Consider the following 144,179-nt stretch of genomic DNA (forward strand, 5'->3'; position numbering starts at 1 on the left):
TCACTCGCCAGCCGTCTGCAGGTCCTTCTGGAGAGAGTCTAGAATAGGTTGGGTTTGTGAGAGAGTGCTTAGTGTTCACTCGCCAGCCGTATGCAGGTCCTGTTGGAGAGAGTCTAGAATAGGTTGGGTTTGTGAGACAGTGCTTGGTGTTCACTTGCCAGCCATCTGCACGTCTTGTTGGAGAGAGTCTAGAATAGGTTGGGTTTGTGAGAGAGTGCTTAGTGTTCACTCACCAGCCATCTGCAGGTCCTGCTGAAGAGAGTCTAGAATAGGTTGTGTTTGTGAGAGAGTGCTTAGTGTTCACTTTCCAGCCGTCTGCAGGTTCTGCTGGAGAGAGTCTAGAATAGGTTGGGTTTGTGAGACAGTGCTTAGTGTTCACTTGCCAGCCATCTGCAGGTCTTGCTAGAGAGAGTCTAGAATAGGTTGGGTTTGTGAGAGAGTGCTTAGTGTTTACTCGCCAGCCGTATGCAGGTCCTGTTGGAGAGAGTCTAGAATAGGTTGGGTTTGTGAGAGAGTGCTTAGTGTGCACTTACCAGCTGTCGCCTGGTCCTGGTGGAGAGATTTAAGAATAGGTTGGGTTGGTGAGAGAGTGATTAGTGTTCACTCGCTAGCCATCTGCAGGTCCCGCTGGAGAGAGTATAGAATAGGTTGGGTGTGTGAGAGAGTGCTTAGTGTTCACTCACCAGCAATTTGCAGGTCCTGCTGGAGAGAGTCTAGAATAGGTGGGGTTTGGGAGAGAGTACTTAGTGTTCACTCACCAGCCGTCTGCAGGTCCTGCTGGAGACAGTCTAGAATAGGTTGGGTTTGTGAGAGAGTGCTTAGTGTGCACTCACCAGCTGTCGCCTGGTCCTGGTGGAGAGATTTAAGAATAGGTTGGGTTGGTGAGAGAGTGATTAGTGTTCACTCGCTAGCCATCTGCAGGTCCCGCTGGAGAGAGTTAAGAATAGGTTGGGTTTGTGAGAGAGTACTTAGTGTTCACTCGCCAGCCGTCTGCAGGTCCCGCTGTAGAGAGTTAAGAATAGGTTGGGTTTGTGAGAGAGTACTTAGTGTTCACTCGCCACCCGTCTGCAGGTCCCGCTGGAGAGAGTTAAGAATAGGTTGGGTTTGTGAGGGAGTGCTTAGTGTTCACTCGCCAGCCATCTGCAGGTCCTGATAGAGAGAAATAGGTTGGGTTTGTGAGACAGTGCTTAGTGTTCACTCGCCAGCCGTCTGCAGGTCCTGCTGGAGAGAGTCTAGAATAGATTGGGTTTGTGAGATAGTGCTTAGCGTTCACTCGCCAGCCGTCTGCAGGTCCTGCTGTAGAGTCTAGAATAGGTTGGGTTTGTGAGAGAGTGCTTAGTGTTCACTCGCCAGCCGTCTGCAGGTCCTGCTGGAGAGAGTCTAGAATAGGTTGGGTTTGTGAGAGAGTGCTTAGTGTTCACTCGCCAGCCGTCTGCAGGTCCTGCTGGAGAGAGTTTAGAATAGGTTGGGTTTGTGAGAAAGTGCTTAGTGTTTACTCGCCAGTCGTCTGCAGGTCCTGCTGGAGAGAGTCTAGAATAGGTTGGGTTTGTGAGAGAGTGCTTAGTGTTCACTCGCCAGCTGTCTGCAGGTCCTGCTGGAAAGAGTTTAGAATAGGTTGGGTTTGTGAAAGAGTGCTTACTGTTCACTCACCAGCCGTCTTCAGGTCCTGCCGGAGAGTCTAGAATAGGTTGGGTTTGTGAGAGAGTGATTAGTGTTCACTCGCCAGCTGTCTGCAGGTCCTGCTGGAGAGAGTCTAGAATAGGTTGGGTTTGTGAGAGAGTGCTTATTTTTCACTCGCCAGCCGTCTGCAGGTCCTGCTGGAGAGAGTTAAGAATAGGTTGGGTTTGTGAGAGAGTGCTTAGCGTTCACTCGCCAGCCGTCTGCAGGTCCTGCTGGATAGAGTTAAGAATAGGTTGGGTTTGTGAGAGAGTGCTTAGTGTTCTCTCGCCAGCCGTCTGCAGGTCCCGCTGGAGAGAGTCTAGAATACTTTTGGGTTTGTGAGAGGGTGCTTAGTGTTCACTCGCCAGCCGTCTGCAGGTCCTGCTGGATAGAGTTAAGAATAGGTTGGGTTTGTGAGAGAGTGCTTAGTGTTCACTCGCCAGCCGTCTGCAGGTCCTGCTGGAGAGAGTCTTGAATAGTTTGGGTTTGTGAGAGAGTGCTTAGTGTTCACTCGCCAGCCGTCTGCAGGTCCCGCTGGAGAGAGTCTAGAATACTTTTGGGTTTGTGAGAGGGTGCTTAGTGTTCACTCGCCAGCCGTCTGCAGGTCCTGCTGGAGAGAGTTAAGAATAGGTTGGGTTTGTGAGAGAGTGCTTAGTGTTCACTCGCCAGCCGTCTGCAGGTCCTGCTGGAGAGAGTCTAGAATAGTTTGGGTTTGTGAGAGAGTGCTTAGTGTTCACTTGCCAGCCGTCTGAAGGTCCTGCTGGTGAGAGTCTAGAAAAGGTTGGGTTTGTGAGAGAGTGCTTAGTGTTCACTCGCCAGCCGTCTGCAGGTACTTCTGGAGAGAGTCTAGAATAGGTTGGGTTTGTGAGAGAGTGCTTAGTGTTCACTCAGCAGCTGTTTGCAGGTCCTGCTGGAGAGTCTAGAATAGGTTGGGTTTGACAGGGAGAGAGTAAAGGGGTGGCTGACCTTTTCCATGGGGGGGCACTGTTAGCAGATAAATGTACACACTCTTGCCAGTAGTAGTAACAGTGTTGATTTGGGCTTGGCATTGCCCTCAACATTCCTTTGTAAAGCTTGTATGTCTTTATTACTTTCATGTTTTACATCTCAAACCTTGATTTACATACCTGTGCTGAATATACCCAGCTGGCAGCCCATCTGGACATGGGAGGAGGAGGCCTGATCCAGTCACTTATTGCGATCAGTGAGGATGATTAAGAGGTGATGAACAGGTTCGACATTGAAATCCATTGCCTTTGAGTCTCTGAGCCCTCCCCTTTAAGATTTGACCAACCAACAGTGTTACATCAGGCCCCTCACACCTCTCCGATGAGGAACACCCTAGACCAGTGGTCTTAAAACCTTGTATTAACTACAAGCCCCCCTTCCTCCCAGCAATCATAGGGCGCCCCTTCGAATTTTTCACAATTATTCTATTAAATTGGCAATGTTTAAATATGTCTAAACTTATTTAAGCATTGCAGTTAAGTTCTGTTTTAAAAATGCAATCAAATGCATGATTGCACAACATACTGTTCTGGTCGGGCAGGCCTTACTATAGCTTAATATCCCGCTTCCGAGGGCCTGCGGTTTGGGCCTAAAACTCAGGTTCAGGGCCTTTAACAACCGGTGTACCCTGAGGCAGAAAGGCTATAAGGCTATTAGAACATTCCACCCACTGAGGGTAGAATGTTCTAAATTAAAATGGGAGAAACATGAAAACAAACAATGGAATGTTGGAGCTCTGGACTTATACCAGCCATTACAAGCCCGGAGCTACTCGGTTGTCTTCAATGGAGCTCCCAACATTCCAATGTTCTAATAACGGGTACAAGTACCCACAGTGAGTTTATTTGAAGTGGGGTGGGGGTTTTGAAGAACATTTGGAGTCCCGTCCCTTTTGACACATACTCCCAGCTAGGAAATAAACAACAAAACATGTTTGTGACGGCCCATTGGAGAGCAGCTTACTGCCGCTCATTATTTTCAGCTTAAAATAAAGCACCGTTATCAGTATAACATCTTTTTGGCAAGAGCCTGGCGCCCCATCTGGGATCGCCTGAGGCCCCCTAAGGGGGCACCCCCCCAGTTTGAACACCTCCATCCTAGACATACATTTCAAGCATTCAATTTTAAAATTGCGTAATTCATCTATACAAGGATTTTTTTTTTAAAAGACACAATTAGTGCTAAAAAGGTGTTCTTATCTTGCTAAAAAGTTAGGTGTAGTTAAAGTGTCCGGCGAATGAACGATTGCCTAAAAAAGTTAAAAGCCTTGGTTGACAAGACAATCATAGCCTTTCTTTAAAAAGCTGGAGAGGGAGACTTAGACATAAATTTCCAAGCCATAAGTAAGAACAATTAGTAAAAGGGAAAAAAAAATGGTCAAATAAACTATACTGGGTGATCAAATGTTCATGAGTTCATCGTGGGGCTGCGTAACAGCACGACCAGAGAAAGGGAGGTTTGCGGCCCCGTATTTGCCAAGTGATTTGGCCACTCTGGTGGCAAATTTGGTGTACCGAATGTTCAGCTTTGTATTTTCAGAGCTCATGGCGGCTATTATCGCCTGGCGACATGTACAAGCTCCAAGTTTGTTCCATGCGTCATGCAGTAAGTTCCTTCTGTCATTGAGCAAAACGGGACACGCGCAGGCTATGTGCTCCATTGCTTCTGCGTGGTAACCGCATTTCCTACATTCAGGACTGATATTTGGGCACCGCCATTTAAATAAATGCTCTAAAAAAGGCCATTTTCCCAATCTTAGGATGAAGCACTTTAACTTCCAAAGAAGTGCAAACGTGCATGATAAATGAGGTGATTCAACCCTTGGTTTGAATCAGAAATACCCGCCCAGGCATGTTTCCTTCTGGACAGTTTAACCCTGTCTGAATGAAAGGACCATAGCCGGACACTTCTCTTAATAACAGTCTATTAACGCCGGCTGTGATGGATATGTTCCGCATTATTCCTTGACGCCGAGTAGCGACAAGGAATGGTTGAGATGATGCCGATGTTTTTGGCCAGATTGGCTGGTCAATATTTAATTCCAAAGTCTAACTTCCAAGCTGCCTTCCCGGGAAATGCGCAGTCTATTGCAAAGCTTGATAAACGCGCCGGCCTCGACACCATGATGGTCTAATAGTCCAAGTTCAAGTCTGATTTGGGCTGGCGATGAAGATCTTGGCAGGTGCCATGCTCGTTCAAAAATGTTGGTGGTTAATTTGTTTAGAGAGGTACTTAATGCGCCCATCATGATCTCATGCTCATATGAAAGGGAGTTGGTTATCTTTGCCTTCATCACCTTTAGCAATGGGGTAAGGCTTGGGCGAAGTAGTTGTTTCGAAAGTTTCGGTGAGGCAACCTCAAGTGACCAGGCTTTTGCCCTTACTGCATCTTTCTGCTTTACAAAGGAGCCTCTGGCGTCCCAAAAAATTCCCTAATATTTGTAATGAGATACGGTTTCAATGTTTTGATTATTAAAGAACCACCCACCTCTCTGCTGCTTCCGCTTCCCAAAATAAATTATTTTTGTTTTTGACAAATTCAGTTCAAGGGAGTTTATTGCTGTGTAGGGGAGCAGCTGATCAAGTAACCTCTGTAGTCCTACTTTTGTATGAGTCAGTAACACAAGGTCGTCAGCATATACCAGGTTGCTAATGCGGGATCCGTCTATTTGAGGGGATGAGAATGGACTTTGGCAAGTTAAGGAGTCTGAATTAAACAAGTTAAAAAGGAGTGGAACCAACACGCAGTCTTGTTTGACACCGCTATTGGTCAAAATCTTCCTTGAGACATGGCACCCATCTCCCAACTTTATTCTAATCCAGGTTTTCAAATTATGTTGAATTATGGCTGTTAAGAGGGCCGGAGGTATGCCCCAGCTCTCTAATTTTTTGCCACAGACGGCCCCGCGGCACCCAGTCAAAAGCCGCTTTGAAGTCCCCAAAGCAGCTGTGAAGTTGAATACCTTGGACTCTCGCTTTCTCCATCAAAACAGATAATGCAAGACAGCTCTTCCAGCAAAATACTGCCATAGTATTTAGATTCAATGTTGAGGAGAGCTATCATTCGGACGTTCTTAGGGTCATTTCTCTTTCCACTATTAGATTGGGTGGATAATAGCGCCTTTCCAGGACTCAGGGATGTTGTGGTTTAGCCTACAGTATGAAAACAGGGGGACCAAGAGGTCCGATCACAAATTTACGTCCGATTTAAACAGGGCTTGAGGAATACCGTTAGGCCCAGGAGGTCCTTATGACCTTGCTTTCCTGATTGTACGGGCAATGTTGTTTCTTAACACTTCTGGTGTCATCAAGGTGTCAGTCAGTGGGTTTTCGCTTTGCTCCTTTCCGTCAAATGTTTTTGATTCCAGGACATGATTAGCTAAGTTGTCAGGCTCGGTCTTACCTATGCGTTGGCTTCAAAAGTAATAACTAAATTAGTTGATGGGAGGACTAGATTGACCGCCCCTGTTTCAGTGGTCGCGAAAATGTTTAGATAAAAACTGAGTCCATTCTTCTGAGGTTATATTTGCGCTACCATGCCCACTGATACCTAAAGGGCCCCTGTTAACTAGAGACCAGAATAACTTTGGAGTTCTTGCTTGCCTGAACCAGCTTTAGCCAGAACTGATCAGACGCCATTTGTTTGTCCCTGTATATAGATGATTTGAAGGTTTTTTTGTGCTTGCCTGTTGTTGTTAAATAAGCTTGTGTTGCCTGTGTTTTTCCTAGCCAAGTTTCTTTGAGATTTTAACTTTTTTGTCGCTAATGAAATGCGAGGTTGTGTAATGTGCTGACGAATACGGCTCGTAGACGGAAATTCAGACTATGATCATCATATGTTCTACAAGTGTGAAAAAACAATTTAGGAAATATAATAACAGAGTGGACCTTTGAATTAAGAAAAGACAAATTGTGAACAACAAGTATAATGAGTTTTCAAAAATATATGTTTATTTGTACCAATGTCATTTTTTTATATTATTTATATATAATTCTATATTTTTGGTTCCAGAAGTTTAGAGAACAACTTATCACAGAGACAGATACTCAATATAAAAACAGTGTATCAAAAAAGCATTTGCAATGCAATTGCGATGGAGATGATCAATATTCAGCACTTAGTTGGTCCATGGTCCCTACTGAAGATATACAGGCATACTTCCACATTCATCCATTGCCTATTTCTATATAGATACACTGTCTAATTTGTAACATAATTGTATAAGAGTTGCTACATCGTAAGAAGAGACCAAAAGAATAACATCCATTCAATTGTTGTCACATAGTTTCATAGTTAAAATATAATCATAATTTTCATGGCTGAAGAGTTTCGTGTCCTCATTTGTTCTACATCAGAGCTTCAGAGGTAAATTCCATGCACTGCAAGGGTTAACCCTCTACACAGTTCTCTGGCCACTGTCACAGAACTATTAATGATGCATAAAATGACCAAAACCACAGTCAGCGCTGAAGAATCTTCATTTTGTGCTTGTTAAATTGTTTTGAGTGTGTTGGGTTTATATGTTTTAGTACTAATCTCTAAAATTAGCTGAAAATACCCTTGTTGTTCATGGTGTTGATTTTACAGGTAGCATGGTCAGGTGTGTTTGGATTTCTTTCGTTAAAACTCTCTCACAGAATAAAAACCAACAGTTTCTTTACTTTTAGTCCACTTTGTGCTAGTCTCCCAATTGGTTTCCTGATATTTCATGTTTTTCCTAGCTGTAGGGAAATAAACAATAGCACAGAATAGACACTTTCATTGATGGTGATGGTGGAGTGCTCGCCAATTTATTTTTAGGTTTGAAGATTGACAAAAGATTTTTGCACGTTCACTGCCAATATATGTCTTTTCTGTCGTGTGTCTTCGCTGATGAATCCTTAATATTGAAGAATCACCAAAGCTACTTCCACATTCCCTGCAATGGTATGGTTTTCTCCAGTGTGTGTTTGCTGATGTCTATGTAGGACTGATAAGCGACAAAATCTCTTCCCACATTCATTGCACTGAAATGGTTTCTCTCCAGTGTGTGTTCGCTGATGTATATGTAGGACTGATGAGCGGCAAAATCTCTTCCCACATTCATTGCACTGGAATGGTTTTTCCCCTGTGTGTATTTGTTGACGATACATTAATCCTGAAGAGGAACTAAAACTACTTCCACATTCATTGCAATGATATGGTTTTTCTCCAGTGTGTTTTCGTTGATGAACCTTTAATGTTGATGAGTCACTAAAACTACTTCCACAGTCACTGCACTTAAATGGTTTTGTTGTAGAGATTCTGCACATACAGAACTATGCACAAGAAAATAGGCTGTTAGTGCAAGATTGGTTGGACCACACTTACACCTAAGAACCCACAATCCCTAGACCGACTAGCTATAGTGTCTCATTAGCTCCCAAGACCTTCCAAACATACCTAATGCTTAGACAAACCCAGAACACAGGCCTCACGACCTCTCAGTTGCGGTAGCAATGCACACCCTTTTGCTCACTCACCCTTGCTTATCCACACCAAATAATGCAGTCTATGTAAAGTTTAAAATGTTTATTTCTCAAGTAACAAACTGTGCGTTGTTCAATAATGCAGTAAACGAGCTAGCACCAGCAGAATAACACATAAGATAAAAACAATGATCAAAGTTACAATACCATAAAATAAGAAGGAGGAGATCATTCTGATTGACCAGTCAATATTACGGCTATAGCGCCTAGAGCAACCTCCCCTGGTAGGACTATGTATATTATATAAAAGAAGATCTCTGGTCCAATTCTGGAGAACCCCTCACCATAGAACGTAGGAGTAAGGTTACATCATAGGCTCAGCAAGGCTCTAGTTCGTAGAAGGAAATCTTCCATCTGTCTTGAGGAAGCTGCTGCGTGTTAGTATAATGCAAGGATTTCTCAATCATGCCAAGAAGTGCCTAATGTTATGTCTAGGTAGTACGGACTGACCAGAACTGAAAAGCACAGTGGCTTGTTTTTCGACCTTGTACGCTGTGAGCAAACTATAACAAAATGAGCTTATGTGGGCACAAAGGGGTCTTGCACAAGAAGATACAGAGTGTAGTGCGCAAAAATAAAAAGACACGCAGCTAAGATGGCTGCCAACTCAGGCTAACTTTAGCAAAGAATAGCGTGACCCTAGGGGCCACACTACAGTTTTTCTCCAGTGTGTGCTTGCTGATGCCGTTTTAGGTTTGATAATTGAAAAAAGCTATTCCCTTATTCATTGCACAAAATGAGCTCATGTGGGCACAAAGGCGTCTTGCACAAGAAGATACAGAGTGTAGTGCGCAAAAATAAAAAGACACGCAGCTAAGATGGTTGTCAACTCAGGCTAACTTTAGCAAAGAATAGTGTGACCCTAAAAGCCACACTACAGTTGTTCCCCAGTGCGTGTTTTCTGATGCTGTTTTAGGCTTGATAAGCGACAAAATCTCTTCACACATTCACTGCAATGCTATGGTTTTTCTCCAGTGTGTGTTTGCTGATGTCTATGTAGGGCTGATATGCGACAAAATCTCTTCCCACATTCACTGCAATGGTATGGTTTTTCTCCAGTATGTGTTCGCTGATGAATCCTTAATGTTTAAGAATCACTAAAACGACTTCCACATTCACTGCAATGGCATGGTTTTTCCCCAGTGTGTGCTCGCTGATGTCTATGTAGGTCTGATAAGCGACAACATTTCTTCACACATTCATTGGTTTTTCCCCAGTGTGTGTTTTCTGATGCCGCTTTAGGTGTGATGATTGACAAAAGCTCTTCACACATTCACTGCACTTGTATTGTTTTTCCCCAGTGTGTGTTTTCTGATGCCGCTTTAGTTGTGATGATTCACAAAAGCTCTTCATACATTCACAGCAATGGTATGGTTTTTCCCCGGTGTGTGTATTTTGATGTTGTTTTAGGTGTGATGATTGACAAAAGCTCTTCACACATTCACTGCACTTGTATGGTTTTTCCCCACGTGATTTCTTTGATGGTATTTTAAGCCTGTTAATCGACTAAAGCTCTTCATACATTCACTGCACTTAAATGGTTTTTCCCCTGTGTGTGTTCGCTGATGATTCCTTAATGTTACCGAATTCCTAAAACTACTTCCACATTCACTGCAATGATATGGTTTTTCCCCTGTGTGTATTTGTTGATGATACATTAATCCTGAAGAGGAACTAAAACTACTTCCACATTCACTGCAATGATATAGTTTTTCCCCTGTGTGTGTTTGTTGATGATACATTAATCCTGAAGAGGAACTAAAACTACTTCCACATTCACTGCAATGATATGGTTTTTCCCCTGTGTGTGTTTGTTGATGATACATTAATCCTGAAGAGGAACTGAAATTCCTTTCACATTCACTGCATTGGTATGGTTTTTCTCCAGTGTGTGTTCTCTGATGCCGTTTTAGGTATGATAATAGACTAAAGCGCTTCAGACATTCACTGCAATGATATGGTTTTTCTCCAGTGTGTGTTCTCTGATGCCGTTTTAGGTGTGATAATAGACGAAAGCTCTTCAGACATTCACTGCAATGATATGGTTTTTCTCCAGTGTGTGTTCGTTGATGAACCTTTAATGTTGATGAGTCACTAAAACTACTTCCACATTCACTGCAAGGATATGGTTTTTCTCCAGTGTGTGTTATCTGATGCCGTTTTAGGTCTGATAAATATATAAAGCTCTTCCCACATTCATTGCACTTGAATGGTTTTTCTACAGTATGTGTTCGCTGATGACTCATGAGTTTAGATGATTACGTAAAACTACTTCCACATTCACTGCAATGATATGGTTTTTCCCCTGTGTGTGTTCACAGATGCTTGTTTAGGCCTGATAATTGACTTAAGGTCTTCAGACATTCATTGCATTTGTATGGCTTTTCCCCTGTGTGTGTTCTCTTATGCAGTTTTAGGCTTGGTAAATATACTCTGTGTTTTATATAGCAGAACGCCCATTTCTTTTAACTTTCAGTTAACGGTGCTTTTCGCTGGTTGCTGTGGAATGGCATGAAAGAGCCATTCAATACACCTTTAGCACTGAATGGTGGTCTGATATCACTTTAGGAAGCAGAGATCTGCTGTAACCACCTCATGATCAAAGCTGGTACTGGACATGTTTACACAAGAAGTGGTTGATCAGTGTTGCCTTAATTTTCTAGAGGTCATTTCTTCATCATGAGGCACGGAGGTGCACAGCTGAGACTCGTAGAACCACCGAATTGCCCTTGGTGGTACTTCAAAGATCTGTCAGTTTATGTTCAGGTTCGTCTGCCTCTGTCGGCACTTATGTTTTCCTGAATACTGGAACTCAATGTTTCGGACTTTGCTTTTGCAGAGTTACAGTATTTTCTTCATTATTCTTAAACATTTTGTGCAATCAAGGATTGTTTTCTGTCGGATGTAAAGAGATTTAAATTACTTAAATGGAAAATACCAGAATGTGCATATACAATTTTTAATTGATTGTAAAAGCATCTCATTTATTACTATTTGTAGGAGAGTAGGGTCTGCTATCCTATGGTCACCCCAAATTTTTGCTTTTTGCTTCACTGGTTTTCGACTACTGAGGCTGTGGGCCTGCTGATCAGACCCCCAGCCTGCTGTTCTCTCACTAAATTAATGACACATGTGCTATAGGCACATACCAATTGGAAATGGACTCCTTGTCAGCCCCTGTAGAATGCACTATAGGTGCACAGGGCATAGGGGCCACCAAGGCCTACCAGGGGCTGCAGCATATCTTTTGCCACCCCTGGCTGGTTCTTAAATTGACACAACTGGCTGATCACTCAGCTGGGGTAAGGTGGTGTAAACACCCCTTCCTTAGGTATAGTATATCTATATCTAAACCTATATCTGGACACATGTAAACCTGTGAGCCACTCCTATAGAAGGCCTCATCAATCCTGGAGGCTGAGTGCGTGGTTTTATGTGAGATGGAGCTCTAGCATGAGCTGAGCCTGTCTGCAGCTGTCGGGAACAAATCCCTAAGCTGTTTCAGGATAATGCCATACCATATACTATTAAGTGCCTTATAATCCTCGCGGTTATTTAGCAACTTTGGTTTGGCTTTATCAAAACATGTCGTGTAAGGTGTCATACGATTTGGAATACCATCCCCTCGCCAGTTCTGGCGACGGGGATGGCATTCCACCCCTCTAGAGGGGTAAGACATGTTCCTTTACTAAATGCGGTTAATTTCTCCAAAGACCTTAAGATCCACAAAATGGATGCCTCTGCCACAGACAAATGTCTGGACCCCTGCAGTTGACCGAAACTCGACCAAATGGGTCCTGGACAAAGGGTTTCCTGTCACAGGAGGGTGTCACCGCCCTCCAGACAGGAGATAGTGTATTGTAGCAGGGAGGTTTGAAAGAAACCAGACACTGCCTGGGGCGCACAAGGCTGCCCCTTGCATAATCCGGCCAAACCGGTTCTGGGGCACTCCAGCCCTCGTGCCAGGGCGGCCTGGATCAAAGGAAGGGGGTGTATCCACCCACTTCCTGGGTCCCACCCATAGGAGGGGACCTAGCAGGTAATCACGCCCCCCAGATTGGAATAAGAGTGGGAGCAGTGCCAATGCACATCAGATTTCCTGGAAGAAACATTTGAAACGCAATTCTGGACCCTTCGCCCTCCATCTCATCGTGGAAGCCCGAAGAATATCCCTTGTGGTCAAGGAGTGACCACCCTGCAGCAGCAGGCACCATCCAGCCCTCGACGTCTACTTAGTTGCAGTTCCCGCCGGAACTCAAGCGACTGAGATCGACGAGATCAAGCTTGCCTGCCTTCCAACAGCCCGATCCACAGTCCCTGCAGAGCTGAGACCCGTGGAGGCGACCGGAAGCGTGGGGCACGCCATCTTGAATTGACCACGAGACGCTGACCGTGCAGCCCACGAGTGACCCTCGAAGCTGTGCACCGGGGTTTAAGAAGCCCCCACCCTGAGCTGCTCCTGAGCCGAAGTTCAGCCCTCCACACTCGACGAGTGCTGCGTGGGGCCCTTTGGCTCTATTTGGCTCAACGCGTTGGCCCGGTCACTTGCCAGCCGGCTAGTGGTCCCTGTGCCGATGAACTACCTAAGAAGACTCGTGAATCTGGTTGCTCCAGATCCACACCAGCTCCCCTGAAAAGGAGCCCCGACTCTGACCTTCCTGGTCCGAGTGAGAAGCAATCTTCCGATCCTGCGTGGATTGCTCTTACCAAGGCTTGTTTGCTCCAAACTTGAAGCCGACTGCACCGACGGTGAGAGCCTGCGTGGGACAGATCGTGACCTGCTCCTGGACGTCGCAGATGCCCCAGAGCCCACGTGACAGCGGAGAGAAGCTCCTCGACGACCACCTGATTGCGCCCGACATTGCCTGGTTCCATCCTGGTTCCACCCTGGTCACTGCTGAGTGACCCAGACTCTGTCCCCTCTGCTTTCAGGTACTCTACAACTTGAGTCCACCCTTGGACTCCACCGGACACTTCATCTTTAACCCGCCTGCAGCCCTTTCAGCTCCAAGCACCAAGAGCCTGCGTGTCAAAACCCGACGCCACTTCGACCCTGTGCACCCACTTCCTGTGGGTGAGGTAACTTTGCTCCGCCGGTGTTCCCACACTGGTGCACACCTCTAGGGTCTGTGTGTTAAGTTTTGTTCCTCTAGGTTCAGCGGAAGTGTCCTTAAACTTTAACTCTATGACTTTTACGCACCATTGGTTAACATTGGTGCATGCGTGCGCTTTCCGCACCTCTCCCGAATCCCGAGGGCCATTCCCGACTTCAGCATTGCTTGTCCTGACTGCTCCCAGCGATTCCCTAGGCCCTAGGCCTAACCACTGTTCGAGTGGCCTCTCTTATACCACTTGTTTAGTATATGGTTTGAGTGGCCACCCGCCCTCATCCATAATTGTGCAACTTGTATGTTTAAACAGTGCTTTTGATTTAACGCTTGTGCCCCTTTATTCATAAAGAATACTGGGGATTGTTTTTAGTAATAAACACATATATTTTTATAATATATACTTGTGTGGTGTCCTTTCATTTGGTATTACAGGATTGTATGTGGTAAAACAGCTCGCTTAACACGACCTCTTAAGTTAAGCCTTTAGGCTGCTTAGTCCATGCTACCCCTAGGATAGCTTGTCTAATAAGGTTGACTTACAACCAGACACCATAAGGGATTGTTTGGTCAGGTAGTAGGTGGTTCCAGAATTGGAAACATCCCCTACCAGGCCAACTTCTCACACTATTGTTGAAACTTATGAAGACATATTTAAGACACATTTAACCATACAGAGATATTTGCATAAAAGTTCCTTTCAACATGCCACAATCTTATTTATTTCAGCAAAGGTGTTCATAGAGTAACTTAACAAAAAAAGGGCGCTCGCATAGCACGCATACACTAGTTACAGCTTTAGGTAGATGCATATGGTCAAGGTTTTGTTAAAACAAGAACAGCTCTTGGAGTAAGAGATGGATCAGGAAGACTCAAGACAGCAAGGTGGACACCAGGATGTTGTGCCATACATCAAATCTTATTGTTCAGGGAGGTGCCTGGTTTCATTCACTACTAACTACTCTTTTTTCAGGAGGATTCCCCTCGCTGTTGTCTCAAGGCTTGATTACGGGGGCCTTTTGTGCCCTGATTGTGTTTGGGGCTCTCGTGGCATAAATGTGCTCTATCTGAGCCTGGTAGGGCCTGCATCATGTATCGACCCTCTCCCCTTATAAAGTCCCTGCCCAATCTAAAATGGCGGCGCCTCTAAGACTCTAGGAATCTAGATATTGACATAGGACTTAGCATGTCCTTCTTGTGGACATGAAAGAAGGACCATCATGTTCTGTAGCTTCATAGTATTTCCACGGTGGAGGCCATCTTAGAATGATTTTGTTTACTAATTCTGCTTAGATTTTCAGATTGGCTAGGTCTACTGAATTTCCAAGTGCATCCTAGGCCACTGTTCATCCTATCCCCCCTATCCCTCTAGTCTGGATTCTATCTTATTTGCATAATCTTGTTTGGCCTAATGTATTTCAACTTCCCTTTTTTATATTAGCAGCTGGGCCCTCTCTTCAGGATTTGCTGTTTTCCACCTAGGAATCGCATGCAGGGATGCAATTCCACCTAGTAATGCATGCAGGGAAACAGCGGCCCTCATCCTCCTGGACCTCTCTGAAGCTTTCGACACGGTCTGCCACCGCACCCTTGTACATCGCCTCAGGAAAGTCGGGATACAAGATAAGGCATTGGATTGGATCATCTCATTCCTCGCCGGAAGAACTCAGAGAGTCCGCCTCCCCCCTTTCAGATCAGAGACCACCGAAGTCATCTGCTGCGTACCACAAGGATCATCGCTCAGCCCCACCCTCTTCAACGTCTACATGAGCCCCCTCGCATCCATCGCACGCCAACACAACCTAAACATCATCTCCTACGCTGACGACACTCAGCTGATCCTCTCCTTCAACAAAGACCCAACCACCGCCAAAACCAACCTACTCGAAGGGATGAAAGACGTAGCAGAGTGGATGAAGTACAGCCGCTTAAAACTGAACTCAGACAAGACAGAAGTCCTCATCCTAGGATCATCCCCCTCTGCCTGGGACGACTCATGGTGGCCCCCGGCCCTAGGCAGTGCACCCAAACCAATGGACCATGCCCGCAACTTGGGATTCATCCTAGACTCCTTCCTCTCGATGACCAGACAAGTCAACGCCGTCTCTTCATCATGTTTTAACATCCTACGCATGCTCCGAAAGATCTTCCGATGGATCCCCTCCGAAACAAGGAAGACGGTCACCCAAGCTCTTGTCACCAGCCGACTGGACTACGGAAACACCCTCTACGCCGGAACCTCAGCCAAATTACAGAAAACACTTCAACGCATTCAGAACGCCTCCGCTCGACTCATCCTGGACATACCTCGACACAACCACATATCCAAACACCTGAGAGACTTGCACTGCCTCCCTGTCAACAAGAGAATCACGTTCCGTCTCCTCACCCACGCACACAAGGCCCTCCACGACCTAGGACCCAGATACCTCAACAATCGCCTGACTTTTTACACCCCCACCCGCCATCTACGATCGTCCAACCAAGCCCTCGCCGCGATTCCACGCATCCGAAGAGCCACCATGGAAGGAAGATCCTTCTCCTACCTGGCGGCCAAGTCCTGGAACTCCCTCCCCACCCACCTCTGTCTTACCCAGGACCACCTTTCCTTCAGAAAGCAACTCAAGACCTGGCTGTTCGATCAGTAACAAACCCCTCTCCCTTAAGCGCCTTGAGACCCTCTGGGTGAGTAGCGCGCTATGCAAATTTCTGATTGGATTGGATGCATATAACAATGGGAATCCCAAAACAGAAAGAATACCTTCTTCTCTCTTGGCATCTTCTGTCATGATGCTGTTGTTTAATGGGCTGTCTTTGTAGAATGGAGTCATGGAACTTTCATCCAGCCACCCCATGATTTGCTCCATCCCTTCCTTCCTTCATCTGACCATACCCCCTTCTCCTCAACTCCCCTCCCCTCAGCTTCCCCCCATGTGAGCATGTAGTACTCCGGTCCCTCCACTCTTTCCACTCTGGAAATTTGGTGCCCTTAGCCATGGATTCCCTTTCTCGAAGATCACTGGACTCCAAACTTGTTCCAGACACCTGAAATTCCTGCACTATCATCTACCCATAAACTATCTAAAAGCGTGTTCAAGAACTTCAATCACCGGCTTCTCAAATTTCTCCCATAAACCCTTATTTCCACCCCCTACGTCTTCACGAATAAAGGCGCTACCATAAGTGACCTTAGCTTTTGCATTAAAAGACCAGTACAATGAAGGAAGACCCTTTGCTCTCCGCTCTGGATAACTGCATCCACGAAAGCCCCCTAAAGTCTCAGACTCTCTACAACTCCCTCTATTGTTCACCGAGCAGAGGCAACCATCTCCTTTTATAATAATGGGATCATCTTAATCCAAGCATCTGAATGCAGCCTAGAATTACTTGAAGTAATTTTCCTCCCATCAAACTCTCTGTGATGAATAAGTTTCCTCCCTGACCCAAGCTCATCCTAGCCCTTTAGTCATCCCACGGGTACCACGTTCTTTATCCTCCCCTCTCCCCACTACTTGTATTGCTCCACCCCGTTCCCCTCCTCCCTATCCACCTTCATCAGATTACCCAACAGCATTCATTTACCATTACCCTTGCAGCTTGTATCAACCAACATTTTTCGTCATAATAGCCTGAGCCCTCATCACACCCCTAGAGCAGCGACCACTAAAATACACTGACTCGATATTAACACCATCACCTCATCTTTGCCCCTTACCTCTGAACATTTACTTTTTTTTTCTTTTTTTAAAGTTTTATATAGCACGAACATGACCCACGAGGGTATCAGAGCGCTTTACAATAGTAGATAGTAGTATATGGATAGCATAGGTGACTAGTAGTCAACAAAGAATGATTCACAAGGGAATCAGAATGCTTCACAATGCCTAGTTATTAAACATTAGGTGGTTGAAGTAGTAAACATACATTTGGTGTGCGCCTTCAATACAAAAGATGTAGGCAATAATATAATATATGGATCACATAGGTGGTTAGAATTCAACATAGAATTAAAGTCTTAGGATGTGAATGTGTTCATTAGAAGCATTTTTACTTCTTTTTTGAAGGAGGTAAAGGAAGAGATTCCACGTACCACTGGAGGTATGGAGTTCCAAATCTTCGGTGCAATCCCTGAGAATGCTCTGCAGCCTGTTCTCTTTTTATGGAAGGATTGTGGTTTCAGTAGAAGTGAACTCGTACTTTGAGGTCTGCATCCTCCCGATTGCTCTAGCTTTAGAGCTCAGTAACGGGGTATTGCTATGCAGGGCTTTATGGGTCTTGCAAGCGATCTTTAGGTGTGTTCTTGCCTCGTAGGGCAGCCAGTTCAGAACTTTCAAGGTTGGAGAGATGTGGTTATTTCTTTTAGTTCCTGATACCAGTTTGGGCGCAGCGTTAAGCGATGCCCTTAGCGGGGCCGGCCAGTATTTGGGGAGACCGCATAGAGTGGCACTTCCATAGTCTAATCTTGGTAGCGCTAGGGATTGTACTGCCATTTTTAAGTCGGTCTGTGGGAGGAAGGGTTTAAGTTTCCTTAGTATACTCATCTGGTAATTATCTCCCTTGGTGGCATTAGTGATTTGCGCCTGCATGTTCAGGTGTTTGTCTGTGGTGACTCCCAGGGATTACGCGGAGTCAATGATGTGCGGAGCAGTGTTAAAGGAAGTTAGATGTTTCAACCATAAGTCTATCTTGGGTGAGTGATTGGGTGGGGAGATGAGAAGGGATTCCGTTTTTTTGGTGTTAAGCAAGAGGTGGTTGCCAGTGAGCTAACTTTGGGTATTCTGTGGAATAGCGTTGCGGGAAATGAAAGTCTTCTGGTAAGGAGATTTTCATATACAGTTGGGTGTCGTCTGCATACAGGTGATATAGAATGTTCGCTGAGTTCAATGCGTTTACCTGGGGCTCCATGAGTAGATTAAAAAGAATGGGTGAAAGTGCTGAGCCCCCGCTGTCAGCACTGATGAATCTGTGACACCCTTTCTGGCAAACCCTGACACTTGCTATCTCGGAACGCCCTAACATGACCAATAACCTGGCGCCTATCTACTCATCAATCAGGTTATGAGTCCCACACCCCCACTCCTCAATCATGATTCCATCTCTATTTCCGATTTCCCCTGGTTCTCCCAACTCAGCTTCTCCCTAACACCATAAACCGGAGCAGTCTCACCTGGCGTCCTGGCCCACATCACGAGCTCCTGTTCCCACATTACTAATGACGCCAAACTCACCGAGATCTCTCAAGAGCTTCATCAACTTACGGCTGAGGTTCGAAGCCTAATATCCTTCACCTCCGAGCTCGCTAATTGTTGGTGTCCCACCAGGCCGATGGGTAAGAACAGACACTCCCTTTAGCAATCCAATAGTCAAGTCAAGTCAAACCAGCTTTATTCGTTGTAAAATATACAACCATAAAGCATACTAGACAGAAGGTACTATATACACATAAATAAAAACAGTTTTCAAATATTTACATCTTTAAAAAAACAGTATTTCATAACAGGCATTACATCTTTATTCAATAAATAGTACTCTGATAATTATCAGTGCAAAAATCGCATATGTACAAAACGAGCATTTTTGTGCCAAATCCTACCATATAACACAGGGGAAGAAAAAATGATTCATAAACATATTTGAGATTAGGATGATAGATGATATCAACATTACGGAATAATGACACAACTAAAGGCAGTCATCAGGTTTTTCAGATATTAATGCATCCAGATGTGACAAATCCTTTCTTTTCCTAATCACACTTTGTATAAAATTAATAACAGAATAAACAGTTTTTACATTATCCATCGTACATAAAAAGTTAAAAGCGTGTTATAATGATAAAGTGGGGAAGTGTGGCACAATGGTTAGAGCAGGCAGACCTCGATGCAGAGCTCTGGCCAGGACCAGGGTTCGATTCCCGCCTTGGCGGGTCTCGGGCTCATTAATTCCCCTGACCGGATATTCTCGCCTCAGTGCCTATTCTGATCATGGGCCCCGCGCTGCAACTCTGGGCAATAGATTGCTTAGTCTCCACAAGGGCCCCCACAACGCGAGGGATGCCTGGTCTGCACCATGGGGGTGCCCAGGAGTGGACACTTCACAGGGAAAGCCAGGAAGGGTTCCCTTGCGGTATTCGTACAAGCGCCGGGAAACCCACTGCGGGTAGCTGTGCGATATACAAGTACAAAAACATTTACATTTACATAAAGCCTATTGATTAAAAAAGCGGTTTTATAACAATTCTCTAGATATCTTTATAAAAGGTACAAAACAGTAAGAAGTGCATAGTGGGCTGGGGGATCTTTCCCTCACACGGGCAGTTTGGGAAAATATAGAGCCATTTTTCCTTATTTGAGAATGCTGTTATATAATGTAGTGTGCCAAATCTTAGCCTTGTTAAGTAGAATCTATGCGAAGTGTTTCTCACCGGAGTTAAATATGTTTGTAATCCCATCACAGGGGTGCCATAAAGTCTAGAATGTTTGTCATTGAATTAGTGTAATGATCAGTCACTTTCTAAACGCAGTAGCAGTGCAACAGCATGGCACCTCTAATCAGGGTGAACCACCATCACATGGTGTAGAGGAGGAGACAAATGTGATAATAGTTAAGGAACTGATGGGCAAAACTAACCTAAAAAGGAACTGGACCAGCACTATACCCCAACATGTTCCAGGAGGAATGTGGCTCCATCAGGTGATTATCAGAAGTTTGATAACAAGAAGAATAGTGCACAGAGGGAGTCAAAAGGGAAGAGACAAAAAAAAAAACGGAGATCAAGAAAGGGAAGAGAGAAAGAAGAAACATGGGAAACGGAAACATAGAGTTATAGGAATCCTTACCTGGCAATTATTTTATTTGTTCCCCCAAGGGTGGCAGCCACGCTGCACTGCCTGTCATCCCAGAATACCTTGAAAGGAAGTAAAGAAATAATTTTGCATCAGGCGACAATCACACTTCATCACATTTTACAAATAACCGTCCTGGATTTACAAAACATCTGATCACAGGGAGAACCAGAGTCTGACTTCAGCCTCCTTTCACAGCTATTGCTGTGAATGTTCAACAATTAACCACCGTGGTCCCGCATGCGGCTGTTAACTGTTCAAGTTTCACAGCAACAGCTTTGAAACAAAGGTTTCAGAGTACCGGAGGTGTTTCAACCCCCTCGGTCTCTGGGACACCGTTGTTTTATTAATTAACACATTCTGCCCTCATGTTGCAAACAGTGTAATGACCTTATAGTCAGCCATATAAGGCAGTACAGCCCCTTAAAGGACCGCTCCCTTGGTAAAGGCCCTTGCCTGTGGAGCTAAAACAAGCTTCAAAGCTATATTAAAGGTTTCAAATAATTACTGAAGGCATAAACATGGTTACTCAGTCAGAGAAATAATTATCATAATATTTGCAGGAGAATCACATAAAGGGAACCTCTAAAGTATATGAAAAGCCAGAATCAGAAATAACTCTAGCTGTAAAGTCAATAGACAGACCACACACAACAAATGTGTGCTAAGATGTAAGAAAATTTTTTTTTTTATAATATCAAATAGCAAACTGATATAGAATCTGCTCAGTTAGGAATCAAGGAAAAGTTCTTACGTTTTTAGACAGCGAGAACACATTATTGGCATGGTTCACGATGAGGTAAAAATGACAGCAATCAATGAATGTTCATGAAAACATGGCACAACAAAATGTAATTTAATAAACCACACCTACAAAATGAATAATTAATTGTGACTCTTCCCCAAAAAGCCACATGTCATTTTACAAGGTAATTCCCTAACATAATAACTGGATCTTAATCACAGTATACGTTTCTGGCCATTCATCATTGACCAAATTTGTACGGGAACATTTGCTGACAGCTTATTAGTTGTTTATTAGAAATGCCTACAACTTGGACTCCTTTCCCAAGAGGGGTGGGTTGGGAGCTCCCGTCAGTCTGACTGTGGAACAGGAGGCACATTTATTGATTTAAAGAGATGCTGAATTCCCATTTACTTCTTCTACAAAAGAGCCACTCTGGGTGACTGTCGGGATACGCACGAGTGGTCAGCACGAGTGTTATGGACTCGTGCTGTAGAATGTGGATTGCTCGTGCTGTGGAATGGGGGAATGATCTGTCGGCAGTTGCTGCCGGGACTGCTGTGCATCGGATGTAATAGAGGAAGCTCCTACAACTCACCGAGCGTTGTCTTCCTTTCATTGGCGGCAGGACGGTCCGGTGTCAGCTGTTTCCCAGAGGTGTTTCTGAACGTCGTGGTCGGATTAATCCACTTTGAGGCAACTGCTGCGTCGAGTGAAGCTTGGAAACCTCTCCAGTGCTGACGCTAGCCGCTGTGTGCCGACTGCCACTGGCATACTTATGCTGTGGGTTCTTCAGATGGATTTTTCTTGGTGAGGAGGTAATTTTTTTTTTATTATTGTGTTTCCTGTTTAGCCTGATGCGCGAGCCCTTAACGTCTCTCGTTGCCTTCTACACTGCTGCGCGAGCGTTCCCTGAAGCTTGCGTTTGAACGTGCTGACGTGCTGACGTTTACACTTGGTGTCATGGTTTCTGAACGTCAATCTCCGGTGCGATGCATTCGCTCTGAAGGCTTATTTTAAAGAGATGATCTGTACAGTTTGTACACGCATTTACATCGCGTTGTCATTTTGGTGTGCAAAACGTATTGGACATTTGCTCACTAGAAACTGTATTGTTGAATAAATAAAGAGAGACAGTTTTTTTTCTTTCATGATGTTTATGAAAGGCATTTTTGCATCGAATCAATAGCGTGTTCAAGGCAAACAGGCAAACACTTTAACATTTTTGTGGAAGACATTGTCACTGTTGTAGTTAATTACTTTTCATTTTTGGGGCAGCAACTCACCCACGCAAATTTTTACAATCACCTGGTCCTCCTCCCATGTTATGGAAACAGTGGAAGGCTACATTTGTAGCTTACATTGAAGCAATTGACGGCGATACTTTCACTTCCAAAAAGAAGAAAGCGTTACTAGTGTATAATTTGGGAGTTGAAGGTAGATCCATTTTGGAGACCTTGCCTCTTGAGGAGGTAAGGATAAGTGCAAGCACAGGTGATGATGGTGATTCTCAAGTCATTGATGAGTACGCTTCACTCATAAAAACACTTGATAAAAGATTCAGTCCCAAACGCAATATTGTGCTGGAATGGCATACATTTTTACAACGTGCACAGATGCCTGGTGAATCTATTGAGGATTTTGTTGCGGCTTTGAGAATCTTAGCTGTAAACTGCAACTACAGAGATTTTAGGGATGAAATTGTTCGAGATCAGCTCATTGAACGTACTTGTGACAAGAAAGTTCGAGAAAGACTTTTGTCTGCTGATGATCCGGATTTGGAAACTGCTCTGACTTTAGCTAAGTCTGTTGAACATTCTCAGTTTTGTATGAAAGAGCTGAGTGCACCTGCATCATCTTCTTCACCAAATGAAGTTAATCTGGTCAGTACCAAGACTTCTGCAAAATCCTCCAAAGCTGTCAACACGGACATTCCTCGAACTTCTTCTACGTCAGTCACCAGAAAAAGAAACGATGGTCAAGACTGTCATGTTATCGTTGTGGTAGTAGATATCACCTGGGAAATTTTAAGTTCTGCTTTGCCATAAACCAATCTTGTTTCAAGTGCGGAAAGAAAGGGCATCTGGCACGTATATGCAAAGCAAATTTGGCACATAAGGGACCGTCACACACCGTAAAAAACATAGAGGATCACAATGTGGAGTATAATGATGATGACACTTGTTATGAATTATTGATGTTATCTACCTCGTCTATGGAGTTTGAGGGTGTTGTGGAGATAGCATCTGTTGATGAGCCTCAGAGAAGGAAATCTCCCATGTGTCTTATCAGTCTGAATGATATTAACACATAATTTCTTGCAGATTCTGGTTCTCCTTTTACCTTGGTTAATGTCAAGGATTTTGACACTTTAGGTGGAATTTCTTTAACGCAATCATCCATTAAAATGTTTGCTTGTGGGGGTAAAAGAGTAGAGGTCTTAGGCAAATTCAAAGGTAAATTGTAGTACAGGGGCAATGGTACGTCATGTACAGTATATGTTGTTAAAGAGGGTGCCAACTTATTAGGATGGCATGAACAAGGTGAGCTCGGAATCATCCTTGATCCTAATCATGCAGATATGGTTTTATCTAGACGGGAAGCTAAACAGTATTATGCTAATCTTCCTGACGTTGGGTAGGTACATTCTGTCAGTGCCAGTTCATCAGTTGGGAATGATTGGATCCACAGTTATCCTGATGTCTTCAGTGATAAACTTGGCAAACTTAAGGGATTTCAACATCGCATTGTTTTGAAGGAGGGTGCTAGGGCAATTGCCCACAAAGTGCGCAAGGTACCACTAAGTATGCGTGGCGAGTTGAAACTGGAACTTGAGAGATTGTGTGCTTTGGGAGTGATTGAACCAATTGAAGGTTCAGAGTGGCTGTCTCCCATAGTCTTGGAGCGCAAGGCTGATAAATCGCTTAGGATGTGTGTGGATTTGCACGATTTGAATTCTTGAATGAAATGAAAAACGTTTTTATTAAGCGCTAACAGTTGCCCTGAGGAGTTCAGGCGCTGAAAAACTACTATCAGTGCTCTATGAAGAAATAAGATGGGGAGGAGCAACCCTATTGATTAAAAAGAAATGTTTTAAGTTGCTTGCGAAAGCTCAGCAGGTTACAATCTGCTCTAAGATGAAGTGGTAGGGTGTTCCATATTTTAAGGGCTTTGTAGGCAAAGGATCGACCCCCGGCCCTCGCTCTGTGAATCCTTGGGACTTGGGCTAGGAAGGCTTGTGAAGATCGGAGGGCTTTGGTGGGTTTGTATGGCAATACCAGGGAGTGGCTGATCGCTGGACCTAATTTCCAGAATGCCTGATGTGCAATGCACAGAGATTTAAATGTGACTCTCTCTTTAATGGGGAGCCAGTGCAATGCTCTTAAGCCAGGTTGTATTGATGTTCTGCGGGGGGTGCCAAGCAATGTGCGAGCTGCACAATTTTGGGTGCGCTGCAACTTTTGTAGGGTATATTCCGGCGCCCCGAGGTACAGAGCATTGTTAAAATCAAGGCGTGATTGAATTAAGCCTTGTATGATGATCTGTCTGGCCTCGAAGGGAAGAAGTGGAAGGAATTTTTTTACCATCCTTAGGAGGCCAAAACAGGTCGCAGAGACTTTGGTACCCTGCATGTCGAAGGTCAGCGATTTATCCATCCACACCCCCCAGGCATTTGATGTTTTCTCTAGGGGTGGGGGCTGTGCCCATGCTCAGAGGCCATGACAGCTCCAAGGTGGAAAGAGTTGGAGGGCCTAGGAGCATTGGCTCAGTTTTATCATCGTTGAGCTTCAGACATGATTTAGTCATCCAGTTCTTGACATGTTCCAGACATGCTGTTAGATTAGACTGCAGTAGTGGGCTGCTCTTTTGTGCAAGAGAGACCACTAGCTGGGTGTTGTCCGCATAGGTAATGATGTTAATACCATGCGGACGAACAATTCCAGCCAGCAGTCTCATGTAGGCATTATAGAGCGTAGGGCTCAAAGAAGAGCCCTGCGGAACCCCACATCCCAGAGGCTTACTCGAAGAGACCGATGTGCCTTCAAAGACCTGGAAGGTTCGGTCAGATAGAAAAGACCTGAGCCACTCCAGGGCTTCTCCTGAGATTCCCATATCGAGGAGGCGGTTTAAGAGTATTTTATGGTTGACCGTATCGAAGGCGGCGCTCAGATCAAGGAGGATCACTGCCACTGACCCTCCCTGATTGAGTATCCGCCTTGTCTCTTCTGTCACGGCCAACAAAGCTGTCTCTGTGCCGTGTTTTGGGCGAAAGCCTGTCTGGGAGGTGTCGAGCAGATGATTATGCTCGAAGAACTGAGTTATACTGATGTTGATATATTTCTCTAAGATCTTGGTTGCCCAGGGAAGCAGTGATATCGGGCGATAGTTGTTAAGATTTGTTGGATCAAGAGTGTTTTTCTTTAACAATGCTCGGACCATGGCATGTTTCCAGGCCTGTGGAACTATCCCACTTATAATGGACGAGTTCAACAACTCCATTAAAGTGGGGAGGATGGCTTTATTGACTTGGATCAGTGTATCAGGAGGGGCAGGGTCACAGGGTGAGCCTGATTTGATTTGATTTGTTAAGGTCTCAAGGGTGTCGAGATGCAACATTGGAAAGTGATCAAGACAGTTGTTATAATGGGAGACCTCTGGTTTGATCGGTGGGTCAGGATTATGCGAGGACAAATCTGTTTCCAGATCAGAGAAGGAAAGATAAATTGTATTGACTTTTAGAAAGAAGGCATTGGCCAATTCCTCACATCGGGAGGATGAATTGTCATTACCTGGCGATGGAGATGGCAGCCAATCAGTGTTTTCACAATCTGATAGATTTCTTAAGGCTTGGATTTGTCTGATTTAATCTTTTCCGTATAGTGTGTAGATTGTCTATTTCTAATTTCGTTTTTATAGTTCCTGATGGCTTCTCTGTAGATCGCTTTATCCGTAGAGTCATAGGATAAGCGCCACTTCCTTTCTAGTCTTTTGCAGAGACGTTTTTTTTCCCTGAGGTCTTCAGAGTACCAGGGTGCAGTTTTTTGTTTCCTTTTAGGGCCGGAGATTCGGTAGGGAAGTACAGCGTCCAAAGAGCTTGTTATCCATTTGTTAAATGACTTATTGTTGGTGCAGGGGTCAAGAGAAAGTAGAGGATTGGTGACAGTTAGGTTACTCATCCATTTATCTGTATTAAGCTTTGACCAGTTTCGAGATGTACGTGGAGGAGGAGTAGGAAGTGAGATTTTTGAAGTGGACCAGGTTAGAGGGATTAAAAAATGATCAGTCCAAGGAAGATGGCTAGTACTACCCACCTTTAGATGTTTACTGTTACTAAATACAGGATCTAGGAGATGACCCTTGATGTGTGTTGGGCCTAGAACCAGTTGTTCTAATTGCATAGCAGCTAAGCTGGTTATAACTCCCGAAGCAGTGGTGTCTAGTATATTGTCAAAATGAATATTAAAATCTCCCAGTAATGTGAAATTTGAGGGAGAGGTAACTATTTCTGCCACAACAGTTGGTAGGTCTGTCAGAAAATGTTTTATGGGACTAGGGGGACGATAAATGAGAAAGCCAGAGAGGCTGTTGTTGGGTGTAAATTCAATAACAAAGGGGAGACTTTCACAGTCCGCAATGGATTCTGTTAGGCAGCGACATACATAGCTGTCCTTATAGATGATAGCCAGCCCTCCGCCTTTGCCCTGCGGTCGATCTAGTCGGGCTATCTGATAGCCAGGAATAAGGGCTTGTACTACATCAAACTGGGACTCTTGAGTGAGCCAGGTTTCTGTTAAGAAAACCACATCCGGCATATGTTCCTCCAACAACAGCGATATCTCCAAGCTATGTTTCGGGAGAGAACGACAATTGAGGAGAAACATTTGATAATCCTTGGAGCCTGGGTGGATGGAGGAATTGATTAGCTCAAGGTTGCAATAAGGGCATATACGAGAAATCTCCAAAGGGGGGAGATGATGAAGGCAACATGATGGTGGCGGAGGACAAGATCGAAGCAAAGAGTCCTTATTGTGTTCTAGCCGTTGTTGCTGGAGACATCCAGGGGGGGTGGCCCCTGGTCCCGGTCGGGCGCGGACGGGCGCAGACGGGCTTGCCTTTGGCGCGCCCGCTGCGCCCGCCCGCTGCGTGGACGTAGTGACATAGGGAATATATAGGGTGTTGAGGATGGTGGGAGGCGTCCTGCAGCTAGACTGCAACCCCTTATCCCTCTCAAGATGGCGGCTCTAACTGGCAGTATGCCCTGTTTCTATGTCTCATATCAACAAACAAGAATGCCAGGGCTCAAGTTTAGTTCACACCCGCTTTTTATTTAGCACAATAGCAATCAGCGCGCTGTGTCAAATGTCAGGTTTAAATACCGTGGGAGGGTGGGAGGCGTCCAGCAGCTAGACTGCAACCCCTTATCCCTCTCAAGATGGCGGCTCTAACTGGCAGTAAGCCCTGTTTCTATGTCTCAGCGCCAGCCCCTACTCGGCTGCGCCGGAATCGGTGTTGGGGGTTTTTGCGGGCTAGCAATGTGACCTAAAATATCCCAGCAAGTAAGTAATCGACTTGAAATGCATGCGGCGATTTAAAATTGCGTAATGGCGAGGTTAAAAGAATTAAGGTAGCAGATAGAGCAGAAGAGCCCCCGGCTTCCGCCTCAGGGGTGAAAAAAAGCAGCACGATAGCAATCAGCGCGCTGTGTCAAATGTCGGGTTTAAATACCGTGGGAGTATATGAGTGACATGCACATGCTTAGAGAAGTGAAAAAGAAGTGACTGCGACAATAACGCCTGACTGTTCCATCCAGATTACAATAATATTCCATATTACATTTAGTACAAACGTTAAAAGCACAAAGAACCCGCATTAGAGATTTCTCCAACACGTATTTGCGGTCTGATGCCCGTAGACTATAAGTTGCACACAAAATGATACACATCGTGCTCAGTGGAAGTGCAAATCTTTGAATAAGTGTAAAATTTACTACGATTATCGAAAGAAGCCGTAAAGAGAGAGTACCTCCACCTACAAAGTAGTATGTGAGAAGAAATAATTCTAAAACCTGTGTCCAAGCCAGCACATACCTTTCTTGAAATGATGGCGTATAATGTAAAACCTATTAAGAAATGTATGGGATTTGCTTAAAAATTAAAGAAATGATTGCAGGGTAAGTATGAGACCAACTTATGATAGGTTAATTGAAGGATCACTACTACACTTACCACTTGACCGGTGATAATTCCAACCCGGTAAGGGTATCTTGCACGTTCAATTGATGTAGCTCATTCAATGTTTCTTCAATGACTATGAGTACAGAACCGCAGTCACAATATCCAAATAACCGGAGGTTATACGGGGAAGAAAAAAATATAAACGCAAAACAATTATTTAAAATATATTTGAAAGTTACAAAGGTCAATATACTGCATAATTATGCAATGATGGAGAATTTTAGCCATGAAACCCAAGTGGGTTGAATACGTTCTGTCCAGGCAGACCTAGTGCCGGTTACTACTCTGGAGATTATGAATTCAGTACTTATGCCCAAAGATCGCGGTTAGCTACTTGTCCCAATGACTATCAAAATTATCATAAGGAACCCGACACAGTCTATAACTTCACGAGTATTACCCCAAGTATGTCCGATGTGGTTGAAATTAGAATAGAAAGACACCTCAGCGAACTGTAGGCTAGGGGTCAAAAAGATGACTCCTGAATAGAGTTTAAGCCCACTAAAAGTTGAACACTCGATAGCAATAACATGAAGTAACTAACACAGTATTTGTTAAAGAAAAGCTTGGAAGGATTGTAGACACGATTGCCAGAACACAGCTCACCTAGGAAAAAGGGGTTCGTGTAACTTCAAAGGTGGCCGTATCCGAGGTGAATAGAAAAATGCAGTAGATCGGTAAAATCCAATCGTCAGTATCTGGAAAAACGTGTCAGTATTACTGTTGGATATCCTTCCATTAAACGCATAAAAACGTAATAAACACGTGGCAGTGGTTGAGAAAAGAGTAAGAAACTTACATATAGATAGGTGCTCCACGGTTGGTAAGATAGTTTAGCTGGAAAAACCCTGTTTGTCGAGTCCCGATACAAAGTCCGTATGTCCCTGGACCTGGGTACAAAATTAATGACATGATTGTAAAAAACAATATCCGAGCAACCGCGATGCTCTATGCCCGACTAATGTGTCCCGATGATAGCAAAATACCTTAAAGTGCACCAAGCCGCGAATCCGGCGTTCTGTCTGCACGAGTAACAACGACGTATGCGGCGGAGGAAAAAGTTCCCGCGATTGCAGTATTTTGAATAGCGCCTCCTCCGTGAAAGACTAGACCTGCGTGGTCTATTTCCGGTTGAATGCAAACTGTGCAACCGGAAAGGGATATAATCTCGGTGCATAATGGTAAAAATGACAAGTACGCGTCGCCAATGAACACGAAAACATCTATATTCTCTGTATGACAAAGTCGGGCACAAGGTCCAATCCAAAAGATAAACGGGCGAGTGATGTTGATGTGAATCAAAACCCGATGGCAAGTGGTGTTAATATGGCTATGGGGTCATGTAGGGGGAATTATGTTACAGTGAAAAGGCTGAACACGACCGAAGGGAACCTTGAATGAGAAAATAGTTTAGTATGGTATGTGTGTACCCAAATTAAAACGAGTGTACACAGCAGTGTATATTATTGACTGCTTAATAGAATTCACGATGGCACACATCCATTTCAGAAGAGAAGGATATGTCGCGCATAATCATTATCGATGACCTAGTTTTCATATTCTGTCGAAATCAACATGGATACAGTTCAAAAATAGTTCTGACCATGTTACATCAGGTCTTGTGAGTAAATGCAGCTGAAATGGAAGCTTGCTGCGTGACCTGGGCAGCGTCCTGTAGTGACGAATAGTATGTGTAGCAAGGCTCACCGTCACCCATTATGCACCGAGATTATATCCCTTTCCGGTTGCACAGTTTGCATTCACCCGGAAATAAACCACGAAGGTCTAGTCTTTCACGGGGGAGGCGCTATTCAAAATACTGCAATCGCGGGAACTTTTTCCTCCGCCGCATACGTCGTTGTTACTCGTGCAGACAGAACGCCGGATTCGCGGCTTGGTGCACTTTAAGGTATTTTGCTATCATCGGGACACATTAGTCGGGCATAGAGCATCGCGGTTGCTCGGATATTGTTTTTTACAATCATGTCATTAATTTTGTACCCAGGTCCAGGGACATACGGACTTTGTATCGGGACTCGACAAACAGGGTTTTTCCAGCTAAACTATCTTACCAACCGTGGAGCACCTATCTATATGTAAGTTTCTTACTCTTTTCTCAACCACTGCCACGTGTTTATTACGTTTTTATGCGTTTAATGGAAGGATATCCAACAGTAATACTGACACGTTTTTCCAGATAATGACGATTGGATTTTACCGATCTACTGCATTTTTCTATGCACCTCGGATACGGCCACCTTTGAAGTTACACAAACCCCTTTTTCCTAGGTGAGCTGTGTTCTGGCAATCGTGTCTACAATCCTTCCAAGCTTTTCTTTTACAAATCCTGTGTTAGTTACTTCATGTTATTGCTATCGAGTGTTCAACTTTTAGTGGGCTTAAACTCTATTCAGGAGTCATCTTTTTGACCCCTAGCCTACAGTTCGCTGAGGTGTCTTTCTATTCTAATTTCAACCACATCGGACATACTTGGGGTAATACTCGTGAAGTTATAGACTGTGTCGGGTTCCTTATGATAATTTTGATAGTCATTGGGACAAGTAGCTAACCGCGATCTTTGGGCATAAGTACTGAATTCATAATCTCCAGAGTAGTAACCGGCACTAGGTCTGCCTGGACAGAACGTATTCAACCCACTTGGGTTTCATGGCTAAAATTCTCCATCATTGCATAATTATGCAGTATATTGACCTTTGTAACTTTCAAATATATTTTAAATAATTGTTTTGCGTTTATATATTTTTCTTCCCCGTATAACCTTCGGTTATTTGGATATTGTGACTGTGGTTCTGTATTCATAGTCATTGAAGAAACATTGAATGAGCTACATCAATTGAACGTGCAAGATACCCTTACCGGGTTGGAATTATCACCGGTCAAGTGGTAAGTGTAGTAGTGATCCTTCAATTAACCTATCATAAGTTGGTCTCATACTTACCCTGCAATCATTTCTTTAATTTTTAAGCAAATCCCATACATTTCTTAATAGGTTTTACATTATACGCCATCATTTCAAGAAAGGTATGTGCTGGCTTGGACACAGGTTTTAGAAATATTTCTTCTCACATACTACTTTGTAGGTGGAGGTACTCTCTCTTTACGGCTTCTTTCGATAATCGTGGTAAATTTTACACTTATTCAAAGATTTGCACTTCCACTGAGCACGATGTGTATCATTTTGTGTGCAACTTATAGTCTACGGGCATCAGACCGCAAATACGTGTTGGAGAAATCTCTAATGCGGGTTCTTTGTGCTTTTAACGTTTGTACTAAATGTAATATAGAATATTATTGTAATCTGGATGGAACAGTCAGGCGTTATTGTCGCAGTCACTTCTTTTTCACTTTTCTAAGCATGTGCATGTCACTCATATACGTGCATAGCATATGCAGGATTAAATGGGTATACAGAACCATGTGATTTAATGGGGTTCATGTGTTTAATGGTCAAAGAGGACTTATTGGTTGCATTCAAACCTCTACTTCTGCAACAAAAATTGCTTTTGACATTTTATTTTCATTTTGTTTGTATAAGATAAGGATAATTTCCTTTAAGAATGGTTGCCAATCTTTTGTCAGTCACTCTGTACAGTGACAATAATCACAACGAATTGTTCATTTTTTGTTTTATTTCCAGCCCTGAAGAGTCAGAGCAATCTGTACTCTGACGAAACACGTGTCGGCTGGCGTAAGGTCTTTTGGGCAATAAAGAACTACAATTGCTCAAACAGAAGAAGCGAAATATTATTTTCTAGGACTCTATCTATTTGACTACTGTTCAAAATACGAATGAATTGATATGTTGTGTGCCTAGGAATTTGTGTTATTTATAGTCCAGGTGTTGTTCACGACACCTTGTAAAGGGTTCAGAGGGTTTCCCTTTTTCCTGTGGCACCAATGGTAACTTTGTCTGTAAGCTAACAAGCTGTCAGGAACTTTTGTTGAGCGCAAGTTGTCCCTGTCCATAAAACCCATTGCCTTTGAGTTTATAAATACCGTGGGAGGGCGGGAGGCGTCCTGCAGCTAGACTGCAACCCCTTATCCCTCTCAAGATATCCCTCACAAGATGGCGGCTCTAACTGGCAGTAAGCCCTGTTTCTATGTCTCAGTGTCAGCCCCTACTCGGCTGCGCCGGATTCGGTGTTGGGGGTTTTTGCGGGCTAGCAATGTGACCTAAAATATCCCAGCAAGTAAGTAATCTACTTGAAATGCATGCGGTGATTTAAAATTGCGTAGTGGCAAGGTTAAAAGAATTAAGGTAGCAGATAGAGCAGAAGAGCCCCCGGCTTCCGCCTCAGGGGTGAAAAAAAACAGCCCGATAGCAATATGGATAAATCGACAATCTTTGCCCTTACATCAATGAAATGTTGTCTACCTTGGAAGGTGCCAGATATTTTTTGACTCTTGACATATCTTCGGCATATCATCAAATTGAGTTGTGCAAAGATTCAAGGCACCTCACGCCATTTGTGACTCCTGAAGGTGCGTTCCGTTATTTACGAATGTTGTTCGGTTTGGCGTCGGCTTCTGCAGTGTTTCAACGTCTCATGGGAAATTTATTTAAGGACATTGTAGGAGTCGCGTTCTTTCAGGACGACATTTTATTTATTTTTTTATTTATTTTTGAGGCTTGTAGAGCGCACAGCTACCCCCAACGGGGGTGTCCCGGCGCTGAAGACAGCAGCTAGTGAGGTTCGGTAGAGTCCAGGAAGATAAAGTGGGCTAGATCAGGGAGAAGAGCCAGGTCTTAAGTTTCTTTCGAAACAGTTGCTCTGATGTCAGAAATCTAAGTTCCAGTGGCAGATGATTTCAAAGTCTGGAGGTGGCCACTGAGAAGGCCCTCCCTCCCATACGCGCAAGACGAAATCGGGGGCAAAGCATTAGGCAAAGATGGTTAGATCTGAGATTACGTGTTGCTTGTGAGAGCTTCAGTCTGTGTCTCAGGTAAGCAGGGCCTCGCCCATTGAGAGCTCTAAAAGCAATGGTCAGAGATTTGAATTGGATACGTAGTCTCACTGGGAGCCAGTGCAGTTTGATAATATGGGGAGAGATGGAGTGGCGGTAGGGGATATTGCAGATCAGCCTGGCCGCTGAATTCTGTACTGTCTGTAGTCGATTAATGAGATACGCCGGGGCTCCCACATACAGACTATTGACGTAGTCCAAATGGGATGTTATGAGGGCGTGGACTACTATTTTACGAGAATCAAGTGGTAGGAAAGGGATAATTTTTTTGATCATGCGGAGCTTTCCGAAACAGGACGCCGAGACTTTATTAATTTGGGTTTTGCAGGAGAGGGCCGAGTCAAATTGGAAACCCAAGTTGCGGACAGATTGGACGGGTACAGGGGGAGGATCCAGTTCAGCTGGCCACCAGAGGCCAGTGGAGATGGGGGATTTCTGATTAAAAAATAGGACTTCCGTCTTATCCGTGTTTAGTTTTTAAGTTATTTGAGGACATCCAAGAGGCGATATTCACCAAGCAGTGGCAAAAATTTAACAGAGAGCTTTCAGAGTGATCTCTAAAGGAAAACACAAGCTGAGTGTTGTCAGCATAAAAGATCACTCTGACGCCCCATGATTCTACCACTTTTGCCAAAGGCTTCAGGTATACGTTAAACAGGAGAGGGCTGAGAGCAGATCCCTGTGGAACCCCCCATGTCAACGGTTTCTTGGTGGAAAAGAAAGAGCCCAACATCACTTGTTGAAATCGATCCGTCAGAAAAGACTTGACCCAGGCCAGCGGGGTCCCACCAACTCCCACCTCCTGAAGACGTGTTATCAGAGTTTCATGGGAGATGGTATCGAATGCTGCGGATAGGTCGAGGAGGACCAGAATGGCCTCCTCTCCCCTATCCGCGCACTCCCGAATAGACTCGGACACTTCTAGTAAGGCTGATTCAGTACTGAAGTCCGGCCTGAATCCTGACTGAGAGTCATGGAACAGCAGGTTTGATTCAAGATAGTCGGACAGTTGTTCTTGTACCGCTTTCTCAAGTACTTTGGCTGGCTTGGGGAGAAGAGAAATTGGTCGGTAATTGCTAAAACACATTGGATCGACACCAGCTTTTTTTTTTATAGGAATCAGCAGCGCATGTTTCCATAAAGAAGGGACAACACCCGATTGCAGGGAGGTATTACAGATTTCAAGCAGGGGATTAATGACTAAAGGGGCAATGACATTCAGGATCAGTGCCGGGGCTGGATCAAGGGGTGAACCTGATTTACATTTTTGAAATAGAGTCAGGGCATGCTCTTTAGTCAGCGGTTTAAAAGAAGTAAATGCTTTAGCACAGGAGGAGTCAGGATCCAGAGTTACTTCTGTGCGGTTCGGAAGAATTGTTGCCGTAATATTGGCAATTTTTTCAGAAAAGAAATCTGATAGGCCTTCACTGAGCAGTTGGCTGGGGGTGACAGGAACGGACAGAGCAGCAGGATTAGTGAACTCTTTAACAATGTTGAAGAGGGTCTTAGTGGAGTTTTTCGCGCCAATGATTTTTTCTGCGAAGTGTTGACTCATAGTATTGCGTTTGAGTTTATGAAACTCTTTAAGAGCCCGTCTATAAAGGGATTTGGCTGCCGGGTCATAGGTTCGGCGCCATAGGCGCTCCAGTTTTTTGCACCTGCTTCGGTTTTCCCTTAATTCCTGAGTGAACCAGGCAGCTGACGGTTTAGATCTGCGGGAGGTGAGACTCGCTCAATGGCGGCCGTGAGGTCTTTATTAAATATAGATACCGCTTCATTGAGGTCGTCAGAGAGTGAGTATGAATTGCTCTTATACGTTTGCTCCATGGCATTAAGTGAGACCTTATGCCATTTTCTGCCTTGTTCTCTGATGGCAGATTCCCTCTTAGGAGGCTGGGATATGGACACTTCGAACGGGATCAAAAAGTGATCAGGCCAGGTCAGAGGTGTGGAGGGGAGGATCTTAAGCTCCGTCCAGTTAGAGAAAATCAGATCAAGGGTGTGTCCTGCAGAGTGTGTGGGGCCACTAACCCATTGAGTCAGGTTCAAACTTTGCATGGAATCTAAAAGATGAGTGGCTCGAGTACAATCAGGTACATCCACATGATGGTTAAAGTCTCCCAGTACCGTGAAATGCGGGTGTTTAGGAGACAGATCTGCAATAACTGCTAATAGTGCAGAAATGGCAGGCTGTAGGGTATTAGGAGGACTATATACCAGGACCCCTGAAAAGATGGCCGTGATGGTATCCGAGATGGAAAAGTATAGTGCCTCTATGGGCCCTAAATTCGGGATTTTCCTGGACGTGATCGTCAAGTGAGAGTGTAAGATAACCGCGATTCCGCCTCCGGGCTTAGAGCCTTCACGGCTTACTCCTGGAGGCGGTATCCCGTGGGCAAAGCAAGAGAAATGTCTGGGTTGGAAGAGTCCTTGATCCATGTCTCAGTAAGAAAGAGTAAGTCCCAGGACGTTGATGAGAGCAGCAGCCAAATGTCACTAGAGTGACATGGCAAAGAGCGGCAATTCAATAATCCCATAGAAAAGGTTTGTATAGGTGTGGGAGAGTTTTTTGGCGATAAATGGGAACATTTTACGTGAGGAATGAGGGAGAAAGGACAGCTGTTACATTTAAAATGGGGGGGGCTAGTCAGTGGAAGATTGCACCGTGCCGATGGAGTGCAAATTTTCAGTCTTAAATCCAAAAGCTGCGATCTAGACCATGCCTGCCTCTGTACGAGATGGGAACCGGCAGCATGGCTGGCCCTAGGCCCGGAGCAGGCGCGGACGGGCGCAGACGGGCTTGCCTTAGGCGCGCCTTCGGCGCGCAGGCGGCGCGCCCGCTGAGCTCGTCCGCTGCGCGTCCGGTAGATACACATGGTTTATAGGCGAGGGGGGACGTGGGGGGGGCGTGGCCTAACGATAGTGGGCGTTGCCTGAGGGATCCCAGGTAATGGCGGCAAAATTATTCTGTAGCCCGCGGCAGCGTTAAAATCCGCTGCGCGGTGATGCCCAGTGAGTGCTAAACAAGTGATAATAAGTGCCCTGGGGGAGAGGATCAGGAAGGTAAAAAACACAATATCACACTCAAGTATTTAAAAATGCAAGCGATCGTTCTCCCGGCTTCCGCCTCAGGAGATTGCTGTCTCTGACTCGCGCTTGTATTCAGCGCACCTTAAGTGCCTTCGGCGGGGGGGGGGGCGTGGCCTAACGATAGTGTGCGTGGCCTGAGGGATCCCAGGTAATGGCGGCAAAATTATTTTGTAGCCCACGGCAGCATTAAGATCCGCTGCGCGGGGATGCCCTGTGAGTTCTAAACAAGTGATAGTAAGTGCCCAGGGGGAGAGGATCAGGAAGGTAAAAAACACAATATCACACTCAAATATTTAAAAATGCAAGCGATCGTTCTCCCGGCTTTCGCCTCAGGAGATTGCTGTCTCTGACTCGCGCTTGTATTCAGCGCGCCTTAAGTGCCTTCGGCGGGGGGGCGTGGCCTAACGATAGTGGGCGTGACATTCTTATATACGGCAAGACTGTACAAGAACATAATGTCAGAGTCAAGACTGTTTTAGATATTGTGAAGTCTAGTGGTTTATCTCTAAGTAGGGATAAATGCAAATTTCTTAGGGATGGTGTAGATTATCTGGGACATCACATTTCAGCTAAGGGGGTGGAACCTAAAATGAAACTTCTTGATGCCATCCAAATGCACCTGAACCCCAAAACAAGGACCAGCTACGCTCTTTCTTGGGGCTGGTCGAATATTATGCAAAGTTTGTTTCAAATTTTTCTGATAGAACTGTATGCTTGCGTAATCTTCTTAAAAAAATGTGAAGTATATTTGGTCTGAAAAGTGTGCCAAAGATTTTAATTCTTTGAAAGAAGCGATTGTGCTGGCACGTCCACTGAAATTGTTCAACATTAGGGACCAATGTATGGTTATCACTGACGCCAGTAATGTGGGTCTCGGTGCTGTTTTGATGCAGAAGAGGTCTGACAATAGGGAAGAGATTATTGCTTTCGCTTCCAGAACACTCTGAGGTGCTGAGGAGACTTATTCCACAATCGAAAAGGAACTTTGGCTTTATGGTGGGGTGTGCAATATTTTGGGAATTTCTTGTGGGGTAATCACTTCGTTCTCAAAACTGATCACAAACCCTTGGTGGATCTCTTTACAACTAAGGGTGGGGGTAGAGCCACACCTCGCATTGCCAAATGGCAGTACAGACTTGGTGAGTTTAATTACCGGTTAGAGTACGTACCCGGTGTGAAGAATTGTGTAGCCGATTGTTTATCTAGGTTACCTTTTCCCCATGAAATTTTGGAACCGGAGTGTGATCAGTTGGAGATGTGTGTGCTGTTAGTACTGTACTTAATACTCGTGCTGCTTTATCAGAAGCGGATTGGAAACTTGCGGTTTCTGAGGATGTTGATTTGTGTAGAGTGATTGTTTTTTTAACTCAGGGTTGGCCGGATGATAAGGTTCTTCCTTCTGAGTTAGTTCCTTTCAAAAGAATGGGTGATGAATTATCCTTAGTAGATGGAAGTTTGCGCAGGGATGGTTTATTGGTTGTTCCAAAATCAATGTGTAAAGCAGTTTTGGATCTAGCTCATGTTGGTCATTTGGGCATTCGTGCTATGAAACAGAGAGTACATGAAGATTTTTGGTGGCCGGGTGTTGATAGGGCCATTGAACATTGTGTTCGAGATTGTGGACCTTGTGTTTTGAGTGACAAAACCCAGGTTACTTGTCCTTCTGCCATCAAACCCATTTCAGTGAAAGAATCACCTTGGAATAAATTAGCGTTTGATGTGGCTGGTCCATTCAATGATTTAGGTGGTACTTCTAAATATGCGTTAGTTTTAATTGATTACATGTCGAAATGGCCAGAAGTTAGATTTGTGGAAGGAATCAATTCTGCCACGGTAATTAATTTTTTCAAGGATATTTTTCTTCGTGAAGGATTTCCTGAGGAATTAGTATCTGACAATGGTACTCAGTTGGTTTCTGCAGAAATGCAAGATTTTTTTTAAGTGCATGGAATTAAACATATTCTCACTTCTCTTTATCATCCTTCTAGCAATGGTTTTGTTGAACGCCTGAACCGTGTGATTAAAGACCAATTGCAACTAGCTTCCATTAATGGTCTTCACTGGAAACAAGTAATTTCTGACATGCTGTGGGCTATGAGGGTTACTCCTCATGCTAGTACAGGTATGTCACCTTTTACTTTGCTCAGAGGAAGAGTAGCTGGTTCTACCCTCAATAAGGATTGGATGTTAAGGAAGGAGGTTGATGTAGATAAAATTCAGGAAGTGGCTGATGTCAGGGCTGCAGCTCAAGCTAAATACGCACATGATAGCATCAGAGTGTCTCCTGTGTGTCAGGGTGACTGGGTAAGAATCAAGAAACCTATCCTTGTGCCCAAGGGTCATTCTCGATTTTCTGCCCCTGTCCGTGTCAAGGAGGTAAAAGATCATGTTGTTGTGTTGGAGAATGGGAAAATTTGGAACAAATCTCTCTTTTCCATTGTTGCCAAGTCAAAGGTTGAATTTGTAAAAGATAAATTTGGTGTAATCTCCCGTGATTCGATTCTTCCTACCAAGACTATCAGTTCTAGTGTTTCTGCATCAAATGACAATGTTGTTCTTTGTCGAGGTTCTTTAAGAACTAGAACCACTCCTATCAAATATCGTGATTTTGTTACATATTGAATGATCATTTTGTTTTTCCTTTATTTAGGTTGTTTTTAATATTGCTTTGCATTTTGTTCTGCTAAGTATTGGGTGGGGGTTGTTTATCTCTTTTGTTTAAATGAAGGGAGGGGGATGTGTTTGGATAAGCGAGTGGTCAGCACGAGTATTCTGGACTCGTGCTGTAGAATGTGGATTGCTCGTGCTGTGGAATGGGGGAATGATCTTTCGGCAGTTGCTGCCAGGACTGCTGTGCATCGTATTCCTTTCAGTGACCTCTAGGACTGCACCAAGCACGCAATCCTTCTCCCATCTCAGGCACCGTCATTGTGTCTGATTCAGTCCAGTAGAAACTCCTAGTGTAGGAGGAAGTTGTGGAAAATCCTTATTAATCACTGAAGGATTTTGTTGAAATACTGAATTTGTTGAGAATTTGGCATTCTATTCTGCACTGGGCTGTGGGATCATCTGGACTGAAGGCATGTTCCAATATATCTGCCTTTGATTCTGCAGGCTCAGCACAGAGGCAAGTTGGGCTGGGACCATTGACTGTGACATCCCATCTGGCCATCTGATCCATGTTCCAGTTTCCCAGGTTCCTGCAAACATCGCAAGGAGCGTGTCTTATTCTGCACACTATTAGTGTTTGAGGTATTTAAATTGCCACTGTCAGTAAAACCTACACTCTGAGCAGGGCCGGACTGGCCGTAACGGGCTTCGGGTGTTTCCCCGGTGGGCTGGAAGAGTGGGGGCTGATTCTTCAGTGCTGGGAAACGTATTTGCTACTGGGGGCTGGTTTTGCTCTGGTGCTGCTATATCACCCCCAGCAACAAAAGAGGCAGGGGGCTGGTCTGTCAAAATTGTCAGGCCTGGTTTGGGTTCCCAGTCCGGCCCTGACCCAGAGGAACAGCATTTCCTCCTTGCACATACTGAACATCATTACTCTGCACACTCTGCACACCAACGCCGTGCATATCCAAATTCACACCAGCAACAAACCCAGAATCAAAATGAGAATACAATCCGCGAGAACCACTTTTGTCACCCTTCTGGATAATTTTTGACTGAGCCATCATTATTTTTATTTTGATCTTCTTCTGCTTAGTAATAAAATTGTCACTGCAGTACTTTGGTTACAACAAAATCTCATCCAGAATGTTAGTCTGCAGCCCCTCACATTTTGCTGGATATGTGAACAAACCTCTGGATGCAACGCTAAAAGATGCGTCCTCTTTCACCCGGTCTTTGCCTTTGCAATATTGTCAGTAACTGCATTAATCTCTTGTACTATATAATAAAATATTTTGAGGCGCTTCACTCTGTGGCTCTTCAATTGGCCAGTTTACAAGCAACTTACACTCATTCCATAAATCTCTTGGGACAACAATTAACCAACTTAAACTCAGCTCTCGACCACCCCGCATGGATGAACAGGCCTAATCTCCACTGCATCCATCCTGGAGTGGCCCCACCTCCTTTGAACCACCCAAACACAGGACAGGCCTCACCTCCTCTACAGCCTCCTGAACAGGCCTCTCCCACTCTGCACCCCTGGACAGGCCTCATCTCCTCTACACCCCCCTAAACAGGCCTCACTCACCTCCTCTGAGCCCCCTGGACAGGCCTTGCTTCCTCTGCATCCCGCGACAGGTCTCGCCTCCTCTGCAGCTACCTCCAAACAGGCTTCACCCCCTCTACATCCCATGGACAGTCCTCCCCTCCTCTGCACCTGCTGGACAGGCCTCACCTTCTTTGTGCCTCCCCTGGACAGGCTTCACCTCTTCTAACCTCCCCCCGACAGGACAGGTCTCATCTCCTCTGCCCCTCCCCCCTCTCCACAGGTCTCACCTCCTTTGCCCCTCACCCCTTCTCCACAGGTCTCAACTTCTCTGTACCACCCAAACAGGTCTCACCTAGGCTGCACCCCTGGACAGGCCTCACCTCCTCTGCACCCCTGGACAGGCCTCACCTCCTCTGCACCCCTGGACAGACCTCCCCTCCACTGCAACCCCCTGGATAGGCTTCCCCTCCACTGCACCCCCCTGGACAGGTCTCACCTACAATGCAGCTCCCAGGACAGGCCCCACCTCCTCCGCACCCCAGGACATTCCTAACCTCCTCTGCACCCCACTATACAGGCCTCACTTCCTCTGCACCCCCCTGTACAGGCCTCACCTATTATGCACCCCCCAGCTCTGTACAGGCCTCACCTCCTCTGCACGGCACCACACCAGAGAACAGGCCTCTTCTGCAACCCCCCACCAGAAAAGCATCACCTCCTGTTCACACATGGACAGGCCTCACCTCCTCTGTACCCCTGGACAGGCCTCTCCTCCTCTGCCCCCCTGGACAGGCCTCACCTCCTCTGTCCCCTGGACAGGCCTCTCTTCCTCTGCCCCCCTGGACAGGCCTCACCTCCTCTGTCCCCTGGATAGGCCTCTCTTCCTCTGCTCCCTGGACAGGCCTCTCTTGCTCTTCTCCCTGTACAGGCCTCGCCTCCTCTGCATCCCTGGACAGGCCTCTCCTTCTCTGCACCCCTGGACAGGCCTCACCTCCTCTGTCCCCTGGATAGGCCTCTCTTCCTCTGCTCCCTGGACAGGCCTCTCTTGCTCTGCTCCCTGTACAGGCCTCTCCTCCTCTGCACTCCTGGACGGGCCTCACCTCCTCTGCTCCCTGGACAGACCTCCCGGTGAAGGATTCATATTAAGGACAGAGGAGCCCAGAGTTCATTCCCCCATACAGCACCTCTGACTCCGCCCGGAGCCTCATGGAGCTATGCACAGGCCCCGAAGAGAGACACTGCTCCACTGGACAGGCCTCACCTCCTCTGCTCCTCACTCAGGCTCATCGGCAGGAGGAGCTGAGCTCTCCTGACGTCACCATGAATGCCGGGGGAGTGTGCGGGGGGGGATCTTCATAAATTGCAGGTAAGTGAGTTAGCAGCTCTCCTACCTGAGCAGAAACCTGTCAAGGCTCTCTCCTCCTCCTGGGGGCAGATCAGGAGTCTGAGGGGGGGGCGGGTCTGAGGGGGGGCAAGGGCAGATCTGGGGTCTGAGGGGGGGCAAGGGAAGATCTGGGGTCTGTGAGGGTCTGTAGATGGAGGTAACTGCCCACCAGACAGGGCTCCTTCCTCCTCTGCAGCAGGCTGGACAAACCAGGAGAGGCAGGAAGTGATGTCACCACCGCTGCTTGTGCTGTCCCTGCCGCCGCTGACCCGGAAGAGGAAACCCATCTTCCTTTCATACAAAGTGCAGCTCAGTGGGTTTCATCAGCAGGCGAGGAGCACCCTCTAGTGGCCGCTGACGGAACTGCTGCCTCCAGGCTCCAGCAGTGAATACATTTCACACAACCAAGCACTTATACCTGTAAAGACCTGGGATTTCAGATGTCACAGACATGAATGTTTTTAAGGGTCAGACAGTTCAAGTATAGGGCCTCACACTTGGCTGCCACTGTGAAAAAGTATTTATAGCTTCACTTCAGATGAGCATCTTCCAAACACTGATGTAAAGGACTTAAGAGTATTTACAGAAAGGTGCCAACTGGAAGTGCCAGTCTGTATTTCAATGAATATATCTGAATTTCAATGAGTATATCTGTATTTCAATGAATATATCGGTATTTTAATGAATATATGAGTATTTCTGTCAGTTTTGCAATTAAACTGGACAGCTTATTTATTCTTTTAAATAATTTATTTGCAGTTTTTCAAATCCACAACGTGCTAGATAGCAAAGTAAACAGAGGTAAATACCATGGAGTTTTAAACACCAGATCAAGTACAATGTGGCATAGGTCATGTGTCAAAGCGACAATTGAAGGAACAGCTTATTTCTAATTTTCCTGTGACTGTGGCTTATTCCTTATATTTGATACGGTTTTATATCCTCGAACAAGACTGAATTGTAGGTTCTAATATTAACCCCTTAAGTGCTGAACGTTCGAACTGCACCTGCGCAATGGAACGTCCAGCACTGGAGCTGGACGTTCCATAGCAGCTATGAGGTTAAGATAGCGGCCTCTTTCAGGCTTTGGTGTTTTGTTTACAGTAACCACCATCCTCTCTCAACAAAGATTCACTGACAAAAAAAAAGCAATTTATCTTTGAAACAACTAATTCCTAAGATAGAGATATCAAGTATGAACCAGAAATTTCTTACACAGTTTGCATTGCATCATAAAAATGAGTGGGTGTTACTGGTCTGAGGAACAGGGGAGGGGCATTTCACTACTCGAAAATATTCTACTCCTTCACATAGGCCCCTCTATCATAGTTAGGGTTCCCGGTTTTATGGTATTTATTTTTTTGCCATTTTTTCTATATTTATCCACATTTATTTTTGCCACAAGCAAAAGACGACGCTACAGCTAGTATTTTTCCACATTTATTTAAATTGACAATTTTATTAGTTTTCTAGTACAATATAGTATATATTGTACTAGAAAACAAATAACAAGCATTGGCATAGCCAAAAGGTCTCGCCTTTGGAAACTTATAAGTATTTAGTTATGCAGCACAATATCCTTGGTGCAACAACATCAACTGTTGCATGGATAAACACTTAATAAGGTCCCAAAGGCGAGACCTATTGGCTATACCAATGCTTGTTAAGGTTTATGGTTCGATAATGGGGCCACTTTAATGTTGGTGCCAAAATAGGAAGGAAGTGCACGTGAAAGCGGCTCATACATGAATAAATGGGACTGTGCCAGCGCTGGCATCAGGCTATCGTGCAGTGCCAGGCCTCGCTGCCACTTACTAATGTAACCACTACAGCCTGTGATGCCCACAATGCTACAGACCTAGAGTACCAGCAGGCTAAGGGGTCCCTGCTCTCAGCAGCAGCGGTCCCTTCATTTAGTTAGTGCAGGCTGTGATGCCAACTTAAAAGGGGCTCCAAATCCAAGACAAAAATAAAATTAAAACAAATACAAAGTGGTCGTGGTACCTATTGCATGCACTGGGCAGTGGTAGGCAGTGTAACCAGGTCCACTATAGACATTTGGGTACTTCAGAGGGAACCAGGCAGCCTGGGGCTCCTCTGGAGAGTTCAGTTACTGGAATAGTACGGGTGCCTATGAGATGGTAGTGTGGCCAGACCCAGTGCAGTGTAGTACTGTGAGACAGCCAGTAGTGTCAGGTGGCAGTCATGTGGATAGTACATGAAAAAGCTACAGTGGATGAGACATCGCTTCAGTCCTTGAGATGTCTGTCTACCTGACAGACTCGAGGTTCTGACTTTTACAAAGTGGAATTGACACACTATTGATGATTTAAGATAAAGTTTATTGCAGATAAAAAACCCCGAGATGCGGTCACTAGTAACTGCTCTCTTCACTCCCTCCAACATTCTTATCACGAGCTAACCCATTCCTACAACAGTGTTCTAATACAATTAAAGGTACATAACAATACAACATACATAGATGTAACACGTCCCCTTTTCTACAAAAAAACAAATAAAAACAAAAAAAAAAAAAATTTCATAAAAACTAAGGGTAACTAAAATTCATGATGATGCATTTAAGAATGTAAGACATAGTCATTTAACCTTACTGGTTTCACTACAATACGTCCAGATAACATTCTAACACCTGAAGAATTAGAAATAGTTCTTTCCGCTGTTGATGGTGATCTTGTAGGAACTACAGAACTTGGTTGAACCCTTCCATGGACACCTTCACACATATCTTTGGACACAGTAATATCTTTACTCTTATTTAACCAGATGTTTCGTTCTAAATCATTTCACAAAGTTAACTTGTTGAAATTCCATTTGCGCCCATCATCTAACAACACACAATTTCCAAAAACTTTCAAACTTTTTTTGGTTGGGACCATTTAGAAGAACCATCCTTTGACAAACCAACACGAAAAGATTTCACCCAATCACCAACACAAAACTCATATATGCGTTTCTTGATTTTACTATTGTCTCTACGGACACACATATCTTGGTACACATTCACTCTTTCATTAAGACATTCTTTGGAAACAGGTTTGGAAGAAGTTTTAAGCATCAATGCCGGAGTTACCTTGCTACACACAGAACGACCTTTAAGGAGATTGAATGGAGTCACCAATGTGGCAGAGTGTGGAGTATTGCGATAGCTCCAAATCATTTTCTTAACAGCAATTTTACAATCTACACCTTCTACCACTGCCAACTGTATGCACTCCTTCAATACACCGTTGAATCTTTCTACCATACCATTTTCCCGTGGACAATATACCGCAGTAGTAACATGTTTTACACCACATGACGGTAAGTAATCTTGAAATTCGTCAGCTACAAATTGTGGACCATTATCCGTAGTAATTATCTCAGGAAAACCCTCCCTATGGAACAATTCCTCGCAAAAACTAATCATAGTAGAAGCTTTAATCTCCCTGACAAATGCCACCTCAGGCCATTTGCTATGATAATTCATTAAAACTATAGCAAATTTGCCAGCAATATTACCAACACTAAAAGGACCACAAATATCCATAGCCAATTTCTGCCCCGGTTTTCTGGAAATGGAATAGAACTGATGATGGATTACTGTGAAGAGTGAGATTTGTCACTACAAGTGCACACTATGCAATTCCTAACACACCTTTCAACATCCTTGTCCATGCCAGGCCACCAGAAATCACACCTACACCTTCTCTTCATACCAGACATACCTGAATGCCCTACATGAATAAGATCCAACAACCTATTGAGTAAGCTTGATGGTACGATAAGTTTGTCTGCTCTCCTGACTACTCCAACAACAGGATCAAAAGAAAGTTCTGGCCATACAGTTTTATACTCAGATAGTTCACAATCACTCCATGAATGACGATTGCACTCTGAAGCTAACCGTGAAATCACTTGTTTTAACACAGTATCATCTTGTACAGCTTGTTTCCACTCTTCCAAACCAATAGCACCATTACAAGCTTCATCCACCGTAGCTACCGACCAATCCTCATCTTGATCCATTACAATGTCACCATCGTTGACTGGAAGACGAGATAAACAATCAGCATTAACATTCTTAATGCCGGGTACAAACATCATTTGGAAATCATATTCCTGCAGTTTGTAAATCCACTTGGCAATTCTAGGAGTAGCTCTGCCTGCCCCTTTGGTTGAAAATATGTCCAAAAGGGGTTTATGATCGGTTCTTAATTCAAAATTTGTGCCCCAAACATAATTCCTGAAATAATTTACTCCCCAAAAATAAGCTAACGCCTCCTTTTCTATGACTGAATATGATGGTTCAGCACCTTTCAGAGTTCGAGACGCAAATGCTATTGCCCATTCAAAATTGTCTTTTCCTTGCATGAATACAGCACCCAGTCCATACGCACTCGCATCCACTACAATGATTGATTTTTTGTTGGGATCAAAAGTTTTAAGTGCCACAGCATTTACGATGTCCTTCTTGATATTTTCAAAGACTGATTGGCATTCAGCACTCCACGAAAAATTAGCCCCTTTTTTCATTAATAAACTTAAACAAAAGACCTTTGAGGCAAAATGGGACACAAATTTGGAGTAATACTCCGCTAAACCTAGAAAAGAACGTAATTGTTCTTTGTCAGAAGGCGATGGAGCATTCTTGATAGCATCTAACAAGTTTTTCTTAGGACTAACACCTTCTGCTGACAAGGTATGCCCAAGATACTCGATTTCACTTGTGGCAAACTTACATTTATCAGCAGCAACAGTCAAACCAGCACACTCAAGCTTGAACAAAACTTAATTTAGAACTTTATCATGGTCTGTTTCACTTTTCCCCCACACAAGCACGTCATCTTGAAACACCAACATATTGGATGTGCCTTCAAGGACTCTGCACATAACTCTTTGAAAAACAGCTGATGCTGAAGACAAACCGAAGGGCATTCTCAAAAATTGGAATGCTCCCTCTGGTGTTATGAAAGATGTTAAATGCGAGATTCAGGGTGCAAATATACTTCTACCTATATTTTGAACATATGTATCTCGCAGATTGCTACCTCATATATGAAAGAATGTCTGCCTATTATTGCAGTATTACACTCCTAGCTTTATTTTGAACATTTGTAATGCACAGAATGAGAATACTTTTTTCTGCATTTGACTTTTGTTTGCAATTGTATTTTGTTACTGACACATGTACCTCACATATTTTTGACTACTCACTACTGTCACTTTCGATTCAGGTATTTTACTGCCTGCATAGGTATTTTATTTTATTCCAGTATATTATTTATATTATAGGCTATCACTAGTGACACTCGCTAGTGTCTTCCTTGGCCCTGTAACTAGCGGCTGACAGTTTGTACTATCGTCCTATTTCCTACTCCTAACACCACAGCCTCTATAAAATGGAGCTCAACGGCAAGCGCACTTTTAGAATTAACTACCCCTCCACTCCTCTCTCCAAAAATGCCACTAAACGTTTTAAACACAACTTCTTGAGGTCGCACCCTGAAACACCCTTTGCCGACACTTACTTCTCACCGGGCAATGGAGCCCTGAATACTGATATCATCTTCCACACCTCACGCAGAGCCCAATGGAGAAACACTTTCCTATCCCTACTCACAGTCTCCTCCATCAGGAAAACAACTCATGGCCTAATTCTCACCATCACACCTTCCCACCTCTTCCCTGGCAGGTCTACCATTACTATCTACAATAACGGGATTGTCCTAATCCAATCCACGGACAAGAACCTGGAATTACTAGACAACCTGTTCCCCAAGTTCAAAGAGCACCTCTCCAAGCTGCGGACCCCCACCCAGAACTCCGCCAGCACTACCACCCCTGACGTCGCAGCCACCACCTACTACACTTCTACCCCTAGCACCCCAGTAAATGGCCCACCTGCTGTTAACGCCCCCCACTCCCCAAGGACAGTCACAAATAACTCCACTGCACATACTAGCAGCCCTTCTAACATGATCCTTCTTATCCCCACCCATACCCCCTCCATCGCTCCCCCCCCGGACAGAACATCCCCCACCCACAACACACCACCATCTGAACAAGCCACCGCCCAAAGTTTATCCACCCCCCCTCCCATCCCCCCCACGACAGACACCTCTCCCTCCCCATCTTCCTCCCCACTCCCACCCACGAGTCTCTCACACCTGACACAACAACTCCCACCCACAACACGCCTACATCTGCACACACCATCACTCGGAGTTTATCCACCCATCCCCCCCATCCCCCCCACGGCAGACACCTCTCCCGTCTCTGCTCTCTCCCCACTCCCACTCACAACTCTATCTCCCTCCCAACAAAAGATACAGAACATACCTCCTCCCTTACCTTAGCATCCCCCTCTCTCCCACCTCCTATTCTCAGCCCTCACTACCCTCCTGTCTCCCCCACTGTCCTCAGCCTTCACTCACTCTTCTACTCACCGGCACCGTCTCCCACTGAAGTCACTACCTATGCTTCCCACCCACCGCCTGTCTCACCTACATCACCCACACCCCTCGCCCACAAACACGTCCACACCTTGAATACCATCCCACTCATTAGCACCGCGGAACCCCTCAACAACGCTAGTATACCCCCCCCGATACCCTGCCTGCTCTCCAGCTCACTACTCAACCACTCACCAACGGCTCTCTCCACCAACACCTTCCCCAATGACCCTCCTGACCTGACTTTATCCACCCTCCAACAAGTCAAAGAGGAAATCTTACAAATCAAAAAAGACATCCACGCAATCAAAGACCTTCTCTCCTCACAGCCCAGTCTACCTCCCACCATCCCACTACCCTACAAACGACGCACCCTCCCTACATACCCTCACCCCCGACGACACCAGCAATGGCCTACTATCCCCGTTCGCAATAATTCCCACCGCCCCGTCGTGTTCTCAACCCCTTGTCGGACCGCGACCTATGCTCTCTCCTACGCTCTTATGGCCCAGGTCCGGTAAAAGACTTTTCCAACTCACACATCCCCATACCCACAATTCTTACAAACCCTCTAAGGCCCCCAACACTCAACAACAGAGGCTCCGTCCCTAACAACCTCAGAAAAGTTCCCCTCACACTAGAAAGCTCGACCCCCCTTCTCTCTCCCAAACTCAAATGCATCCTACTAAACTGCAGATCGGCCCAGAGACATTCATCCGACATCGCGGATCTCGTCTCAGATAGGGATCTGGACCTAGCCATTCTAACGGAAACGTGGCTCACTGAAGCCTCTACCCCGATTATGGACATACTAGTCCCCCCCAATTATCACATCATTAGGCTGGACAGGTCTCCTGGCAAGACGGGCGGGGGAATTGCATGCATTTTTAGGAGCAACCTCTCCGTTACTCAAGTCACCTCCCCCTCCCTTTCCTCCTGTGAACTCCTCTGCCTCAACATCACTAGTGAGGGCAAACAAGTCTGTGCTTTACATCTCATCTATCACCCGCCTGGTGACAATCTCATATTCACCCAACAATTCATGGACCTGATCACTTCCAATGCCGGTCGGCAGACCACTCAAGTCTGCCTGGGTGACTTCAATCTCCACTGGAACGATCAGAAAGACACCGTGGTGAATAGTCTCAAAACGTTCCTCAATGCGCTTGACCTCACCCAATTATGCGATAAACCAACACACGACAAAGGCGCGATACTCGATCTCATCATTGCCAAAGAGAACGCTATTCAACTGGAGGCGATTCTACCCTGCGATTGGTCAGATCACCACATTATCACCTTCTTTATCAACGAAAAAGTTAAACCTAACCCTACTCAACCAATCAAAACCAAAACATGGAAAAGGGATTTGAAGAATCTCAACCCCTCTACCCTACCTCCCCACATCGGCAACCTCCTCCTTCCCCCTTCAGGGGCCTCAGATGTTCAATCACTGACTGACCACTACCTTGACTCTATGAATACAATAGTCAATGAAGTCGCCCCTCTGCAACTGAAGAGAGTCTCCACCAAAATTTCTAACCCCTGGTATGATGACAGACTCAATGACGAAAGGCGTAATATGCGAATGGCAGAGCGCACCTGGAGATCGGACCCTTCAGCACTGCATCTCAAAAAGCTTAAGAACAAGAGAAATGCCTACTTTAGGAAAATAAAGCGCAGAAAGTCGGACTTCTTCAGCCGCCAGTTGGACCAAGCGAAGAACAGGCCAAGAAAGCTGTTCGAGCTAATCAAGACCCAAACAAAGGCACAACCCACACAATCAAACAGCACAACAAATGACACCCCACACTGTGAAGCCTTCTCTGCTTTCTTTAAACTAAAAACTGACAACATAAGAAATGACCTCATCATGGATGTAAGCCGATACCCCAACCACACCAGAATGGCAGACACTCAACCTAAAAACAAGGCATCCTGGCAGTACTTCGATACCTACTCGGAAGAAGCAATACACAAACTGCTCTGCACCTTGAAGCCCTCTAATCACCTCACAGACCCTCTACCTGCTAATGCTGTAAAAGACTTTATCCCCTTCCTCGTCCCTCTCTGGACCAAGATCATCAACAGCTCTTTGCAACAAGGCCACATTCCAGACTCCCTTAAGGTGGGGCAAGTCACGCCTATACTCAAGAAACCTACAGCTGATCCGTCTGACCTAAACAACTATCGGCCCATCACCAATATCCCCACCCTGGCCAAACTGCTGGAGAAATGTGTCCAACTCCAACTAACAAAACACATTGATCAATTTGACCTCCTCAACCCTCATCAATCAGGCTTCAGAGCGAAACATAGCACGGAAACAGCTATGACACACATAATTGATGACGCCCTCCAAATTCTGGATCGCAATGAGTCCTGCCTCCTCATCCTTCTTGACCTCTCGTCAGCATTTGACACGGTCAAACATGAGAACTTGCTGGAGCTGCTAAGTACTAGAATGGGGCTATCGGGAACTGTTCTCAAGTGGTTTTCGTCCTTCCTTCACAATCGGTCTCAGAGGTTCAAGATCGACAATGTGCTATCTACACCTGTGCCTGCAGATCTAGGTGTCCCACAAGGATCCACCCTCTCCCCTACACTGTTCAACCTCGTTATGGAACCGCTCGCCACCTTGCTTCAAGCATCCAATGTTCAATTCCATATGTACGCCGATGACACACAACTCTATCTAAAGTTACAATCCCCGGAAGATATCAAACATCTGAATTCCACGCTTATTAACACCCAATCTTGGCTGGCCGATAATCACCTCAAACTAAATGCTCTGAAAACTGAGTTCCTACTCATCACACCCCCCGACGAAAATCTCCACCACCCAAACCTGGCTCAACAACCTAACACCACTCAATGTCCAACCTACCATCGTGGACTCGGCAAAATCCCTAGGCATCACACTCGACGCCAAGCTCAACATGCAGCAGCACGTCAGCAAAGCCACAAAAGCAGCTAATTTCCAAATTAACACGCTGAGGAAAATTAAACCCTTCCTCCCGGCCAAAGACTTCCAAACTGCTGTACAAGCTTTAGTCATCCCTCGAATAGACTACGGAATTGCGGCCCTCAGCGGTCTCCCGCTATCCACAACAGCACCCTTAAGAGCCTTCCTGAACGCTGCCGCGAGACTCATTACTGGCTCTAGAAAGCATTTGCACATATCCCCAGACTTAAAGTCTCTAAAATGGCTGCCTTTTGAAGCCAGAATACAGCTAAAAATTGCAGTTATGACACACGCGGCCGTGCACCACAAGGCACCCAACTACCTCGCTCAAAAGCTGTCTATATCAGGAGGTTCGAGATCCAATAGGAGTACAAAAAATCTACTCCTGAAACCTCGTAGATTCCGGAAAGTTAAAACTTAAAAAGCGATCCTTCTCAGGAATGGCACCCAGGATCTGGAATGCGCTCCCTCCTGAAACCAGGCTGATCTCCTCCACTGCACTCTTCAAGAAAGAGGTGAAAACAATCCTTCTGGCCAAGATCTCCTGATCGTTATAGATGTTGGTTCAGAGACTCTGCATTGCTTTGTATCACTGCTCACCCTATCCCTTGGCACTATACTCTACTTGTTGGGGGCACTACTACGCTACTCTCTTACTACCGACCAAGATATGATACACGTTGGTTTACTGATCCACCTGAACACCTCTGTAGTGGGATCAATGACTTGTGCTGTCCTATATTACTTCCTTACCTGATTTATATGGATTGGTTTTATGTATGTTTTTATTATCCATGTTATTACCATGTTATTGACTATTATATTGTTCCCATTATCTCTGTTGACTCCTACTGCCCTGTCTTTGTGAAGCGCTCTGATATCTGTAAGGATCCTGTTCGCGCTATATAAAACTTTGAATAAATAAATAAATAAATAAATTTTATCTGGTGGTATGCATTTGATAAATCTATGGACGAAAAATACTTTGCGTCCTTAACTGATGCTAATATTTCGTTAATCCGGGGTAAAGGATAAGGGTCTATCCAAATGTTCTTGTTCAAGTCTCTTAAATCAACGCACATGCATAATTTTCCGTTGGATTTCCGCGCCAAAACCACCGGACTAAGCCAATCTGACGCCTCTATGGGCTCAATGATGTTCTGTTGACATAACCTATGCAGTTCTATCTTTAACTGTGACCTTAACACCAAAGGAACATTGCGCACTTTGTGAACTACAGGTATACAGTCGCGTTTGAGGATTATGCGATGTTCAAATTTTTTAAGATATCCCAATTTGGAACTTAATAACTCTGGAATTTTTTTAGGCCATTTGGACCCTGCATCACTTTGAGTTAACAAAACTTGGTCAGAAATTTTCTTGTGCCATTTGGATTCTGCATCACTCTGAGTTAAAAGAACTTGGTCAGGATGATTTGGATCTAGAATTATTCCCAAATTCTTTTGTTCCTTCCAACCTAACAAAGCTCTTCCCTTTTCAACCACGTAAACTGTTCCTTGTGTACTCCTGCCTTTAAACAAAATATCACCAACAAAACACCCAAATATTGGTAATTTGACGCCACAGTATCCCACAGGAGTTTTTCCAGGATGAACAAGATCACATTTGCCACACAACTCCCACATGTTCTTGTCAATTATGGTATATGGCGAACAAGAGTCTGTCCACAAGGACATGTTGCAATTGTTAATAGAAGTCTCACATTTGGGTGGTTGGATATCTTCAGATATTTCATTCACCTCACTATTCCATATCGCCATAACCTCAACTTCACTATCACTACTTTGGTAAGTAAACTGATCAACCAAATTAACAGAATTTTTCCATGCACCTGGATTGTCAGATCTACACATTTTGGCAAAATGCCCAGTTTTGTTACACTTGAAACATGTGACATTTGACGCAGGACACCAAGAGTTTTCAGCTACATGTCTGCTATTCCCACACCTAAAACAAAAACGTTTGTTAAAACTTTGTGTTTTGTTAGAAGACATCTTATTTTGCGGTATAGTATTTTTGTTGTTTATAGGGAATGTTCGGGGTTTAGGTTTGACAACATCACGCTTTGAGGTGAATTTGTTGTCAAAACATTTCGATGTGTTATTAACCACAGCACACACATCACCACGATCCTTCCCACTTACATCATTACGATCCTTGCTGTGCTCTCCACTTAACTCCTTGACATAACGAGAATTATTCTCTACTCTCCTAGCTACACTAATAGTCTTTTGAAGGGAAGGATCTTTTAAATCTAATAACTTCTCTTGAATTTTAGCATTGTTAGTTCTGTTGATAAATCGATCTCTTATAATTTCTTCATGCAACTCTCTAAATTTACATGTGGCAGCCAATCTTCTTAAAGCATCAACATATTGTTGTACTGTTTCACCCGCTAATTGAGCTCTTGAGAAGAACTTGTGCCTCTCAACAACAATGCTTGTTTTTCTTCCCAAATTTTCTTCTAACGCTCATAACGCGTCAAGATACTCATCAGACATAAATTGCTCTATTTTCTAACTATCAAACACAACCTCCTCATCAGTAGAATTTTCATCCCCACCTTCAGTAGCTATGCAATTCCTAACACACCTTTCAACATCCTTGTCCATGCCAGGCCACCAGAAATCACACCTACACCTTCTCTTCATACCAGACATACCTGAATGCCCTTCATGAATAAGATCCAACAACCTATTGCGTAAGCTTGATGGTACGATAAGTTTGTCTGCTCTCCTGACTACTCCAACAACAGCAGGATTAAAAGAAAGTTCGGGCCATACAGTTTTATACTCAGATAGTTCACAATCACTCCATGAATGACGATTGCACTCTGAAGCTAACCGTGAAATCACTTGTTTTAACACAGTCTCATCTTGTACAGCATGTTTCCACTCTTCCAAACCAATAGCACCATTACAAGCTTCATCCACCGTAGCTACTGATCCAGCGGCCTATAGAAAATATATCATAAACAACGCTACCCAACTTCATAACCTATAAACAAATTTCTACACTAATTTATGGACCCATTTATAAACATGACATATTTTGGGCCTACTGAATCAGGTGGTCAGATTAAACCTATATACACATTATTTACAAACTATATACAATTTTATACATCTGCGGAAAGAATATTGTCATTAGAATAAATCCTAACCATTTAAACGACCACCATTGGCGATGTGATCTAGCTAATAGTAACCTGCACTTCTGAATAACCAAGACCAGCTTGTTTGTCAAAAGTAAGATTTTATTTACTAAATTATGGTATTTCAAATTGTAAATTTATTATTGTAATTTTATTAGCATTAAAGTAAGCATGTTTGAAAAGCTTCATGAGAAAAATACATTTTAGTAAGAAATTCAAAGTTTAAGTAAGATTTTAGCAGTTTAACATTTCTAAAGCCTAAGTCCCTAGCTAAGCTAAATAAATGGAAAATAAAGTAAAGTTCTTTGAGGATTCTTACGTGCTCCACGCAAAGTCCAGCAGCACTTCACCCTCATCGGAAAGTCAGAAAGCAGCAGCCAGCCCATCCCTAAGGGCTTGACTTTTTATACCTTTCTATGCTAGCTAAACTAAGCGAAGGAAAGTTTTCATAAATCCTCGAAGTCCCATTGGTTGAGAGTGACAAGTGACATGTCACCCACATTTCAAAAGTTCCATTAGGTCACGTTTCTTAAAGACCATTGTCTTTTCCGAATGCAACCAGGAGCTTCCTTGGTTTGCAACAATTGTAAATTAATGTTCTCACAGTGTTCATTTCATTTCCGCGGGTGCCAAGTTAGAGCTGACAAAATTGTCCTTTATCACTTGCTTCCGACCTTGGCCACGTCCGACAAAATGGTGACAGCATGTCAGATTTGCTTAGTGAATGCAGCTTTGACGAACACTTTTTCAGAATGGGCTTCTCGTGACTTGTGCAGAAGTAAAATTCAGCTTTAGCAAACTCGAGCAAACTAGGCCCAAAAGCAGGCAACTTATGCTTTCTAGTAATAAACAAACACAAGAAAAGTATTAATGTAAGAAATAATGTTGATTCTGTATCCACCCTAGGTTTACTAATTAAATAACCCTCCCGATTAGTCTAATGTTACCTAGCAAATGCAAACAAATAAAGCAGCGTTTATATCTACCAATCTTCATGAATCCATGAAACTTATGTGCACCTAGAATAGTAGAAATGACATCACATAGACAAGGGAAAGCAAAAATAAGCACATGCTTCTTTTAAGTTTGCTGCAGTTAGTAATGACAAAAACGAAAACAACAAATTATTTTTATTATTTTGCACGAACAAAAAGATGCAACATTTATGCACGTTTATGAGCACACATGTTAGTCCCCCCATGTGTAAAGTTTAATCTAGGTTGTATTAACACGATACATTACAAATTATTAATATTATTATTCATGTTATGGAAATGTGACTTTGCGAGTTTAAACAAAATTTTGTTTTCTATCTCGCTCCATCAACTCCCTCATCTGGTGATTAACAAATCACCACACCAACACCCAAAATTTTGGTAATTTAAATTTCCGAGAAATTGATTCAAATTCATTTGTATCAGTAATCCTAAAAATCTGTTTCTGCATAATCTTTGGAATTAGCATAACGCTCTCTATGTAACTCCTGTAATTCAATCTCCCTTTCTTCTTCTTTTCTAAGTTTATAGATTCTTTTCTTTTCTTTCAACTGCTTCTTTCTCTTATGCAACAAACAACCTATTTTTGTCAAAATAAAAATGAATACTATTATAATCAAAGGTGCCAAAATCTTGCCAAGAATTGAACTACCAATATCATGAAACCAATTTTTAATTGCTTGGAATCTTTTTGAAAGTTTCCCTGTAAAATCATCTTCTTCTAAAGGAATTATCTCTGAATGCATTTGAGTAATGTTTTTAATGTACATCTCAATATTCTTACTTTCATCAGGTATATATGTGCAACAATGTTGTACATGTAAAATGCCACAGACTCCTCCCTCCTTTGCTAGGAGTATGTCTAAAGCAAGGCGATCTTGAATCACCATAGATCTGATTGCAATTACCTCAACATTCACTAATTGGAATCCATCAGCTGTGTCTGTTGACAATCTGTCAACAATTGTGGACAATTTTCTAATTCTCCCTGCGTTTAGGGTTATACCAACAAAAGGTATCACTGCTTGAAAAATATTTCCCAGAACTTCTGTAAAAGTTTCTCTTTTGACTCTATTTACATAATTATGAATTTTGAACAATCCTTCTGAATCTCTATCAACATGAAACACTTTAGGAAAAACAATTCCCACATAACAAGTTCCATACCAATGGTCTGGAAGTTTGTAGTAGGCTTTGTCACCACAAACAAAATAAATCCCAGGGAAGATTGGATCTTTTCCACCTTTGAATCCCCAACCTCCCAAAATCTGATAAGTATCTTCACAGTTACTTGCACCTACAAAATAATTATCAAAAAGTGTATTATCTCTTCTAATGCAAAGCTTTCCACTAACTGGTTTATCTATGTGAATTGCAATATTTTCAAGCATTTTGCCATTTAATTTCTCATCCTCTTTTTGCCAGAATTTTGACTTAGTCTGCTTGACTAATTCATTTCTTTTGTAAATTGCTCTTCTCTCCTCAACCATATTTAAAAATTTCTTTCCCTCAGCACTCAATTTGCATGTTAGATTATTCTTGTAAGCATACTCGTAAGTGAGTTCGTTAGTAACAAGGAAAAATTCTCTCATTTGTTTAGCTTTCTTGTGCTTGTTTAAAGCACCCTCAATCTTTATATTCGCAAAAATCTCGTCAAAATCTGAATAGTAATATTCTAAGCGTCCAGTTTGATAAAATAAGCTAGTTAACACACTACATGTTACACCATATGTGAGAGGAAGCATATTGTATATTGTATGTCACTCCCTCAGAAACAGAAGCAGGTAACTTGACGCAGACATAGCAGTCTTTTGCATCCATTACCTTGACATATTCACTTAAAAGCTTAGTAAATGTATTACTTGAAAAATCACTAATAGATTTATCTTGATGAATGTTAGGTTGATGATCAATAACTTTAGCAGATGCACTATGTTTAATTTGACTAACCAAAGCTTTGCTTGTCATGTTAACTTTGTGTAATTCTCTATTCATCTCCAATGGGATGATCACAGCTAAAACTAACCAGAGCAGAATTAAAATGAGCAGACACACCAGAGTCATCTTACAGCATCTCTTAAAAACAGAACACTTTGAAGTGCTCTCCTTAACATAAGGCATTTTGGTTAGTTTTGCCACAAATTTAAAAACAAAATTAATTTTAAAATTTCTAAGAATTAAACTATTTATACCCCCCTTTTAAAATAATTTTATTTTTAAAACCCTAAACAAGTTTTCTTCGACCTTATGTCATACATAAGATTTCTTCAACTAAACAGTTTTTCTTCGACCTTATGTCAGCTAACAAAATTTCTTCAGCCTTTTGCCAAATTAAAATTTCTGTACTTCAATCATTGTCACTAATTTCCTCTATTTCGTTTTCTTCTTCACTACTACCATAAATGTCAATAACGGGTGGAATTATTAAATAAGTCCACTCAGGAGACTTGTATTTTGGTTTGGTCTCACTATTCTTTTTCCTTTTCTCGACACCACTTCAATTTTCCTTCCAACTCCCACTTCTTTTCCAGGACTCTTTTGACTACTGATTTCTTCAACTTGCTCTTTAGGTTTCTTGATTAACCTCACTCTCAATCTTCCACCAGGCCAGTAGTCTGCTTTTCTCACATATTTCTTCTTTGGTTCAGAAGCATTTGATTCTGACTTCCAAGCCCTTCTGTTTTCACTTGCACCATCCACGTCACTTTCTTCAGTTTCGTAGTCTGAAATTTCAATTGACTCAGGAACTTCTCTATTCGGCAGTTTTACTCCTTCAGGAACACTTCTCTCATTTCCAATACTGGTACTTGGTAATTCGTCTTCTTCTTCTTCTTCAATTACCTCCAACTTCCCAGACTTTGGATTTCCGTTCCTTACTTCAGAGCTTGTTTTCTGCTTTTCGATACTCTCCTGGTCTGAAACTTCTTTTTGTTTCGCTTCTCTGTCTTTAATAGAAACAACTGAATCCTCAGTTATCTTTCCTTTTAACAGATTCTCTTCACCTTCAGAATCAATTTCAATAATTTCCAAGTCTTTTCTTGTTGAATTTTCATTCACAGGTACAGGTTCCAGATGTCGACCTTCTTGTCGATCTTCAGGATCTGGATTTATTTCACCTTCTACTTCAGAATCAGAATCATCTGTAGTATCACTTTCAACATCAGAACTCTCAGGAGTTGGTACTGGAATAGTATGACTAGGATGAATCCAACGTTTCAATCCTTTGCATTTTACAGCATTAGTAGTGATCAAAATTATTTGCCTAGGCTTCTGCCATCTAGGAGCCAGACAATTTCTTCTCCGATGTACTTTCGTTCTGACCCAGTCACCAGGTCTCAGGTCATGTGTCAAAACTTTCTCATTTGATTGTGCTTCAGTTCCCACCTGATTAGATACAGAAGTCACTATATCAGATAACCTTTTACAGTAATCCAAAATAGCACTGTCATTTATGCTTAACAGTTTACCTACAGGTACAAAAGCTTGCCTCATAACTCTTCCCATTAAAATTTCATGAGGACTCAAACCTGTCTTTTTATCTGGTGTACTTCTTAATGACATCAAAACAAGTGGAAGAGCATCTGTCCACTTTACACCTGTTTCAAGACACATTTTTCCAATTCTGTTTTTAATTGTTCCATTAATCTGTTCAACTACCCCAGATGCCTCTGGTCTGTATGCACAGTGTATTTTCTGCTCAATGCTCAAAGCATCACAAATTAACTTCATCAGTTTGTTATCGAAATGGCTTCCTCCATCACTCTCAATAGTGACTGGAAAACCGTACCTTGGGATAATTTCTCTGAGCAGTAGTTTTGCTACTGTAATTGAATCACAATGTCTTGTAGGAAATGCTTCTACCCATCTTGAAAATAAACAAACGATTACAAGAACATATTTTAAGCAATTGTGTAAGGGCATTTCAATGAAATCCATCTGTAACCTGGTAAAAGGACCACCCTCTCGACCAATTATTCCTGTCCCCACCAATGATTTTCTGTTTGGATTCATTTGTTGGCATGATAAACACCTTTGACAAAAAGATTCTGCAATTGTTCTGAATTTAGTATTGAACCAAGTTTCTCGAAAAAGTCTGATCATAGAATCTCTTCCAAGATGTGCTGGACCATGATATAATCTGGCCATATCTGCAATCAAGCAATTTGGTAAGACTACTCTGCCATCTTTGTAAACCCACACTCCATCTTCATCACGTGGTCTACAATCTGATCTTAACCACAGATCTTTTTCTTCATCATCTGCTTCATTTTGTAAGTCTCTAATCTCATTCCATGTTTCTACAACTGTTGTTAGCATTAATGAATTTGAATCAGTTTCTCTACTCCTTTCCCGATTGTATGAATAACCTTTTCTTGCACAGTATTTTGTCGTTTCATCTGCAAATGCATTGCCTTTTGAAATATAATCAACTCCTTTAGTGTGCGCTGCACACTTGACAATTGCGATTTCTTTCGGCAATTGTATTGCTTCAATTAATCTCCTAATGAAAATTGCATTTTTAATCGGAGACCCTGCTGATGTCATATAGCCTCTCTGAGACCAGAGTTGTCCATAATCATGTACAACTCCATACCCATACTGACTATCAGTAATGATGGTAACTCTTATATCCTTTGATACTTCACAAGCACGAATTAAAGCAATCAATTCAGCCACTTGTGCTGATCGAACTCCTTCAAGACATGATGCTTCTTCAACATCTGCAACTGTGCAGACTGAATATGAGGCTTTCAAGACACCTCCTTCAGATCTCAAACATGAGCCATCTACAAAGTAGACAAAATCTGATTCAGATAGAGGTCTATCTTTGATATCATGTCTTGGTTTTGTGCAGAATTCCATAACATCTAAACATTCATGTTCTGTTTCGATGTTATCAATGATCTCAGAATCAGGCAGTAATGTAGAAGGATTTAGATTTAAACATCTTGAAATCGAAACATTATCTGCTACTAGTATGATTTTCTCATACTTTGTCAATCTGCTGCTTGTCAGATGCTGAGTTTTACCTCTTGTCAGCAATATTTCAACTGAATGAGGCACAAAAACTTTCACAGGAAATGCCATAATGATTCCTTCACTCTGTTCAAGACTAACACTTGTAGCTGCAACTGCTTTCAAGCAACCTGGTAATGCTTTTGCAATGGGATCAAGAACTGCAGAGAAGTATGCAATAGGTTTCTTTAAATTCCCATGTCTCTGAATCAATACAGACAATGCACATCCTTCTCTCTCGCTGCAATACAGTTCAAAATCTTTCTCATAATTCGGCATACCTAAAGCAGGAGCTTGGCATAAGCTCTTTTTCAAATTCTCAAAAGATTCCATCTCAATTTCATTGAGAATAATTGGATCTTTTACATCAGACTTTGTCAGTCTCTGTAGTGGTTTTGCAATTACTGAAAATCCACTTATCCATTGTCGACAGTAACCAACCATTCCCAAGAACATTCTGACCTGTCTCTGTGTTCTTGGAGGTTGCATTGCTTGAATCATTTTAATTCTTTCTATTGTCACTTGCCTTTTTCCCTTTGCAATTCTGTGACCAAGATATTTTACTTCTTGTTTGCAAAACTGTAATTTTCCTGGAGACACTTTATGTCCCTCTTCTGCAAGGCGATTTAACAGTATTATTGTGTCTGTCACACAATTTTCTCTTGTCTTTGCAGCTATCAACAAATCGTCAATATACTGCACTAACGTAGACCTACCTGGTAAATCCAAGTTTTCCAAAGATCTTTTTAACAACTCATTAAAGATTGAAGGACTTTCTGTATAGCCCTGTGGGATTCTTGACCATCCGAGGGTCTTACCTTGGAATCTGAAAGCAAAGATTTCATAACTGTCTGGATGTAAGGGAACAGTAAAGAATGCATTACAAAGATCAATGACAGTGTACCATTCAGCATCATGTGGAATCTGGTACAGAATTACTGCTGGATTTGGAACCACAGGACAACATGGAACAACGATTTGATTAACCTTTCTCAAATCTTGTACGATTCTAAATGCTCCATTTGACTTTTTAACTCCCATAATTGGTGAATTACAAGGACTACTCTCCATTTCTTTTAATACACCTTGTTTGATTAATTTTTCAATTATAGGCGTAATACCTTCAATTGTTTCTGCTTTCATTTTATACTGTGGAATGTTAGGAAATTCTATTCCCTGTTTCAATGTAATTTTTACTAGATCTACGTTTTTCATCAGACCCATCTCGTTTCCAGTAAAATCCCATATATCAGGTTTCACTGTTTCCTTGAGCTCTTCAGGCAAATCTTTCTTTTCAAATGCAGGAAACAATTTTGTTTCTTCTGCTTCCATCATCATCATTGTCATTCTGTATAAACCATCTTCCTCCATTGTTTGTAACTCAACTCCATCAGGAGAACAATATATTCTGCAATTCATTTTACACAGAATATCTCTGCCTAGTAAATTTACTGGACTACTATTACAAACCACAAATCTGTGTTTGTCTCTATAATTTCCAATTTCAACTGGAACTGGATCAGTTAAATCAGTTTTAATTTGTTGATTGCTTACTCCGACAACTTGGATGGTATCCCCAGAGAGAGGTAGGTTTTCAATTTCCACTGATCTAACAGTAGAACGGGTAGCACCAGTGTCCACTAGAAAAGTGATGTCTATATCGTTAACTTTCCCGTTTACAAATGGACCGGACTGGTCAACCTCAAGAGTGGCTCCAACAACACACTCTTCCTCCTCTCTCGGGCACCGTCAGCAATAATCATCAGAATCACTGTCTTGGCTTTCTGTTAACAAAAATTGTTGTGAAGCATTTTGCATTTGCACCCTTTGTTGCTTTTGCTGTTTTTGCGGTCTTATTACCTGTTCATTTCCCTGAAATCCCACATTTGGATTATATTTTTGGACCCCCCACAATTCGGAAATGGTGGTTGTGGCAATTGATCCTGACAGTTATTCACCTGTTGCTGTTGCTGTCGCTGAATGTTTAACTCGTTTAACCCCTGTTGCATCTGTAGCTGTTGCTGCAGGTCAACACCATTCTGCATCTGTGGATTTAATAAGGGATTCTTTAAGTTTCTAGGAGGTTTAGGACACTCGTCTCTCCAATGTCCAATTTCGCCACAATTAAAACAAGGTAATCTTTGTTTCAACTCCTCGATCTTTGGGCTAAATTTTCTTGGAAAAATATTACCTTTAAGCTTTCCTTGTATCTGGTTCGTATTTCCAGTTTGAACAAAATTTGTGTTCTTATTACACATGCTGGCAATTTGTTGCTCAGCTACCTTTACCTGAGCCCACATGGCTTTCTCTTTGAGCTTCTTTTGTCTCACCTCTAACTCATCACTGCAATATTTAGCTTTTCTCAGAATATCATCCACAGAAAGTGATTGCCATCCTACAATGCTATTCCTGATCATATCTGCAATTTCAGGTTTTAGTCCATAAACGAATCTATAGATAAAATGACTCATGTCCTTTTCATCTAATTTTTCATAGCCACTGTATTGTTTAAAAATTAACAGTAACCTCTCATAAAAGGAATGAACTGATTCCTTTGTTTCCTGATTTGTCCTTTCTATTTTAACCCAATCAACTTCTTTGGGTGGAATTTTGTTTTTCATCCAAACGATCACTTTTTCGTAAAAATCCATTACAAGAGGATTTGGGGCACCTGTTTCTTTGATTCGTTCAGGTTCTGTTTTTGGCCAACTTATTGATATTTTACATTCTGTCCAAAGATCTGATGGTACGACAATGTCGAAAAATCCATCTAAATCAATCCACAGAACTTTTGACACTTTGATAAATCTATCCACTTGTCTATACCACTCTACTGGTTTCTCCCTCAATTTTGGAAAATCATTTGTGAATAGCAGTATGTCCTGTCTTGACCAAGGGACATGAACATATCCTCCACCTGCAATCTCTCTCATTGGAAATTGTTTTGACAATTTTTCCAATCTTTCATCTTCCTTCTTTTTCGTCCATTTTACTCTCCATTTATTGAGTTCTCCCAGCTTTTTGATGTAAACAATCAACTCTTTTATATGCACTATTCTTCCCATTGAGTTCAAACTCTCAATGTCACTTTCTGAAAAGTCTAGTCTGTAATGTTTTGCAAAATTCTTTTGTTTACTCACATCGATTTCAAGTTCCGCTGCTAGATCTTCTAATTGATCATATTTATTTTTAGTTTTCCACTGAATACTTTTACAAATGAACAGTAGTTCATCATCTCGATAATAATTTAAACTATCTGGACCAATTGTTCCAATTATTAATTCTTCGATATTTGCTTTTAATTTAGCCACATCAAGTTTTGGAGTAGTTACCCTAACTTCAGGACTCCCTACATCTGAAATAGCACCCATTGGTGTTTTTGGAGATAAATCCTCATTAAAGGTTAAATCTGGCATTCTCGATCTCGAAGAGTTTATTTCGGATATGTCTGAGTAAAATTTTTCAGCAGCTTTTTGAATTTCTGCATTTAAAGGAATAGTTAACCCTGTTTTGTTTGATTCTCTTTGGTCAAATACAGGCTGAACAGGACCAATTGTTACTGGAACTGTCACAGCTTCCATGCTTTTTGTCATTCGTTTAATTAATTCTTCTTTAGATTTTAAATATTCAGCAGAATCAACAGCCTCAACATTTCTTGTTTCCCTTGCATAGTCTTTTGGAGCTTCTCTTGCTCTTGGAGTCATTGCAAAATGTCTACCTTCATTTCGAGCATTATCAAATTCTGGTCTTCTTGGAGTTTCAATAATTTCACAATTATTTGGATAAAGTTTTGGAGTTTCATTAATTGGAGGTGCACTCGGTGAAGTTTCAGTAGAAACCACCGGAGTAGACCATGATCTAGGAGGTCTCAAAGGTTGATTCTTTCTAGCTGTAGTGTATATTTCTTCCATAACTGCATCTTCAGATTCGCTTTCTATAGATTTCCCAGCAGGAGTACCCATAACCATTTCCTGAATTAAATACAATCCTTCACTCATGTTTCCCTGCCTCCACATTCGCAACCTGTCTTCATGAGTATCTCTTCTCCAAGGTGGAGTTTTAGTAGGTCTTTTAATTCCACTAGCTTCTCTTTGTAATTGATACATCTCATCTTCCCACTCAACTAAAGCTTCAAATTGAGTTGGTCTCGGTTTTGGAATAAGAGCATTCATTTTCTCTCGTAAATTTCTCAAGACTTTTACATTAAATGAACCATCATCAGGCCAAGTTAAAACACCGTCGTTCTTAGTATAACGTTTCCAGCTATCGAACCATAAAACAGTATGATATCCGATTCGATAAGTCTTTATTTCGAATAAAAAATTCATAAAAGACAATGTACAATCATACACAATATATAAAAAGACACTCCAGCAATATAATAATATTATACACAGAATATTCCTAAGATCAAAAAAAAATACTTTACACATATGTATATTAAAACAGATGGGACAAAAATAGTTTGCACAAGAGTTAGTACCACTAAGAACCATGCAGAGCGCTATATACAGCTAGAAAAGGACATTCAACGTACAGGGATGCCCAATTTCTTGGATCGGATCAGCCAGGCCCATCTCAAAAATTTGGCAACACATACCACTACGGTTTCTGATCTAATAACACGAAGTTTGAGGAGTGCATCTCGGAAGCCACCACTGTTCAGAGTCAAGCAGATCGGTCTTAACCACTTACTTCTTGGTGCTCGATAAGCAGGACAACCAAAGAAGAAGTGGCCAACACTTTCCTCCTGGTCTGGACACCAGTGGCATTTATTTCCTGTAGACGTGTCCCATTTTGCTGTAAAAGAATTAATGGGCAAGGTGCCGATTCGAAACTGGTGGTATAGTTTACGATCTAATACGCTTGTGATTAGGTCCCAATACTGTTCTAGTGAGGGAACAGCCTTGAACACTAAAAAGGAGCCAGTTATGTTAGCGTCCAGGGATTGGTTTACAAGAATAGATTTTCTCCAGGCCTAAAAGAGCGCCTTAAACTCAAGTTTAGATGGAAATGTTGCCCCCCCTGGGTTGGACCAAAGCTCCGGGAGACCCATCAGGTTCAATACGTTTTTAACTACCCAAAACCATTGTATTTTGTGTGCCCCCCACATGAGTTTTACTTCCTCCAACTCTTGGGTAAACAGACCAAGCTCAGGAGTGGTCCAGAGGCGGCGCCAAAAGGCCACCACCCGATACTGGGCCATCTCGTCGATTGGTCTGCAACCAAGATCCAACAGTAGGGGTTTAGTTGGAGTGGACTGAGGGAGACTAACCAGATTCCGTAGGAACCTGTTCTGCGCAGTTGCCAAACTGGAGAGATTCTTATGACCCCAAACTTCGGCTCCGTAAAGGGTTGCGGAGATGACCTTCGCCTCATAGATTTTTAAGGCAGGGGTAACACACCTAGTAAGGGAGTTCCTCTGTTCATGGATCAAACAGCCAGCCAACCTATTAAATTTAAGTTTAGACGTTTCCACTTGGGGGTTCCAGTTGAGTTGGTGATCTAGGGTCACACCAAGATAAGTCATGACCCTAACCTGCTCGATATGGACTCCGTTTAAAGAAACAGTACACTTAGGGGGATTTTTCTTGCAAAAAACCATAAATTTGGTTTTATCCACATTTATTTGCAAGTCATTCATAGTGCAAAACTCGGAAAATCTATTCAGGGCTACCTGAAGCCCAGCTCTAGTTTTAGAAAGCAGGAGGGTGTCATCTGCAAAGATCAGCATGGGGTACTTTCGACCACCCAACATGGGAGCATCCGACTGAGTGTTAATGAAATGTTGTGTAACCTGATTAATAAATAAGAGAAACAACGTGGGGGCCAGGACACAGCCTTGACGCACCCCTCGTTGTACAGGGAATCGTTTGGTCACCTGCCCCTGACTACCCCACCTAACCTGGGCATAATTGTCCTCATGTAGTCGCTGGACTAGGATCAAGAGCTCAGGCGGAAAGCCCATGCGACTAAGGGCCTCCCACAACTTCTTCCTTGGCACCAAGTCGAAGGCCGACTTAAGGTCAACGAATGCAGCATATAACGTACCGCCACCCAACAGGACCACCTTCCAAAAAAGTAATGTAAACCGGAAGACTTGGTCAACTGTACTGGTCCCAAACCTGAAACCCGCCTGCATAGGGGAAAGTATGTTATTTGAATCGATCCAATCCAGGATTCTTGCTAGGATCATTCTCGACACAATTTTCTGGATTGAATCGATCAAACTAATGGGCCGATAGTTGTTGGGGAGGGAGCGGTCACCCTTCTTATATACTGGCAGAATTTCTGCTCCCTTCCATGAAGGAGGAATCTCGGCCCCTGCAGCTATGTTGTTTGCCAGTAAGGTGATATATGGGATCCAAAGGTCAGGTTTGAGTTTAAAAAGGTCAGCGGGAATAGCATCGATGCCAGGAGCTTTACCCAGCTGAACTGACTCGAGAGCAAGTGCGGTGTCAGATTCCAAAAATAAAAGTCTGTCTCCTATATGTGGGGGTTGGCACGTCAGTGTAGTTTTCATCGTCGGAACCGCCGCTACATTTGGATCATTAAACTGTGCGGAATAAAATTCCACCCACAGTTGAGCGGAGACATGATTTACTGGAATCTGGGCGGCAGGATCCTTTCCCCTCCTTATAATCAACCAAAAATCTGTTAGGTTGGGGGAATCACATGCACCGAGGAGGTCAAGCCAATAAGAGTCGTCCCAGTCTCGCTTAGCAGCCTGGATGGTACGCTTGTAGCATTGCCTTGCTATCCTTATGGCATCGGAGTTCCGGGCCTTCACAGCAGCTAATAAGTTGCTGTGGGCAGCTCTACACTTCTTATTGTACCATTTTTTATATACTCTGGTTTTAGCAGGCCTGGATGGTTTCGTGAGAAGGTTTTTAAGGGTCGAAAAACACTCCTCATGGAGGTTAGTGATTATGGAGTCTGCATTGCCAGCAGGAGATAACAAAGGCATCCTACTCCACACGCCCCATACCTCTTCCTCAATCTTTGAAATAAGTACAGGGTCCTCCAGAACTCTAGGCCATTTTACACGGCGCCTGTTGTGGCACAGAATTACATCAGATGTTAGAATATTAGTCCTCCTGACAGGTGCCCCCATGCCTGGGACCAAAATCTCAAGTGAAAGGGGATTATGGTCACTCTCTGGGCGGGGCTCTATCGCCATGTCTTGTACGATGGACCAGCACTCAATTTCAATCAATATATAGTCGATACGGCTTGAGCACAAGCCGTTATCGAAGGTGTTGGACCCAAGGCAATCGGATCGTGTACGCCCATTGACGGCCCGTAGGCCCCATTCTAAACAAAAACCCAGCCAATGTAAAGCTGCCTCAGTGCCCCTGACACCCTTTGCAATAGTAAGCGGGGGGATTGCCCAAACAGTGTCCTCCTCAGAACCCACATCCTCTGCCAAGGAGGAGATGGGCTCAATGGGGGTATTCAAGTCTCCCGCTACAATTACGATCTGGTCGGTCCCGAAATTCTTAAATAGAAGATCAAGATCGTCCAGGACGGCTTGTTTTTTCCCACCCTGGCAACCACGGGCATAGACATCGACTAAGATGATATCTGGGGTGTTAGGTTTACACAGGCTAATACATAAGAGATCCGCACACGCCACCGGTGTTTCCCTACCATGGAAACCCAAATTATTTTTTATCCAAATAGTAAGACCACCAGAGGCCCTACCCTTAGGGCTCTTAATTGCGGGTTTTGAAAAATTAAGGTAACCCAACCTATACAATGGGACAGTTGACCAGGTTTCCTGGAAGATGACGATATCATATGGATCGATAAAGTTGGCCCAATCGTCATTCTCCAGACGTCCCCGTAGCCCAGCAATATTCCAAGAGATTACTCTTAATGGGCAATCCGTAGTTAGTACACATGGTGACTGTGCCACACCCTTTACTTCATTCATAGCCAAGACAGGAATGTATACCGGATCTAAAGGTGCGCCCGGATTGTTAGACAACGGTGGGCCAACGAGAGATGGACTTGGAGATGGAGGCCTCCGTTGGTGGGGAGTGATCATAGGGGGAGATAAATCTCCAGACCTCCCAAGTCAGTCCACCTCCTCCAGGCAGCCAAACCTATTGGAGGTTGAAAACCCTTGCCACCAGTTAGGTTGATTTTGACCAACAAAACTATGTGTCGGACGACTAACATTCCTAACAGTGGTCCATGACCCCTCACTCACTAGTTGTTGTCTGGGAGGGTAGAAAAAAGTGAGAGGCCTCACCACAATTGTGGAATTGGCCTCAAAAGATGGCCATGCACATAGATGCTGGGCTGTGTGGGGGTCAGAAAATGATACCACCACACAGTCACCGGCTATGGACTTGTGAGTGCGGCCAATCCAAGGGACTCTCCGAACCATAAGTACACTACTTCTTTGATGGTCGGGGAGCTGTTTGTTGGAATTCAGCCAGTGAATGACTTTATTTTTTAGAGAAAGATCATTCTCCTGGGATTGTTGATCCAACTCTGGAACACCGGCTAATATAACAACGTACGACCCTGCTTCTGGCGGGAGGTCAATAAACCCTCCTCGAAAGTTGTGGCGACTGGCCTGACGTGTTGGGTTGCGCACCAAGGGCGGCCTGGGGGGGTAGTTGGCTGGTGCCCTGGAGTCAGTGTTCGGCCTGTATGCTGGTTTATACGGATGGAAGGGTTTAGGTACTACTGGGCTAGGGGTAGGTACAATAGTTTTAGCAATGGTGGTGCGAGGTTTTGGAATGGGTTTGGATATAGGCAAAGTCTCAGGAATAATTGGGGCTAATTGTAAAGGAGATTGAGCGGGTTCTGTATCTAAGGGCTGGGGAGTGGGTTCAGTTGCACGTAAAAGCTTAGCATCCATTTCCTTAAGGCTCAGGCTGGCCAGAGTGACTATGGTCCTATCCATTTCAAGGAGGTTATTCTCTATACGAGAAAGCCTTAGTTCTAGGGGAGAGAGTAACTGCTTTAGCGTGCCCCAGACTAGTTGGAGGAATTCGCTATCACCCTCCCTGTCAGACGCTGGGCCGGTCACCCGACCCTCCAGGATGTTTGTACTATTCTGACTAGGGGAGATGATAAGAATATCATCTTCCACCGAACTAGGTATTTCCGTAATAGCTTCCCCATTGAGAACACTTGGAATCGGTTTGGGGTTAACATCTTTCACCCCAAGAGACCCCATAGCCCGTCTGTTATTAAAGAACTTTAATCTTGCTATTCTGGCTTTTTTCCTTGCGTGTAAGGTTCTCGCAAGGCATTTCTTTTTGTATGCTGCCGCTTTCTTAGCACTGCAATGACTTACTGCTTGGGTTACTTTGGGAAGGGGAAAGGAGGCTGCGATGCTAAATAGAGGGGCAGGGCCAATATTTTGTTGCACTGGATTGGGTTGGGAGATAAGAGGGGAATGTAGAGGAATAATAGGGGGAACAGGATGCATTACTACCGTTGTTAATAAGGGCCGTGGAGCGGTTGAACGATCAGGGGTACGGGCAGATGCAATATTCCCCAGGGAAGATTTTTTGGAGCTAGCAATATGCGCTGACAGCCTTCGTGCAGCATCAAGTTCTAAGGAGACCTTGTGCTGCATTTTGCTGATTTCCTCGTCAATAGCCAAATTGGTTTTGACTAGGAAATCGTCTATGGACCTGTTGGAATTGCTAGCAGCCATAAGGGTTTTGCTCCGGCTACCCCGTGAACACATATTACAGAGTACAGGTCAATAAATTAATATACACACAACAATAAAACTGTAAGATGTGCCACACAAGACTGAAAACATAAAAGGGGGGGTGGCCCAGCCCAGCCCTCTTAGACCTCGAACGGCCTCAAACGGCCCAGTCTTTGCCCTGTCTTCGCCCGGGCTGCGTCCCGCGCTGCGGGAGTGCTAAAACAATAAATAGGGGGGGCGTGGCAGCAGGGAGAGCGGACCGGAAGTTGTAAAATGGTCTTGCAGGGGCTCCTGGGCAATGGAGTCCCCTGCACGCTCGCAGCCCCGCTGACCGCACTCACCCGGAAGCCTGCAGCCCCTCACCAATGTCCCGGTCTGCAGGAAGGCGAGATGTGGGTCTTTGTCCTCGGTTAGCCGCTGAGTAGCAAGGTCAGTCTCTAAAATGCCTCCAAAGTGCCTCTGTATGCTGGAAAGCGTCCCGCCAAAGGAAGGGGTGGGAAAGGTTTTAAAAGTGCAGGGGGCGGGGGGCGGCAGCAGGGAGAGCGGACCGGAAGTTGTAAAATGGTCTTGCAGGGGCTCCTGGGCAATGGAGTCCCCTGCACGCTCGCAGCCCCGCTGACCGCACTCACCCGGAAGCCTGCAGCCCCTCACCAATGTCCCGGTCTGCAGGAAGGCGAAGCGGCACCCGCGGAGCGGGTGCGGCGAGATGTGGGTCTTTGTCCTCGGTTAGCCGCTGAGTAGCAAGGTCAGTCTCTAAAATGCCTCCAAAGTGCCTCTGTATGCTGGAAAGCGTCCCGCCAAAGGAAGGGGTGGGAAAGGTTTTAAAAGTGCAGGGGGCGGGGGGCGGCAGCAGGGAGAGCGGACCGGAAGTTGTAAAATGGTCTTGCAGGGGCTCCTGGGCAATGGAGTCCCCTGCACGCTCGCAGCCCCGCTGACCGCACTCACCCGGAAGCCTGCAGCCCCTCACCAATGTCCCGGTCTGCAGGAAGGCGAAGCGGCACCCGCGGAGCGGGTGCGGCGAGATGTGGGTCTTTGTCCTCGGTTAGCCGCTGAGTAGCAAGGTCAGTCTCTAAAATGCCTCCAAAGTGCCTCTGTATGCTGGAAAGCGTCCCGCCAAAGGAAGGGGTGGGAAAGGTTTTAAAAGTGCAGGGGGCGGGGGGCGGCAGCAGGGAGAGCGGACCGGAAGTTGTAAAATGGTCTTGCAGGGGCTCCTGGGCAATGGAGTCCCCTGCACGCTCGCAGCCCCGCTGACCGCACTCACCCGGAAGCCTGCAGCCCCTCACCAATGTCCCGGTCTGCAGGAAGGCGAAGCGGCACCCGCGGAGCGGGTGCGGCGAGATGTGGGTCTTTGTCCTCGGTTAGCCGCTGAGTAGCAAGGTCAGTCTCTAAAATGCCTCCAAAGTGCCTCTGTATGCTGGAAAGCGTCCCGCCAAAGGAAGGGGTGGGAAAGGTTTTAAAAGTGCAGGGGGCGGGGGGCGGCAGCAGGGAGAGCGGACCGGAAGTTGTAAAATGGTCTTGCAGGGGCTCCTGGGCAATGGAGTCCCCTGCACGCTCGCAGCCCCGCTGACCGCACTCACCCGGAAGCCTGCAGCCCCTCACCAATGTCCCGGTCTGCAGGAAGGCGAAGCGGCACCCGCGGAGCGGGTGCGGCGAGATGTGGGTCTTTGTCCTCGGTTAGCCGCTGAGTAGCAAGGTCAGTCTCTAAAATGCCTCCAAAGTGCCTCTGTATGCTGGAAAGCGTCCCGCCAAAGGAAGGGGTGGGAAAGGTTTTAAAAGTGCAGGGGGCGGGGGGCGGCAGCAGGGAGAGCGGACCGGAAGTTGTAAAATGGTCTTGCAGGGGCTCCTGGGCAATGGAGTCCCCTGCACGCTCGCAGCCCCGCTGACCGCACTCACCCGGAAGCCTGCAGCCCCTCACCAATGTCCCGGTCTGCAGGAAGGCGAAGCGGCACCCGCGGAGCGGGTGCGGCGAGATGTGGGTCTTTGTCCTCGGTTAGCCGCTGGGTAGCAAGGTCAGTCTCTAAAATGCCTCCAAAGTGCCTCTGTATGCTGGAAAGCGTCCCCAGTATGATATCCATATTCACCTTCCATGTACGCTGCAGGTGTTTTATACTTATGAAGTAATTTACCACCTCGCGTTTCGATTTTCTTGTCAGGTGAAAATAAATTTTTAAGTTTCTGAAATAATGTTGGCTTTTTCTCAACATGTTTAAAATGATAACTCATTTTTAAAAGTTAAATTTAATTCGCAAAATCGTTCGTAAAATATTTCCGGGATGTTCCGCAAAGCAACCAATCCGTGCGCGAAACACACCAACAAGCCAATGACAGTTGAGCTACGTCAGTTTCCTGCTCAACGAATAAAAATGGAGTTTTTCTGAAGGACCAATCAGCTTACAGGTCGTCAGAGACTCAAGAACCAATCAGAGTATAGCTTGTGACGTAGGTCACCCAATCCCAGCGCGGCTCTGTGACGTACACAGCAGCTGCGGTTTCTTGCTTCTCACTCCTAGCGCTTACCCCTCCTTCACAAAATCTTTTCACAGCGCCATTTTAAGGACACTTTTCATTGTAAATTAATTCTTAAACAATGACAATAAGGACTCATCTGTTCGTTTCACTATTTAGGATAGTTACATACATTCAAGTATCCACACTTCGGAATAGTCGGCGCTATTCACACTAAGGATAATTTTCAATTGTCAGTAGAGTAACTCTTACCCCACCCTTCTAACACGTAAAATTATGAACTCGTTTTCCTCTGAACGCACCGCGAAGTGACAGTTCTAAGAGTTCCACTTGAACATAAATTACAAATCAAATTCGCACTTTCACACGGAAAATTCCCTAATTTCTAACACACATGAAATCCGTACAGGACTCTCACCTGTTTATAGAAATCATGCACCGTTAGCAAAATAACGACGTTATCCGTACAGGACTCTAACCTGTTTATAGATATAAAACATGTACCCCTACAGGACTCTAACCTGTTTATAGATAATCATGTACCGACGCTACTCTGCCCTTCATTCAAGCTCGGATATAACTAATACTAATACTTTTATCACAGTGAGTTTTATGGAAGGCGCTTTGTCCCTATTCTCATGCTGCTCTAATTTCTTAGAAAACCCTCACTTTACAAGATTCGCACCTAGCCCTAACACTGTGCTGCACGGCGACAACACTATGGTACACGGCGATACCACTTGTGATACTCGGCGATATCACTGCAAACAGAACAGATGACTTGCGTGACTAATTTCTCGCCACACAATCTATACCGGTATAGCTTACAGATAGCACGAAAAACAAACTTAACATGTGTTAAAACATCGATCCTATTTCCATACCATAACACTTTAGTAACCCTTAGCAACCAACATATTACCTTGGTTACCCTTAGCAACCATCAATTTCTGCTACCAGAGAATTGATCCAGCGGCCTATAGAAAATATATCATAAACAACGCTACCCAACTTCATAACCTATAAACAAATTTCTACACTAATTTATGGACCCATTTATAAACATGACATATTTTGGGCCTACTGAATCAGGTGGTCAGATTAAACCTATATACACATTATTTACAAACTATATACAATTTTATACATCTGCGGAAAGAATATTGTCATTAGAATAAATCCTAACCATTTAAACGACCACCATTGGCGATGTGATCTAGCTAATAGTAACCTGCACTTCTGAATAACCAAGACCAGCTTGTTTGTCAAAAGTAAGATTTTATTTACTAAATTATGGTATTTCAAATTGTAAATTTATTATTGTAATTTTATTAGCATTAAAGTAAGCATGTTTGAAAAGCTTCATGAGAAAAATACATTTTAGTAAGAAATTCAAAGTTTAAGTAAGATTTTAGCAGTTTAACATTTCTAAAGCCTAAGTACCTAGCTAAGCTAAATAAATGGAAAATAAAGTAAAGTTCTTTGAGGATTCTTACGTGCTCCACGCAAAGTCCAGCAGCACTTCACCCTCATCGGAAAGTCAGAAAGCAGCAGCCAGCCCATCCCTAAGGGCTTGACTTTTTATACCTTTCTATGCTAGCTAAACTAAGCGAAGGAAAGTTTTCATAAATCCTCGAAGTCCCATTGGTTGAGAGTGACAAGTGACATGTCACCCACATTTCAAAAGTTCCATTAGGTCACGTTTCTTAAAGACCATTGTCTTTTCCGAATGCAACCAGGAGCTTCCTTGGTTTGCAACAATTGTAAATTAATGTTCTCACAGTGTTCATTTCATTTCCGCGGGTGCCAAGTTAGAGCTGACAAAATTGTCCTTTATCACTTGCTTCCGACCTTGGCCACGTCCGACAAAATGGTGACAGCATGTCAGATTTGCTTAGTGAATGCAGCTTTGACGAACACTTTTTCAGAATGGGCTTCTCGTGACTTGTGCAGAAGTAAAATTCAGCTTTAGCAAACTCGAGCAAACTAGGCCCAAAAGCAGGCAACTTATGCTTTCTAGTAATAAACAAACACAAGAAAAGTATTAATGTAAGAAATAATGTTGATTCTGTATCCACCCTAGGTTTACTAATTAATTAACCCTCCCGATTAGTCTAATGTTACCTAGCAAATGCAAACAAATAAAGCAGCGTTTATATCTACCAATCTTCATGAATCCATGAAACTTATGTGCACCTAGAATAGTAGAAATGACATCACATAGACAAGGGAAAGCAAAAATAAGCACATGCTTCTTTTAAGTTTGCTGCAGTTAGTAATGACAAAAACGAAAACAACAAATTATTTTTATTATTTTGCACGAACAAAAAGATGCAACATTTATGCACGTTTATGAGCACACATGTTAGTCCCCCCATGTGTAAAGTTTAATCTAGGTTGTATTAACACGATACATTACAAATTATTAATATTATTATTCATGTTATGGAAATGTGACTTTGCGAGTTTAAACAAAATTTTGTTTTCTATCTCGCTCCATCACTACCGACCAATCCTCATCTTGATCCATTACAATGTCACCATCGTTGACTGGAAGACGAGATAAACAATCAGCATTAACATTCTTAATGCCGGGTACAAACATCATTTGGAAATCATATTCCTGCACTTTGTAAATCCACTTGGCAATTCTAGGAGTAGCTCTGCCTGCCCCTTTGGTTGAAAATATGTCCAAAAGGGGTTTATGATTGGTTCTTAATTCAAAATTTGTGCCCCAAACATAATTCCTGAAATAATTTACTCTCCAAAAACAAGCTAACGCCTCCTTTTCTATGCCCAAATATGATGGTTCAGCACCTTTCAGAGTTCGAGACGCAAATGCTAATGCCCATTCCAAATTGTCTTTTCCTTGCATGAATACAGCACCCAGTCCATACGCACTCGCATCCACTACAATGATTGATTTTTTGTTGGGATCAAAAGTTTTAAGTGCCACAGCATTTATGATGTCCTTCTTAATATTTTCAAAAACTGATTGGCATTCAGCACTCCACGAAACATTTGCCCCTTTTTTCATTAATAATCTTAAACAAAAGACCCTTGAGGCAAAATGGGACACAAATTTGGAGTAATACTCCGCTAAACCTAGAAAAGAACGTAATTGCTCTTCGTCAGAAGGCGATGGAGCATTCTTGATAGCATCTAACAAGTTTTTCTTAGGACTAACACCTTCTGCCGACAAGGTATGCCCAAGATACTCGATTTCACTTGTGGCAAACTTACATTTATCAGCAGCAACAGTCAAACCAGCACACTGAAGCTTGAACAAAACTTCATTTAGAACTTTATCATGGTCTGTTTCACTTTTCCCCCACACAAGCACGTCATCTTGACACACCAACATATTGGATGTGCCTTCAAGGACTCTGCACATAACTCTTTGAAAAACAGCTGATGCTGAAGACAAACCGAAAGGCATTCTCAAAAATTGGAATGCTCCCTCTGGTGTTATGAAAAATGTTATGGCGAGATTCAGGGTGCAATTTTATCTGGTGGTATGCATTTGATAAATCTATGGAAGAAAAATACTTTGCGTCCTTAACTGATGCTACCATGTCGTTAATCCGGGGTAAAGGATAAGGGTCTATCCAAATGTTTTTGTTCAAGTCTCTAAAATCAACGCACATGCGTAATTTTCTGTTGGATTTCTGCACCAAAACCACCGGACTAAGCCAATCTGACGCCTCTATGGGCTCAATGATGTTTTGTTGACATAACCTATGCAGTTCTATCTTTAACTGTGACCTTAACACCAAAGGAACATTGCGCACTTTGTGAACTACAGGTATGCAGTCGGGTTTGAGGATTATGCGATGTTCACATTTTTTAAGACATCCCAATTTGGAACTAAATAACTCTGGAAATTTTTTATGCCATTTGGACCCTGCATCACTTTGAGTTAACTAAACTTGGTCAGGAATTTTCTTGTGCCATTTGGATTCTGCATCACTCTGAGTTAAAAGAACTTGGTCAGGATGATTTGGATCTAGAATTATTCCCAAATTCTTTTGTTCCTTCCAACCTAACAAAGCTCTTCCCTTTTCAACCACGTAAACTGTTCCTTGTGTACTCCTGCATTTAAACAAAATATCACCAACGAAACACCCAATTATTGGTAATTTGACGCCACAGTATCCCACAGGAGTTTTTCCAGGATGAACAAGATCACATTTGCCACACAACTCCCACATGTTCTTGTCAATTATGGTATATGGCGAACAAGAGTCTGTCCACAAGGACATGTTGCAATTGTTAATAGAAGTCTCACATTTGGGTGGTTGGATATCTTCAGATATTTCATTCACCTCACTATTCCATATCGCCATAACCTCAACTTCACTATCACTACTTTGGTAAGTAAACTGATCAACCAAATTAACAGTTTTTTTCCATGCACCTGGATTGTCAGATCTACACATTTTGGCAAAATGCCCAGTTTTGTTACACTTGAAACATGTGACATTTGACGCAGTACACTCTGGTGTCGATTCCGATCCGGTAAAATGTGCTCCGAATCGTCGTACGGGGCGTTTTTTCCCCATACGAATCGTATCCGTAGACGTCCCGTACGTACGATGAAGTACGATCCGTACTAGGTGCCGAACTCCGTACGAGTCGTACAGGACTCCGTACGACTCAAATCTCCGTACGAATCTCACTCGGAACCCGCTGTACGCGACATCGCGGCTAGGTTTTACGACCCAGCAAGTACGATTCGTATCGGGTACGCACCGTACGACCCTTTTCCTACGGGAGCTGAAAACAGTCATAAACGCACAGTTCGCGCCGAAACAGGTACGGAACGCCCCCCCCGGGTACGGCACGTACCCCCCATGATCGCAGGGGTATGCGCCGTAACCCTGCGATCATGGGGCGTACGTGCCGTACACCCAGCGTACATGGGGTACGCATCGTACCCCATGTACGGTGGGTGTATGGCATGTACCCCATGTATGCTGGGTGTACGCCACGTACGCCCCATGATCGCAGGGGTACGGCGCGTACCCCTGCGATCATGGGGGGTACGTGCCGTACGGTGTGTATGTGATTGTGCGCTTTTCTGTACGGATCGCCCTTACCTGACGTGGACCGTACGAATAGCGTCCCGATCACCCGGTTTGGATCGTACTCGCCGAGTCGTACGGTGTGTGTACGAGTCGTACGGAAACGGCTCCGGATACGATTCGTACGGACTGGGATTTTACCGGATCGGAATCGACCCCCAAGAGACAACTTATTTTGCGGAATAGTATTTTTGTTGTTTATAGGGAATGTTCGGGGTTTAGGTTTGACAACATCACGCTTTGAGGTGAATTTGTTGTCAAAACATTTTGCTGTGTTGTTAACCACAGCACACACATCACCACGATCCTTCCCACTTACATCATTACGATCCTTGCTGGGCTCTCCACTTAACTCCTTGACATAACGAGAATTATTCTCTACTCTCCTAGATACACTAATAGTCTTTTGAAGGGAAGGATCTTTTAAATCTAATAACTTCTCTTGAATTTTAGCATTGTTAGTTCTGTTGATAAATTGATCTCTTATAATTTCTTCATGCAACTCTATACATTTACATGTGGCAACCAATCTTCTTAAAGCAGCTACATATTGTTCTACTGTTTCACCCGCTAATTGAGCTCTTGAGAAGAACTTGTACCTCTCAACAACAATGCTTGTTTTTCTTCCAAAACTTTCTTCTAACGCTCTTAACGCGTCAAGATACTCATCAGACATAAATTGCTCTATTTTTGAACTATCAAATACAACCTCCTCATCAGTAGAATTTTCATCCCCATCTTCAGTAACTTTTAAAGTAGAACCACTTGCACTGAAAGCACGTATAGGCAAAGTTTTTAACACTTTCCTTCCTTTAACACCAAGACTATGTTTTAACAATGCTAATTTGCGTGATGGAAGAAAAACTTCCCCACCAATGGCTTCTAAATATGTTTCAAAGGATTCTTGCCAATCCTCCCATATCATAGGAGGAACACCAGGCTCTTGTAAAAATTCCGGTGGTATTTATCTCCATAGTGAAACCTAAAAAAAACTATGGTTGGCTAAACGCAATGACTAAAGAGCATAAACACAAACTATAAACTATAAAAGATAACCATGTCCAATGTCCAAAAGAATTACAAAAAAAAAAAAACTAACACAATAAAAGTAGTCACCGTTGTCATTGTATCTTCTAGTTGTATTCAAATATATATAAAATATTAAACTAATATAACTAATGTAGTCACCGTTTGTCACTTTCTTTCTTTAATGAAATCTTCTCTTTGTAGCAGTTTCAGATGCTTGTCTGTGTCTAGTTATCAGGAAACGTGTATCAGAATGCACTGTACAACCCACAAAGCCCTGCAGATCGACAATGTGATGCGCTGGTGTAAAAACATCGAAATGGAAGACATGAGCATGAGAAAACGTGCTCTGGGTTTTTACTCACACTCTATAATCCCGACCTTTCAATACCGTTTGTTTCGTTTAAGGCACAGTTTCCCGCAGCTTTAATTTTCTTCTCGTTTCATTTTTCGTTTCTTTGTAGGTTACTAAGCAACTCAAAGATTACTCAAAATGGCCATCACGTTTTCTTTTACGTCCATTACGTACTGCACACACCACGTCCAATGTTTGTATACGCATCTGTACGTCATGCAAATCATTACGTTTACTGCTAGTTACAATGAACGCTCCTCCCAACTGCTGCTCGTGCGATCTCATCTCGTGATGTGGCTAGAGAAATACAACTGAAATACGGTAAGTTTAAATCACCACAAATGAGCCACATATCGATCATATTTTCAACACGAGTATATACATCACACAGTGTTGTTCTCTAGAATAAGGCAGCTCACAGTTCCGCAGTTATTTATAGAGATTAAAGATTGAAAATAGTTAAACAGTTGCGGATCGGCAGTTACAGCAAATTCAGTTCACGATGCCACTTCACATGCACTACTCAAGATAGTTTCCAACTCACCGACATGTGCATGTGAATACTGGTAATCGTTGCGTAGATTTAAAAAAAAATTGCTTTTTCTTCTTTTTTTTTTATCCGTTCCATCACCGATATGAAAATCCAAACAGTTTTCTCGCCTCGGGGGTCAAATGGATCCGTTTCTCCCTCGTCGCCACTTTTACAAAGTGGAATTGACACAATATTGATGATTTAAGATAAAGTTTATTGCAGATAAAAACCCCCGAGATGCGGTCACTAGTAACTGCTCTCTTCACTCCCTCCAACATTCTTATCACGAGCTAACCCATTCCTACAACAGTGTTCTAATACAATTTAAGGTACATAACAATACAACATACATAGATGTAACACAGACGGCGCCCAAAAGGCGCGCGAGACAGCTCCCACACTGTAACGAAACCTGCTGCCTCTCTCCAGAGTTTAGTCCCTTCTCTCTGTCTATTCTCATGGAACCCTGTCTCGCCTATTGAATGTATGAAGGATAATTTCAAATAATAAAGCGCCATTATGCTGGTGTGCCAATTCTCTATGCAGCATGGCAATTGTGTTCATTAAATAACAATGTTTTCCCCAAAAAAACCTGAATGCAGACATGCCCCAGAGCAAACATAAATAAATTGTGTTTTCTATCAAACTGTTTCAAAGATTGAGAGACAAACTGATTCCGAAGAAAAATTATTTGTGTTGCGGGTCTCGCTATTAGAATATCAAAACCACAAAGGCAGTCACTATGGAAATCGCTAAGAAACAATTGACCTAAAGGGCATTTGCAATTTAGCTCTACCTGGCGGGTCTGATATCTGCGTATACGAGAAGGGAGAGTGTCGAGGTGAGATTTAATAGTCCTTAGTCTTGAAAGAAAGCCATCATTATGCCGCTGTACCAATTTTTGTATATTGAAAAAAGGTTTTTATAGTTGTAAGTGCGACGGAACAGCCTTGAAAAGGGAGCAATTTTAGGTTGCTGCATAACAAAAAATCTTTAAGCTGCTGTTTGCCTAGGGAAGGAGAAGTTTGGTCTAAAGACGAAAAATGATGGCATTGGACCATTGGAAAGTATGTTCAAATCTCGACCTTGACCCAACATCATGTGATTCTGGGCAAATCATTTAATCTCCTTGTGACAAAAAAGTTACATAGTCTGGTTCTTTTGTAAAGCTGTCTTTTACCTGTGGGCCAGGTTTGCCCTATAAAGAAACTACATGTTAAGAATAGTTGCCAAATGCTTTCTGGGAGATGCAGTTTGGGTTCATCCTAGTGCTCTTGTTGAACTACAGTGATGCGAGAGTATGGCAGGAGGCACGGTGTCTTTAAACCTTCCCCCTCCCGCTACCAGTCTAGTGGGCGCAGGTCCTTCAGCAGATCGGAGGGGCTGCTCTAATTGTTATTCACCAGTCTGTGAAGGGAGCCTGGAAATGTGACCTCTGCTTGGTGCATTTCCAGCTTGCCTTTCACACCTCCTTTACGGTGACGGGAGGGGAGGGGCAGGAGCAAATCACAAGCCCTGCAGCCAGCGGCGCAACTAAAGCCACATTTAGTGGGGGGTTGGGGGGCTGGGAAAACATTTCGGGTCTCCCAGCAATAGTTAGATTGGAGATACAGAGGCTCTAGAAGTGGTGACAAAACAACAAAGCCTCATTAAAAAGTTAGAGATCTTTTAAAGACCTGTGAAGTACTCGGGTGCGGCTGTGCCCAGGAAGCTGACTCAGCCCAGGCAACCACACAAGAGGGGGGCCCTGTCTGCAGCTGAGGGACGTCGCAAGTCACCTTGGCTGGAGCACGGCAGTATGCACAATTTACTAGTATTTAACCGCATCTACATATAAATACAGACAAAGGAAAAATAGTTTTGCGTCGTATTTATGTGTAAATATCCGTTTAAACGGAAACCAGTAGCCCTAATCATAGTACACTCGTCATCAATACACCATTGATTAGTGAGTGCGTCAACTCTTTGTAGCATTGTCATGCAAGCAGTCTTGAATGCCTCGACAGCAACATTAGTTCGGACGTGCCTACATCAGAGCCCTCAAACCTCACTCATCACGAGTGACACTCACACATTTGGAGGTCGGTCTGAAGTGTCACTCAAACCTGGCTCATTCTTCCAAAATATGGGGATTAACTAGAACTTCACACCTGACTATTCAGCACAGAGCAGACCCTCTGTCCAACATTTTAGTGGCAAAACTTTTCTTATATTGCACCATGAGTATTGAACACAGTTCAGTGGAATGTTAAATTGAATGTCAATTTTAGTGAGACTTGGTTATTAGTTTTATCACTTTACATTTGTTCTGATCATGTCTATAAATTCAGTAATGTCTCTTCTTTTGGAATTGTCAAAGTCAAATGTTAAGTGTCACCACTCCCTGTGTCTTTTTTAAATATCTAATTTTTTCATTGACTTTTCATACACAATTAGCATATAACAGGGATTGAAGTTTATCAATTCAGCAGAGTCCAAGATACTGTGTAAACTAGAACTGGTGAGAATACATTGATAACAGGAAAAACGATAAATAAAATACCATCTCCAGTTACAGGTGATGTGTCCTAGACGATCCCGCAAAAGATCAGGGAAGGAGGACGAGGGGGAACAGAAGGGGAAGCGACATGGAAACAGGAGAGAAAAGTCAGGGTGCCAGGCCCCATGTTCGCCCCCCGAAAAACCAATTCCCAATACGAAGGTCGTAGCCAGCTTACTCTTACCATGGGGTGTTAAATCCTGGAATATTGACATTTTGTGAAGCAAGGTCTGACGGGCCATGAATTGCGGTGCCACCCCTTGGTTGGTCATCAAGGTATCCCAAACGGAGCCCAGTAGCACAAAGTACTGTACAGTCCACAGGAAATGCAAAATTTCACAGGCGAGTGCGCTACACCATCAGTACCTCCAGCACTTGGAATCGTCTGCCATATGTGCTTTATAGATCCACTCCGGCGTCCCGTGCCATGGTGTAGGAACTTGAAATAACTGATTTCAACCTGACCTTCTGAGGTATACTGCCATGATCTTTCCAAAGGTCATGGGAGTCCTGCTCAGAGAGTGAGAGGCCCAACCTCTACTCCAGCAAACAGCATAGATTTTAGGCAGCAGTGCTTTAAAAAAGGCTGTCCACAGCTGTAACATACAATCCCACCTTGGGGCCTCATTCTGATGTGGTTAGGAAGGCCTCCTAACGGCATTTGCTATGTCCAAATCGGATCGGGAACGTGTCTTACCAATTGAGGGCCCTATTACGATGTGATTAGGAAAGCATTTCCACCTCGGGCCCGATTAAGATGAGGTTAGGAACATTGGCTCCTATTGACGTCAATGGGAGTCCAACCAAATCATATCTGGAAGCATCCCGACGCATCATACTCGGTTGGTTGGACTCTCCCGATCTGATTTGGTTGGAAACCATTCCCAAACCCATTTGGTCGGGAAGCTTTCCACACCGCATCAGAATCGGGCCCCTAGTGTCCTTGAATCCTTTCCACATCAGAGTATTACGCAACATTGGGGCAGTCTTAAGATCATAAGGGGGAGCACCCAGCATGTGTCGCAGGCTCTGCATGAGCTGTCGGTACTGTGAGTGATGCGATTGTGGCAGTCCATAATCACGCATGAGTAGCAAAGGGGGCCAACTCAACGTCCCATACTATATCGTCAACAGATCGTATCCCTCTGGCCCTCCACTGTGTAATGGGAGTTCAGATCATACTTGACCCCAAGCAGCTCCTTGAGAAGAGCAGGGGTCTGCAACGCATTATACGTCTGAGCCAGGGGAAACTCAAGGTCAGTCAACCAACACTGTTATGCCTCACAGTGGCACTTATAGGCAGCCAAATCATTAATCAAATTGCCTCTCAAAGGCCTTCCTGCCCTCCCACAGCACCTGTGCAGAGGACGTGGACCCAATGTTCTCCTCCAAGTACTGGCTCAGATATTGGCACCGTCTGTGCTTGTCTTCAGGGGCTTTATACCATGCTGTATACATACGCCAACGGGCCTGAGGGGTTTTCAACAGTCGAAGATTATGGTCGAGTAGCAGAAGATCATGATCAGAGGTACTGTTTGGTACTTCTCAGAAGCGGTCGCTCCTCACGCTGCTCCCTGCCCTTTCATTGGTATCGTAGCGCTTACTGCCAGACTGCTCATTGCCTTTGATTTCAATTGCGCACTGCTTCCTGCAATTTATTGTGCCTCATTATATCGTTTTCGTAGCGCTTTAATGCTAGACTGATCTTCAATTATTATTCATCTGTGCACTGCTCGCTTTGCCTACTTTAATTTTTTGTGCCTGATTGTGCCGGTGCCACTGGCCATTTAACAGCGATTTTCAGGTTGTGCCCCAATCTCGTCCTGTTTCACTTTTGGCTTGCTGCCATTTTGTTTGTTTGTTGTGCCTCCCAGCCCGGCTCTCCACCCCGCTCCCGCCTCCCAGCTGCTCCTCCCTCGCTCCGCCCCCTCCACTAACTTCTCATGTCAGAACAGCCTACGCGCAGCATTCACGCGCAGCGGAAGCGCCCCATGCGCGCTGAAGGAGCGTCAATGGTAAGCCCGTCTACGCCCGTCCGCGCCTGGACCGCGCCCAGTGCCAGACCCCCTGTCCCCCATAAAAGCCACTCCACCCGCATAACGTACGACGCCGCTACCCTCTCTGCACTCAACCCCGGCCGTCTCCCAGACTGCTACCAAGCCACACCAGGACACACCCATGGACCCTTCACCTGCCACTCCTGCAAGTTCGACTGCATCAGGACCCACACCAAAAACCACAAACTCCAAACAGAGCCCTGTAATTAACCACCTGAAGTGTATCCTGCTCAATACCCGCTCAGTTCACAGACACGCAACTGAACTTTGGAACCTACTCGACACCACATTGCCGGACGTCGCCTTTCTTACAGAAACCTGGATGAACGCCTCTTCAGCGCCCAAAATCGCCATAGCCATCCCAGACGGCTACAAAATCATCAGAAAGGACCGCATCAACCAAACAGGAGGAGGCATCGTCCATAAGAACACCATCCGCATCACGACCAGTTCTGACGACCCCCTCGCAGCTACCGAACACCTCCACTTCCAAATTCACATCGACCCCAAGACCACACTCAGAGGCACCCTCATATACAGACCACCTGGTCCCCGCACACAATTCAGCGAAGACATCACTGACTTCATCAGCCCACACACCCTCCCCTCTGAGGACTACATCCTACTGGGAGACCTCAATTTCCACCTAGAAAAGAACAACGACAGCAACACCACCACCCTTCTGGACAACCTCACCAATCTCGGACTCAAACAACATGTTGACACTCCCACCCACTACGCCAGACACACGCTCGACCCAATCTTCTCCTCCAACAAGCACATCTCCTTCAACCACGCCACAGGACTCCATTGGATGGACCACAGCTGCATTAACTTCAACTACAAAAAGACTACAACCCACAACCACCCACAACCAATTCCCCGCAGAAACTGGAATAAAATTACCACCGACCAGCTCTTCACATCGCTTCACCAAAACCCTCCTACCAAATCATCGGACCCAAACCAAGCAGCCATCAACCTCACACAATGGATCACCGACAGCGCCGATGAATTAGCACCCTTGAAAAACCATCAAATCATACAAGGTAGCAAAAAAGCCCCCTGGTTCAATGATGACCTCAAGAAATCCAAGAAGATCTGTCGCACCCTTGAGAAAGCATAGCGAAAAAACCCAACCACTGACAACCTGGCCACCTTCAAGAACGCCACCCGCAAACACCACCAACTGATCAGAACCACCAACAAATCAGCATTCAAGGATCGACTCGACAACAACGCCCACAACAGCAAGGAACTATTCAACATCGTCAAAGAGTTTACTAACCCCACTGCCGGCACCAACGACATCACTCCTTCTCAAGACCTCTGCGACTCTCTAGCCTCGTTCTTTCACAACAAGATCGCTGACATACATAACATCTTTGGCGACCAGTCTACCCCACCCACCTCCGAACAAAAAACCCCCACCAGCAACCTTTGCGCCTGGAACCCAATCACCACTGAAGACACCATCCGCCTGATGAACTCCATCCACTCAGGATCGCCAACCGACCCTTGTCCCCACCACATTTTCAACAAAGCAGACTCCATTATCGCACCCCATCTTCGAGATGTCATCAACTGCTCCCTCAACTCCGCTACCTTCCCGGAAAGCTGGAAACATGCCGAACTCAGCGCCCTCCTGAAGAAACCCACAGCAGACCCCACAGAACTTAAGAACTACCGCCCCATTTCGCTCCTCCCTTTCCCTGCCAAAGTCATTGAGAAAACTGTCAACAATCAGCTTGCCGCCTTCCTTGAATCCAACGGCTCCCTCGACCCATCCCAATCCGGCTTCCCAACACAGCACCGAGACCGCCCTCATCACAGCAACAGATGACATTTGAACTCTACTGGACAACGGAGAAACAGCCGCCCTCATCCTACTTGACCTCTCCACAGCCTTCGACACAGTCTGTCATAGCACCCTTATACAACGCCTCAGCAACATCGGAATACAAGGAAAAGAATTGGACTGAATCATCTCATTCCTCGCTGGAAGAACCCAGAGAGTCCGCCTCCCCCCTTTCAAATCGAAAGCCTCTGAAGTCATCTGCGGCGTTCCACAAGGATCATCACTCAGTCCCACCCTCTTCAACGTATACATGAGTCCCCTCGCATCCATCGCGCGCCAACACAACCTCAACATCATCTCATACGCAGACGACACCCAGCTAATCCTCTCCCTCACCAAAGACCCAAACTCCGCCAAAACCAACCTACACGACGGCATGAAAGAAGTGGCAGAATGGATGAAGAACAGCCGTTTAAAACTGAACTCAGACAAAATGGAAGTCCTCATCTTAGGATCATCCCCCTCCGCTTGGGATGACTCATGGTGGCCCCCGGCCCTAGGAAACGCACCCAAACCAACGGACCACGCGCGCAACCTGGGCTTCATCCTGGACTCCTCCCTCTAAATGACCAAACAAGTCAACACCGTCTCATCATCATGCTTCAACATCCTACGTATGCTCAAAAAATCTTCCGTTGGATCCCCACCGAAACAAGAAAGACGGTCACCCATGCACTAGTCACAAGCCGTCTGGACTACGGAAACACCTTGTACGCCGGAACCACAGCCAAACTACAGAAAAAACTCCAACGCATCCAGAACGCCTCAGCCAGACTCATCCTAGACATCCCCCCCAAGCTCACATTTCCGGTCACCTGAAAAACCTCCACTGGCTCCCCGTCAACAAGAGAATAACCTTCCGTCTTGTGGTAAATAAAATAATTACCCTTGCATAATTTCTAGGCATTAACAATTAGCATGTATCAAATGAGAGGCAGAGAGTCCGTGGTGTCCAAGTTAAAAGGGCTTTATTCCAATAACTCGAGTTAAGGGAGAATCTGTTCCATCACCACTGAGGTTCAGGAAGGGTCTTCTAACATTTAATAACAATGAACAACATATATACATTTTGTCTTGTACATAGGGCGTAGGAAGGAACGCTCGTGACAGAGCAGAGAAAGAAAACAGATAAGAGCATGTGGGCGTACATGTGGGTGTACACTTTATGAGTCATAGGTAGGTGATAGGTAGGTGTCATAGGTGGGTGGTACACAGAGGAGGAGTTTGCATGACCAGCTGGAACTTTGCCCTACTTGTGTGCAACTCGATCATGACGTGCAATTGACGTGTAACTGGGAGGAGAGCTGACTTTAAGTCTAGTAGAGAGACCTTCAGTGTCAGGGCGACCAGCACGTCTTGTACTATCTGATATCTAGAGATATCTAGAGTCGGATGTATTATCTGAAGTAAAGGTTGCTCGTCACTAGGAATCAGAAAAAGCATATATTTCTTCGTTCATTGCATGGGGCTGTGGGGGCTTTTTACAGATGCAAGCACTGTAATTTCATTTAAACAGAGACAGGAAAGCTAGGCCCTATCTTTACAGACGGGTTCTGTTTACCCTCCTCACTGGGCAGGAATGTGACTCTGTACAGCAGGCAGATAACTGTTATTCATAATAATATCTTGGCAACCCTCGCTGGATATCTTTCGGCTGAGCTAGAAGCATGCGAGGTCAGAGATACGTAACTGCAGCCTTCAGTGTGTCAGGAGTCATGAAAAACCCTTATTTCAGAAAGTGGTTCAGACTGAGCCACAAAAAAGGTTTCATCGTGATTTATTTAAAAGTGCACAATGTAAATACATGGGCCTTCATGTTAGCTTAATATTTCTTGCATGGGAGACTTAATTACTGGCATCCTAAAGCAGGACGTAAATGCAGAGGCCTCTTTGTTCAGGCCACTTAAGGGAAAATAAGCATGGGTGACATGTAACACACATGTAACATAGGGTACACGTAGGGGGCATCTTGGTCAGGCAAAATTTCATTTTCCTCATTCCCTCCTTGTCCCCTATGTAACCCTTCAGGATACATCTATATTCATGAGACCGTATAGTTGATCATACAGCATCATTTGTTCGTCCTTAACCCTTTGTATACTTGGATGTGGAACACATGCAGTTGCACACAGGCCGCAAATGGCCGGGCCACACTGCAGACAGAGACAGCAACCAAATATCAGGAGTAGGATCATTCCTAGGAAGGACAACACTTTCCATCCCCAAGCAGATATCACACCCCAGAGCCAACTGGACCAAGTCCATGTGCCTGGGTCTTGATGTATGCCATGAGCAATCTTGTGGAGCCTTGTTATCGCTGCATACACAGATGGTGCGTTATTTGGGATGAAAACGCAACAACTAGATCGGATCACGCTACAAGCTCCGCCCCTATCCGCCAAGATGACGTCTAGAACGAGGCGATTTTGAAGAACGACAAGTCTAATGGCAGACTGCTCCTGGGTCAAGTTCGCCAGGGCAGACGCAGTCACATTCACTACTGCCTCAAGAGTCCTTGTTAACTTGCGTATCAGTTTACTGTTTTGGACGGGACCTATGAAAAAAAAGAATCCTTTGTTGAAATCTGTATATTGCTCCCAAGCTGTTTCAGTCTGATCAATCCCTGAGGCATCTGTCTCTCTCCTTACTCTAACATGTTCTAGTCGTGAATCTCTATGATAATGGGATGGGGCCAAGAATACAGGTGGCAATAAGAATGCTATATAACAAGTCCCACCCCAGTCTAAGGGCAGATGTACATAGGCTGTCTGACCGCAAATGAAATAGGTATGGCGTGATGTTTTGAAAGAAGAGAGTCCATTATCATTAAACTCTACTACAACTGTACACTCGCTGTGTCCCATATGTACTGAGCCTTTCTTATTAACACATAAATCACCTTTTGCTGGTAGAACTGAAATAAACGTTGGACCTGTGTTTTGCTTGGGCTGAACATTTAACATTATAAAATTAACGGATGCATTTCCCTGCTCGTACTCTTCATTCTCTAGATCGGTTCCCTTCCTTTGAGGAAATCCGTCTTTGTCTGGAAAACATGCTTCATTCATTACTTTATTCAGGTTTCCATATATCCAGCCACCTGGATAAGCTATGTACCTTCTATCTATTGAGGTCATTAAGGCAAACCATGCTCCACATGAACCATTGTGGGAGAACGGTAAAGGAAAGAAGGGCAGAACTCCCTTCGCCTTTTGATAAGGTGGCAGTTGGCCACATACCCAGCAATTAGTCGCATTGCTGGTCTGATGAGAATGGTGTAACATTTGAATAAAAGTATTGTTACGCAATGCAAGTCGATATGACAGTTCATGAGGTGGCAGTTCACTAAATGTATGCTCTGTGGTGTTGTTACTGGAAGAGTGTATATGTGGGGAAATAGGAAAGAAAACATGTAGTAATAAACTGACACAGATTATAACAATGCACAGAATAAAAAGAATGATCAAAGTAACTATACATCTACTGCGTAATAGTTTGCAGTATTTTTCTCTCATGTTTCTTTTCTTACTATTCTCGTATGTGATCTTATACATGTCAGAAATCTTAGTCTAACCGATTCACCACCGAGTGGACTTAGACAATTAAACTACGTCTGACCTACTAGATCTTAACTTAGATTTATACTCCTGCTGTGGAGTCTTTTCTAGTAAAAGCGGCGCAAGCGGCGCAAGCGGCGCAAAGTCTGTATTTTTTTTAATGTTTAAGTATCTGTATCAGATTGTCCAAAGTGTCTTTTATAGTGTTGAGCGTGAAGTTTCCCTTGCGTCCTTCGACTTTCAGCGCGGTCCTCGTGGTCAGTAGCACCAACTTCGGCGTCTTCCAACGTGGCTCAAGGGGGCTTGATCGATCAAAGTTCCGGAAACAAACGAAGTTCCCAGGGACTATGGCGTGTTCCTTGACCTGGGTGTTGTCAGGGAAGGCGGCAGCAACCTGTGAATTACAAGAGAGTAGTGCAGACATCAAGGAAGCCAGGTAATCTGTCAGCATGTTACTGTCAACATCAGTTTTTTTTTTTTTTTAGCAAGTTTTGTTTTGATTGTCTGAATATGTCTTTCTACAAGGCCTTTTGCTTCAGGGTGTCTTACACAATGGAAATTCCAAGTATCCTAACAGAAGAGACACTTGTTTCATTAATTCAGAGGAAAATGGCTGACCGTTATCAGAATAGACGACCCGAGGCAATCCATACCTGGGGAAGTACTCGCGCACTAATTGCCTGGCTGTTGTCACAGCAGTATAATCTGGAACTGGATATGCTTCTGTCCATCTAGATAGTGCACACACTACTACTAAGACATACTTGTAACCTCTACATCTGTCCATTTGAAACTATGTACCTTTTCCCTTAGTCAGCCAACCTTGGTCAGTCTATTTCTTTATCTCATCTGCAGTGGCATGTGTCTGTATGTCGAGTATATCTTGAGTGGGATCCCTGACTGTCATACATGTTGTCAGTAATGGTACCTCTGTCCTTGTCGTGTCTGTTGGTGTCTGGGCTGTAAGTTTAGCTGTTCGGTCTACCAGGTCATTACCCTGGGAAATGGTGTCTGTAACTTTGGTGTGAGCTTTACATTTCAGGATAGAAATGGCTGTAGGCAAATGTATGGCTTCTAACAGGGCTTGAATAAGCTGGCCGTGCTGGATCTTGGTCCCATGGGAGGTCAAGAAACCTCTTTCCCTCCAAAGTACCCCGAAATCATGAACTACGCCAAAGGCATATTGTGAGTCAGTATAAACGTTTAATTTCAAGTGCTTAGCTCTTATATAGGCTTGTGTCAGAGCGATGAGCTCTGCTGCTTGTGCCGACAGAGTGTCTATTTTCTTTGTCTCTATTACTTCTGTCACGGTCACGGCATATGCTTCTACTAACTCTCCTGCACTGGTTCTCATGCATGATCCATCTACATAGAGCGTTAATTCTGGGTCTGGAAGTGCAATATCTGTCAGGTCTTGTCTTGGTTTTGTCACTATATTCATTACTTCCACACAGTCATGTGATGGTGCATTTACTGTACTTGAGGGCAAAAGTGTAGCAGGATTCAGAATATTACAACGTCTGATCTCTATGTGTGGTTGAAATAATGTCAGTTCATATCCTGTCAGTCTCGCTATAGTCAAATATTGTGTCTGTGTCCTGTTTAAGAGAACTTCTACTGCATGTGGTACTTGTACTGTCAGAGGGTGTGTCAACACTATTGAGTCACTTTGTCTTATGGCTAGGGCTGTTGCAGCAACTGATTTCAGGCACGCAGGCAGAGCCTGGGCCCACTGGATCTAGTGTACTAGAAAAAAATAAGCACACAGCTTGTGTTTTCCTGCTTGATCTTGTGTGAGGACAGATAACGCTAGAACTGGCGCTTGATATAATGCTCTTTTTTAATTCCACAAATGCCAAGGTGTGTTCTTGTGTCCAAGGGAGGACAGTCAGAGTGGCTGCCTCCTGTGTAGTTAACTGTATGAGTGGTTTGGCTAGATATGCATACTGGGGAATCCATTGCCTACAGTAAGAAGTGAGGCCAGTGAAGGCCCGTACTTCCTTTTGTGTCTTGGGCTGTGAAAGGTTAGCAATTAACTGAATGAAAGGCTTGTGTTAGCTGTATACCCTCCTTGGAAAGAAAGTGTCCAAGGTACACCACTTGCTTTTCACAGAATTGCAACTTTGAAAGGGAAAATGTAAAACTGTCAGTGATGCAATTGCGCATTCTGGTTCTGAACGTGCTGTAATCAGGATGTCGTCTGGAGTAGAGCAGTGTTGGGAGGCATGTAAATACTGTCCAGCTGTCTTTTTAATGCCTGACTGGAAATGCTAGGACTCATTGCAAGAGCAAAACCCCTGCCAATTATTCTGTTTACACTACGAGGGAAAAACCATTCATGTGCAAGCATGCCTTATCTGAAGCCAATGAAGCTTTCAGTGCTGGCTGTAAGGAAGAGCAACCTGACCCCCACCTTCCATAAACATTTCACCGTGGCTTCATCAAATATTATTTTTTCTCTGCACTGCCTACCCCTTTCAAAAACTCTGAGAGCTAAGAACAGCTGCCAAGTTACTGACGAGAGACCTTAGTCAAATTGCAAGCATTCTTTATCTGCATGCGAAGGAAGCCTGGCTCAGCTGGAGGACGGCCAATAATTGTCCGCGGAAAAGAATTGGAGGAAGGCCAATAACAACAAGACAGGCACTGCTCTGCTCTCCAAGAGGGAAAAGCCCTCCCTTCACAAAATATCTTTCCCCGGGAGCCAGGCCACTACGGGGCCTGGCTGAACTATGGTTCAGCCTGAGCCACTTCAAGGTCGAAAAACACATTCTGTAATTCACTTTATTTTAAATTCAGAGTTGGATCCCTCCCAGTAGGTGCTGTGGTATCGAAATGGACACCAGCGGGCCGCACTTCCCTTAATTGTGCATGCTGCCCGAGCAGGGTTGAGTCCATTGCCCACGTTCTATTTGAATGCCCGGATTATGCAAGGCCTAGGAGCTCTTGGCTGAAACCTCTATGTCGAAATATGGGCACACGTAACCACCTAGTAGCCTTGCGTATCCTAACCACAGACACTTCTCCCCCTTTAGTGTGTGGAATAGCAAAATTTTTAAAGCAGTTTTGGCTTATTCGTTGTAAGAGATTGTCAGTAGCTGTTTAATTCATTTTTTAGCTAATTTATTAACGGGCATTTCACGCCCTTTTATCCCTCTTAAATGAGTTTTATACTGGCTTCTTGTACGGCATGTTTTTCTATTTTTGATACTGTAATGTTTGTATTCAAATGTGCTTACAAGATATCTTGCATATCGAATAAAAGCTTATGACTGATAACATTCTGTAATTCAAAACATATCTGTACCCAGGCCACAGGGCTAACCAACATTCTCTAACTTTAACTGAAGCAAATTAAAACGTGACAAAAGTATCCTAAAATCAGTAATTAATAAGGACTTATTATTTTCTTTTTCAACCTAGCTAGCTAGCTAGCATTTTAAAATAATTATATCAAAAAATATTGTTACTAGCTGCAAAGAAAAAAAGAGAAGCAGAACAACATGGCATGGAACCACGTCACATTTTACTTTTTGAAGATAACATGTGAAACAATTTTTGCATTGCAGAATCAAGATTTTCATAATTAAATGTGCAAGCTCTTCCATACTACCTATTTAAAAGGGCCAGATTCATTATTTTTTCAAAGAACCATGTTTTCTAATTGAGGTTAAAAAAACATGTTGTCTAATTGAGTGGATTAACTGTCACACGCTATACTAAAGGGCAGCTTGCATTGGGAATAATAATAATAATAATAATGTATATTTTGTAGAACAAATTTTATTTAAAAAAACAACACACGGTTGCATTACACTAATTAAAAGCACATTCTATGATGGGTCTGTTTTATATATTCTTCTCAACCATGAAAACATTAAAGCACCCTCCATGCAAACCCTTATCTCAATCTGACTGGTTTATTTTATAGCTTACCGACCTCTGAGTCAAAACACATTAAATCAAGTGTTCCAAGGCAAACCTACACACATACACGCACGCATTTGAAATAGAATGTTAAATGAACACTTCTTTACTCTCCATGCAAGACGTTACCATTTCAGTCAGCAAACTGACAAAGCACATAGGCAGACCCATCAACCAATGAAAAAATTAAATCAACCCCTTATTCATCTAAAACACTCACTGACTTTTAGTGTCAGCTCACATAACCATGCATGTGAGCTACACAGCCATGAAATCGTGCCAAAACGCACTTCCAAACTACGCCAAAAAGACACCTTCCCCTCCACCAATTTCCTTCAAGCTACTTTGCCGCAAAACTAGACACTACCAAGTTTCAGCCGATCCCGCAGACTCAGTTAAGAACTATTTAGCACACCACGAAATCTCGGCCTAAAAGCACGCACAAATCAAAACAGCTCCATTTTCCAAAAAATACACATTAGCCAAACACACCCTTTCGCCCAAGCCAAAAATCCCCAAAATTCAGCACATCTGGCCATCCACCTCCTCTACCGCTGATCCAACCCCCGGGCCCCTAGCGCACCTGGAACACCCCCAAAATAATTTCTCAATTTTCAGAAAAACGCCCATTGGATAACATGGCAAATCGCACCTCCGCACAAAACATGCTTTTCCCACCACTTCCACAGCTCAAATCCTTTTCAAATTTGGCATCACAGTAGTCGAAGCGATTCCCTAAATCCTCACTAAAAAGCAACCAAATCCCTCCACTGGAACGGGTACGAATTTCCGCTCAAAAACACGCCCCCCCCAAACACCAAAAAACGCCAAAATCCCTCAACACCTTGTTAAACAGCATGTTAAAACAAATACTGCCTTCTCAATACAAGATATTAACTCTTTGGCAGCTGAAGCACAATCATTCCCCAATGACTGCAGTACATGGGAAAGTCATGAACTCATCTCTCCACGTTATCACATAACACGTACGCACATCTTCAAAACGTTTTCTCCAAGCACTTGAAAGAGATCTAGCTCTCTCCTGCCTAACGTAATGATAACAAGCTCTGCACAAACCATAACCACATGGCGCTATTCACAAGCCATATTCACAAGAAACTCAACATGTTATAATAATGACATGCTCTTACTAAACCATATTTACAAGGAGCTATTTACAAGGAACTCTGATGCTGTCAGCTTCTTTCTACATACTCTAAAGGGTACAGGTGGTGGCGTTCGCGACCTATGGGTGTTTCTAAGGTGGTCACTCTAGCTAGTTCTTTTTCTTTCGCTTTTTTTTTCGCTGCTTGTTTAGTTCTCTCTGCTTTATTAAATTCTTTCTCTATTCTCCTATGTGACTCTTTGCGCCACAATTCAATGGCATCTGTCTGAGAGGGTCTTGACTTCTTTTTCCATAGCGATTCCTCTACTCTCATAATGCATTCAGGATCCCAGGTTCCTGAGATAGGCCATCTATACTTTTCCTCTAAACCCTTGGTGTACTCTACCCATAAGTCTAAAAACAAAATGGCGTCTAGCCCTTGCTTATTATACATAAAATGACCAGGTCTGTCTCTAGGCGGGATGTTAACTAACTCTTCTAGTATACCTTTTCTGGTCCCTATCTGACGCAATTTTAAAAACAGTGGCATGTTGAAACCAACACAATGGAAATGTAATACACAAAAATAGACTGAAACAATCAACAATCATTCACACTAAAACATCATAACATTAAAACAAACATGATCTAAACCAATACAGAGAACTAAACATGTACTTGAAAAACTATATGCACTGGAATACAGTACAACCATACCGGTCTCAAAAATGAGACACGTCTTGACCGTTTTCACGTTTTAACGTGAACCCGTCTTGACCGTTTCCACGTTTAACCGTGGATCCGTCTTGACCGTTTCCACGAATAACGTGGACCCGTCTTGACCGTTTTCATATAAAATGAACCCGTCTTGAAACTTTATGCATCCCCCATAGTGGTACTCACCGGGAAGCAGGACTTGAAACTTGAAGGCCTCGGACTTCTACGCATCTACGTCCACGTCTACTTCTACTTCTGCACATGCGCCTTGGAACGGGTGGACCTCTGGAAACCTCGGACCTTGCTCTCTCACGAGTTGGGCTCTGGTTGGGATGATCCGCGATCCTCACCGCCTCGTGTGGACGCCTGGTCGCAGTCCGTCTCCTCCGTGGGCCTGAGGGAGTAAGCAGGAAGTCCTGCTGGTGCGCACTTTGAAGTCCGTCACGGCTGTAGAAGGGGGCAAAAGCTGTACCTACGTCACCGGCGCGTGGGGAAAGGGATAGTCCTGGTCGGGCGCCAAATTAATGTGGTAAATAAAATAATTACCCTGGCATAATTTCTAGGCATTAACAATTAGCATGTATCAAATGAGAGGCAGAGAGTCCGTGGTGTCCAAGTTAAAAGGGCTTTATTCCAATAACTCGAGTTAAGGGAGAATCTGTTCCATCACCACTGAGGTTCAGGAAGGGTCTTCTAACATTTAATAACAATGAACAACATATATACATTTTGTCTTGTACATAGGGCGTAGGAAGGAACGCTCGTGACAGAGCAGAGAAAGAAAACAGATAAGAGCATGTGGGCGTACATGTGGGTGTACACTTTATGAGTCATAGGTAGGTGATAGGTAGGTGTCATAGGTGGGTGGTACACAGAGGAGGAGTTTGCATGACCAGCTGGAACTTTGCCCTACTTGTGTGCAACTCGGTCATGATGTGCAATTGACGTGTAACTGGGAGGAGAGCTGACTTTAAGTCTAGTAGAGAGACCTTCAGTGTCAGGGCGACCAGCACGTCTTGTACTATCTGATATCTAGAGATATCTAGAGTCGGGGATGTATTATCTGAAGTAAAGGTTGCTTGTCACTAGGAATCAGAAAAAGCATATATTTATTCGTTCATTGCATGGGGCTGTGGGGGCTTTTTACAGATGCAAGCACTGTTATTTCATTTAAACAGAGACAGGAAAGCTAGGCCCTATCTTTACAGACGGGTTCTGTTTACCCTCCTCACTGGGCAGGAATGTGACTCTGTACAGCAGGCAGATAACTGTTATTCATAATAATATCTTGGCAACCCTCGCTGGATATCTTTCGGCTGAGCTAGAAGCATGCGAGGTCAGAGATACGTAACTGCAGCCTTCAGTGTGTCAGGAGTCATGAAAAACCCTTATTTCAGAAAGTGATTCAGACTGAGCCACAAAAAAGGTTTCATCGTGATTTATTTAAAAGTGCACAATGTAAATACATGGGCCTTCATGTTAGCTTAATATTTCTTGCATGGGAGACTTAATTACTGGCATCCTAAAGCAGGACGTAAATGCAGAGGCCTCTTTGTTCAGGCCACTTAAGGGAAAATAAGCATGGGTGACATGTAACACACATGTAACATAGGGTACACGTAGGGGGCATCTTGGTCAGGCAAAATTTCATGCACATAAAGCCCTTTACGACCTAGGACCCGAATTCCTCAACACGCGCCTGACCTTTTACACCCCCACCCGACAACTACGATCGTCCAATCAACCCCTCGCCGCGATTCCACGCATCCAAAGATCCACCACGGGGGGAAGATCCTTCTCCTACTTAGCAGCCAAAACCTGGAATTCTCTCCCCACCCACCTCCGCCTTACACAGAACCACCTCTCCTTCAGAAAACAATTAAAAACCTGGATATTCGACAAATAACGTACCCCCCCCCCTCCTCCCTCAAGCGCCTTGAGACCCTCTGGGTGAGTAGTGCGCTATACACATTTTGAACTTGAACTTTGAACTTGCACTTGACCTCCTTGGTTTAACGCAACGCTCTCCACTTCTGAAATGCAGGACTACACCGTATTTACAAGAATACGGTGCAACCTTGCATTTCTCCCTGTGCTGGTGCTGAATTTAGCTGCCTAGCGCCAATGCAGGCAGCCTTGCACCATACTGCAAGGGGGCCTGCATTGAGGGGAGCAGGCTTGCCAAGTATCACGCATCAGGGGTTAGAGTAACACATTTCAATGTTGTGGTCCGCATCACCGTACTGAAATGCGAAGTCACACATTTTTATGGCTTCCTGAGCTGTCAAGTGCTGAAGCGCTGCTATAATAATTAGAAGTCAAACTGAGCAAAGCTGGCAGCGCACATTTAGGGGTTCTGGTTTAGCTACATTCAGGCATGGCACTCCGATCCGTCACGTGAGACATCCTGTGATTCTGGGCAAATCATTCAATATCCCTGTGCCTAACACAAATGAATGTGTCCATCTGTAAAGCAACTGGGGCTCATATAAAGCATTATGATCCCCAATACCTTCGGGTCGAGTGGGAGCTTAATGAAACTCCGAAAAAATTGCAGGGGCCAATCCTATTCCAACTCAAATGCTAACCCTATGAAGCACCCTACAACTTTAGGGCTACTTACACAAAGACGGACTGTAATACAAGTCACAGAGTTTCAAACCCACTACTTCCTGAAGTAAGCCTAAAGGAGGTTCTGGCGGTGCCCTACCAAAAGAACCAGTGGAGGCCAAGTAGCATGAAGTTTGGGTGGTTTCCTAGGGTCAGCTCCAACTGCAGCGGTTTAGGGAACGCAACTCTTCCCCCTTCAAGATTTTAACATCAGCCGCTGTCCTAGTGGTTTATGTACTGTCTATAAATTATTTTAAGGGGCTGAGCAACCCCTGGTCATAAGTACTGAATGCCCATGCTCCTCCAGACCAAGGGCTGCCTGTCCCCTGTCAACACTCAGCATTTCTGTAAGGAACCGGTTACGCTTCATCCCCACACAGGACCAAACTAGTCCTCGTGGATCTCTAGGACCAAACACTCTGGTCCTGTGATCGGGGTTGATCAGCAGCCCTAGTTTTATTGTTTTTGCCTGAAGTGCTCACCCCCATGTCTGCTAAAGGTGGGTTTATGAGAGAGAGTTTAGTGTTCACTGGCCAGCCGCCTGCAGGGCCTGCTGGAGAGAGTCTAGAATAGGGTGGGTTTATGAGAGAGAGTTTAGAGTTCGCTCGCCAGCCGCCTACAGGTGCTGCTGGAGAGGGTCTAGAATAGGTTTGGTTTGCAGGTATGATGGAGCGGCGCTGTTAGCAGATGAATGTACACACTCTTGCTAGCAGTACTAACAGTGTCACATAGGGCTTGGCATCACCATCACCGTCCCTTTGTAAAGTGTACATGTTTCTATTACTTTCATGTTTTACATCTCAAACCTTGATTTCCAAACATGTGCTGAATATACTCAGCCAGCAGCCCATCTGGACATGGGAGGAGGGGCCTGATCCAGTCACTTATTGCAATGGTGAGGATGATTAAGTGGTGATAAACAGGTTCGACATTGAAATCCTTCGGCTTTGAGTCTCGGTGCCCTCTCCTTTAAGATTTGACTAACCAACAGTGTTACATCAGGCCCCTCACACCTCTCCGATGAGGAACACCCTAGACCGGTGGTCTTAAAACCTTTTAATGCTATGCCCCCAACCCCACAGCGATCGTCGGGGACCCCTCAGAATTTTTCACAATTATTCTATTCAATTGACAATGTTTAAATATGTCTAGACTTATTTAAACATTGCAGTTAAATACTGTTTTAAGAATGTAATGATTGCCAAACATACTATTCTGGTCAGGCAGGCTATAATATAGCCTTATCGCCCTCTGCCGAGGGCCTACGTCTCGGGACTATAACGGTTTCAGGGCCTTTAACAAGCAGTATATCCCAAGGCAGAAGGGCTATAAGGCTATTGGAACATTCCACCCACTAAGGGTAGAATGTATTAAATTAAAAAGATAAAAACATGAAGACAAACATTGGAATGTTGGAGCTACGGACTTATACCAGCCAATACAAGCCCGGAGCTGCTTCAATGGAGCTCCCAACATTCCAATGTTCTAATAATGTAGTGTAGTTCCTATATTCCCAATAGGCTCTGCGTATTGGAATAATATATACTGTAGTTTAGACGTTAGGACTGAGGTCGACTAGGTCTCTACCATATATATTAAACTTAATTGTGAGTGCCAGCTAGCTCAGAGGTCACTAGAAACTTTCTCGAATTCACAAGAAGGGATTAGTTTCTGACAACCGCATAAACATGACAACTTTGTTTCCCATGAAATAAGAAATCAATCTCTAGAGTCGCGGAAACAATAGATAACTATTTCACTCAGTCAATCATGCATGCTTCGTTTCACCAGAGGTGCTGAGAAAATAATGAGACAGGCGTTTTCAATAAAAAGTATTTATTGAACAGTCTTCTTTCTAAAGCATAAGAAATGAACTGCTCCAATAGCAATACTGGTTATAAAGTACAGGGCATATAATACGAACAGTATTATAAAGTAATACTGTAAAAGCATGGTATGGTATCTATGCCATAAATTGACTAAAATATATAAAATACATACAGTGATAAAAAAATGGCTAAAAGTACTCAACTGGTGTTTCTAAAATACACCTACCCCGGTGTACCTGACCTAAGCCTAGCACTAGGGAAGAAGTAAGTGAGGAGTATTTAAGTTTAGTATTTCTTTGCCAAGAATCTAAGCAAGAATTCTCTTAGGGTTTAATCAGCTCCGTACCTTGGTTTAGAATGAAGGAGGTCTTGTATCTCTCTCTCAGGACTCGATTTCCCAGATACCCGCAAGGGTAGCCCGGAAACACTGGAGCTGGATTTCTCGGCCAGAGAAAAGACAGCGTCTCTCAGTGCGTCTGCTGGAGGGTCGGCTTTTTTCGGCACTTGCGGCTGCAGGGCGTCGGGCAAGTAGTTAGTCAATCTGCTCCAAAACCACCGTGTGTTTGTCTGGGCAAATGTAGGCATATTTATACCTTGAAGGTGCTGAGTTTGACGTAACATTGGACTTAATAACGTCATTCGAAGACCCAATTCCTCAAAATCTCCAGGATTTCTTGGATAACTTAATATTCAAGCAGGGGGAAGTCCCTAGCTGCTGAAGGCTGGTTTTTCCAAGAAATCGTTGTTGATTCTCGGAACTTAGTGGAAGTAGCTGTGCCGTATTCGGGCTGTATGGTTCAGGCCTAAATATGGTAATGATTTCTATGCCTATATAAGGGCCTGATAAAGTATACCTATATAAGGGCATGAATCGGGACAATTACACTAAGGTCCTAGATTCGATTATAATAATAACAGGTACAAGTACCCACAGTGTGTTTATTTGAAGTGGGGTTGGGGGTTTTGAAGGACATTTGGAGTTCCGTCCCTTTTGACATATACTCGTAGCTAGGATATAATGGACAAAACATGTTCGTGAATCGTGATGGCCCATTGGAGAGCAGCTTACTGCCGCTCATTATTTTCAGCTTAAAACAAAGCACCGTTATCAGCATAATTCTTCTTTTGATCAGAGCCTAGCGCCCCACCTGGCATCATCTCAGGCCCCTCTAGGAGGGCCCTCCCCCAGTCTGAGGCCCCCTGCCCGAGACATACATTTCAAGCATTCTCAGTTCCTCAGCAAAAAAAATCACATAAGAGCTGACAGAATGTGAGTGAATGAATCAATCAAGATTTATTTAGGAATTAATTAATATTTCACGAAATTGATACAGCAACAGCACAGAAGAACAAGTAAACAACTGAAATGCATTTTAACATCAACTAATTAATTCATAAACACTGGTAGGAAACAAGAAACTGGTGGATCAACAGGATAAGATACATCCAACTTCAAAAACAGATTACACGTTTGATTAAACATTCGAAGATACACAAACTGACTAAAAAGATTTTATGGTTAATCACGCCGCTAGTTAAATCAAACCTGCGGAAATATGTTACCAGCAGCATCCTCCAACTTATGGGTAATAGGAATTCTTAAGATAATGAAGTCACTTTTTGACCTAAAACTCTATAGTTTGTTTGTGTCATACTGTTGGCCAATTACTACAGAACGTCCAAATCATCTAAGGTTAGGAGGAATGCTAGATTCTCACACTAGTGTTCTTAAAAAAATATTTTTCGTTTAAAGGGCTTTAATACAGTGAAAATGTATCTCAATATATAACTGTTGGCAAATTGCCACTTTGTTATCATATTATCCATTCCCTCGGACTCAGCATCAAGGTGTTTCAGAAATGTATGACCTTTTTATTCTGTACACTGCAGTAAAAGCTAGGGACAGCTGTCTTGTTCATCAACTAAACTACCTTTTAAATTAGTTTGTGCATCCCCAGTGCTCTCCACCTAGATTGAGAAGCCAGTTCTCGGTGAACACCCACCATGTCATACAGGACAGGTAGCCAAGTTGATAGGGAGTCATCTTTCTTTACTTGAATATCATTGGTTCACAAAGCCTACCATACCAAAAGTGCCATGGTGGATGGAACTCTGGCGCTTTAGATGTGCAATGCTCTTTCTAGCATTTAACGGTAACTAAAGGTTTCATTTCCAAATTCTGACAGTGACCTCGTCCTAGTCTACTGGACATAGAACTAGTGTGCTAGGCTGTATCTCAAACCAGCTTTATAGGTATATCGGCTAGCACCTGTTTTAAAGAGAACTAGAGGCAGAAAAAGGTTTACACAATCAAAAGAACCAAATACAATCATTTTCATATCAATTAGATATGGTGTACTGGCTTTAGAAGTACTGGTGTGAATATGTGCACAAAATAAGGACATTTTAACACAATTCCATGCACAGATTTGAGCTGGTTAACTGTGTGATAACAGCGATTCTTGTGCCAATCATCTACACTCGAGCTCATCAGGTAACAAAGACAATCATCAGTACAGACTACTTACTTATCCCTATCTTAGCTCAGTCCTGGAGGGCTTTCAGTTCCATTCTAGTCAATTATACATTTAAAGTTAAGCTTCCATAGGACTATGGAATGATTATTCCCCGGAGGAAACCACAGAATTCTCTTTTACAAGTTAAATACGACAACAGCTCAAGCAGGTGCTGCTCAGTAACACCAGCGGAGGGCTCCATAGATTGCTTTTGCTCAAACTTTAGCACTGTATGTTCTTACAGGGGCTTTAAGGAACAGCCTTCCTTCCATACTATGAAAAAAGCTTGAAACACTCGGTTAGTCCTGGACACAGGAAGACCGACATTCTGGATATGATTGTGGCATAAACATGTCGACAAAAAGCCAACCCTTAAATAACCATAGCTTTATAACTGTTCACTCTTTCGAGGTGCTCACAGCTTTCTGAGAAACTCTTTGTACTCGGCTCCCTTATTCCACGTCAATCACAGATACTGTTGGTCTAGATGTAACACAATCTAACACCCAGTATATAAAGTTGCAGTAAATAAGAACCTTAAAAAAAGTCTCTTTGGAATATGACAAATGTATGTTTACATCCCTCTTGTAGCAGAATACATACAAGTACTGAACATTTTATGGCATTTTTATGGATTATTAACAAGGGGAGTGCCAAGACACAGACATATTTTTAACTTTCCTAAGAAATGATACATTGGTTGGACAAAAATGACAGAATTAAAAGAAGTGAAGCCCAGGTCTTTGTATCACAAGGAGCACTTCTCTTTCCATCAACACAAGAGAGCTAGTCCCATCTCAAAGAAACCTTGTCAGTCATGTGAACGCCGAAAGCAGAGCCATTCTGAGAGCAGTCACACTGTCGAGACAGGACCCCCCTCTAATGCCACCTGTGCCAGACTACCTGCTGACAGCACAAATTATCTTGAGTTTAGGGGAGCAATCTAATTTTTTTAAAATCAGCAGTCAAATGACAAAATACAAATCATTTTTTTATTCAATTACATATCAAAAAACATGCCTTTCTTTTTAACATGTACAATCTAGTGATTATTGTGTACATTGTATAGCATTGTGATTGGTTATAGCTATATATTATTATAGTGCAATCAACCTTTATTTTTCATTTCTTTTGAAGAACAATCATTTAAATTTAGATCTTCACACATTCACTGCAATGACATGGCTTTTCTCGTGAGTATTCGCTGATCAACACTTAATGTTGACGATTCACTAAAACTACTTCTACATTCATGGCAATTATATGGGTTTTCCATAGTGTGTGTTCTCTGATGCTGTTTTAGGTGTGATAATTAAGCATGGGCGTAAAATCCGTTCCGCTCGCGGATTTTGCGGATTTTCGGCAAATTCGCAATCCGCGAACTCTCGCGAACTTGCCGAAAATTCGTAAATCCGTGCGAAGCGGATTTTTTGCTTGGTCGCACTGGCCAACTAGAATACTATACAATGACGCTGGAGTAAACACTTGCGAACACGTAGATGCGGCGGGCAGCGACAATCTCGCAATTGCGAGATTGCAAAATTTGCAATTTCGCACAAGAAATCCACCAGCAGGCAGCATAAACCTTGAAAATTATGATTTTTATCAGAATAACTCCTCAGGTTGACATTTGCGTGCACTTTTTTTTTGCAAGGAGTCCATTTTGGGGGGGAAGGGAGGAAGGAAGTGCCCCACAGTCTCCAACTTCCTGTTCCTGTCTAGCAGGCTCCTCCCAGTGCTTTCTTCATGTGCTGATCACTTTGATTTGGATCTTGACCTGGAAGGATTACTTTTTGTGGATGCTACTGGATATTTGGATTTTTGCAAAACTGAAAGCACTCAGCAGGTGCAAAAGTTCAATCTTATCATTAGTAACCATTCCCTGTAGTGCCTGGAAGGATTACTTTTTGTGGATGCTGCTGGATATTTGCAAAACTGAAAGCACTCAGCAGGTGCAAAAGTTCAATCTTATCATTAGTAACCATTCCCTGTAGTGCCTGGAAGGATTACTTTTTGTGGATGCTGCTGGATATTTGGATTTTTGCAAAACTGAAAGCACTCAGCAGGTGCAAAAGTTCAATCTTATGATTAGTAACCATTCCCTGTAGTGCTTCCTGAGGGGCCCCTTCAGAGTTCAGTTGCCTACTTGCAACTATTCTATGACCCTGCTCTGACCATCACAGCAGGCTCAGAGAATAGCTACAAGTATACAACAAAGGTCCTGTTAAAAAAATTACACTGCAACAGAAAGCAATTACAGATAAGGAAGCAGGTGCCAGCCTGGAAGTTCAAATTCAGTGACACATTAATCAGCCCCTAATTCATTCATGTCAGTTGAGGTAGGGCAGGTGTGCTTTTCCCCCCATAATCTACAGTGATGAACTAGAGGGTGGCATGGGTGAGTCAGAGGGTGGCATGGGTGAGCCAGAGGGTGGCAGTGGTGAAACAGAGGGTGGCAGTGGTGAAACAGAGGGTGCTGTGATGAACCAGACGTAGAAACAACATGGTCACGACCGTTGCTACCCGACAAGTAAGTTCGCGTTTGCGAACTGGTAAAAAACCCTTGCGAAATGGCAGAAACACTTGCGAACACACAAAAAAAAGGAATCCGCAAAATTTGCGAGAGTTCGCGGATTTTGCGGATTGCAAATCCGTAAATACGCAATTTCGCGGATTGCCAATTCGCAAAATCCGCCCATGCTTAGTGATAATCAATGTAACCTCTTTAAACATTCACTGCAATGATATGGTTTTTCTCCTGTATGTGTTCTCTGATGGTGATTTTGGTCTGATAATCGACTAAAGCTCTTCAGACATTCACTGCACCTGAATGGTTGTTCCCTTGTGTGTTCGCTGATGAATCTTTAATGTTGAAGATTCACTAAAACTACTTTTACATTCACTGCACTTGAATGATTTTTGCCGTGTGCGTTCTCTGGTGCCGTTTTAGTCCTGCTAAATGTATAAAGCTCTTTCCACATTCATTGCAATTGAATGCTTGTTCCCCTGTGTGTGTTCGCAGATGTTTCCTTAAAGTTGACGAATCACTAAAACTACTTCCACATTCACTGCACTGGAATGGTTTTTCCCCAGTGTGTGTTCTCTGATGCTGTTTTAGGTGTGATAATCGATTAAACCTCTTCACACATTCACTACAATGATATGGTTTTTCTCCTGTGTGTGTTCTCAGATGGTATCTTAGGTCTGATAATCGACTAAAGCTCTTCAGACATTCACTGCACTTGAATGGCTTTTCCCCTGTGTGTATTCGCTGATAATTCTTTAATGTTGAATAGTAATTAAAACAACTTCCACATTCACTGCAATGGTATGGTTTTTCCCCTGTGTGTGTACGCTGATGAATCCTTAATGTTGAAGAGTCACTAAAACTATTTCCACATTCACTGCACTTGAATGGTTTTACCCTTGTGTGTGTTCTCTGATGCTGTTTTAGGTTTGATAAATATATAAAGCCCCTCCCACATTCATTGCACTTGAGCGTTTTTTCCCCTATGTGTGTTCTCTGATGCTTTTTTAGGTGTGTTAATCGACTAAACCTCTTCATACAGTCACTGCAATTATATGGTTTTTCTCCAGTGTGTGTTCTCTGATGGTGTTTTAGACCTGATAATCGAATAAAGCTCTTCGGACATTCACTGCACTTGAATGGTTTTTCTCCCGTGTGTGTTCGCTGATGATTCCGTAATGTTGACAAATCACTAAAACTACTTCCACATTCACTGCAATTATATGGTTTTTCACCAGTGTGTTTTCCCTGATGCCGTTTTAGGTGTGCGGATTGATTAAAGCTCTTAACACATTCACTGCATTTATATGGCTTTTCCCCTGTGTGTGTTCGTTGATGACTCCTGAGTTTTGAGGATTCGCTAAAACTACTTTCACATTCACTGCAATGGTATGGTTTTTCCCCTGTGTGTGTTCGCTGATGTGTCTGGAGACCTGATACCTGGCTGAAGCTCTTCTCACATTCAGTGCAATGATAGGGTTTTTCCCCTGTGTGTGTTCGTTGATGTCTTTGTAAGCCTGATAACTGAATAAAGCTCTTTACACATTCAGTGCATTTGAATTGTTTTTTCCCTGTGTGTGTTTGCTGATGGGGTTTTAATATTGATGACAAACTAAAGCTCTCACTGCATGTGTCTGAGACTTCTCTCTTGGTTAGTGTGTCTGGGTCTGGTATATACTTGTTTAGATCCCTTGACTGTACTTCCTGAAGGGCCAACATGACTGATAAAGCACTTGTGTTATTCTTGCATTCCCTGTAGGTGTTGTATTTTGCAAGTTTGCTTTCCGATTAAAGAATAACGTGCAATGGTCATCAACTACTTTCCAACCTCATAATGTGTGTAAGGCTTCTTCATGGGAGATTGGGTCTTTAGGCTGGATAATGGTTCTGCAAGCTTGCGGGTAAAGATCCATTGTCCTTCTGGTCGGTGCACACTGGGACAGTGCTCTGTATTTCAGACAGCAGAACCCCTATTTATTTTAATCTTCAATTGTCTGACTCCATTCCGTTGCGCTTTTCGCTGGTTGCTGTGGATTGGTCTGAAACAGTTTACAATACACCTCTAGCACTGAATGGTGGTCTGTTATTATTTTAGGAAGCAGAGCACTGCTGTGACCACCTCATACCAATGTCATGATCAAAGCTGGTACCGGGCATGTTTACATAAGAGGAGGTTCATCAGTGTTGTCTTAATTTTCTAGAGATAATTTCTTCGTTTTGAGGCACGGAGGTGAACAGCTGAGACTCCTAGAATCTCTGAATTTCCCTTGTTCTTCCTTCCAGGATCTGTCAGTTTATGTCCAGGTTCGGCTGTCTCTGACGGCACTTGAGTTTTCCTGAATACTGGAACTCAATATTTCGGACTTTGTTTTTGCAGATTTACAGTGTTATCTTCCTTATTTTGAAGCATTTTGTACAATCAAAGATAGTTTTCTGTCGGATGTAAAGAGATTTAAAATTACTTAAAGGGAAACATTACGGAATATGCATATACAATTTTCAATTGATTGTATAAACACCTCTTCATTACCATTTTGGAAACTTATGAAGGCATATTTAACTATATACAGAAATTTACATATAAGTTGCTTTGAATACGCGACATCTTAATTATTTCAGCAAAGGTGTTCATGAGTAACTTAGTAAAATAAAAGGGCGCTCGCATAGCACTCATACACTAGTTACAGCTTTAGCTAGATGCATATGGTCAAGCTTTTGTTAATACAAGAACAGCACTTTGAGTAAGAGATGGATCAGGAAGACTCGAGACAGAAGGGTGGACATCAGAATGTTGTGCGATAAATCAAATATTACTGTTCGCAGAGGTGCCTGGCTTCATCCACTGCACCCACAATATGTAGTGGAGCAGCAGTTTAATGACTGTATTTACTTTGTGGTTTTACTTCTCTCACATATATTTTTAAGTTTGTCAGTATTATCCATCGGGGTGGGAGTTCCCCGGATGGACTAGGAGATTGAGCTGGGCTGCTCTGTTGTTTAGTTGTCCCACCTCCAACTTTAGAGCTTGAGATAGCACACTAGCCTGGCGGCCCACTAGTTGACAGCTTTGCTGCATCAGCGAAGCAAGAGCACAGATGGTGCGCCAAAGCCAAGCCAAGCCAGTTAGCACCCTTTCACCCCTGGACCATGCTCAGCACCCGAAACACTCTCTTAAAAACATCTCTTAAGTCAAACTGCTATGTCCATATATCCTACACCTCTGCTGCCCTCCATACAAGGTAGGGCCTGTTCTCAAATGTATTCACCTGTACCTCACATGCATAGACCTGCTTTCAACATTCCTTTTCCAGCACACAAACTGCGAACATTTTCCAACCACGTAATTCCCATGACTTTTCATAGGTCTCTCCGTCTACTCACGCTTTCCAACATCACCTGTACAAACCACTTTGGCCACATTTAATGGAACAATACTGAGGTGCGCTCATTCTTTCCACACGTTGGAGAATGCACCAGAACAGGGCACGCTGCACATAAGATAAAGATAAAGTGCCTTCTGCGACTCTCACACATGCCCGGCAAGTACACAGTCCCTACACAGCTTTTACAAAGGCCCACATGCTTAGCACTGCTTTTCAAATACCCACAAAATGCCATAGGCACAGCTCAACAATGTAAAATAAAATTAATTCACAGTGTGAAACCCACCAGTAAATGATCCAAAGCTTGCTGCATGCCACAAGGGTCTTTACTATCTCAGCTGCTTCATACAGCAGCAAAGTTTGCTGTCACCAAAGTGTTCTTCCTTTGAAAAAGGTGCTATGCATGTGGTGTTTGTACAGCACAAACCTCACCAAAAAGCAGCTGAGCTCCCTAACGGTCCAAGGCAGGGACAGAGTCAACGAGTGATAGGTGAGGCAGCTGGATAGTGGATTGTTACTGCATTGGACCGAAGAGCCTGAAACTAGCAGCATGTGTGCTGATTCCACATCAGCTTATCCTCTATGACAGGTAAAGCAGGTGCAGGCCCAGATCAGACAGAAATAAAACATTTATAGCTCAGTAGCACTGATGCGATAAAGAACTGGGTAGTAGGATGCTGGCTTCCAATAACATTGCACTGAGCACCCCACCTCAGCCAATCTTTAACGATTGTTTGAAGAACAGAGTAACAGGAAGTTGAATTAAATGCCGATCATTAACTTTTCACCAGCTGCACACGGGGGACTGCATTGGCTAGATGAACGCTGTGCTCCGTCAACCACTCAAGTCATGCATACAGGCGCTACAACATGTTAGCGAAGTTTCCTGGAACCCTCAATTCCAATTCACATGCGCACTCACACGCAAGACTTACACCGTAGTGTTTTTTTTTCAATGAAGGATGTCGTCGAGGATGCAAGAGGAGCAGGAAGGAGAGCAGCCAAGAAGGGGAGGCAGCAGAAATACAAGCAAGTGCCTTCTTTATATATTTTTAAGGCATTTTAGAAGTGGGGAGGGAGCGGCTAACTCCGCTCTGCCATGGAGGCAGAGTTTTTGCCTACTCTGCGTTCGCCACTGAGCACGGAGTAGCAAATCTCTACAAACTCCGCTTGTGGAGCGGAGTTACATGCCCAGTTTAGTGCTGACCGAGTCAGACTAACGGCCTCGAACTTCTTTTAAGGAACCGAGACTGCAACCGGGAAGAATCTGTCTGCTCAGGACCTCTTCAGTCTGTAAGTCGCTGCACCATCAGTGTCCGTGCTCCATACAGGTTCCATCCAGGGCCTATGGACATCCAAAAACATCCGAAGGAATCTCCCTTGGAATGAAGGAATCACTCCCCTGCGTCTGCAGGCACCGCAACACAACTGACTGAATCACTGATCCTGGGCTCCTACATACTCCAACAGGTTCAGTAACATTCAACCAACAACAACAAGGAGCAAAGGGGGAATACAAGGGCTAGGTCGCCCTCCAGTCATAAAGTCACAATAACAGTTATGACCTAGTCCCAAAGGCACTTTTCACATTAGGTTTTTGAACTAATATCCCACTTGTTGCAATCAGTTACAACTACCTCCCCTCTTTTAAAGATTTTTGGGGGTAGGGGGAACATCAGTATTGTGCCCAACTAAAAAATGCCCTGTCCCTTTAAGACGACAGTAGTGAAACCACATACAACAGTGAAAAAATGTGTGTGAGCGAGATGGCACCTCACGGGCGCACCACCAATGGGGAACCTGGCAGGTACTCACCAGGATTGCCCTGTTATCATCATTGGTACCATCAAGCTGAAAAACAACAAGTGTCCAAACAAAACAAAATGTGTGTTTGTGAAAGTAGTGCAGTGGAACAACACAGACGACACAGACTGGAGTAACACAACATAAAAATATATATATATATACAAACAGCACCGACACATACATTTTATTCTATTTATTTCGTGCTGGTTGTATATGTTAAAAGAGTGAAACTGGCTACTATTTATATAGCCATATTTCTACTTGCCGACATGTTTCATTGCCATAACGTTTTCTGGCAATTTCTTCAGGTCATATACCTTTTTTAAGCCACTGCCTTGGACACCAAGGCTTCACAACTGTCAAAACATAAAAAAACACCATTACACATCAGGTTCATTTGCCCTCCCATGTACGAAAATGCCTAAAACTGCTGTGCAGAAACTCTCTGATTTACTGTTTTTAATATTTACCCTCAACCGGCCATTGCTTCTCATACCGGTCGTGAAGTCAAGTTCTAAAAAATTTATATTTTTAGACTAACTCCTTCCGTGAGTCGTCTTCATCCCCTTCGTGTTTTTTAGCTACAAGAGGAGAGAAAATCAAGGCACATCTCTTACTTCTAGGTCTTTTCTAAGCATTTCTCCGCCGTCAGTTACGAAATCCACGGCCTTTCAACCCCCTTTACCACCTTACCGATAATGGGAGACCAGTCGGCGTTCACTTGACCCGTGTGATTGTTCGCCGCTATTCCGCCGTTTATTTACACACGGACCCAAGCCTAATGTTAACCCTGATTGGTGTTCTAATTCTCACGTGACTACTGGTCCGCCATTTTAGGTTGGGTTTGTTCACACTTGTTAGAGACCTATACGCGAGTTAGACATCGCTCTCGCGAGATCTCGCTATTTTCACAATTTCTGCACTTGTCAAGTCAAATAACTTTATTGAAACATCACGTCACCATATATTAATGAGCTGTCATTTCTCCTTTATTCTAAAAAGCTCATAAATTTCGAACAGTCCTCTCATTGCATATATAAATCGGTAGTCTACATAGGTACATCATTGTTTTGTGAACCAGCTCATGCCAGATCGCAATCTTCCACATATATATGCCCCTTATATTTTTAATAGATGACTTAAGTTAGACCCCTCAATCTCTAACGATATTATTGTAGTAGTCTCTTATAGGCGCTAAGTTTCAAATTTGGAAGAGCTGTTACTTGGGGGGGTTCGTATGATGATACATACACTTCTTTACATCATGCGTACCTTCACCTACATCCAAAAAAATCTGGTTTGTATATATCAAGAGAGGAAAAAAGATCTAGTGTGAATATCAGTTCAGTTTATTCCATTCTAGGAGTTCATTCAGCCCTTTCTGTTCACTTTTTTCTTGGTAGATCCATCGTGCCTCTTTTGTAATCAGCAATCTATCTATGATTTGAGGATCCCCTCTCACCCTTTCCAACACGACCCACGTAAATGTGTGTTTATTTGTATGGCAGTGTTGGACAAGTTTTGTCGTAAGTTTGCCTGATCTTATCGTGCTTAGGTGTTCTTGAATCCTTAGTTTTATCTTACGGGTAGTAAGGCAAATGTATTGAAGACCACATTCACATTGCAGTCTGTATACCACATTCGTGATGTTGCAATTGCTGAAGTGTCCCAAAAACCATTCCTTCCCAGATTGCAAAGTTACGCTAGATGCTTTTGTAGTTAAGGGAAAAACAGAACAGCTCCCACACGGAAAGTGGCCCTTGGGTATGGTGTTATTTCCCAAATCTTTAGCTGGCTGTACCCTGGTATGCACTAGCTTGTCCTTAAGTTGCACGATCTTCTGAAGGCAAACCGAGGTGGTGGCATCTTAAAGTCCTTGCTAGACAACAAAGACCAATGCTTCCTAATGGATTGCCGTATCTTTGTGGCTAGAGGATCATACGTCATATTGACTGGAATGCACTTGTCTTTCTTTTTTGAATTGGTCTCTAGCAAAACACTTCTTGGAGTATTTAGTGCCCTCTTTTTCGCCTGCTTGATGACTCTCACAGGGTAGTTCCTGTCTTGCAGATTCTTACTCAAAACATTAGCCTGTTCATTGTACCCAACTGTGGATGAACAATTCATGCCGCTTCACGCCCTCCTCACACCGGATATAAGGATATGAACTACCGTCCGCGCAGCGGGCGCGCTGGTGGCGCGCCGAAGGCGCGCCAAAGGCAAGCCCGTCTGAGCTCGTCCGCGCCTGTACCGGGCCCAGGGCCAAGACCCCTGCTCGGGCTCCCTCATATCATAAGTTAGCCTACACTCACAGGGCCCTGATGGAGCTCCGACCAACCCCTTCCTCCCGCTGCATAAAACATGACCTATTACAAAAACCTATGGTTGCTAACCTGATATGCCCTCACTGTAATAACACCATTCCTCTTAGCAACTTGAAGACTCCCTCTAAATTGCAAAGCAACGTCAACGAGGTGGTTATTCTTATGGCCCTCATCAATGCGCGGTCATTGGGCAAACACAGCCAAGAAATAGCGGACCTTATCATTGATAACAACTTAGATGCCCTTTATATCACAGAAACATGGACTGATGATGCATCAGCCCCTGACCTAGTAATTGCAGTCCCTCCCGGCTACAAAGCCTACCGACAGGACAGGGTTATAAAAAAGGGAGGGTGTCTGGCCATTATAGTAAGAGACCGGTTCGAGGTCCGAACATCATCCATACATTCCAACGTAGAGGGCCTGCATATATTAAACATTCTACCCATGCCATGGACGGATCACTTTGCCATATTTAGCGGCCTGACCATCAAGGAATCATTTAGGAAGAAGGCCACATCTTCTAAGCCAGGCTCTTTCAAAGTATGGAAGAACATAAACCATACTGATCTAAAAAAACTTCTGGACAAGACCCGCGCAGACTTATCCAATGAACCTAACACCGCAACTCGTCAATTCCATGAATGGCTAGGTGATGCCACGAATCAGCTAGTACCCACTAAACTCCATTCCAGGAATAGAAGCACACCAACCGCTCCATGGTACACAGAGGAGTTAAAAACCCAAAAACAATTAAGTAGGAATAGGGACAGGCAATGGCACAAAACTTATGACAGCGAAAATAAGATTAAATATAAAGAATCATTGGCTACCTACAAACTAATGATTGTTGCAGCCAAAAAAACATTTTTTTCGGAGCAAATCGAAAAAGCTAAAAACTCCAGTAGGCAACTATATGACATCACTAAAACGTTATCTGGTAATGCCCCAGATCTTAATCCGTCCCCGTCACAATCACTCTGCGACGCATTGTCCGAGTTCTTTTTCTCCAAAGTAAATGATATATACCAAGCTTTTACTTCAAAAACTAATATCACCAGAGCCCCTCCCCCTCCCACATGCCCTCTGGAAACACCTTGACTAGTTTTAAGGCTCTGACTACCGATCAAACAAAAACTATTGTCGTGTCTATTAAAACGGGTTCGGCTCTGGACCCTTGCCCCGCCTCAGTACTCTCTTTTGTGATGGACACTACTATCCCGGTCATCACTCATGTTTGTAACACAATACTGAGTTCAGGGACATACCCAGATTCCTTAAAAAACACACTGGTTAAACCTCTGCTGAAGAAACCCAGTTTAGATAAGGAGGAACTAAAGAATTACAGGCCCATAGCAAGCCTCCCTTTCCTAGCTAAAGTGGCGGAAAAAGCCATGAACCAGCAGCTATCAGAGTATATAGAGAAATATCATCTACTGGATGACACACAGTTTGGTTTCCGTAAGTATCATGGTAGGAAACCGCCCTTATCAAAGCAGCAGACGACATCAGAATTATCTGCGACCAGGGAGGGACAGCATTACTTGTATTGCTAGATCTGTCGGCAGCTTTCGACACGGTCGACCACAAGATCTTGGTCGACCGTGTCGGAAGGATGGGCGTTCACCACACTGCGAGAGACTTACTCTACTCCTTTCTGGCCGATAGAACGCAGGCGGTCAGACTGGGGCCATACCAATCAGCCAAGCTGTCACTACCGTGTGGGGTTCCGCAAGGCTCATCCCTTAGTCCGACACTATTTAACATCTATGTGTCGGACCTTGCTTGTGTGATCAAAGCATACGGGATGAGCCTAACCTCATACGCTGATGACACGCAACTGGTGTTGGCCATTAATGGTGACCGGCTGGAGGTGGCAGAACGCTTCCAAAATGGAATGATGGCTATTGGAGAGGGGATGGCAGGTAACTGCCTGAAGCTCAACTCCGATAAAACGGAGGTGGTCATTTTTGGACCCTCTCCCCGATTTGGTCTGCATCCTGGTGGCCACCAGCCTTCGGCACCCCTCCTAGCCCGACCCCTAAGGTTAGGAATTTGGGAGTAACCTTTGATGATCATCTCAACTTCATGGCACATGCGAACAAAGTAGCGGCCACAGCCCATCATAAACTTAGAATGATAAGGAAAATCATCCCTTTTCTACCGGATGCTGCTGCTAAAACACTGGTCAGTTCCCTAGTTCTATCATCCTTAGACTATTGTAATGCACTTTTTCTAAATGCACAAGCCAGGGTTATTAAAAAGTTGCAGACAATACAGAATGCAGCAGCACGTCTGCTGTCTAGAACACCTAAGTTCGCACCCATTTCTGATACTATAAGGACATACCACTGGTTGACGATCCATAACAGGATCAAGTTTAAATCACTCTGCATAGTCTATAAGGCACTTCACGATCAAGGACCACGCCCTCTCAAGGACCAGCTTATACCATATAAACCGGTCAGACAGCTCCGATCTATAACTCTCAACCAATTAGTGGTTCCACGTTCTAAATCAGTCTCCTGGGGCGACCGCCGCTTTTCAGTAGCGGCTCCTAAGATATGGAATACCCTGCCACAACACATCAGAACCAGCCCCTCACTTTTGCAGTTTCGGAAGAGATTAAAAACTTGGCTGTTTAACCAGTGACACTGCCCAACGATCCGCGGAAGCTATTAATATCTGGGGAAAGACAGCTGATTAGTCTAGCGCCGAGACGCCTACGGGTATTCGTTCGCGCTCAATAAATGTCAGAAATATATAAATAAATAAATACGATACCTGAGGAATTGACCCACCGGCAGGTTATCTCTGAGTGCCCTAGGATGATATGATTCGTATGAGAGCAGAGAATTCCTGTCGGTGGGTTTTTGATGGACGCTGGTCCTAAGGCCACCTTCACTAGCCTCAATATTTAAATCTAGATATACAGCTGTATTCCTACTATAGGACCATGTAAAACGGAGGCTTTGATCTTGCCCATTCAGCCAATTAAGGAAATCCAACAACATGGTTTCCTCTCCAGACCAGACGCAGAGCACGTCATCAATGTATCTCCTCCAAAGGCGCACATGTCCTTTGAAGGGATTGGTGGTAGGATAGATGACGTGCTCCTCGAACTGGCCAACATAGATGCATGCCAAGCTCAGTGCCATCGTTGCGCCCATCGAGGTTTCGGTGGTCTGGAGGAACAGATCATCTTTATAGATGAAAAAGTTTCGTGTTAGGGCAAGTTCTATAAACTGCAAAACGAAGCTTTGTGGGGTATCATAAAACCATTCCTGTTCCGCTATAGCTCGCGCTGCTGCCACCAGCGCGGCATCTTGGGGGATACAGGAATATAGAGACTCAATGTCAATGGTAACTAAGATTTCATTAGAGAGGTCAAATGTCATTTCTCCCATTACGTTGAGGATATCTGCTGTATCCTTCACAAAGGATTTTTGAGTGATAACTGATTCTCTCAAAAAGTAGTCGGCAAATTGTGATAACGGCTCTAAAACCGATTGAATTCCCGATACAATCGGCCGACCCGGCATAGGCCGGGTCGACTTATGTATTTTGGGTAATATATAGAAGGTGGGGGTCCTGGGGTTGGTATTCACCAGGAACTCCGCCTCCTTGGATGTTATCCACTTTTTTTGTTTGGCATCACCCACCAGACCTTTTATAATTTTTAACAATTCTGGGGTAGGATCTTTCTTTAAGGGCTGATAATTTGCACGGACATTGAGTAATCGATAAATTTCTGCCTCATAGTCGAAGGTGTTTAAAATAGGGGCTCCAACGTAATCTACAGAGATACACGCATGAGTGGGCCTTTCCATATGTGAGTGACTCCCATTACCCAAGTGAACCTGAACAACTGAATCCAGGGGGGCAAAGTAGAGGATGGGGGGTAGACAACAACAACAAAGACACACCCCAGCCAATTGGACCTTCGACAATATATCAAGCGAAGACGAACAAGAACGTCCGCAGACAAATAGAGTGAGGTTCAATCCACAAGACTCTAATAACGCCGATCTCGGAGTACTTTTACGTTCTTTTTTAGGACAGGGACAAGGGACAAACAGGGGAACCAGCCAACAAGGAAGGGGAAGTGGACGTGGCAATCGTCCACCCCCACAATGGTAGACGTACTCCCCACGACAAACACGGAGCAGGGGGAGGAAACCACTGTAAATAGCATTGTGGTCAACCTGTCAAGCCATGACCTTTCTGAAAGTGAAGAAAAAGTTTTAAATAAGGGGCTCGGCTTTGTTCCGACCCCTATTCATGATGCATTTAAATGCCTTGGCTGTCTTGTTTTCAGAAATGTCCACATTTGGTAGGTTTCCCTAGATGACCGCCAAGCCAGGGAGAAAAAACGCAGGTGCCCACCTTGCAAAATCAGCTTATTTTGTGACAGATAATTTTGTTGTCTCCACAATGCGTTTTGGGACCTCCCTGACGCCGGCCCTTGGCCCTCCTACACGAGTGAGGTAGCATTTTTATTGAGAGAGCTGGTAGAACTCTGGGTGGTAGGAATTGTGTGTGGGCTTGGTGATCCCACAACTTTCCCACACAGAAATGTGAGGAAAATGTGATAGATTGGGAGCACCTGCGTTTTTGGTCCCGGCTCGCAGGCCATCAAGGGAAAAATACTAAACATAGACATTTCTGAAAACAAGACACCCGGAAGAGTCCAGGGATAAGAGGCTTGCATGTATCTCCCAAAGTTTTCTTATCTAGAATCCCCTGCAAAGCACAAATGTAGCTAAAAGGTCACATTTTCCTCATATTTCTGTGTGCCAAGGTTGTGAGATCACTGTTCCGGCACAAATTTCGCACCACCCAGAGTTCCCCTCAGTCTCCTGATAAAAATGTTGGGAAACAGCCGTTACAACGCATGCCTTACATTGCATGCCTTTACAACCTGGTTGTTAGAATAACCACGTAGTTACAATGCAAACCATTACATCGCAAGTGTTTTCAACGACTTGCTGCAGGGGGCGCACTGGTGTTGGATTTAGAATCCAACACCTTCCCTGCTGCTGCACAAACTGGAGTAGGAATAGTATTTTTTACTATTTACTATTCCTAAGTCCAACGCGCCCCCTACAGCAAGTTGTTGAAAAGACTTGCAATGTAATAGTTTGTGTTGTAATAACGCGGTTGTTGTAACAACCTCGTTGTAAAGGCATGTGATGTGACCCATTCGAAGTTAAAGTATATATTCAAAAATTATGCCTCACTTGTGTGGGTGCCTAAAGCAGAGTCAGCTTACTAACTTATATTAAAAAAGGCCCTTTTGGACCCTCTTTGGTTACCCCTCAGTTTTTCATTTTATACGTTTTTTTGTTGTCAGTTTTGGGCACCCACACAAGTTAGGTATCATTTTTATCAGGAGGCTGAGGGGAACGCAGGGTGGTGGGAAATGTGTGCTGGCACGGTGATCCTACAACTTTTCCACACAGAAACGTGAGGAAAGTGTGACTTTCTAGCTAGATTGAAGGGTTGCAGGATATTTTGGGTAGGAAAATTTTGGAGGATTCATGCAAGCCACACCGCCAGCCAAGCACCATCCATGTACACTGCCAGCAACACAACATCCACGCACATCGCCAGCCAAGCGACAGCCCACACACACCGCCAGCAAAGCAAAAGTCTCACACACACCGCAAGACATGGTTCATCCATGCAGACCGATAGCCAAGCGACAGTCCAAGCACACTGCCAGCCACACACTAGTCCACACACCCTGCCAGCTAAGCGCAAGACAACACACACTACCAGCAAAATGCAGGTTCATATACAGTCAGCCAAATGCCAGTATACACGGACCATCAGCCAAACTCATACACAGAAGCGAGTGTCTAGTGGTTTTCTGCCTAAAAATATCGCTGATCTGCCCAAGAAGGTGGGGGGGCACAAGCAGCAAAACTCTGGTCTCAAAAAAGGGGAGCAACACTTGCCTAAGGCCATGAACATATCTCTGGTTACTAGTGGGCTTTCTGCCCCCCCTGGGAGCAGATCGGGGGCTGTTGCCCTTTTAGGGGAGGGGGGCATTGGAATCGCAGCCATCTTTTATTAAAAAAAAATTCTGGTGTCTAATAGGCTTTCTTCCCCCAGGGGTAGATCGGTGGTAATTACCCCCATATGCCCCCTGAAGACACACAGAAACGGTCACAGTTTTTTTGAGGGCTGGGGGCATTGGCATACATATTGAAAACAAGAAATCCCTGGGGCCTAGTGGGTTTTCTGCCCCCCGGGGCAGATTGGGGGCGAGTACCCTCAACAATGGCATAACGAAAGTTGTGGTGGCCCCCCTGTAAGGTACATGGAGGGGCCCGCTCCGAACTTAATCCAAAACTCTTAGGCTGGAATACAGTGCCGAGGGGCCCCCTGCACCGCGGGGGCTGTGGGGGCCTGTGTTACACCACTGACCCTCAACTGCCCCCAAGGGGGGGGCAGAAATACTTATTTTTTTATAATTGTGGGTGGGGGCATGGCCTTGCCCATTGTGGGTAGCCCCATCCCTCTTTTATAATAAAAATGAATTTCCTAGTGTCTAGTGGCTTCACCCCCCCACAGGAGGGCAGATCCGGGGTAATAACCCCCATCTGCCCCGGGGAGGGACAGAAAGACTGCCCCTTTTGTTTTGGGGAGTGGGTACATTAGCATGCTCATTCTGGGAGGCCCCTGCTCCTCTTTTAGGACAGAAATATAATCCCTGGCGTCTAGTGAGCTTTCTGCCCCCCTGGGGGTAATAAGCCCCATCTACCTCCCAAGGGGGCATACATACTGTCCCTGTTGCATTCGGGGTGGGGGCATCGACGTGCCCATTGTGGGCAGCCTCCACCTCTCTATTATAAAAAAATAATCCCTGGTGCTTAGTGGGTTTTATGTCCCCGTGGGGAGATGGGGGCAGAAAGGCTGTGCTGCTTTTTGGACAGTTCGGGGCAATTATAATGCCCATTTAGGGCAGCCCCCTCCCCTAAATTTAAATAAAAAATAATCCCTGGGGTCTCCGGTGCCTTCTTACCCCCCGCCGCCACCACGAAAGACTGAATATGGACAAAATATTATGGGGGGGCAGAGGCCCTTGCCCAAGGGGCCGCTCCCCCCTATCTGGTGTATAGTGGTGGATCCCTGCCTGTGGCAATCCCCAAGCAGAGATACACTAGATACTCCCTTTTCCAATGATAGCTCTCCCGTCTGCTTACGTGCTCGGTGCTGAGACAGCCCCAGGAGCTTGTAGGCAGTCAAAGTGAAATGAGACGATCAGCTCATTTCACTTTCACTGTAGTGACGTCAGCGCGCCATGCACGCCGCTCGTCAGTACACTGAAAAAAAAGGGCCTCTGGCAGCTGGGGAAGCTCTACCCCAGCTTCTATGGCTGAAGAAAAAATAAAGGGATTTCAAAATAATGGGCCTTCGACGCAACGGTTCCATCCTTGGCACCGGAGCGCCACAACTTTGGAAGTAACCGTTACGTCCAAGGAATGAAAGGGATTAGTAGATCTTGCTCTGACACTGATGTAAACTGTAGTCAAATGGATGAAAAGCAGATGCTTACAACTCAAGGGATTAGTAGATCTTGCTCTGACACTGATGTAAACTGTAGTCAAATGGATGAAAAGCAGATGCTTACAACTCAACACCAACAAAACAGAAGTACAGATCAAGGGCCCACACTCTGATGCCTGGAACGGTACCTGGTGGTCCACCGCCCTATGAGGCCCACACGCCCTCACGGGCCCTGCACGCAACCTTGGAATCATCCTTGACTCTGAGCTTAAAGTGGACCGCCAGATCAACTCCGTCACTTTGTCCTGCTTCCACATCCTCTGCCTCCTACGTAAGACCTTCAAGTGGATCGAGCACAGAAAAGACGTCACCCACGCCCTTGTCACCAGCAGACTCGACTACGGCAACGCACTCTACGCCGTAATAAACAAAAACCTGACCCGCAAGCTACAAAACATCCAGAACGCCGCCACAAGACTCGTCCTCGACTTACCACAACACTGCCACATCTCCCAACACCTGCGCACACTCCACAGGCTCCCCATCGATGCAAGAATCACCTTCAAGATCCTCACTCACGCACACAAAGCCTTCCACAACACGGACCAGCATACCTCAACAGCCGAATCAACTTCCACACACCCCAAAGAACCCTACGATCAGCCAAGCTCTCCTACTCCGTGGCTCCCCATGCCAGAAAGACCAGATCTGGAGGCCGCTCCTTCTCCTTCCTCGCGGCCAGCGCATGGAACACCCTGCCGCTCCACCTCAGACAGGCAACATCACTCCCCATCTTCATGAGAAACCTCAAAACCTGGATCTTCGACAGACCCCCTCCTTGATGGACTGAAACCTGCACCCCTCCCCCAGCACCTTGAGACTCCTACGGGTGAGTAGTTGCGCTTTAACACACCCATGATTGATTGATTGATCGACAATGCTTCCCAACCATGATGTGTTCTATATATGCCACATATACTATGTCATTGATGCTTCCTGCAACCTGTATCGCTCAAAGAGTTTGCTCTTGTTGATGATTAACAAGAATAGAAAATGCAATCAAATATTTATGAGATAATGAGATGCAAACATACATCCATCCTGCACATCCTGGGACTAGACTGCAGGAAAGAGATCGATGGGAAGATTTGGAGGTGAGCAAAACACTGAAACATGACCTGAAAGAGCAAATTAAAAAATATATAGTTAGGAGAATATAGATGGAAATTAGAAATGTCAATAGGGACAAGCAAGAGAAGGAATTAAACTCACTAGCCCTGTCATTTTTTACAGAGCATAAAAATAAGTAAAACTTTTTTTTTTAAATTTTGGATAACACTGAAACAACCCACAATTTAGAAACTGAAAACAGAAAAGCCAATGAATCTTGTTTTCAATGCGCATTTTTAGAGAAGAAGACTTGTTGCATGCATGGGAGGATTAAATATGAGATCTAGTGTGTCATGACGGTGCACCAGGTGTGGTTTTCTGTAGTCAGGCATTCCAATGGGCTCTGGGAAGAGTGTGAGAAGTTGGCCTGGTATATGATGCTCACTAGTTCTAGTGATCACCTTGTACCATGCCAAGCAACCCTTATGGTGCAGGTTGTAAAGTCAACCTTATAGACAAGCTATCCTAGGGGTAGCATGGACTAAGCAGTCTTAGGCTAAACTCTGTAAAGGCATGTGAAGCAAGCTGTTTTACCATACACAATCCCTTGAATACCAAATGAAAGGACACCACACAGATATATATTGAAAATATATATAGATTTATTTCTACAAATAACCCTGATACTCTTTATGAGCACAGAAGCAAATGCGTTAAAACAAAACACAGTTTAAATACACAAAAGTTGCACAATATGGATGAGCCCTAGGGGCCACCTAAACCATATACTAAAATAGTGGTATAAGAACCACTATGGGGAAAGTGAAGAGGCCTAGGGCCTGGGGAATCCCTGGAGCTGTTCGGGACTAGCAGTGAAGAAGTCGGGAAAGGCCCGCGGGACTCGGGTGCAGTGCGGAAAGTGCACGCTTTACCAATGCAATGTCAATGGTGCGTAAAAGTTACAAAGTTAGTTAAAAAGGAACCTTCCGAGTGACCTAGAAGGATGAAACTTTAGACACAGACACTAGAGGTGTGTACCAGTGTGAAAACACTGGCGGAGCTGAGTTACCTCACCCACAGGAAGCGGGTGCATAGGGTCGAAGTAGTGTCGGGTTTCGTCACGCAGGTCGATGGTGCTTGGAGCTGAAGATGCTGCAGGCGACTCGATGTGAAGAGTTCCGGTGGATCCAAGGGTGGATCTGAAGAGGTGAAGACCTGAAAGCAGAGGGGACAATGTTCAAAGTCACTAGCCAGTGACTACCGTGGAACCAGGCTGGAACCAGGCAATGTCGGGTGCAAACAGGCGTCGAGGTGTAGCTTCTCTCTGCAGCCACGTGGACACGAGGGGTCGAAGACGTCCAGGAGTCAGTCACGAGCTGTCCCACGCAGGCTTCTCGCTGTTGGCGGTGTCGGCAACTTGATTGAAGCAAACAGGCCTTGGCTAATGCAAGCCACGCAGGAATCGGAGAAGGCTTGTTACTCGGACCAGCAAGGTCAGAGCAGGGGCTCCTTTTTACAGGAGCGAGGGCAAGTCTGGAGCAACCAGACCTGCAGTGTAAGTTGAAGGTTTCGTCGCCAAGATGGCCGCTAGCCACGTGGCAAGTGGTCGGGATGGCACGTCAAGTGGCACAATGCAAAGGAGCCCCACGCAGATCGTGGAGATGCTGGGGGGCTGATCTTCGGTGCAAGGGCTGCTCGAGGTTGGGGCTTCTCAAACCCCAAAGCATAGCGTCGAGGGTGCCTCTGATGCTGCGCAGTCAGCATTTCGGGGGTCTTCCAAGAGGTCCGGTCCCACGTCTCTCGGTGCCTCCACGGATCCCTTCTTTGCAGGGACTGTGGATCGGGTTGTGAGAAGTCTGGGAGTATGAGTCTTGTCAGGCTCTGGGCTCGGGCTCCGGCGGGAGGCGGCGGCAAAGCAGACGTCGAGTTGCTGGTTGGTGCCTGTATTCACGGGGTGGTCACTCCTTGGCCACAAGGGAGATTCTCTTCCGTCTTCTGTGCAGCAGAATGTCGAAGTCCAGTCTTCTTCTGTATTTCAAGTTGATTCAGGATGATCTGGTGTCTCAGGACACAGCTCCCACTCTTATTCGAATCTGGGGGGCCGGATCACCTACTAGGTCCCTCCTCTGGGTGGAACCAGGAAGGGGGGTGGTTACACCCCCTTTCCTTTGTCCAGTTTCGCGCCAGGATTGGGGCTGGAAAGCCCCAGCACCGGTTTGAACTGGCCTATGCACAGGGACACCTTGTGTGCCCCAGGCATGTCTGATTCTATTCAGCCCTGTCCTACCCAATACACAAAATCCTGTCTGGGGTGGTGCTAGCACCTCCCAAGGCAGGAAACCCTTTGTCCAAGCTGCCCTCGCTGGAAGGACTCCCAGCAGCAGGAGGTCAGACTTGTGTCTGTGGTGGCAGCATCCATTTTGTGATGCTGAGGCTCTGTTTAACTTTAAACGGGGCTCAGGCTAGGTACATGTCGTGTCCCTCTAGAAGGGTGGAATGCTTCCCCCGTCGCCAGAACTGGCGAGGGGGTAGTATTCCAATTCGTATGACACCTTACTCGACATGTTTTGATAAAGCCAAACCCAAGATAGCATTTAACCGCGAGGTTCATAATGCACTTAAGAGTATATGGTATGGCAATATCATGAAACAGCTAAAGGACATGGTTCCGAAAGCTGCAGACAGGCTCAGCTCATGCCAGAGCACCATCTCACATATTTCCAAGCACTCTGCCTCCAGGATTGATGAGGCCTTCCATAGGAGTGACTGATAGGAACATATGTGTCCATTTTAGGTTAGGTATAGGCATACTACACCTAAGTAAGGGGTGGTTACACCGACTTACCCCAGCTGAGTGATCAGCCAGTTGTGTCAAATATGGAGGCCAGGCCAGGGGTGGCACAATACATGCTGCAGCCCCTGGTAGGCCTTGGAAGCACCTATGCCCTGGGTACCTGGGTACACTGTTACAGGGGCCAATAAGGTGAACCAATTCCAATTCCGTTATGCACCTAAAGTACATGGGTAATAATTTAGAGAGAGAACAGCAGGCTGGGGGTCTGATTAGCAGGCCCACAGCCACATTAAGTCACAAACCAGTGAAGCAAAAAGCAAAAATTTGGGGTGACCATAGGATAGCAGACCCTACTCTCCTACACAACCCCCCCCAAACGCAGGGACATTAGACTAACCTTGACCAGTTGTGTCTTCATGTTCTAAGTGGAAGTACCTGGAGAGACCATCTGCATTACCATGGTCAGTCCCTGGGCGGTGCTCCACTGTAAAGTCCATCCCCTGTAGGGAAATGGACCACCTGAGCAGTTTGGGGTTTTCACCCTTCATCTGATTAAGCCATAACAGGGGCTTATGGTCGGTCTGAATCTTGAAGTGAGTGCCAAACAAGTATGGTCTCAACTTCTTCAGGGCCCACACCACAGCAAAGGCCTCCCTCTCAATGGCTGACCAACGTTTCTCTCTGGGGGTCAGCCTTCTGCTAATGAAAGCAATGGGCTGGTCTTGACCATCTACATTAAGTTGTGAAAGCACAGCTCCCACTCCCAACTCAGAAGCATCTGTTTGGACAATAAACTCTCTTGAGTAGTCAGGACTCTTCAGGATAGGTGCAGAGCACATGGCCTTCTTCAGGTCATCAAATGCCTTTTGACAGTATTCTGTCCACTGAACCTTTTTGGGCATCTTCTTGGATGTCAGATCATTAAGAGGAGTCACAATGGACCCCTAGTTCTTAACAAACTTCCTGTAGTACCCAGTCAGGCCCAAGAAAGCTCTGACCTGAGTCTGGGTAGTTGGAGGAGTCCAGTCCTTTATGGTCTGAATCTTACTCTCCAGTGGTTGAACTTGGCCTCCACCCACAAGGTGGCCCAAGTACACAACCTTACTCTGCCCTATCTGGCACTTGGTTGCCTTGATAGTGAGGCCTGCCTTTTGCAGAGCCTCTAGCACTTCCTTCAGGTGGACCAGGTGATCCTCCCAGGTGGAGCTAAAGACAGCAATATCGTCCAGATATGCTGCACAAAAGTCATCCAACCCAGTAAGGACTTGATTCACCAACCTTTGGAAGGTGGCAGGTGCATTTTTCAAACCAAAGGGCATCACCACAAACTGGTAATGCCCACTGGGGGTAGAAAATGCTGTCTTGGCTTTAGACTCCTCAGCTAACCTGATTTGCCAGTAGCCAGCTGTCAAGTCAAATGTGCTCAAATACTTGGCAGAAGCCAATTTGTCTATGAGCTCATCTGCCCTTGGAATTGGGTGTGCATCTGTCCTGGTGACAGCATTGAGTCCTGTGTAATCCACACAGAACCTCATCTCTCTCTGTCCATCTTTGGTGTGAGGTTTGGGGACCAGAACCACTGGGCTAGCCCAGGGGCTCTCTGAAGGCTCAATGACACCTAACTCCAGCATCTTTTGTACCTCAGCCTTGATACAGTCTCTGACATGGTCAGGCTGCCTGTAAATTTTGTTCTTTACAGGAAGACTATCACCAGTGTCCACCACATGGGTACACCAGTTAGTCTGACTGGGTGTCAGGGAGAACATATGTCGATATGACTGCAAAACCTGTCTACAGTCATGTTGCTGATGTTCAGTGAGGCTGCCATCTAAGGCCACACCATCAACTGAGCCATCCTCAGGGTTCTGAGTCAGCAGGTCTGGGAGAGGGTCACTCTCTTCCTCCTGCCCCTCATCTGTAGCCATGAGCAAGCCCATGTCTGCCCTGTCAACATATGCTTTCAGCCTGTTAACATGGAGCACCCTGTGGGGGCTCCTGGGAGTTCCAAGGTCCACCAAGTAGGTAACCTCTCCCTTTTTCTCCATGATTGTATGGGGTCCAGACCACCTGTCTTGGAGTGCTGCTGGGGCCACAGGCTCCAACACCCATACCTTCTGTCCAGGCTGGTACTCAGTCAGGACAGCCTTTTGGTCATGCCAGGCTTTCTGTACGGCCTGGCTAGCCTCAAGGTTTTTGGATGCCTTCTCCATATACTCAGCCATCCTGGAGCGGAGACCAAGTACATAGTCCACTATGTCTTGCTTGGGCTTTTTGAGAGGGAACTCCCATCCTTCCCTCACCAGACATAGGGGTCCTCTTACAGGATGTCCAAACAACAATTCAAAGGGGCTGAAGCCAACTCATTTTTGTGGGACCTCTCTGTAAGCAAACAGAAGGCAGGGCAGAAGGATATCCCATCTTCGCCTGAGCTTCTCAGGTAATCCTTTGATCATGCCCTTTAGGGTCTTGTTGAATCTCTCAACAAGCCCATTGCATTGTGGATGATAGGGAGTGGTGAACTTATAGTTAACACCACACTCCTTCCACATAGCTGTCAAGTATCCTGACATGAAGTTTGCACCTCTGTCAGACACTGCCTCCTTAGGAAACCCTACTCCCGAGACAACTCCAAGTAAGGCCCTGGCCACAACAGGAGCTGTTGTGGTCCTAAGTGGAATTGCCTCTGGGTACCTGGTGGCATGGTCCACCACCACCAGTATGAATCTGTGCCCAGATGCTGTAGGGGGATCCATTGGTCCAACAATGTCAATCCCCACTCTCTCAAAGGGCACCCCCACCACAGGTAATGGTATTAGGGGGGCCTTTGTGGTACCACCTGCTTTGCCACTTGCTTGGCAGGTTACACAGGAGCGACAAAACTCCTTTGTATCTTCTGACATGTGAGGCCAGTGAAAGTGACAGACACGTCTGTCCCAGGTTTTGTTCTGGCCTAGGTGTCCTGCTAAGGGAATATCATGTGCCAAGGTAAGAAGGAAGCCCCTAAATTGCAGAGGTATGACCAACCTCCTGGTTGTACCAGGCTTGGGGTCTCTACCCTCTGAATAAAGGAGCCCATCATCCCAATAAACCTTATGGGTACCTTGAGCATTCCCAGCAGCCTCAGCAGCAGCCTGCTGTCTGAGGGGTTCAAGACAAGGACAGGATAACTGAGCCTGCCCCAAGTCTGCCCTAGAAGGTCCCCCTGTCCCCAGAAACTCAACCTGATCAGGTTCAAGTTCTATAGGGACAGTTCCTTCAGGGGTCTCAGAATCATCTTCCTGTGAAGGCTGATCCTCACTTGTAGGCATTTGGGAAGGCACAGCCTTTGCCCTCCTGTTCCTTGTCTTGGAAGGTACTTGGTCCATTGTTCCAGGATCCAAGACCTGAGGTTCAGAGAGGCACTTTTTGGCCTGTGACCTGGTCACAGCAAGGACATGTGATGATATTCCTAACATCTCTGCATGAGTCCTGTACTCAACTTCTGACCATAGAGAGCTCTCCAGGTCATTGCCCAACAAACATTCTACTGGGAGATCAGCACTAACCACAACTCTTTTTAGGCCAGTTACCCCTCCCCAGGAAAAGTTAACAATTGCCACACTATGTGTAGTAGTGACATTGCTTGCATTGGTCACCAGGTAATTATCACCTGGTATGTACTGTCCAGGGTCCACAAAGCTAGGCGTCACCATAGTGACACTGGCACATGTGTCCCTGTATGCTTGAGCCACTTTTTCATTAATTAAAGGTGTCTGTCTGTACTTGCCCAAATTATTGGGACTGACAGTAGGGGAAAAATCAATCTCCCCATCACAAATCAGAACAGCCTGTGTGGGGACTCTGACTAGGTCAGAATCTCCATCAGTTCCCAAGGTGATACCCACTACCCCCTTAGTCTGTGGTCCAACACTGCCAGCTGTACTAGTGGGTGCAGGTGCCTTAGGGGCTGCAGTGTTGGTGGCTCCACCCTTTTTACAATCACTTGTCCAGTGAGTGGTGTTTTTGCAAAAGCTACACCAGGGTTTTCTTTGACCTTCTTTCTTCTTCTTCTTGGAAGTTTGGGACCCACCCTCAGTATTAGTTTGGGGCCCTGTTGAAGACTTCTGGTCTTTAGCTTTCTGCTCCCCACCCTTCTGGTCTGTTTTCTTTTGGTCACCACCCTGCTTCTGGTTCTGGTTCTTTTGCTTAACTCTGGTTCTAACCCATTTGTCTGCCCTCTTCCCCAATTCTTGGGGAGAGGTTAGATCTGAGTCAACCAAATGTTGATGCAACTGCTGGTTCTGACAGTTATTTAAAATCTGTTCTCTCATAAGCAAATTGTACAACCCTTCATAGTCAGTAACCTTACTTCCCAGCAACCAGCCCTCCAGAGCCTTAGTGGCACATTCAACAAATTCAGACCAGTCCTGAGTCTGTGTCTTCTGGGTATCTCTGAACATTAACCTGTACTGTTCAGTGGTTAAGCCTAACCCATCAATCAGAGCACTCTTCAGGACCAGGTAGTTTCTAGACTCCCCATCACTAACTGTGAGGAGTCTGTCTGGGCCTCTACCTTCAAAGGAGAGCCACAAGGTTGCTGCCCACTGCTCCTGAGGAACCTGCTGTACTTTGCAAGCTCTCTCAAGTGCAGTCATCCACTTGTGGATATCATCCCCAGCTTTGTAGGGGGGCACAATCTTACTCAGGTTTCTATTGTCATAGGACCTGTCTTTATCCTTAGGGATAGTGCTGCCACCAGTGGGTTCTAACCCACTCTCTCTAGGCTGCCTTGCTCTAGCAAGTTTCTCTTTGGCCAGGGCAACTTCTAATTCTTGTCTCTGGATCCTAAGTTCAGCCTCTCTCATTTTGGCCTCATGTTCCCTTCTCTGAGGGCTAGTCAACTCCCTTCTGGAGTTGCCATGAGAGCCTCTAGAAACATGGAAAGTATTGGACTCAGCTGAGTGATTCCTCCTCCTCCTATGCTCCTGGTTAAGTCCATTTGGGGGTCTGAATGGGTTGGACCCACCTTCAGTCCCAAATAAGCTTAGGTTAGCCTGGTTAAGCCTGCTGACTAACACCTGGCTATCTCTATCATTATCAGAATCACTTTCTTCCACCTCCTCTCCCTCTTCTTCTTCCTCAGGCTGAGAATTCCCAGGGGTCTGGTCTTCCTCCTCTATCTGGATGACAGGGGCAGGGGCATCAGGGTTATCATCTTCAGAAGGATAAACTTCCTCACCAGTCCCTCAGGGGCCTGGTTTGGAGTTCTTTAGAGCTTCAGACTGGTCTAATAGCTCTCTGAGGTGTCCTGCTGTAGGAGTAGGACCTGTTTTGATTCCTCTCATGGAACACAGTTGCCTCAGTTCCTTAAATGGAAAGATAGAAAATGTGGATGGTGCCCTTGGAGGGTCACTCTCAACATAGATGGGTCCAGTGGATCCCTCTGCTCCAGACATTGCTCTAGTGTGGTGGATGTGTTGTATTCTACCTACACTTGTGTTTTCCTGCCAAACCTATCTAGTAGTTGTAGTCAGGGTGTGCTACTCCCTATCCTCTACAACAACTAAGTTCAGTAGAACTTAAGTATATCTAGTCTTGTTTTAGTGTACCTATCAGGTACCTGTATGATCTTTCAAATGATATTTTCAAAGATTGTAATGGTAAAACAACAGCAAGCTCAAATCCCAACCCGCTGCTCACCAATGTGAGAAGTTGGCCTGGTATATGATGCTCACTAGTTCTAGTGATCACCTTGTACCATGCCAAGCAACCCTTATGGTGCAGGTTGTAAAGTCAACCTTATAGACAAGCTATCCTAGGGGTAGCATGGACTAAGCAGTCTTAGGCTAAACTCTGTAAAGGCATGTGAAGCAAGCTGTTTTACCATACACAATCCCTTGAATACCAAATGAAAGGACACCACACAGATATATATTGAAAATATATATAGATTTATTTCTACAAATAACCCTGATACTCTTTATGAGCACAGAAGCAAATGCGTTAAAACAAAACACAGTTTAAATACACAAAAGTTGCACAATATGGATGAGCCCTAGGGGCCACCTAAACCATATACTAAAATAGTGGTATAAGAACCACTATGGGGAAAGTGAAGAGGCCTAGGGCCTGGGGAATCGCTGGAGCTGTTCAGGACTAGCATTGAAGAAGTCGGGAAAGGCCCGCGGGACTCGGGTGCAGTGCGGAAAGTGCACGCTTTACCAATGCAGTGTCTATGGTGCGTAAAAGTTACAAAGTTAGTTAAAAAGGAACCTTCTGAGTGACCTAGAAGGATGAAACTTTAGACACAGACACTAGAGGTGTGTACCAGTGTGAGAACAGCGGCGGAGCTGAGTTACCTCACCCACAGGAAGCGGGTGCATAGGGTCGAAGTAGTGTCGGGTTTCGTCACGCAGGTCGATGGTGCTTGGAGCTGAAGATGCTGCAGGCGACTCGATGTGAAGAGTTCCGGTGGATCCAAGGCTGGATCTGAAGAGGTGAAGACCTGAAAGCAGAGAGGACAATGTTCAAAGTCACTAGCCAGTGACTACCGTGGAACCAGGCTGGAACCAGGCAATGTCGGGTGCAAACAGGCGTCGAGGTGTAGCTTCTCTCTGCAGCTACGTGGACACGAGGGGTCGAAGATGTCCAGGAGTCGGTCACGAGCTGTCCCACGCAGGCTTCTCGCTGTTGGCGGTGTCGGCAACTTGATTGAAGCAAACAGGCCTTGGCTAATGCAAGCCACGCAGGAATCGGAGAAGGCTTGTTACTCGGACCACCAAGGTCAGAGCAGGGGCTCCTTTTTACAGGAGCGAGGGTGAGTCTGGAGCAACCAGACCTGCAGTGTAAGTTGAAGGTTTCGTTGCCAAGATGGCCGCTAGCCACGTGGCAAGTGGTCGGGATGGCGCGTCAAGTGGCACAATGCAAAGGGGCCCCACGCAGATCGTGGAGATGCTGGGGGGCTGATCTTCGGTGCAAGGGCTGCTCGAGGTTGGGGCTTCTCAAACCCCAAAGCACAGCCTCGAGGGTGCCTCTGATGCTGCGCAGTCAACGTTTCGGGGGTCTTCCAAGAGGTCCGGTCCCACGTCTCTCGGTGCCTCCACGGGTCCCTTCTTTGCAGGGACTGTGGATCGGGCTGTGTGAAGTCTGGGAGTCTGGGTCTTGTCAGGCTCTGGGCTCGGGCTCCGGCGGGAGGCGGCGGCAAAGCAGACGTCGAGTGGCTGGTTGGTGCCTGTATTCACAGGGTGGTCACTCCTTGGCCACAAGGGAGATTCTCTTCCGTCTTCTGTGCAGCAGAATGTCGAAGTCCTGTCTTCTTCTGTATTTCAAGTTGACTCAGGATGATCTGAAGTCTCAGGACACAGCTCCCACTCTTATTCGAATCTGGGGGGCCGGATCACCTACTAGGTCCCTCCTCTGGGTGGAACCAGGAAGGGGGGTGGTTACACCCCCTTTCCTTTGTCCAGTTTCGCGCCAGGACTGGGGCTGAAAAGCCCCAGCACCGATTTGAACTGGCCTATGCACAGGGACACCTTGTGTGCCCCAGGCATGTCTGATTCTATTCAGCCCTGTCCTACCCAATACACAAAATCCTGTCTGGGGTGGTGCTAGCACCTCCCAAGGCAGGAAACCCTTTGTCCAAGCTGCCCTCCCTGGAAGGACTCCCAGCAGCAGGAGGTCAGACTTGTGTCTGTGGTGGCAGCATCCATTTTGTGATGCTGAGGCTCTGTTTAACTTTAACCGGGGTTCAGGCTAGGTACATGTCGTGTCCCTCTAGAAGGGTGGAATGCTACCCCCGTCGCCAGAACTGGCGAGGGGGTAGTATTCCAATTCGTATGACACCTTACTCGACATGTTTTGATAAAGCCAAACCCAAGATAGCATTTAACCGCGAGGTTCATAATGCACTTAAGAGTATATGGTATGGCAATATCATGAAACAGCTTAAGGACATGGTTCCGAAAGCTGCAGACAGGCTCAGCTCATGCCAGAGCACCATCTCACATATTTCCAAGCACTCTGCCTCCAGGATTGATGAGGCCTTCCATAGGAGTGACTGATAGGAACATATGTGTCCATTTTAGGTTAGGTATAGGCATACTACACCTAAGTAAGGGGTGGTTACACCGACTTACCCCAGCTGAGTGATCAGCCAGTTGTGTCAAATATGGAGGCCAGGCCAGGGGTGGCACAATACATGCTGCAGCCCCTGGTAGGCCTTGGAAGCACCTATGCCCTGGGTACCTGGGTACACTGTTACAGGGGCCAATAAGGTGAACCAATTCCAATTTCGTTATGCACCTAAAGTACACGGGTAATAATTTAGAGAGAGAACAGCAGGCTGTGGGTCTGATTAGCAGGCCCACAGCCACATTAAGTCACAAACAAGTGAAGCAAAAAGCAAAAATTTGGGGTGACCATAGGATAGCAGACCCTACTCTCCTACAAAGAGCAGTCTTTTTATAACTGTGTTTAGCGTGGATGCTGATAAAGCTAGGAATGAAATGCATAATAGTCTAGATTTCTGAATCTTTAAACTTAGGAACATCTAAATTCTGAGCATGCATACAATACATAATGTGAAGTGCGCATTTGGATTAGAACAAACAGATGGCAGACAAGAAAAGAAGTGGAGAAGAGCTGAAGGGAAAGGGAGGAAAAGAAACCCAATGGTTGTGGCACTCTTTCTGTTAACCTTAGAACCTCTCAAATTCAGCATATGCTGCTCGGAAGACATTTGGGAAACTGAAATCATGGCCGTCGACCTGAAAATTAAGCTGTATGCGGACAACATATTCCTCACTTTACCCTCTCCAGAACGTTCGCTGCCAGCACAGACGTTCACCATGTCAGACTTTACAGCACTTTCCAGGTACAAAATGAAATGGTCAGTAAAAAGAATGTATCCCTTAGGGTAAGAGTTATACCATTAAGTACCATCAACACACTAAACCATTATTCATTCGGTTACACCCATACAACCTGATGGACTACAGTGAAATACTCACAAAAAGATTTGATTATCAAAAAAGTTATGTGAAATATATATATATATATATATATATATATATATATATATATATATATATATGTAGTATATATATATATATATACTGTTTATTAGAAAGGTTTAAAAACACATATTTAAAAAGGATTACATGTACATAAAATCAATTAACAATAAAAATAATATGGCAAATCATACAGTAGTACAGGAGAAATCACAAATAAAGACAATAAAATCTGTCTTATATTCAGTCAATTTAGAAACAGTTGATTCAACATAAGGTTTGGAAACAATTCCTTATCCCCTCACGAATGTTGACCACTCCAAATTTAACTTGCAATGAGGCGTCGACGCGTTTCGGCGGTTTTTGAATTATTCTAACCACCTTCTTCAGGACAAATTAATATAACTTCTCCTTTTTAATCAGCACAACCTAATACAAAAATAAAATATTCATTTGTCTTATTATCCCAAAACGATATACAGTTATTTACATAATTCAGTATCTAATATCATTTCGGTATCTAATACTCTAAGCAACTTGCACCCCTTCTAGTTGGCATAGTTTAAATATTTCATGGGACCCTTTATCTACATTGTTCCATTTCACACAAGTTTCTACTGCATTATCCCTTGTCTTCTCTCACTTAGAGCAGCACATTTAAAGCAGCACATTTTTTATTTCTTCTGGTCATAGATGTCAACATATTGCATCACAAGGAACACACCCTCTATCTGCTCTACTCGTTATGTTCAATACTACATCACACTATAAGACGTCAATAAAGATGTGTTGTTGTTTGAATGTTATTCCAACTCTTCAACTCATCCCTACTTGGTATACCTTATGTTTTTGTAATAATTTCACTGAGTTCACCATGTTCATTCATACCAATTCACCCCATCCTCTCTAGCTGATTGCAACAACAGTGTTTTTACACTCACCCATATTTTCGCACATATGTGTCGATATATGGTCATGGATATCCTCTTAGTTCTATATCGAGGACCCTATCTGCCTTAGGATGATAAAAAAGCAAGTTTTAACAATTACATGCTTATATCCTCTGCATTTCTCAATAGGTCAAAAGTTTAAGATGTACCTACTAAAGATTAAAACTCCTCTTGGGGTCCGTTTCTTTTTTTTCCCTCACTCCCTGAGGTCTGAATTGAATGTTTCCTAATATACACAAAACAATGGATGCTTTTAGATTATAATATGTCATCTCTCGTTTCTACTTTATCCGTTTTACATATAGGACGCTTGTCTTATACCTTATATCGTGTCCGTAAATGATGAGCTGTTTCTCTTTTCACTGGGGTTGTAAGCCACTTCTTGATTTGAGCGTCCTTACTAATGCGCACAGGAAGAGATATTCTAATTACCAATTGCGACCCTCAGTGTTAACGTGAGTTCTATCCCACCATTATTCGTGACTACTCCCCCCTTGTTTTAGTAATAGGGATTGATCTCTATTCGCTCACCTTTATGATTTTATTTTTTTCGATTCATTCGGGTCCTCGCCGGGGGTACTGTGGGTTCGTTACTAAAGTGGCGGCAAAACACGAAATACAGACCGTCCGTTAGTATAGTATGGTAACTGACATCTATTGACAATTAGTAGTTTGTTTTACCGCTTCAACACGGTGTGTTTTTATCTTTTACTTGTTTAAAACAGGCTTACTATAAGGGGCATCTTTATATTGACGATTCTAATTACCCCACTACGCTTCTCATTTAGATAATCCCTCCGTGTTCAAAGTTAACATTTTCGGACTTTATTAACCGCACCCTAGCCTCATTGTGAACAACGGCATTTTACATACCTTTTGTTTGGTGCACTGTGTTTCCCCGTCCGGCCTCGTTTGTTTAGTTTCGTTTCGTTTAATATTGCAAACGGAACACCCCCAAGTGACGGGCTCTTTATGCCTCATCAGAAAATGACGTAATTCTCAAGGGACCAGCGTTTTTTTTATTTTTTTATTGTTATTGTTATTGTTAATTCCGGCTTTTATAGCGCCAACTCACCGGCAGGTCTCAAGGCGCTTATGACCGAAAGGCAACAATTACATGATTGTCAGAGAAAAAAAAAGCAACATCATGTTTAGACCGAGCTCAACATATCCCTGAACAGAAAGGTTTTCAAGGTTTTTCTGAAACGGAGGAGATTACCTTCTTTACGGAGGGTTTCAGGTAGTTTATTCCAGATTTTTGGGATCAGAGCAGAGAAAGATCTCCCCCCTTTTGTGGCCAGCTTAAACCGGGGGCATACCAACAGCTGTGCATCTGAGGACCTTAGTCTCCGTTCCGGATTATATTTCTCCAACCGTTCCTTTATGTAAACGGGTGCTTGCCCATAGATTGCCTTATGGGCTATACACAGGCTTTTAAAGACAGACCTTTGTCCAATGGGCAGCCAATGGAGGCTCTGCAACAGTGGAGAGGCATGGGATCGTCTTGGGAGTTTAAAAATAAGACGTGCAGCATCATTTAAAACCACCTGCAGTCTACTGATCAGGATTTTTGGAAGGCCCAAATAAAGGGCATTGCCGTAGTCCAGCCTTGAGATTATTGTGGCAGAGACTACGGTGCGAAGCATAGACTGGGATAAGAGGGGGACTAACTTACGCAATTGTCTGATTAGACCATTGCAAGTGCCTACTACAGTGGAAATCTGACTGCACATTGAAAGTTCGCTATCAATCTTGATACCCAGACTTTTCACCTTATCCGCTGGTATGGGAGTTGGACCTAATTCCTGGGGCCAATACAAGTCACTCCATGGGGAGCATGTGGATGATATAACTAGAACCTCTGTTTTTTCAGGGTTGATCTTCAAAAGGTTCCTAGTCATCCAGCTCACTGTAAATCTTAGAACATCTTGCGCGTAGGTCTGTGCCGGCACTGTGTTCTCTATGCTCAATAAAAGTTGGGTGTCGTCAGCGTAATTGAATACGCGACATCCCATCTTTGCCAGGGAGCTTATCAGTGGCTGCAGGTATAGGTTGAAAAGGAGTGGGGACAAAGCGGAACCTTGAGGGACCCCGCATTTCTGGTTCCCCACCTCCGATACCTTATCCCCCAACTGAATCCTCTGTGTTCTCCCTACTAAAAAGGATTCCAGCCATCTATAGGCCATGTCTCGAATCCCGAAATTCGCCAGTCTATCCAGGAGCAGGGTATGGCTGACAGTATCGAACGCCGCCGATAGATCTAAAAGTATCAGGGCGCTCGGTTTCTTACTGTCAGCCATCCCTCTAAGTTCGTCCAGCACCGAGAGCATCACCAACTCGGTGCTGTGATGTGCACGAAACCCCGCCTGTAAATCATGGAGAGAGTGGTGTAACTCCAGAAACGAGGCCAGGGCCTTCAGTATATGTTGCTCAAGGATTTTTGACAGGAACGGGAGTTGAGAAATTGGCCTATAGTTTTTCAGAATCTTAGGGTTTGCTCCCGGTTTCTTCATTAGCGGCTTCACTCGAGCTTCTTTGAAGCTAGCTGGTAGCCGTCCTGTAACTAATGAATTATTCAGGAGAGAGAGGATGCGGTCTTCCAAGATATGACGTGCTAAACGAAATACACTAGGCGGGCAAGGGTCCGCCGGGGAGCCAGATTTGACTTTACTCATGAGTGACTCAAGGGTCATCGCATCCATCAGAGGAAAGTTTGAGATACCAGTTTCTACCGGCGTCTGAGCGACCTGCAACTTGATGGATTCAGTCACATTACTATTCCCGATGTCCTGTAGAATGGTCTCTACTTTCTCTAGAAAATAGCTTTGGAAGGTATCGCAGCTAAAAGCTATTTCCGTATTTTCAGGTTTTTTGCTCAATTCCGTTAGTATTTTGAATGTTTCCTTCTGGACATTTCCAGCTTGCTTTATACGATTTTCATAATATTTAGCTTTAGTGTCCAGAATGAGCTTCTTATAGATATTGAGCAAAGTTTTATATTGTTCTCGACTTTCCTCATCTTTTTTCCTCCGCCAGTTTCGTTCTGAATTTCAAAGCTTCTTTTTATGCTCCCTTAGGTCAGGTGTAAACCATGGAGCTCCCTTTCCAGCTCCTTTTACCCTTTGCTGCTTTTCTGGTGCAATCTGGTCAATTGCTCTGATCAGATTGCCGGTAATGTGCCTATACTCCTGATCTAGGTCAGTATTAGGGGTAGTAGGGAGGACCAATTCAGAGAGAGTAGAAGACAATGTTTGTAAATCAACTTTCTTCCATTGGCGGACCTTCTGCATTTTAGGTGGCGGTTGCATTGGCTTTGTATTAATAGGTACATCACAATAGATTAAGTGATGATCCGGCCAAATGCAAGGTAAAACCCTCAGGAGTACTGCTTTGGGGTCTAGCGTCCAAATGAGATCAAGGATATGTCCTTTGATATGTGTGGGGGTGTCTACCAACTGTCGAAACCCCAAAGAGGACATAGTGCTCTCCAAAAAACGGGCGGCTGGTTCCTTTAATTCTCTATCCCAGTGGAAGTTAAAATCTCCGGTTACTACTATATTTTTGTATCGGGAACAAAGGTCCGATATAGTAGCCATGAACAAATCATTAAAACCTGGGTTTGAATTTGGTGGACGATATACTGTAAAAATTACTAAGCACTGGTTATCAAACACAATCTTTACTGCGAGTGTGTCGGCTAAGTCCAGTCTCTGCCAGTATTTTAGTTACAGTTAGAGATTTTTTAAATATAATCGCTACTCCCCCCCCTCGGGCATTATCTGCACGATTGTGCCATATTATGTCATACTCACTCGGGACAGCTGCTATGATGTCTGGTAATGAGCTATCCCCGAGCCAGGTCTCCGAGAGGGTAAGGACATCAATATCCTCATTTTGGAGTAGGGTGAAAATCTCCAAGTTATGTCTATGTAGAGATCGTGTATTTAGGCAGGTTAACTTTAAAGAGTGTGACAAAGTATCTGGTAATGCTATAGAAGATTTTAAAATGGACATAGCGTCCAATACGGTTATAGTGGCTGGGTCCAGGGAGTGTCCCCCCGTATCTAAGAGATACAGTTCTTCCGAAGAAAAAAAGCGCCGCTGACCAGAGCCCCCTGCCCCTGCGCCCGTTCGTGCGCGGATGGGCGCAGACGGGCTGGACTCTGGCGTGACTCCGGCGTGCTCACGCAGCGCGTGAACTCTGCGCGTCAGCATGGCCGCCCTAAATACCTGGGAGTGAGGCACTAGCGCGTCAACCACGATGGCGCCGCCGAGCGTCCAGTGCTTCCCCAATGCTTCCCCTAAGATGGCCGCCGGTGAAAGGGAAGGAAAAGGACCCGCAAAGCGCGGTGGTTAAATTCAATTTTTATCGTGCGGGTAAGTGGACATAAGTATGGCCAAGTTAAAAGCAGGGAAAATAAACAATTTAGAAGTCAAATACAAAAACGGGTATTTTTTAACATTACAGCTCTAGCCAGCACGGTATTAATTCACGAGCGTGGTCGCTGTTTTGGCGCTGCAATGCTGTGTAACGCGCCCTGTCTGGTCAAGGAAGATCCCTTGGTTTGCCCGCCCTAAATACCTGGGAGTGAGGCACTAGCGCGTCAACCACGATGGCGCCGCCGAGCGTCCAGTGCTTCCCCAATGCTTCCCCTAAGATGGCCGCCGGTGAAAGGGAAGGAAAAGGACCCGCAAAGCGCGGTGGTTAAATTCAATTTTTATCGTGCGGGTAAGTGGACATAAGTATGGCCAAGTTAAAAGCAGGGAAAATAAACAATTTAGAAGTCAAATACAAAAATGGGTATTTTTTAAAATTACAGCTCTAGCCAGCACGGTATTAATTCACGAGCGTGGTCGCTGTTTTGGCGCTGCAATGCTGTGTAACGCGCCCTGTCTGGTCAAGGAAGATCCCTTGGTTTGCCCGCCCTAAATACCTGGGAGTGAGGCACTAGCGCGTCAACCACGATGGCGCCGCCGAGCGTCCAGTGCTTCCCCAATGCTTCCCCTAAGATGGCCGCCGGTGAAAGGGAAGGAAAAGGACCTGCAAAGCGCGGTGGTTAAATTCAATTTTTATCGTGCGGGTAAGTGGACATAAGTATGGCCAAGTTAAAAGCAGGGAAAATAAACAATTTAGAAGTCAAATACAAAAACGGGTATTTTTTAAAATTACAGCTCTAGCCAGCACGGTATTAATTCACGAGCGTGGTCGCTGTTTTGGCGCTGCAATGCTGTGTAACGCGCCCTGTAAAGTAAACAAAACGCCCTATTCTCTTAACCAAGTTTATTAACAACAGGTCACGCATATGCAAAGACGCTATCCAACTGCCCAGGTTTTTTCTTATAGTCGGATCTATTCCCTATTGGAATTGTCTTATTAATTCACGACTTAGGTTACCATTTATTTTATCATAAAACAAAATATAGCATCTTACTCTATTTTATTACATACAAAGTACAACATCTTATTTAGACTAATGGAATTCAGAAGTATATAGGTAAAATTCAATCTGTTGGTCTCACAGTGTTTTTGCTAACACGTCATATAAATTTATCAACCTTCATTATTTAATCACTTGAAGGTCTCAGTCTGGATAAAGAGGAGGCACCTAATATCTTATCTGTTACCCCATCTGCCGTTATACTGCAATCCTCATCCAATCTTCTTTACTATTCAATCCCTTATTCACTGTGTCCAGAGTGGAAATATACCACTGTTCCCTGTTTTTACGCTTAAGTTCTACATTTCCTCCTCTTTTGGAGCAGGTGATCTTTTCAATTATGAACCAAGTGAATTCTGTATGTTTATGTTTGAGCTTACCGTAATGGTCTACCATTGGTGCGTTGGATTTACATGTCTTTAGGGCTGACCTATGCTCAAGAAGACGTAGTCTTAATTCGCGGCCCGTCTCTCCAACATACGCCAAACCACATGGGCAGCGAATTAAGTAGACTACATTACTACTCCTGCAGTTATTCATAGTTTTGGATGTTATAATATAGTTGTTATGGGTAAGTGTTTTAGCCACACAACAATTTTCACAAATAGAGCAGTTACCACACCTGGCATTTCCAACTACTTTAGCTCCAGTGATGGTTTGCTGACTGTTCTGGGTCCCTTCCCTTTATGTGTGAACTAGGTTATTGCGAAGGTTATCATTACGTCTGAATGCAAATATAGGTTTAGGAATTTTCACCTCCCTGCCATCATTCAGAATACTCCAGTTTGAGTGAATCACATTTTTTAGTCTATTGCTGATGTTTGAAAATTGACTTACAAACACCAACTTGGAGTCTGCGCTAGCTTTAGTAATTTTCTCATTGGGATCTGGGTTTAACATACTTTCTCTATTGTAAAAACATGCCCGTTTGCAAGAGTTCTTAATCAACTTCTTGGAGCAACCCTTATCATTTAGTTTGGCCTTCAAGATCTCAGCATGTTTGAGGTAGTCTTCCATCCTTGTACAATTTCTCCGTAAACGGAGAAATTGTCCAAACGGCACATTGTCTCTTTGGGACCTTGGGTGATATGATTTATAGTGGAGAAGGGTATTCTTATCTGTTAATTTGGTATATAATTCTATTTCTAAAAAGCCTTCTTTGTTTCTGATCATAATGTCCCAAAAATTTACAGAATTGGCATCGTATTCTGCTGTGAATCTAAGGTTGCTGTCACCTAGATTAAGCCACTCCAAGAATTCCCTCAAATTTTCCACATTACCTTCCCAAGGTAATGTGGGATATGAAGGTTTTGTTAGCTCCATTGAGGTCCGCTGTTTCTAAAATGTCACTAATCACCTCTATGGTGTCGTCCTGTGGTATGTTTGTGTACAATGCCTCTATGTCGAGGGTCACCAAAATTAGATTTTCAGAGTTATATGGTGTCCCCTCGATCATAGAGATAATGTGGGCAGAGTCACGGACATAGGAACTTTGTTGAGTGACTAATGGTCAATGGAGCTAACAAAACCTTCATATCCCAATGCATTAAACTAGTGCTTAAGAACAATATGTTTTTGTTCAAAGATGACCTGTTCATTCAACGTAAGGGCACCAGCATGGAAGCCACATGTGCCCCAAGTTTGGCATGCCTTTAGGTGGCGTGCTTTGAGGAAAAACATGTCTTCAATGAGGCGGCGCCATTCTTTGAAAACATTAAGATGTGGCGCCGCTTCATTGACGACATCTTCTTCATTTGGGAAGGTAATGTGCACTGTTGTTGCAATCAGCTAGAGAGGATGGGGTGAATTGGTATAAATGAACATGGTGAACTCAGTGAAATTATTACAAAAACATAAGGTATAATAAGTAGGGATGAGTTGAAGAGTTGGAATAACATTCCAACAACAACACATCTTTATTGACATCTTATAGTGTGATGTAGTATTGAACATAACGAGTAGAGCAGATTTATTTTTATTTTTTTATTTTTTTGGGGGAGTTTTATATAGCGCGAACTAGAACCGAACCGAATCAGTTATCAGAGCGCTTTACATAGCACCAGTTACACACTTTCATTTTTTTTTTTTTTTTTTAGGCACGGGGAGATTAAGTGATTTGCCCAGAATCACAGGGGGTTATTGGCGTCGTTACCGAGACTCGAACCCAGATCCCCAGGTCCGAGGTCGAGCGCCTTAGCCGTTAGGCCAACCCCTCTCCCCAGATAGAGGGTGTGTTCCTTGTGATGCAATATGTTGACATCTATGACCAGAAGAAATAAAAAATGTGCTGCTTTAAATGTGCTGCTCTAAGTGAGAGAAGACAAGGGATAATGCAGTAGAAACTTGTGTGAAATGGAACAATGTAGATAAAGGGTCCCATGAAATATTTAAACTATGCCAACTAGAAGGGGTGCAAGTTGCTTAGAGTATTAGATACTGAAATGATATTAGATACTGAATTGTGTAAATAACTGTATATCGTTTTGGGATAATAAGACAAATGAATATTTTATTTTTGTATTAGGTTGTGCTGATTAAAAAGGAGAAGTTATATTAATTTGTCCTGAAGAAGGTGGTTAGAATAATTCAAAAACCGCCGAAACGCGTTGACGCCTCATTGCAAGTTACATTTGGAGTGGTCAACATTCGTGAGGGGATAAGGAATTGTTTCCAAACCTTATGTTGAATCAACTGTTTCTAAATTGACTGAATATAAGACAGATTTTATTGTCTTTATTTGTGATTTCTCCTGTACTACTGTATGATTTGCCATATTATTTTTATTGTTAATTGATTTTATGTACATGTAATCCTTTTTTAAATATGTGTTTTTAAACCTTTCTAATAAACAGTATATATATATATATATATATATATACTACATATATATATATATATTTTTTTTTCACATAACTTTTTTGATAATCAAATCTTTTTGTGAGTATTTCACTGTAGTCCATCAGGTTGTATGGGTGTAACCGAATGAATAATGGTTTAGTGTGTTGATGGTACTTAATGGTATAACTCTTACCCTAAGGGATACATTCTTTTTACTGAATGTATCTTGATGCTCCATTCCCTTTGGGTTTACAAAGGAGCAACTCTCATTGTTTTTTGAGACAAAATGAAATGGACCAAAAGTGAAGTCTTACCCTTGATGGTCTATACCACGAAGGAAGCCCTCCTTGCACATCCATTTTGGTAAATCGCCACCAAGATGAAATATTACAAGTATTGATTACTACCAATTTTCCAATGATGATCAAAGACATTATGACTGCACTGACTTATCAAATGCACACTGATTTCACTAAATGGATAAAATAGCATTTGTCGCTGTCGGGACGAGTCCAAACTATGAACATGGTGGTAGCCCAAGGTTTAACTATATTTTCAGCATGCTGCCTATACTGGTCCTGGCCTCAGAACTTTGCCTAATAGACACAGCCCTTAAAACATACTTCTGGCAAGGTGAGACACGCGGACTGTCCATGTCCAAACTCCAAGCCTCTACTTCAGGTGAACTGAGACTTCCAAAGATGGAAATATATCACAGTTTTTAAGCAGGTGTCCAGTCACTCAGGAATAAAGTCTTGAAGTGAGTAGATCTGGCCCCTTTTAAAACACTTACCCCTCTTTTATCACTGCACATATAAAAAGAGAAAAAACCCGCTCCACTGTAATCAGGTGTCGTAGCACACCCTGTTGGCACTCGGCCTTCGGGATGGGACCCCGATGATGAAGCATGTCACCAACTAGGTTGGTGAGTGAGGGGTCTTCAGAAAAGACATGTTATGTCTTATGTTAAGGTTGGGCAAAAGTGCTTGATTAAGCCTTAAGCTTTAGGCGCAGAGACTTTCTCTGCCCCGCCTTCAAAGGGCACTCCTCCTTTTGTTTTTGTTAATATATCATATGGCCCATCAGCTCTCACAGGAAGCATATCATTCTGCCACAGATCCGGAACGCACCAATTGGGTACGACTGAAACAACAACTGTGGGTGGGCACAGGGACCGCAGGTGATATATCTGCATCATCCCTCACAGATGCCTCAAACAGAACTGCTTTGTGGGCCCAGTGCTGCAGAAGCGATGAAGGGGAGAAATCTTTGCCACCATGTACTCCGCCTTTGGTGGGGGTGCTGGTTTGTATCCTTCCTTCCCCGTTTCTCTCACAGATGAAGATCATTGAACCAGAAGGTCACTATGTGATATTAGCAGTCAAACTGGATGGTAAAGACATAGCCTTAGTGAACAGCTATGTCCCCAATGTGGGTCAAACTTTCATTCCTATTCTCCCAAACTTTCTTGTCACCCAAATACATCATTACTCTATGTTACTTGGAAGAGATTTTAACTGCATGGCTGGTGTCACTTTAGATAGATCACACCCCCACTGCCCACATCCCCACTAAATAAAACTGCGCACGCATTTCAATGTTGGATTAACAATTGAGGATTTGTTGATACCTTGAGATCTTAACTCCGGATGGCAGCTTCAATTTTTATTACTTGGGTACGCACAAGCTATCAGTACACTTAAATACTTTCTTATGCTCGGCTAGCGTACATACAAGAGCTAGAAGGGTCGAATCTCTGGCGAAAAATACTGTGACCACCACCCGTTATTACGGATTCTGGTCTGAGCGCTGTCCAGACCCCGCACTGCGACATGGAAGCTCAATACTGCGAAGCTGATGACCCAGTCTTCTACCCTAGGGAACATGAACAGTAATTACTTTATGGAGAATACAGGTACGACTTCCTCCCCACTAGTGGAGTGGGAGGCATTCAAATAGTGGTACGTGGTCACAGCATCTCAGCAGTAGTAGGTACTCGGTCCCAGCTTCATACTGAGATCAAACACTTAGAGCAACTCTTAATAAAACCGGATCTACCGACAGAGGGAGCACAGGTGCTGCATGACAGACTGAGAGCAGAAAGGGAAAAACTCCTCAAACTAAAGACCGATACCACACAGGGTTGCCCGCTGTCGCCAGTGCCATTTGCCTTGGCTGTTGAGCCCCTGGCCCTGATACTCTACACCATCCATCATTATCGAGGAACAGTGATTGACGAACACCCCATCTATATATCCCTATACGGGGTTGATCTATAAGTGTACCAGCGTGAGGAACACGCAAATGTGGAT

At 44.2% G+C, this 144,179-nt stretch overlaps 1 pseudogene; it reads right to left on the reverse strand.

Moving 5' to 3' along the window:
• Window positions 1-8,396: 8,396 nt before the first annotated feature.
• LOC144806180 (uncharacterized) lies at window positions 8,397-107,105 on the reverse strand (annotated as a pseudogene).
• Window positions 107,106-144,179: the final 37,074 nt, after the last annotated feature.

This window comes from Lissotriton helveticus, assembly GCF_964261635.1.
Source record: "Lissotriton helveticus chromosome 1_1 unlocalized genomic scaffold, aLisHel1.1 SUPER_1_unloc_51, whole genome shotgun sequence".
Taxonomy (NCBI): domain Eukaryota; kingdom Metazoa; phylum Chordata; class Amphibia; order Caudata; family Salamandridae; genus Lissotriton; species Lissotriton helveticus.